A 144,179-nucleotide genomic window follows, 5' to 3' on the forward strand; every position below is an offset into this window, starting at 1 on the left:
AATTTCAAGAAATCTAGAAACATCGTTCCAAGATAACTGAACTTGTAAATGAGGTTCTTGAGTTGAAGAATAAATTGGGCAAATTTAGAAATTCTTCATTTTTGTTAGACGAAATTATTGAGGTTTCTGGTAAACAAAAAGATTCAAAGAAAGGTGTAGGTTTTGTTGAAATACTACCACCATTTCACAATGATTACACAACAAATCCTTTTGTTGGAAATCAAGAAACTGTTGTTAATGGTCAAATTGTTAACACAAAATCTAAATTTGCTAAAATTGATAATGTGACTGCTCAATCTTCTTCAAAAAAATCTCAGATTCAAAGTAACAAAGTGTTTGTTGAAAACAATTTTGAGAAAGTAATCATTGAGGAGGTAATTGAACCAGAAGTTGTACACAAACATCAGGACATTCCACGTTCAAATCACATGTTATATGAGCCTCATGAAATTGAGGAAGCTGTGTTTGGTTCAAATACAACTCGAGTGAAAGAGGAGAAGTCAGTTAAAGTAAAAGCAAAGAAATCAGATAAACCAAGAATTTCTGATGAGGACTTATTGCGTTTCAATAATCGGACTGCTTCACAATCTTCAACTGGACGTGTGTTTAAACTAACAGGTATTAGCAAAGTTATCACCGAGAAAGACATTCCGCTTAACTTAATCAAGCCTGAGTTGATTGAAAGCGTCTTTCAAAATGAAACTTCCAAGGTTCAAGATTTGGAACAAACGGTTGTGAATTCCAAGACATCAAATGTTATGGATCCTTTAATCAAAAGCGAAACAATTACTAAAATCAGCTAAAAAGGTTAAGTTTGTCAAATCACATGGAACTGATTCACTTCAGAGTTTTTCAAATTGTTCAAACCTTGATTTTTATATGCAAAAGAAAGTTGTAACTTTTGATGACTTGGATAAAGGACCAATTGCTGGTGTTTATCATCAATCTTCGATTGTACCTGTTTCTCCACCACTTCACCGTGAACATGTTGACATACGAACCTGTTTTTTTTTTGTGGTGAACGTGGTCATGTCGTCAGAAACTATGGTCTAACAAAAGCTAAAAATCTCCATCCATTTATCATGGACCAATCAAAACGGTTCCATTGATAAAGGAGATTCTGAAAAGACCAATGTCGATGGAAGAGGAAACTTATATCATGTTTTATAACGTGAATCCTAGAAAGGTAATTCATGTTGATGGAAATTCAGCTCCGTTAAAATCAAAGTTTGTTCCAACTGAACCTGTGTGCGAAAATGTGAATGCAAACGTCGTTTAGGCAGCCTATTTACTACGAAAGTCTAAGAGGCCTGTATACTCAAGTAGCTGAACAACGATTGAATTTAGTTAACATTGCTTCTTCTCATGAAACTCAAAAGGTGCCCAAAACTGAGGCCTGGGCTGCCTTTTTGAACTAACCACTCTCATTTGTGTGTAGGGTACATCCAAGATCATGTCTGCTGAGAACTGGATAATGGATAGTGGATGTTCTCGTCGTATTACTGGTAATCTTGACCTCTTGACAAACATTAGAAATATTCAAGGAGGGTATGTTGCTTTTGCTCGTAATTCTGGTGGTATGATAATACAAGAAGGTGAAGTTTCAAATGGACATATTATATTTGAGAAAGTCAACTATTGTGACATAGTTGATCATAACTTATTGAGTGTGTCTCAAATTTGTTGTGACAAAAAGTACACTACTGTATTTACTGATAAAGAATGCATAATCCTAAAACCAGGATATGTCATTCCTGAATATACGGCTGTCATGCAATTCCCTCGATCAAATGATATTTATGTCTTTAACATGAGTTCTAAGGTATCGATATCGATCGAAACATGTTTCGTTTCTAAAGCAACCGAGAAGGATTCAATTCTATGACATCGTAGGATGGGTCATATTCATGTTCGAAAGATGAAATATTTAATGGCGAATGACTTGGTCGAAGGTGTTTCTTTGAAGCATTTTAAGTTAATCGACCACTATGTTGCTTGCAAGAAAGGAAAACAAAAAAAGAAGTCACATCTAACTAAGTTAATCAATACCAATGATACTCCTTTAGAACGACTTCATATGAATTTGTTTGGTCCTGTGAATCATGCTAGTATCGTTGGTTCAAAATTTGTTTGGTCTAGTCATCACTGATGACTATTCAAGGTACTCTTGGGTATTATTTATGAGCTCAAAAGATCAAACACCTGTTCTTGTTCAAAATCTGATCACTAAGATGAAATCGCTATACAAATTGAAAGTGAGACTAATCCAAAGTGATAACGGTACGGAGTTTAAAAATAGTATTATGGATTTATTTTGCATTCAAAAGGGAATTCATCGAGAGTATAGTGCTCCTTATATACCACAACAGAACGGGGTGGCTGAAAGAAAGAATAGAACTCTGATTGAAGCGGCACGAACAATGCTTGCTGATTCCAAGCTTCCAGTTCAGTTTTGGAATGAATCCGTGAACACTGCTTGCTACACGGTTAATCGTGTTCTACCGGTCAAGAAATTTCAGAAAACAAGTTATGAGCTCTTGAATAAGCGTAAACCTAATTTAAAGTATTTGGAACCATTTGGGTGTCTGTGTATGATATTGAAAAGAGATTCGGGTAAATTTTATGAGAAAGCTGTTGAGGGATATTTCTTAGGTTATGCTTCTCCTAAGAAAAGAGTATTTAATTTCACTTCAGGTTGTGTTGAGGAGTGGTACCACGTTGATTGTCAACGGTACACCACACCTCCTCAAGGTAAAGGACCTGATTGGATGTTCGGTTATGAAAGTTTATTTAATTCCTTTACTCCTAATGAACTACCAGATCAAGATGTGTTTCGTGCGTACTTTGAATATCAAAATGTACTTCCAAGGTTTTCAGGTTCTAATTATGTTGAAGTTCCACATGAAGCTCCACTTGATGATCTTCCAGCTATATATGATAATGTTTCTACTTTGTCTGATGATAATCAAATTGATGAACCTGATCTTGCTGATACTCTTAAGAGTGATGATTCTTCTAATGAGCTCGGAGAACATTACACTAGTTTATTCAAAAATGTTGTTCTGCCAGATAATCCAACTCTGCGGATTCATAATTATCATCCACAGGACAACATCATTGACGATCCTAATGTCGGGGTGCAAACACGACATCAGATTGCTTCTACAAGTGACGATCATATTTTATGTGCTTATGCTGACATGCACACTTCTGGGGTGATGAATATGGTTAAATACACTTGCTTTCTATCTCAAGTAGAACCAATAAATGTTCGTGTGGCTCTCGCTGATCCATCTTGGGTAGAAGCAATGCAGGAAGAACTGCAACAGTTTAATAGACTAGGTGTTTGGGATCTAATTGATAAACCTGCTAGGTTAAAGAAGTCGATACCTATGAAGTGGGTATTTAAGTGTAAGAAAGATGATCGTGGTGTCATTGTTCGAAACAAAGCAAGACTTTTATTTTAAGGCTTCCATCAGCAAGAAGGCATAGATTACACCGAAGTGTATGCTCCTGTCGCTCGCATTGGAAGGTATACGTATTTTCTTAGCCTATGCAGCGCATAAGAACATCAAGGTCTATCAAATGGACGTGAAGAGTGCTTTTCTTAACGGACAATTGTATAAAGAAGTGTTTATTTTACAGCTTCCTGGCTTTGAAGATCCTGATTATCCGGACCGTGTTTATTGTTTGAACAAGGCCCTGTATGGTCTCCATCAAGCCCCGAGAGCTTGGTATGGCACGCTTGCCGACCATCTTACTGATAACGGCTTCAAGCGAGGAATTGTTGACTGTACTCTCTTTTATAAATCAATTGGTGATGATCTGCTCCTCGTTCATATATATGTCGACGACATTATCCTTGGGTCCACAAATGGCAAATTGTGTAAGGATTTTGAAAAGTCTATGCAAACGAAGTTTGAAATGAGTTCGATGGGTGAGATGAACTTTTTTTGGGGTTGCAGGTTCACCAGTCTGACAAAGGAATCTTCATTCATCAGACCAAGTATGTGAATGATGACTTGAGCCGATTCAAGATTACTACCGAAAAACCCCTTCAACACTTCTCTCCGTGGGTCACAATTTATCACAGGATGAATTGGAGGATATCGTAGATCAAACCCTCTTTCGAGCTATGGTTGGTTCGTTAATGTATTTGACTGCCTCTAGACCTGACATTAAGTTTAATGTTTGTCTTTGTGCCAAGTATCAATCGAGTCCTCGAGTGACTCATCTGGCGGCGGTAAAACGCATACTTAAGTATCTGAGGGGTAATCCTTACACCGGGTTATGGTATCCCAAGGATGATAACTTTGAACTCACTTCATTTTCCGATTTGGACTATGGAGGATGTAAGATAAATTGTAAATCGACGTCAGCGGGTTGTCAACTTTTAGGAAGTCGGCTTGTTTCCTGGCAGTGTAAGAAGCAGACAACGGTCTCAACTTCAACCGCAGAGGCAGAGTATGTGGCAGCCTCGAATTGCTGTTCACATGTTATTTGGATACAACAACATCTGCGTGATTACGATTTGAAGTTTCTTACTACTCCCATTATTATTGATAACTCTGCTGCAATCAGTATCACCAAAAATCCTGCGCAACATCCGAAAAAAAATGTGACATTCGTGACAAAACGAGGTATACTATATTCACTACGTAGCGAGTAAATGATAAATCGGTTAATTCATAGTGCTTAAACGAGTAACTGACTGATATAGATTATGACCCATATATATAATGAGGGGTCATATACGAGTTATATATCTATTATAGTGGCTAACATATAGATATTTAGGCTCCAGTACGTTTAAAACCATTTAAACGAAAAAGGTTTCGTTTATTGTTACGCTATGAGTTTAAACGCAATCGTTAACATCAAAACAAGCATTGTAGCATCCGTTAAGCCGAAAAAGATTTATAAAACACTTATATGACATGTTCTAAGCAATCCGTGAAAATATTTTGGATTTTTACAACGAGTCAGTACGTTTTTCTTATTTTACAAAAATAAGCTGAAAAACGCTCGTTTTCGCGTTATTTCTCACACCTGAATTAATTTTTCGCATCAAAAACCGAACCCGAACTAAATTTGGACTCGGGACTTCGCATTGGCATGCAAAAAGAGGCAAATAGTGGCCAAAGGAAGGGCCATGGGGACCCCCCCTCAATATGACGGCAAAAAAAAAAATAAAAGCATTTAATATATGGACTTTCTAAGGCTTCTCAAAGAAGCTAAACATCATATTTTCCAACGTTCCTAGCTGATCCAAAACCAGAATACTCTAATAAACTCAAAAACATAAGGTAACATCTTGATTTTGATCAATTTAATTCATGTTTTATACAAGTTTAACACATATAATTAGTCTTTGATTGGTAATAATCTTGTTTAACCATCCAAAAACCATAAAAATCAACTAAAATCATGTTTTGATGTTAAAAATGTTTACAAATCAGGAACATATAGTTTTTTCGTCAAAAACACGGATTAGAACATGAATACAACGTTTTTACGGTTCAAAAGTTCGGGTTTGAAACCAAAACCGAAACCCTAGTTAACAAGGTTGTTCAATTGATTATTTATTCTTGGTTTGATGTTATATGATATGTAGAAACACTGATTTTGCAACCCAGGACCCGGAAGTTCGTTTAAACTATCGAAAATCACCGAAAACCGACAAGGTAATACCGTATTACTCGTTTAGAGGCTGTTTGTTCTTCGATTGTGACATGCTTTTTTTTAGGTTATGAAAATTTTCAGGGACATCAGGGATCACATAAGTAAGTCCCTGTTCAAATTTGGTAATTTTTTGATAAACGGAGAATATTTGGCGAATTTATTACCGTTTATTGGAGTTTATTTGGGAAAAATAGTTAAACTTCATTAATAATTATCAAATTTTGATTGGGAACATGAAATTTTATGGTAAGATTACTGGTAAATTTTGGGGATAATTGGACATGTCTAAGTATGGTTTGTGCAATTGTGTTTTAACCTAGTTTTAATAGCCGAAAAACGCACAAAAAGGCATTTTTTTCCAAAACGTTAGATTCTAGAGATTTTAAAGGGGCTATGTGATGATATTAAGACCACTTGGAAAAATTATCAGATTTTTCGGATGTCTTTTGGTATAAACGGGCTATTTATTACTTAATTATAACACATTAAATGAATTTTTATAAATAGATAATAAATCATAAAATTTCTGAAAATATTTTTATAAAGTTCTCCAAATTTTAAATTATTTTTACAAAAATTTCCATATTTTATATATAAGTACATAATTAGTTATGATTAATCAAAGATTTAAACTATAACTGTTTTAACGAAACCGGCAGTTTGTGATTAACGGACTGATTGGCATGTCAAAATGTCAAAAGTGGTCAAATATCGTATTTTTGGATGGATTTGATAAAAACGAACTTTCTACGAGAATTCCGGACAATTCGGGTGGATTGTACGCGTTTTGTATAATCAAACCCGCGTGAAAACGGAAACGAACCCTGCGATCAATCTAGATACCGAAACTTCAAAATTCTTTCATAAATCAAATAATTTATTCGATCAATGTGTTTACTTAAGTTTATGTGATCTTACCTAATCCCGAAACGCATAAACGATCAACTTGACTAGGCTCGGAAAACGGTGAAACTGAGCCAAATCTGGTTTTGAACATTTCATAGTGTACAACGTCACAATCTAAGACTATGGTCATGCTCTGGCCTAACAGCTATACCAAACTAGTTATACAGCCCGATTTAGCTTAAACACTGTACTAGTATTAACAGTACGATATCGGTTATAGGAGTCAAACTATAATCGAGGCACCTTACTTACTGATACATATTATCTGCTCAAACTACGATAAGGTGAGTTTCATGACCCCACTTTCTAAATTGTTTTACGAACTTTTGGAGTGGAAAGCATGTTTACATATACTTATACACTTGAAAACGTGTGATGATGTTAATTGTCTAAGTACTAACACTTGAAAGTCCCCACATACACAAGTGATTAACTTCGTGTCGGTGACGTGCGATAGTACTATCGGTTTGACAAACCCAACTGACAGGGCCGGAGGGGTATGCCGGAACAAGTTAACCCAGTTGCACATTGTCATTAAACTTTTTACATTCTGCTATGTGGTGTTAGACATAGTACGTACTTGGGGCAAAGTGGCTGTTAAATGCCAACGAGAGTGCATGGGTAGGGGGTGGCCTTGTGTTATTGCTCATTTCGGTTTCACTTGTGGCTTAGTATAAAAACATCATACACATACATATGTACATACTTACTTACAATGAACTTTACGAACTCGTATACTGTTTTGGTTCGTACTCGTGAAACTTGAAACTCACCAACTAGACGTAGTTGACCCTTTTTAACATGCTTTTTCAGGTAATCCGAAGTTGGAATGAATTGCCTACGTGCTTGGTGTTAGAAGCAAAGTTGAATAGCTGTGAATAGATGCAAATACATAGTAATGAATAAGAAGCCCTTGAACTGGTTATGTTGTTTTAATCTAGTTTGTAAACTTAGTACCTACCAATATAACATGATGTAAATTAGTCTGTTGAATTTCTTTATAAACAATGTGGTTGATACCAGTATTATCTGTTACATTCCCGAATTACGCTTCCGCAACTACCTAGTCGGGTTGTGACAGAAGTTGGTATCAGAGCCATTGGTTATAAAGGATTAGTATGTCCCTTAGGATACCCTAATATAACCTTAGGCTTGATTAGCTCTGGGAATAAAATAATATTAAATAATATATACTGATGATTCTCGGTATGAGCTCGAATGGACAAGTGGGTTATTATGGTCCGGAACGTAATAACGGACTTGTTTGTACGAGGGAATTCGAGAAGAAATCGATAAACAATCTGATAGTTAAAAACAGCAACATATGTGTGTAAAATATATTATTATATAAATATATATAAAGGATTATCTATGCTAATGTGTATGAATACATGTATGTACTAAATCGTAATAAATATTATACATTATTACAACTAATATTATTAAGAATCGTTATTATTATTACTAACCCTTGTGTAGATATATGTCAAGAATTACAATAACGTCTATCCAACAAAATACCAGTACTGCATAATGACTAAGAGGACCCCAAAGAGGACCCCGAAGAGAAATCAGAGTAGGAAACGAGTGAAGGCTTAGGGGATGCTGTGGTCCTGGTCGAGGTACCTACTGACCAGCTTGATTTATCGGGCTATCGTTGCGACACCCCCGAGGGAATCCCCTAGAAATGACTTAGGAGCAAGAGCCACCAATACTTACCACTCTCTTTCTAGAGCTCCTAGATCTACCACACCATTATCACACCATACCCCGGTGACTACACCCACTCATAGAGCTAGTCAGACTGACCGTACGTGTGTACCATCACCTGATAGTATGCCTTCCTCACCCATATTAACTTATCATAGGGGAAGAACCTTCAGTATCTATGTTACCAAGATACCTATCCTTACATGGAGTATACTTGTACTTAATCCAGAACCTCCCCATTTAGCTGACCCAGCCTGGTTAATTGTATTGACAAATCAGATACTAAAGTACTTAATAGCTATAATCACCAACATATAGAGAAGATGTGAGCTATATGATTACATGCCGGATATACAACAGGTAGTGATGAACTTACATTGATCCGATACTCATTATTGACGGCTCTTGGACATAGTGACAACCAAGTTATGCGGTTGTAAAGCAATTATTGCAGCCTAAATGGTTGTTTGTGTGTGGTTATTGTATTATATACATATGGATAAATATAAATAAAAGTAGTATGGTTTGTTATACGTAGTCTTTTGATACCCCATGCAGCACTAGTAGTAGCATATTACGCTGACATGGAGGATGTTTTTAATCTACTATTGTACAAGCACTGACCCTTATCGGGTTAAGCCTCTATATACTGACAAATTTTAGTATATCTATTTTAGAGCTGGCCTATACTAGGTTAAGTCTATGCGCTGGGTTTTTATTACATACGTACAGTAACAGTTATGTGTAATACAAATGTGTTCTTTGGCATAGTTGTGTGTTTATGATTATTGTCATAGAATGGTCCCGGAGAAAACTAATACTATATTTGAGGCGGAGGTGGGCGAAATGATTGCTCGCCACCTACAAGCAGTGATACTGACTATTGTAGCACAAGTCACTGCAGGCATACGTGCCAACAATACTGTTAACGAACCTACGACCACCACTACGACCACTGCTAATATACCTCCCCTGGACACTAATGTAGCCCCAGGTGTTACTACCCCGCTGAGTACTGATAATGCTATAAATATGAATAATACTCACCCGACTGTTAATGTCGTTGGTGTTGGGTTTTATACAAGATTATCAAAGTTCAAGTTAACCATACTTAACTAGAAAAACGCAACGGAAGCTTATATTTTAAAACTTGTTAATGAACATACCATTATGTTAAAACTAAAACCCGAAGCCAAGGATCAAAATTACAAGAACAAGATGCTCACAAAATGTAAATTGTACCTTCTTCTACCTTTAGAAGAACAAGTGGGTTGTTGAAAGATGATGGTGGATGAATGACAAGCCTCCAAAGAAGAAGACCTCAAGAGTGTGATACCCCAAGCTATTTGTGACAACACCAAGTTGTTTTGCTAGGATTTATGAACACCAAACTAGCTCACAAAGCTCACTATTTTCTGCCCAAAGTGAGCCGTGAGTTTAGAGAGAAAAGAGAGAGGATTTTTTTTGAATTTTTCAACACTTGAAAGATACCAAAAAAGACTTGAATGCATGTCTTGTTATTGGAGATTCATAAAGAGGTTATCACATGGAGCAAAAGATTTTGATTGGACCAAAACCTTCCACCCACATGGGGTGGACGGCTTCTTTCTCTTTTTTTTTTTTTTTTTTTTTGTTATTTTGTTTTAACCATTTTAAAACCATCTCCATTCATTTTATAAAACTTAATTTTATAAAATGTACATGCATTTACATAATTATTTAACCAATTAAATAATTAATTTATATAAACAAATTATCCAGATAATTTATTTAAATCCTCAAGTGTGTTTGTTTAGAAAACCAATTTTCTAAACACGTAGTGTTCGGTATTCGTTTAAGTGATCAAATCATTAAAGAATACATTTGGTGTTGTCTAGCTTGTTATTGGGTATGACCCGACTTGGATCAAACACAGTTAGCCACATTAGTATAAGTATGTGTCTCGGGCATACGTAATTCCAACAATCTCCCACTTGCACGAGATACATAGAAAATTAATGCAAGTGGTGAATACTGCCTAACAACAGTTCACCACCCCTAATGTGTTTGACGAAGTGCCATTCAATAACATCATCCCTTCAAGTCCCTTACTTGATATGATTTAGGTGAATCTATCATTATATCCCTTTGTTACTAGATGTCATGTTGGATCTAAGAGACATAGGTGATCATTCTCTTTACAATTCAACTTTATCAGGCCTTAGACATCTAAACTCTCAACACATAAGAGGAACAAATTCCATCTTGACTGTATACGCCTCTCACTATCACTTTTATACTCCACCTGAGCTCATCCTTATGTACCATCTTTTACGAATAACGAAGGGGAGAGTCAAAGTGTAATACTTGGTGAAAATCAAGACCCAATATACATCTCAGGTCTAAGGATAATATGAAATTCTCCTTTACTCAAAATTACTAATGATCAGGTCAATCGACTCCATGTAGTAATATTGAGAGCGGGTCAGTCCAATATTTGTATCCCACAAATATCTATGAACCTTGGCAGCATACCTATGTTCTATATTCATTCCTTATGAATATCCACCAATCCTAGTTCATAATAGTCTTGCTTCATATTTGTTCCCACAAATGTGATCGACTACGGACTTTTAGAATAAGATAACTTATTCATGGATTAAACATGCAAAATTAGAATTTAACTCAAGATTCCATAATCATATAAAAGAGTTAAATTACAAAAGTCTTTTAAACTTTAATACAAAATAGATCAAATCCAATTACTAGAATATCGAAGTCCTAAGCCACTCGCATGACGCTCATGTTTCGGTCTTTCTAGGAGCTTCGTGAATGGATCCGCAAGATTTTGATCAGTTCCAACTTTGCGAATACATATCTTTCCCTTTTCAACTTCATCCCTTATGTAGTTGAATCTCCGCTCTATGTGCCTTGTCTTTTGGTGCGAACGAGGTTCCTTGATTTGTGCAATCGCACCCTCGTTGTCACAAAAGATTTCTAGAGGGTCTTGAATGGAAGAGACCACCCCTAGATCAGTAATGAATTTCTTCAACCATGCAGCTTCCTGAGCTGCCAATGAAGCGGCGATGTATTCTGATTCTGTAGTGGACAATGCTACCACTTCCTGTTTTGAGCTCTTCCAAGAGACAGCTCCTCCATTAAGAGTGAACACATACCCAGATTGTGATCGAGAATCATCTCGATCAGTTTGGAAGCTCGCATCCGTGTAACCTTTTATGGCGAGTTCCTCCTCACCAGATCCATATATCAGAAACATATCCTTAGTTCTCCTAAGGTATTTCAATATGTTCTTAACAGCCATCCAATGACTGTTTCCTGGATTCTGTTGATATCTGCTTGTCATGCTCAAAGCGCATGACACATCCGGTCTAGTACATATCATCGCATACATGATGGATCCTATAGCAGAAGCATATGGGATTTGTTTCATTGTCTCTTGCTCACCCTTTGAGCTTGGGCATTGAGCTGAACTCAATATGGTCCCTCTTTGAATAGGTACAAAACCTTTCTTGGAGTTTTCCATCTTGAACCTTTTCAAGATCTTATCAATGTATGTACTTTGGTTCAAACCTATCAAGCGCCTTGACCTATCCCTATAGATCTTTATTCCCAAAATATAGGCAGCTTCACCAAGATCCTTGATGGAAAATCTACTTCCAAGCCAAGCCTTAACGCTTTCCATGGTTGGAATGTCATTTCCAAATAGTAGAATGTCATCGACATACAATACTAAGAAGGTAATTATACTCCCACTAGCTTTCTTATACACACAAGCCTCATCAGCATTCTTGATGAATCCAAAATTTTTGATTTCTTCATCAAAACGATGATTCCAAGTTCTAGATGCTTGTTTCAATCCATAGATTGATTTCTTTAACTTGCATACTTTATTAGGATGTTTCGGATCGACAAAACCTTCAGGCTGAACCATATAGACATCTTCCTCAAGATATCCATTTAGGAAAGCGGTCTTGACATCCATTTGCCAAATTTCATAATCATAATATGCAGCTATGGCAAATAATATCCTAATAGACTTTAGCATTGCCACAGGCGAAAAAGTTTCATCATAATCAACCCCTTGAGTTTGAGTGAAACCTTTAGCTACAAGTCTTGCTTTATAAGTATCCAAGTTTCCATGCATATCAGTTTTTCTTTTGAAAACCCACTTACTTCCAACAGCTTTGGAGTTGAGTGGTAGTTCAACCAATTCCCAAACTTGGTTGTCATACATGGATTGCATCTCAACGTTCATGGCTTCAAGCCATTTGTCACAATCATTCTTGGACATTGCATCACGGTATGTGGTTGGTTCATCCGAATCTACCACGTAGCAACCTTCTACAAAAAAATCCATATCTTTCAGGTGGATTGCTAACTCTACCAGATCTGCGAACGTTTTGTGTGTTTTGATCAACCACTTGATCACCTTCAACAACCTCTTGTTGAGTGCTAGTATCAACCAATTGTGTATCATCTTGTGATTCTTGATCCTCATCAAATTTCACTGTTCTACTATTAGTTCCTTCCTCAAGGAACTTAGTTTCCAAGAACTTACCCTTTCGAGCAATAATAACATTTTGCTCACTAGGGTCGTAAAAGTAATATCCTATATCATCTTTAGGATAACCTATAAAGATACACTTAGTGGATCGGACTTCTAATTTGTTTGGGGTGTATTGCTTTACATAAGCTTCACAACCCCAAACTTTTAAGAATGATAGCGATGGAGCCTTTCCATGCCATATTTCAAAAGGTGTCTTCTCCACTTTCTTGGTTGGAGCCATATTCAATATGCGAACAGCGGAAAGTAAAGCATAGCCCCAAAATGATAGAGGTAAAGTGCTTCTAGCCATCATCGATCGAACCATATCTAATAGGGTACGATTTCTCCTTTCAGACACACCATTATGTTGTGGTGTTCCAGGTGGAGTAAGTTGTGAAATAATTCCACAACTCTTAAGATGATCTTGAAAAACACCACTTAGGTATTCACCTCCTCTATCACTACGAAGTACTTTGATTGTTGTCTTGAGTTGTCTTTCTACTTCAGTTTTGAAGTCTTTGAACATTTCAAAAGCTTCATCTTTGTGTTTCATTAAGTACACATAACCATATCGACTATAATCGTCAATAAAGGTAATGAAGTATCTTTCACCATTCCTAGTCATTGGTCTAAAAGGACCACATACATCTGAATGTATGATACCCAATAACTCTTTTGACCTTTCAAAAGTTTTATTAAAGGGTTGCTTTGTCATTTTGCCTTGTAAACAAGATTCACATACATCAAATGAATCATACTCATTTGTTTCTAGAATACCACTCTTTCGAAGAGTTTGCATGCGATTCTTGCTTATATGTCCAAGGCGACAATGCCAAAGATAGGAATCTCCCAAGTCCTTCTTGAGTTTCTTGGTGTTGACATTGTACATTGAACTACTATGTGACATACCACTTTGATCTATTTCATATATACCATTCATGGGTATAGCTTTAAAATAAAACATGCCATTCATCAAAACATGAATATCATAATCTATAAATTTAAGATCAAAGCCACATTGTTTTAAAAGGGACACGGAAATAATGTTTCTCCTTAACTTAGGAGCATACAAAACATTCTTCAAAATTACTTCCAAACCACTTGGAAGCTTTAACATGTAGTCTCCTTGGGCTTGGACTTCAACTCTTGCTCCATTGCCCATAAAGAGACTAATGTCCCCTTTGTTGAGTTGTTTACTTCTTTTGAACCCCTGCAACAAATTGCAAATGTGAGTTCCACATCCGGTATCAAGTACCCATGTATTTGAAGAAATAACATTTAGTTCAATATGTATAGTAAAGATAATACCTGAGGTATGCCCCGCATCCCTCTTATCTTTTAACGCATTGAGATAGGTCGGACAATTCCTTTTCCAATGACCTATCTCTCCACACTCAAAGCATGGATCTTGCGCCGCAACCTTTTGCTTCTTTTCCTTCGGTTTGGTGGGCGTGATGGCTTTCCTCTTTCCCTTTCCTTGGACGTGGCCCTTGCCCTTAGCAACACTTGCTTTGGGGTTGGAGTTATGTCCCCTTTTTCCTTCATTGATTGTTAGAACGGGTAAAACCCTTTTACCCATTCCCGCTTCGGCCGTTCTTAGCATTGCGTGAAGCTCACCAATGCTTTTGTCCCATCCATTCATGTTATAATTCATGACAAAGGTTTCAAACCTTTTGGTCAAAGAGTTGAGGATCAAATCCGTAGCCAACTCATTAGACACGGGACAATTCAACCTACGAAGCTTTTCGATGTAGCTTTTCATCTTTAGGACATAAGATGAGACGCTTTGGGTTTCCTCCATACGACATGCATGAAACGCTCGAACCGTTTCGAAACGTTCGGCTCTAGCTTGTTGAAGGAACATTTCCTTCAATTGAGTTATCATGTCGTATGCCCCATGATGCTCGAAATCCTTTTGGATTTCGGGAATCATAGTCGCTAACATGAGGCAAGAGGCTTGCACCGAATCTTTGGTGTAGTTGACCCAATCGTTATAAGCCTCCTCATCTTCCACGTTAGGCTCGTCGGGAATGGGATCGTCTAAGACATATGATATCTCTTCTTGTTTGAGAACTATTCTCAAGTTGCGATACCAATCCATAAAGTTATTATGGTTTAGACGATCCTTTTCAAGGATGGTTCTTAAGGATAGGTTACGGGTGTTATGGGTAGAGGTGTTAGCATTGTTAGCGGCCATCTACAAAATTTAACAAAGTTCTATTTAGTATTATAATCAATTTAATTATTAATACCCTTTTATTCCAGATTTTAAAATAATAATTAAATTCTAGAATCCAACGATAAATCAAATTTCGGTTAGGTGACCTTTATCCCGTTATTTGATTTAACAAGGTAGTCAATCTTGACAATTGCAACCCTTTGCAACTTCTAGAGGTATGGGACCATTCGAAATCCTTATTTCGTGTTGGCATGTTTATCCCATCAACACCATTGGATCCCATGCTTAGGTGACCTTTATCACATGGTTTCCAATTCAAGTCGTCCTTCTTGTATAAACATGTAAGATTAACATACAAGTGGTTAGGTGACCTTTATCCCACAAATATGTTAATATTACCCTAAGTATATTAGTTTGCTCAAAATGGTTAGGTGACCTTTATCCCATTTAAAGTTCCCTAATACGTTAAGTGTCATACAAAAGGATGGTGTTAGACTTGTTTCCTTGGTAATTATGAAAAAGGGATTTTTAAGTTTTCCAATATTCTAGTTTGAAAAACATTATGCCATATCCTAACATGCATTTAGTAATATGGCGATTTTTGAAAACCAATTTTCAAGGTTCAAGTTATAATAAAACCAATTTTATTATATGTGAGTAATCGCTTAGTTTTAATAAACCCATTTAATTAAACTAATTGACGCGATATTACCAAATATATATTAGAACCCGTTTCATGCTTGTTGTCGTTCCTATGTGACGGTTTGGATATCCTAATATCTATCAACCACACATTACATAAAGTAAAACAAACAACCAAGCATACATATGCAAAATATAGTCATAACCGAGAACCGCTAAGTTTGACCATACTTGTTAGCCGAAACAAGTATAGGTCATAAGTCACACCTAAGGGACAAAACATGACACAAGGATGGAATGTTGACTCCCACTTGACCTTGCATCCAAATGCTTCAAGTATCCTTTCCAAGTTGTTGTGTTCTTGTTGGGCTTGTTAATGGGCTCCAAACTTCCAAAAGTCTTCTTGGGCCCAAGAGTGAAATTTATGGGCCTAATGGGCTTGAATCCCATGATGGGCCGGTGAGGCCCAACAAGCCCAAAATTTCGGTCCAAGGCCCAAATCCACCAATTCTTGCATCTTCAATTTTTACAAAATGTATCCTAATACATATTTTTCTAAAAAAAAGAAAATGCAACTAATCTATTTATTACAAACCAACTTATGAATAAATAAATTACACAAGCCTAAGATTATGAATTATTACAACCATATTGAATAATAAACATAATCAACATACACAAACAACAATCAACACATCCAAGGTCTAGGTTTCGGTTATGACACATCCAAACATACCAAATGTTCTAAGCATGCAACCTAAGCAACCAATGCCCAAAATCACCAAATAAAATCGGCCCCCCCCCCCCAAGAGGCTACGGCCCAAAAATTTTTTTTATTATTTTTTTTATTTTCAACATCCAAATGTTAATAATGGTTTCCTAAGATCTTTCCATGCATGTCAAGATCTTACAAATCCATGAGGGGTAAAATCCACCAAAATTTCGGACCCCTTTTTCACCCATGAAAAACCCGAAATCTATGAACATGTAAGAAGCATAAGTCCTTGTAACCGGCTCTTGATGCCATTGTTGGGTTTTATACAAGATTATCAAAGTTCAAGTTAACCATATTTAACTAGAAAAACGCAACGGAAGCTTATATTTTAAAACTTGTTAATGAACATACCATTATGTTAAAACTAAAACCCGAAGCCAAGGATCAAAATTACAAGAACAAGATGCTCACAAAATGTAAATTGTACCTTCTTCTACCTTTAGAAGAACAAGTGGGTTGTTGAAAGATGATGGTGGATGAATGACAAGCCTCCAAAGAAGAAGACCTCAAGAGTGTGATACCCCAAGCTATTTGTGACAACACCAAGTTGTTTTGCTAGGATTTATGAACACCAAACTAGCTCACAAAGCTCACTATTTTCTGCCCAAAGTGAGCCGTGAGTTTAGAGAGAAAAGAGAGAGGATTTTTTTTGAATTTTTCAACACTTGAAAGATACCAAAAAAGACTTGAATGCATGTCTTGTTATTGGAGATTCATAAAGAGGTTATCACATGGAGCAAAAGATTTTGATTGGACCAAAACCTTCCACCCACATGGGGTGGACGGCTTCTTTCTCTTTTTTTTTTTTTTTTTTTTTGTTATTTTGTTTTAACCATTTTAAAACCATCTCCATTCATTTTATAAAACTTAATTTTATAAAATGTACATGCATTTACATAATTATTTAACCAATTAAATAATTAATTTATATAAACAAATTATCCAGATAATTTATTTAAATCCTCAAGTGTGTTTGTTTAGAAAACCAATTTTCTAAACACGTAGTGTTCGGTATTCGTTTAAGTGATCAAATCATTAAAGAATACATTTGGTGTTGTCTAGCTTGTTATTGGGTATGACCCGACTTGGATCAAACACAGTTAGCCACATTAGTATAAGTATGTGTCTCGGGCATACGTAATTCCAACAGTTGGGAACCCTAAGACCGTTTTGAACACCGATAATGTCACGAATCCAAACCCTGTACCGGTTATCAACAAAACTGTTAATAATAACACCCAACTAAATACCGGTAATGATCGTAATAATCCCGAACCCCCACGTCAGTGTTACGCGTATAAATAGTTCACATCGTGTAAACCGACAGAATTCAAAGGTATTGAGGGACCGAACGGATTGGTTAAATGGATTGAAAAGACCAAGTCCGGGATAAATATTAGTGAATGTCCACCAGACCGTATAGTCAAATTCGCTACGAGTATGTTTGTGGATCATGCTTTGATGTGGTGGAACACAGTGGTCCAAATAAGGGGACAAGATGCTATAAACCGTATGTTATGGACCGAACTTAAAACCCTTATGCTTGAGCATTTTTGCCCGAAAAATGAGATTCAAAGGCTGGAACATGAGTTGTGGAATTTGGAAATGAAGGGTGCTGACCATGTAGGATATACAAATCATTTTAACAAACTGTCTCGCTTAGTACCGTAGTTAGTTACTCCGGAAGCTAAACGTATTGAACGCTACATCTGGGGATTGACTCCTGCCGTGAGGAGTATAGTTAATTCAGTAGCCCACCCAATATTAGAAAGTGTTGTATCGCAAGCGAGTGTTGTTACTTTTGATCTTATGAGGAGTGGTGTGATAAGGATGCCAGGGGAAACATCGAGTTTGAAACGATCTGATTATGGGACAAGGATGCAAGAGAACCTTCAAAATAAACGAGCTCGTTCGAATAAGCGAAATTATGCCATGACCAGTTTGAATGTGAAACAAGAGACTTATAAGGGGACTTTACCAAAGTGTGGGAAATGTAATCTTCATCATACGGGTGATTGTAAATTAGTAGTTTGTCACAACTGTGGAAGAACTGGACACTATGCCCCCCATTTGCAGAACCACCACCAACAATGTAAACCGACCACAACAACCAACCCAACTACCTCGACCTCAACCAACCCGACTCTGACACTCGTCAATTTCAGGTTAACTCCGTTAATTCACACTCCGTCAATTCAAACTTAAGATCACTTGATCTATAACACACATCTCATTACATTTAAACTAGGGTTTTAAATGACGCTTAACAATCACTACATGTGTAGTCTTTCGAGATTGCACCGAAACGCAAACGAGTTGACGCAAATCATTGGTGAATAAACGAAAAACATCCAAACAATAATTATTTGATAATTATGTGTTAGGCTTATGTGCTATTTGATAATATTATATAGAACACTAACTCAAGATGCAAACAAGTTACTTTAAGCTAGAAAAGTAATAATTAGAAGTTGAGGGGCCTTGGTGTAACATATTATTATTAATAATATTAAAAAACCCTAACTCTCTCTCTCTCTCTCTCCCTCCTCTAACCCGATCGGACCCCCCCCCCCCTCTCTTGCGACGGCAGCCACCACCACCACCATATCACACCCGTTTTGACCTTAGTTTTCATAATCGGAGCATCCCACACTTGTTTCTAAGCATCTCTCACCTTTCTCTTGGTTGTTTCTGCGTTTTTTAAGGTATAAACATGAAACCCTAATTTTGTAAATCATGTATTAAGTGTTCTTATGCTTTGTATGGATTAGATGATGCTTGATTATGCTTTGGTTATTGATTTAGATGATCATATGTGATTTTGAACGGTGAAAGATTGTTAAACCCTAGAGGGTTACTACTGATTTTTATGGATAATTATGTTTATTGCATGTTTGGAGATATGTCGTATGCTTAGGATGCATGCTAGACGATTGTGTGTGCTTGCTGAGTTTTGACACCAGAGATAGTTAAACTTCAACGAGGTGTAACTTGTTAAATATAAAACCAAATCGGATTAATTATGAGTCTAAAAGGTAGTGCTCTGAGTCTAATTTTCAGAAAACCCAACCACGCCGAATTTGGAGGTGTTTTGGTTGCTCAAACGATTTAAATGTGATTAAAGGTCAAAACTGGTACTGGACAGATTGTAAGTTATGTTTAGACAACTGTAACTAAATGTTAATGTGGAAATTGGTCGGGGTTGTTAACACTACAGGGAACTATGTTGGGTCTAATTTCTATAAAGTCCAAGTTTGTAATTTTTGGACGAGTAAAAGTTAACTTTTATTATTTTACAAAACTGAAGTGCAAATCTGAATTGTGAGACCTGCTGTTAGGCTGTTTTGTAATTATCATATCTCATGAACTACAAGACCAAATGGGTTGGTTCCACTTCTGGAAGTTAACATGTTGAGTTAAGAACCTAACTCAATTGGTCTTGCATTAATGGGATTTTTTATTTAACGGGAATAACAAATATCATTCTGTTGCGCATGATTTTGACTGCTGTGAGTTTACTGTAATGTTTTGATCATTGTGAGAAATCCATGTGGAATAAAAATACAATAAAGATATGGAAACCTAACTCATGTGTGCTTTTGTGACGATTTTTGGTGAATTAATTGATATGTTATGATCTTTTGAATAGAGTAATCTTTCAAGTAGAATTCTGTCTTGATGAAACTAGCTGCTGAATTATATGAAAATACATGAAACGTGCTTGTTGCTAGATAATTGCTATGTTTTGACTAAATTGCCCTTGTGGGGAATAATTGCTAGTAATGTACACTATTAATACTTGACACGTAAGTAGTCATTCACATATGTAACGTATCACCAATGTGTTTGTTGAGACACACAATTCACAAACAAAAAACGAAATGTATCTTATGCATGGGTGTTATGTGCCGAGTCTAGAGACTCGATAATAGATCCAACACTTAGAAAATCTCATTTGTTGTTTTAGAACGCTAGTGAGGATTTTCTGTGACGCGCATCACTTGGGTGACTTGTTTTATTGAATTCTTCGCAAACAGTGAGTTTCACGTTCCCCTTTTACTCTTTTAAACGCTTTTACTTGGGGGAGAATACATACTCCAAAACGCTTTAGATTTTGTTATTTCGTTATATATCACTTGTAAAGGCTAAGTGGCAAACGAAACAACAAAAGTCCTTCATAACATCGAACCGTTTAGTATTGGATAATAGCGAGTCACTGTTGAGTAGTACTACTGGGTTTGACAAACCCCACCCAACGCTAAACTCGACTGGAGGTCGAGTGGGTGTAATCTTGGCTAACACATACCATGGTCGGGATAGACATGGTGGCAAGGCAAATGATAAACAGTCAGCTTCGGTGTCGAACACTTAGTAATACTTGTTTTTATAGGCTAGCTACCTATAGATATATAATTGATTTAACATTATCTGGTAACGCAAAACGCAAAACGCAAACGCAAACGCTTTATTTATATAAACTTGTGAACTCACCAACTCCGTGTTGACACTTTTAGTATGTTATTCTCAGGTAGCCGAGGCGGGCGCGCGGTATAGGATCATGCATTACTTTGAACGCTATTGTTTATGCAAACTTGTTTTTAAACTGTTATTAATTGGGTTTTTACTACGCTTCTGTTACTGTTATTGCCTCCATTGCTCTCATTCAGCTTCAGTTTCGGACAATCCTTTCTGAAGTGACCCTCCTGACCACACTCAAAGCACCCTTTCATTGTTGCAGGATGTTTAGGAGCACCCTTACCCGCTAGGTCTCCCCTATAGTCCTTGGCATGATGACCCAATTTACCGCATCGCAAACACTTGATATGGTCGCATGGGCCATCATGGTGATAGTTGCACTTGTTGCACTTCGGGTACTTTCCAGCATAGCCATTCGAACCCTGTCCGCCACCGTTGTTGTTGTTGTTGGAACCCTGATTATTGAAGTTCCGAGTGAGTTCGGGTCTACAGTGGTGTTGTTGCTATGGGGGGTTCGATGATGAGGATCTGGTGTTGTCAAACTTTCTCTTTCCATTCCCAGAGTTGTTGACATTGTCGTTACCCGAGTTGTTAAGAGCCTTAGAGGTGGAACCTCTAGGTGGTAACGCACCTTGGGCCACTGCTTGATCCGTCAGCTTGTGGGCTATTCGGACGCTTGCTGAATAGTATTCGGTTTGGAAGACGTCACCATACCCTGAATCTGGGGTACCAAACCATCAATAAACATCTCGATTCTCTTACTTGGCGGATCTACCATCCGCGGACACATCATCGCCAGTTTGTGGGAATGGGTGGTGTAGGCTTTGATCTCAGAACCCACCATCTTTAACGCCCAAAATTCCGACTCCAACTTCGAGATTTCCTCTCTAGGACAATATTCTTCTCGCATCATGTTCTTGAATTCCTCGCAGTTCATAGCATTTGCCAATTCCAACCCAAGATTCTGCACATTAGAATCCACCAGGTGAGGGCAGAATCTTGCAGTGTTCCAGCAGCAAACTTGACCCTGCTGGCTGGTGGACAGTTGCACATCTCATCCTGAGATGTCGTCATCTGAGGACACGTCCAAGTGTGCCTCCTCCTCAGCCGGCTCTTCCTCCGGTTCCTCTTTTGGTTCCTCCTCGGGACCTCCTTCGGTTTCTTCCTCCAGATCTTCTTCAGGATCCTCTTCCTGTCCCGCTGCGTTCGGGGAAATTCGCGCCTCTAGTGTCTCTCAACGAGCTAGAGCTTCTGCCGCAACGCCTCTTACGTCTCTAGCTTCCTCATGCAAGTCTATCGTCTCTGATTGCGTCTTGATCACTACTTTCATATGCTGCACATGAGCATCCTGAACTTCCTTCCTAGCTTCAGTCAGGTAGGAAATTCTCTTCCTAGCCCCAACTCCATCCCCTATCAATCCAGTAACATTCGCTCTCATCAAGCGCATAATGTCAACTTCACGCTCTAAACAGGAGGCGATAGCTGCGAAAGCACGCTCCATTGGTTCGGTTATGGGTGGTAGCGTGTTGAAGGATATAGGACAGCCCGGGAGAGGTGGTGGTGGAACTTGCTCACGGTAAACCAATCGCTCAATCAAACTCGGGTAGCAACTCCAGTTACCGTTTTCCTCGTACACGTCTCCAAATGGGCGGTGCCTCTTCGGTGCGGGGGCTGCTAGTGCCGGGACTACTCGGGGTGGTGATGGGTCGGGTAGCTGCGGTTCCTTTCTAGGGCATGAGACACCGGGTCGGATGATGATGATGATGGCGTCGACATCCTTACAGGATAAGTCGTGTAAGGGTTACGCGCGTATGGGTTACGCGCGTATGAGTGAATGAGGTAAAGAGATAAAGAATACAAATAACTAACTATATAATACACATTTATATATGCAGTGCGTAAAATTATAACTAATGGGTCGTTGCGGTTATAGTCTAGTATGAATGCATTTCTAGTTCGCCAAAACCTGGCTTTGATACCAATCTGTCACACCCTCAAAATCCACTAACGGAGTTTTACCGTCAGAGGGTGTGAACTAACAAGATCATAAATCATTAGTTATAATCAAACACCATATTTAAAGTTTTTCAAAACCAACAAGACATCAAGTCTTAAATGAAATGCGGAAGCGTAAATTGTAAACCAAAAAGTTGCGCCACACAGGACGACTTAAAAACCCAAGTTATCAAGATAAAAATTAAAAGAAGTTTTTAAACCAATGGTGTTTAGCGAATGCATGTCCAATACCGCGCGCCCGCCTTGGCTACTTGAGAATAACATACTAAAAGTGTCAACACAAGGTTGGTGAGTTCACAGGTTTAAATAAATAAAGCTTTTGCGTTTTCGTTTCCGTTACCAGATAGTGTTAAGTCATTTGTATATCAATAGGTAGCTAACCCATCAAGCATGCATTAGTAAGTGTTTGACACCGAAGCTGATTATTTATCAATTGCCTTACCACCATGTCAACCACGACCATGGTAATGTGTTAGCCAAGATTACACCCACTCGACCTACAGTCGAGCTTAGAGTTGGGTGGGGTTTGTCAAACCCAGTAGTACTACTCAACAGTGACTCGCTATTATCCAAATATTAACCGGTTCGATGTTATGAAGGACTTTAGTTGGTTTGTTTGCCATTAGCCTTACAAGTCATATATAACGAATAACAAAATCTAAAGCGTGGAGTATGTTCTCTCCCCCTAATAAAAGCGTTTAAAAAGAGTAAAAGGGGCCGTGAAACTCACTGTTTGCAAAGATAACAAAAAGAATCCGAGAGAGGTGTGCATCACATAAAATCCTCACTACGAGTGAGTCCCTAGACTCAACACATAAATCTTATGCATGAGATACGTTTCGTGTTTCGTTTGTGAAATATGTGCGACTCGACAAACACGTAGGTGATAAGCTACATGCGTGAACAAATATTGTGTCAAGTGTTACTATTGTACATTACTAGTAAACTAACTTCCACAAGGGCAGTTAAGTCATACACATAGCAAACATGGATCAACTATACACTTTTCATGTTAACTTAAGTAATTCAGTAGCTATTTTATCCAGGCAGGTTTTCACTCGAAAAGATTACTCTATTTATTAAATCAATACACGTCCAATAAATTACCAAAAATCATCACAGAAGCAAAATTGAGTTAGGTTTCTAAAAATATTTTTATTATATTTTTATCATATACGGTTTTCTCACAATGATCAAAACATCACAGTAAACACACAGCAATCATTAGTATGTGCAACAGAATGTTATTTGTTATTCCCATTACATGGCAAATCCTATTAATACAAGACCAACTAGGACAGATTTCTAACTCAAATTTTTAACTTCCAGAAGTGGAATCAACTCAATTGGTCTTGTCGTTTATGAGATATCTTAATCACAAAACAGCCTACCAGCAGACTTCTCGAATCAGACTTGCACAACAGATTTGTAAAATAATAAAAACAAACTTTTATACGTCCAAAAATTACAAACTCAGACTTTTTAGAAACTAGACTCGACCTACTACATCATAGAATCAACAATCACGTCTAAATAAAATACTAACATTGAGTTACATCCGTTTAAACACGAATTCAAGAATCTGTCCAGCATCAGTTTTCATCAAAACTCAACATAAAATTAACCTATGACTAACAATCATACATGTAACCCTAATTAATCAACAAACAACATATTTAGCACTTAGGGTTTATTATTACAGGTTTAATCATGCAATTAATTAATAGAATGGATTAGATATGGTGTTTATATTACCTAGTTAGCTTCATGGATCTTCAAAACAACTTGTAATCACCTTGTATGTATGTGTGTGTGCAAAAATCGGTCAAGGGGAGGGGGGAAGAGAGGCTTCCGTCGAGAGAGAGGAGGGAGAGAGGGAGTGTTTTGGTTTTATGATAAATAAGCTTTTTAAATATTTGTTAAATATATTATATGTTACAACTTGCACCCTAGATTTTCATTAAGTTAAATTCTAGCACAATTAGTTTACTTTCTTTATGAATTAATGTTATGCAAGTAAACACCAAGTAGCACATAAACGTAACACATAATTATCAACTTCTTTATGATACTTATCGTTTGTTCACCAACGGTTTGAGTCGACTCGTGTGTGTTTCGGTGAAAGTTCGAAAGACTACTTGTATAATAATTGCCATGCGTCATTTAAACCCTAATTTAAATGTAATGGAATATGTGTTACAGTTCGTGTGATCTTAAGTTTGAATTAACGGATTTAACCTGAAATTGACGAGTGTCATAGATTTTATACAGAAAATTTATGATTTGATTTAACTATTCAATTATTCTATTATTCAGTTATGAAATTGTTCAGATTACTTGTTGACTAAATGTAACGATTCCGGCAAAATCAGGTATACCCTAGCCGGTATATACTATTTATGTGTTATTTAATAACGAATATATGATTTATAATGCACTTATACGAGTATGTATGATTCACATTACGGATTATACTCGATTATACAGTTAATCGTATTGGAAATACGATTAACCGAATAACGGTTATTGAAGCCCGAACGAATCGAGGATAAACTATAGACGAGATATATGATATTTAGTGATGTTTACGAAGTATTAAAGCTTCGGGATAAGTGAATTAAAGTACAGAAAAAGAATTTTTGATTTAATGATACGTCGGTACGTTAAACGAAACCTTTAATACCAAACCGAGCAAGAGACGATCGATCAAGCCGAAAAAGATGCGCAATTATTAATAATATGATGTTTTAAGTTAATGAAAGTCAAGGTTTAAGTTTTTAAAGTTTTTAAATCGGTTTTATATAAATTTCATTTTTAAGCCGAAAACGACCGTTTTAGCCTCGTTTTAAGCCGAATTAAACATTTAACCGAAAAACGAACTGAACCAGATTATCCAAAACATTATCCAGATCTCCGATATCCAAATGTGTGGCTAGGAATGAAGAAGTGGGTCCCACCCCACCCCTTTCTTGAATCCGATCAGAATAAGGGGGTGTATCCCCTTATCCTTTGTTATTTTTTTTTCATCCAACACAACTCAACAATCTTCATTTCCTCTCAACCTATGAACTAAAACCCGAGATTCTAGCAAGAAAACCGAGGTAAAGATCGTGTTATGTACGTGTTTATCTTCGTTTCTTGAGTGTATTTGCAAGAAAATGAGGTTTCAAAGATGAAAACCAATTCTTGCATGATCAAGTGATGTATACGGGTTATACAAGGGATCTTGGTCCAAGAAAGGAGTTAAACGAACAAAAAACGAATTTTTACGGTTAAATCTTTGTTTTTAAACCATAACCGAAACCATGAAAGAAATGGCTTGATTTTGAGTGTAACTTGCTTGGTGTGGTGTTATTGTGCTTGTAGGTGTTGTATCTAGTTGTTAGCAAAGGCTAGAAAGCGAGATCCTTGCGATTTGAAGCTAGAAACACAAGGTAGTTCGGTTTTTGTATGATGTTTGAGATTTGGACAGATTGTGATTTGTTTAGAGTTAGGTCATGAAATTTTACAGAGGTGTTAGATATATGCAAATATGAATTATGTGAATTTTTGGTAATTTTTGGACAAAGGATGAATATTTGGTGAATTTAATGCTCGGTTTTGGCCAAAAATGGTGAAAAATAGTTAAATATCATGAAAAATTCTGAAAAATTACAGATAAGCTTTATATAACATGTATAAGTCACACACAAAATTTTAGGTCAGTTGGAGAAGTCTAAGTAGGCTTTTCGGTTAAACGAGTTCTAGGATTTTCTAGCTCGGTTTTAGTGAAAATGGCAGGTAAAATGAGATTTTGGTTCTGGAAAAATTACTGGGGACTACGTGGATGGCAGGGGTCATCCAGGAAAAATTTGGGATTTTTCTAAGATCGTTTGGTATTTACGACATATTTAGTGTTTAAATGGTGTTTAAAAATAGATAAATAAATTTTAAATATAAAAATTAATTCTGGAAATATTTTTATAAAATTCCCCACTGTCAAAAAGTGATTTGTGTAAAATTTCAAGATCCGAGTCTAAACGGATAATTATTTGTGTTAAAAAGAAAATAAAAACAAACTTTCGAAGCTCAAAACGCGTAAACCGGTAAAGTTCGCCCAAGCGAGCTGACTGGTGTATAAAAACCCTAAAAATGAACCATTTTCATATAATTGAGTTAAATAAGTAAAAATGAATCATCCGAAAATAATTCGGATGATTTGAGTAATTTTAACCGATTTAACAGTTTCCGTTACGCTAAAGACGGAAACGGGTCTCGCGGCCAAACGGAGCGTCTAAACCGAGCTCTAATTTCACAACTTTAACTAAATTATCAGTCAACAACTATTTTCGGGTCGTGTGTGACCAAACTCATTTTTGAAACGTAAAAACGGATAACCGTGCTAGGCACGCAAAACGGGAAAAACGACTAATAGTAATTTTGACCAGTGAACGCTAAACGATATCACAATCTGAGTCCTAAAAAGTGTTTCTGGGTTAACATTGCCCCCGGAACGGTTACAGTACTGGGTTAACAGTGTCCCCAGATGTACCGGTTAACACGGTTAAAGTTATGTAATAGTGATTGTATAGTAACGAACTTAGGGATCGTATTACAGATCCGGACTAATAGCTGGTGTACTGTGATACCTAATTGCCTACGATAAGGTGAGTTTCACGAGCCCCTTTTTCTGAATTGCTTTTAAATATTTTCCCGGGGAGGAAAGCATGTTACTATTGAAATGTTTAAGTACATACTGAACGCACGGATTTGCGTGTATTTATAAATATTTGATTGTACGGGAATCGTACGGAATGGGTACAGTACTGGGTTAACAGTGTCCCCAGATGTCCCTAGAAGTGTTTCTGGGTTAACATTGCCCCCGGAATGGGTATTGTACTGGGTTAACAGTGTCCCCAGATGTCCCTAGAAGTGTTTCTGGCTTAACATTGCCCCCGGAATGGGTATTGTACTGGGTTAACAGTGTCCCCAGATGTCCCTAATATATGCTTATTATAATGATTTGTCACAGTTGTTTAAATTAGTGAAACTCACCAACTATTCGTAGTTGACCCGTTTTCTTTACATGCTTTCTAGGTACTCCCAAACTGGAATAAGTGCTACATGCTTGACGATGCGTGCTTGTTGTGGAAGCTTACTGATCTTTTTGTATTAAATATGTTAATGTGTTGTTGGTAAAACTTATGTGTTAACGCCTAGATGGTAACTAAACTCGGAACAATGTAATATGATGTAAATTAATGTAGTGGTGTTTTCTTTATAAGCAATGCTGTTGATATCAGACGTATCTATTGCATCCCGTTTACGTTTCCGCTGCGGTTACGGGGTGTTACAGAACTTGGTATCAGAGCCATTGGTTATAAAGAATTAGGATGTCTTTAAAAGATACCTAAAATATAACCAATAGCTCAAGTATTATAGGATCTGAATATCAACTAATAATTTATAGTGACGAGATCTGGATGAACTTGGATGGACAAGTGAGTTATTGTGGTCCGGAATATAATAACAGACTTGTCCGCACGAGGGAATTCAGGGGAAGTCACGGGGAACATCAATAGGTAAAATCGGCAACATATGTGTAAGTATATGATAATATTTTTATGTGACAGAGTTGTATACGTATGTGTATATTAATTTAATTATGATTTACATTATGGAAGGAACTATATGTTTGCTAACTTGTGTACAGGTAAGGATGTCGAGATCACAAAGCCTGTCAGTGGAGGAGGACCCGGAGGAGACCAATTCCGGGGACTCTAGGAGCTTACGCCTAGTATCCTGCACTGAGCCTAGTGAGACTAGCCGTAGGAGTGCTAGCTTGTCCTCCCCTACTAGGGTTGCCAGATCCCCCACCCCACCCGCACCACAGGTCACCCCTACCCCTCCCAGACCCGGTCCCCGCCTCACGGCGCGGATCAGTGTCCCTTATGTCCCACCTACCTCTACCCCACCCAGACCCACTTACCACAGGGGCGAGTCCTTCCGCCTCCAGCCTGAGCCTGTGCCTCCACCCGTGTGGGGTACCCCTAGGCTGGAGAGGGATGAGCGTCCCTCCTCCGAGGCTGCATGGCTTCGAGTGCTCCACGAGCAGGTGGTTGAGCACACCATCGCCTTGACGGTGGGTATTCAGAGGAGGAATCACTTGGCGGACTGCGTACTGGACAGCCAGTACGCGATTGGCCAGCTGAGGAGTGAGGGTGCATACTCCCAGTGGATGATTGACCGGATGGAGACACGGATCCGGGGTTTGATGGCGGTGTTAGTGGTGATGGTGGCAGTGATGGTGTGGTTGGTATACCACCATGTTTAGTTATGTTAGGGTGGTAGTAGTCAGGGTCCGCTTTTTGATACTCTGTGTAAGCAGTTAGTGGCGATGCTAACATAGAGTGAATCTTGGGTAGTTATAGTACAGCCACTAGCCCATAGGGGGCCTTTTTTGGGGATATCATTGTAGATACTTTTGGGTATCATTCAAGTACTGACCCATAGCGGGTTATGTCGAAATGATGCCGATGTAGGACCGATGTATGAAAAACTTAATCTATGGGCTGATGTTTACGTAATGTGTACTGATGTTTATGTAATATGTACTGATGTTTATTAATGAATGGAATATGTGTTGTGTATTGAGATTGGAAATTGTATTAATTATATGTATTTTCTTAATGTTGTGTAGAATGGCACCAAAACGGTCAGCTCAAATGTCAGAAGTGGATGTGAGTCGTCTGATTGCTCGGCAGTTAGAGGCGGCGATACCGGATATAGTATCGCGCATCGCCGCCAGTATTAACAATACGACCAATCCAGACCCTGCGAGCAATCAAACGACCACCAATAATGATGGGGAACAAAATTTTAATCCTCCACCGAACGGTAACCCGATTCCGAGTAATGACGCACCGCCTAGGGTGGTCGTTACAGACAGTAATGGCCCAATACCTAGTGTAGAAACGAACCGCACTGAACCGACTCCTGCAGCTAGGGGATGTTCAATCAAAGATTTTATGTTGTGCAAGCCCCTAGAATTTAGCGGGTCTGAGGGACCAAATGGGTTGGTTAATTGGATTGAGAAAATAGAGTCTGTTGTAAACATCAGCAACTGCCCTGAGGATTATGTTGTTAAGTATGCCACCTGCACATTCACGGACCATGCCTTGACATGGTGGAACACAATAGTGCAAACTCGCGGTCAGGCAGCGACAAACCGCATGACCTGGGCAGAGCTCAAGGCCCTTGTACTGGAGCATTTCTGCCCGAAAAACGAACTGCAGAAATTAGAAAACGAATTGTGGAACCTGGAGATGCAGGGGGCAGACCATTTAGGTTATACGAACCGATTCAATGAGTTGTCGCAATTGGTGCCATGGTTGGTCACCCCAGAGTCAAAGAGGGTTGAGCGTTATATATGGGGACTAACTCCAGCAGTAAGGAGTATAGTCAACGCTGGGGGACACCAGACGTTTGAGGGTGCGGTGACTCAAGCTGGTATCGTCACATACGATTTCGTGAGGAGTGGGTCACTGAAGGTGGCAGGAGAGTCTGCTGGGGGAAAGCGAGGTACGTATGACAATAGGATCCAGGAGAAGCAACAAAATAAACGTGCTAGGCCCGCTGCCCAGAACTATGCCATAACTAGTTCAGGTGGAAGGCAGGAATCGCAGAAAGGGACGTTCCCTAAGTATGGGAAATGCGGTTACCAGCATGGTGGCGTGTGCAAGGAGGTAGTGTGCCACCGGTGTGGCAGGGACGGGCACTACGCACCGAGATGTAGGACAAACCTGAACAATCTGAACCGACAACCGCAACCTATCCGTGCGCAGCCATTTAGGACCCAACCAGCCCGACAAGAAAACCCACAAGGAAACCAAATGATGACCACCAGCCGTGCTTGCTTTGAATGCGGCAGCACAGATCACTTCAAGAGATACTGTCCGAAACTGAACCAGGGAGGAATTGGGAGGCAAACCGTGGGTCAGGCATCGTCGTCCAATCCGGCGAGAGGCCGAGCATTTGTGATGGGGGCGAACGAAGCACGCCAGGACCCCAACGTAGTGACATGTACATTCCTCGTCTCTGATCATTACGCTTCTGTATTATTTGATACGGGCGCCGATAGAAGTTTTGTCTCCGTTAAAGTCCTATCGATAGCAAACCTTCCGATTAGTGAAACCATAGAACCTTATACCGTAGAAGTCGCTAACGGTAAAACCATGATAGTTAATCAGATAGTTCGGAATTGCCCTTTTATTCTGAACGATCAATCCTTCCTGATTGACTTATTACCGGTAGAATTAGGTAGTTTTGACGTAATAGTGGGAATGGATTGGTTAGCACGTAACAAAGTGGAAATAAACTGTGAGAAGAAAATCGTCAAGATCCGAGTGTCGGATGACGAAGAGGTGTTAGTGCAAGGAGAGAAGTCAGGCGCAATGATACGCTTTATATCCCACCTCAAGGTGTTAAAATATATACGCCAGGGATGCGTGGCGTATCTAGCAAGCTTGACGGCCACAGATTCTGAGGATAAACGGGTGGATGATATCCCGGTGGTACGCGAATTTCCACAAGTCTTCCCAGAAGAACTTCCGGGATTACCGCCAACCCGACAGGTCGAATTCAGAATCGATTTAATACCTCAAGCTGGCCCTGTTGCGAAAGCACCTTACCGACTTGCACCGTCCGAGATGCAAGAATTATCCAATCAGTTGCAAGAATTGATGGATAAAGGATTTATACGTCCTAGTCATTCCCCGTGGGGTGCACCTGTACTATTCGTGAAAAAGAAGGACGGGAGCCTTAGAATGTGCATTGATTACAGGGAGCTGAACAAATTAACAATCAAAAAATAGGTACCCTCTTCCCCGAATTGATGACCTGTTTGACCAGCTGCAAGGTGCGAGCTATTTCTCAAAAATCGATCTTAGATCGGGATACCATCAGGTTAGAATTCAGGAAGAGGATATCCCAAAAACCGTATTCCGGACACGCTACGGCCATTACGAGTTCTTAGTTATGCCTTTCGGGCTAACGAATGCGCCGGCAGTGTTCATGGACCTCATGAATCGAGTCTGTAAACCCTATCTCGACAAATTCGTCATCGTGTTTATTGACGATATTCTGATTTACTCGAAAAGTAAAGAGGAGCACGAGCAACACTTAAGAATAATTTTAGAGCTTCTGAATCAGGAGAAGTTGTATGCAAAATTCTCCAAGTGTAACTTCTGGTTACAAGAAGTGCAATTCCTCGGTCACGTAGTAAACCATCAAGGAATACACGTTGATCCGAGTAAGATTGAAGCAATTAAGAGTTGGCAAGCGCCTAAAACGCCAAAGGAAATCCGCCAATTCTTAGGCTTAGCTGGATATTATCGTCGATTCATAGAGAACTTTTCCAGCATCGCCCAACCTTTAACTCTCCTGACTCAAAAGGATCGAAAGTATGAATGGGGAGAAGAGCAGGAGACGGCGTTTCAAACGTTAAAGAAAAAATTATGCCAAGCCCCGATTTTAAGTCTCCCCGATGGAGACGATGGTTTTGTCGCGTATTGTGACGCATCGCGTAGAGGGTTAGGATGCGTGTTGATGCAGAATAATAAGGTTATAGCCTATGCTTCCCGACAGTTAAAAGTACACGAGAAAAATTACACTACTCACGACTTAGAACTGGGAGCGGTTATCTTCGCACTTAAAATCTGGAGACATTATCTCTACGGTACGAAGTGCACCATCTTCACCGATCATAAAAGTTTGCAGCACATATTCGATCAGAAAGAACTGAATATGAGGCAACGAAGATGGGTCGAGTTGTTAAGCGATTATGACTGTGACATCCGTTATCACCCCGGCAAGGCTAACGTCGTAGCCGATGCCTTGAGTAGGAAAGATCGGGTTAAGCCATTGCGAGTGCGAGCATTGGGGATGATAGTCCAGTCGAACCTTTCGGTCCTGATTCGAGTCGCTCAACGCGAGGCGTTGAAAGGGGAACAATTGGAAAAGGAGGGACTTTACGGCAATGAGAAGAATTTCGAACAGCGCGTGGACGAAATTCTCTATTTCAAAAATCGGATTTGGATCCCGACCCTCCATGACCTTCGTGAATTAATCATGGACGAAGCGCATAGATCGAAATATTCCAATCATCCGGGATCGGATAAGATGTACAAGGATGTGAAGGAGTTCTACTGGTGGCCGGGTATGAAAAAGGACATAGCAACGTATGTCGGTAAGTGCACGACTTGTGCGAGAGTTAAGGCGGAGCACCAGAAACCCTCGGGGATGTTACAACAACCGAAGATTCCCGAATGGAAGTGGGAACAAATCACGATGGATTTTGTGACACATCTCCCTAAGACGTCCCGAGGACATGATGCAATTTGGGTAATCTTGGATCGATTAACCAAATCGGCACATTTTATCCCGATTAGGAATAATTATAACACTGACAGACTTGCGCAGATTTATATAAATGAAATTGTGTCTCGTCATGGGATACCCATCTCAATATCTCCGATCGGGATAGCCATTTCACCTCCAATCTTTGGCAAGCTGTCCAAGAAGCGCTGGGAACGCGTATTGATCTAAGCACAGCTTACCACCCTCAGACCGATGGCCAGTCTGAGAGGACCATCCAAACCCTGGAGGATTTACTTCGTGCATGCGTACTGGATTTTAAGGGAAATTGGGATCAACATCTCCCACTCGTTGAATTTTCCTATAATAACAGTTACCATAGCAGTATAAAGGCAGCGCCTTACGAAGCATTGTATGGTCGGAAGTGCCGATCACCACTCTGCTGGACTGAAGTGGGCGACACTCAGGTTATTAGATCAGACCTGGTCCAGGAAACGACCAGCAAAATCCTTGAAATTAGGAACAATCTGAAGGCCGCGCGGGATCGGCAGAAGAGTTATGCCGATACCCGTAGAAAACCGTTGTCGTTTGAGAAAGGTGATAAAGTGTATTTGAAGGTATCACCTTGGAAGGGTGTAGTCAGATTTGGAAAGGCGGGAAAGTTAGCCCCGAGATATATTGGACCATTTAATATTACTGCAAAAATCGGTCCCGTAGCATACCGATTAGAACTACCCGATGAACTGAGTGCAGTTCACAACGTGTTTCACGTATCGAACTTGAAAAGATGTCTGGCGGATAAGACGTCGGTGTTACCTTTAGAGGGTGTCCAAATAAGTGATAAGCTCAATTTAGTAGATGAACCCATGGAAATAGTAGACGGGAAAATCAAGCAACTTAGACACAATAAGATTTCGTTGTTCAAAGTTAGATGGAATTCGCAACGAGGCCCAGAATATACATGGGAACGAAATGACGAATTCCGGAAGAAATACCCCTACCTATTTCCTCAAAAGGAAGTAGTCGATGCGTAAAATTTCGAGGACGAAATTTGTTTTACGGGGGGAGAATGTAACGATTCCGGCAAAATCAGGTATACCCTAGCCGGTATATACTATTTATGTGTTATTTAATAACGAAAATATGATTTATAATGCGCTTATACGAGTATGTATGATTCACATTACGGATTATACTCGAGTATACAGTTAATCGTATTGGAAATACGATTAACCGAATAACGGTTATTGAAGCCCGAACGAATCGAGGATACACTATAGACGAGATATATGATATTTAGTGATGTTTACGAAGTATTAAAGCTTCGGGATAAGTGAATTAAAGTACAGAAAAAGAATTTTCGATTTAATGATACGTCGGTACGTTAAACGAAACCTTTAATACCAAACCGAGCAAGAGACGATCGATCAAGCCGAAAAAGATGCGCAATTATTAATAATATGATGTTTTAAGTTAATGAAAGTCATGGTTTAAGTTTTTAAAATTTTTAAATCGGTTTTATATAAATTTCATTTTTAAGCCGAAAACGACCGTTTTAGCCTCGTTTTAAGCCGAATTAAACATTTAACCGAAAAACGAACTGAACCAGATTATCCAAAACATTATCCAGATCTCCGATATCCAAATGTGTGGCTAGGAATGAAGAAGTGGGTCCCACCCCACCCCTTTCTTGAATCCGATCGGAATAAGGGGGTGTATCCCCTTATCCTTTGTTATTTTTTTTTCATCCAACACAACTCAACAATCTTCATTTCCTCTCAACCTATGAACTAAAACCCGAGATTCTAGCAAGAAAACCGAGATAAAGATCGTGTTATGTACGTGTTTATCTTCGTTTCTTGAGTGTATTTACAAGAAAATGAGGTTTCAAAGATGAAAACCGATTCTTGCATGATCAAGTGATGTATACGGGTTATATAAGGGATCTTGGTCCAAGAAAGGAGTTAAACGAACAAAAAAACGAATTTTTACGGTTAAATCTTTGTTTTTAAACCATAACCGAAACCATGAAAGAAATGGCTTGATTTTGAGTGTAACTTGCTTGGTGTGGTGTTATTGTGCTTGTAGGTGTTGTATCTTGTTGTTAGCAAATGCTAGAAAGCGAGATCCTTGCGATTTGAAGCTAGAAACACAAGGTAGTTCGGTTTTTGTATGATGTTTGAGATTTGGACAGATTGTGATGTGTTTAGAGTTAGGTCATGAAATTTTACAGAGGTGTTAGATATATGAAAATATGAATTCTGTGAATGTTTGGTAATTTTTTGACAAATGATGAATATTTGGTGAATTTAATGCTCGGTTTTGGCCAAAAATGGTGAAAAATAGTTAAATATCATGAAAAATTCTGGAAAATTCAAAATATGCTTTTTATAACATGTATAAGTCACACACAAAATTTTAGGTCAGTTGGAGAAGTCTAAGTAGGCTTTTCGGTTAAACGAGTTCTAGGGTTTTCTAGCTCGGTTTTAGTGAAAATGGCATGTAAAATGAGATTTTGGTTCTGGAAAAATTACAGGGGACTACGTGGTTGGAAGGGGTCATCCAGGAAAAATTTGGGATTTTTCTAAGATCGTTTGGTATTTACGACATATTTAGTGTTTAAATGGTGTTTAAAAATAGATAAATAAATTTTAAATATAAAAATTAATTCTGGAAATATTTTTATAAAATTCCCCACTGTCAAAAAGTGATTTGTGTAAAATTTCAAGATCCGAGTCTAAACGGATAATTATTTGTATTAAAAAGAAAATAAAAACAAACTTTCGAAGCTTAAAACACGTAAACCGGTAAAGTTCGCCTAAGCGAGCTGACTGGTGTATAAAAACCCTAAAAATGAACTATTTTCATATAATTGAGTTAAATAAGTAAAAATGAATCATCCGAAAATAATTCGGATGACTTGAGTAATTTTAACCGATTTAACAGTTTCCGTTACGCTAAAGACGGAAACGGGTCCCGCGGCCAGTCGGGGCGTCTAAACCGAGCTCTAATTTCACAACTTTAACTAAATTATCAGTCAACAACTATTTTCGGGTCGTGTGTGACCAAACTCATTTTTAAAACGTAAAAACGGATAACCGTGCTAGGCACGCAAAACGGGAAAAACGACTAATAGTAATTTTGACCAGTGAACGCTAAACGATATCACAATCTGAGTCCTGAAAAGTGTTTCTGGGTTAACATTGCCCCCGGAACGGTTACAGTACGGGGTTAACAGTGTCCCCAGATGTACCGGTTAACACGGTTAAAGTTATGTAATAGTGATTGTATAGTAACGAACTTAGGGATCGTATTACAGATCCGGACTAATAGCTGGTGTACTGTGATACATAATTGCCTACGATAAAGTGAGTTTCACGAGCCCCTTTTTCTGAATTGTTTTTAAATATTTTCTCGGGGCGGAAAGCATGTTACTATTGAAATGTTTAAGTACATACTGAACGCATGGATTTGCGTGTATTTATAAATATTTGATTGTACGGGAATCGTACGGAATGGGTACAGTACTGGGTTAACAGTGTCCCCAGATGTCCCTAGAAGTGTTTCTGGGTTAACATTGCCCCCGGAATGGGTATTGTACTGGGTTAACAGTGTCCCCAGATGTCCCTAGAAGTGTTTCTGGGTTAACATTGCCCCCGGAATGGGTATTGTACTGGGTTAACAGTGTCCCCAGATGTCCCTAATATATGCTTATTATAATGATTTGTCACAGTTGTTTAAATTAGTGAAACTCACCAACTATTCGTAGTTGACCCGTTTTCTTTACATGTTTTCTAGGTACTCCCAAACTGGAATAAGTGCTACATGCTTGACGATGCGTGCTTGTTGTGGAAGCTTACTGCTCTTTTTGTATTAAATATGTTAATGTGTTGTTGGTAAAACTTATGTGTTAACGCCTAGATGGTAACTAAACTCGGAACAATGTAATATGATGTAAATTAATGTAGTGGTGTTTTCTTTATAAGCAATGCTGTTGATATCAGACGTGTCTGTTGCATCCTGTTTACGTTTCCGCTGTGGTTACGGGGTGTTACAGAACTTGGTATCAGAGCCATTGGTTATAAAGAATTAGGATGTCTTTAAAAGATACCTAAAATATAACCAGTAGCTCAAGTATTATAGGATCTGAATATCAACTAATAATTTATAGTGACGAGATCTGGATGCACTTGGATGGACAAGTGAGTTATTGTGGTCCGGAACATAATAACAGACTTGTCCGCACGAGGGAATTCAGGGGAAGTCACGGGGAACATTAATAGGTAAAATCGGCAACATATGTGTAAGTATATGATAATATTTTTATGTGACAGAGTTGTATAAGTATGTGTATATTAATTTAATTATGATTTACATTATGGAAGGAACTATATGTTTGCTAACTTGTGTACAGGTAAGGATGTCGAGATCACAAAGCCTGTCAGTGGAGGAGGACCCGGAGGAGACCAATTCCGGGGACTCTAGGAGCTTACGCCTAGCATCCAGCACTGAGCCTAGTGAGACTAGCCGTAGGAGTGCTAGCTTGTCCTCCCCTACTAGGGTTGCAAGATCCCCCACCGCACCCGCACCACAGGTCACCCCTACCCCTCCCAGACCCGGTCCCCGCCTCACGGCGCGGATCAGTGTCCCTTATATCCCACCTACCTCTACCCCACCCAGACCCACTTACCACAGGGGCGAGTCCTCCCGCCTCCAGCCTGAGCCTGTGCCTCCACCCATGTGGGGTACCCCTAGGCTGGAGAGGGATGAGCGTCCCTCCTCCGAGGCTGCATGGCTTCGAGTGCTCCACGAGTAGGTGGTTGAGCACACCATCGCCTTGACGGTGGGTATTCAGAGGAGTAATCACTTGGCGGACTGCGTACTGGACAGCCAGTACGCGATTGGCCAGCTGAGGAGGGAGGGTGCATACTCCCAGTGGATGATTGACCGGATGGAGACACGGATCCGGGGTTTGATGGCGGTGTTAGTGGTGATGGTGGCAGTGATGGTGTGGTTGGTATACCACCATGTTTAGTTATGTTAGGGTGGTAGTAGTCAGGGTCCGCTTTTTGATACTCTGTGTAAGCAGTTAGTGGCGATGCTAACATAGAGTGAATCTTGGGTAGTTATAGTACAGCCACTAGCCCATAGGGGGCCTTTTTTGGGGATATCATTGTAGATACTTTTGGGTATCATTCAAGCACTGACCCATAGCGGGTTATGTCGAAATGATGCCGATGTAGGACCGATGTATGAAAAACTTAATCTATGGGCTGATGTTTACGTAATGTGTACTGATGTTTATGTAATATGTACTGATGTTTATTAATGAATGGAATATGTGTTATGTATTGAGATTGGAAATTGTATTAATTATATGTATTTTCTTAATGTTGTGTAGAATAGCACCAAAACGGTCAGCTCAAATGTCAGAAGTGGATGTGAGTCGTCTGATTGCTCGGCAGTTAGAGGCGGCGATACCGGATATAGTATCGCGCATCGCCGCCTGTATTAACAATACGACCAATCCAGACCCTGCGAGCAATCAAACGACCACCAATAATGATGGGGAACAAAATGTTAATCCTCCACCGAACGATAACCCGATTCCGAGTAATGACGCACCGCCTAGGGTGGTCGTTACAGACAGTAATGGCCCAATACCTAGTGTAGAAACGAACCGCACTGAACCGACTCCTGCAACTAGGGGATGTTCAATCAAAGATTTTATGTTGTGCAAGCCCCTAGAATTTAGCGGGTCTGAGGGACCAAATGGGTTGGTTAAGTGGATTGAGAAAATAGAGTCTGTTGTAAACATCAGCAACTGCCCTGAGGATTACGTTGTTAAGTATGCTACCTGCACGTTCACGGACCATGCTTTGACATGGTGGAACACAATAGTGCAAACTCGCTGTCAGACAGCGACAAACCGCATGACCTGGGCAGAGCTCAAGGCGCTTGTACTGGAGCATTTCTGCCCGAAAAACGAACTGCAGAAATTAGAAAACGAATTGTGGAACCTGGAGATGCAGGGGGCAGACCATTTGGGTTATACGAACCGATTCAATGAGTTGTCGCGATTGGTGCCATGGTTGGTCACGTTGTAAACCATCAAGGAATACACGTTGATCCGAGTAAGATTGAAGCAATTAAGAGTTGGCAAGCGCCTAAAACGCCAAAGGAAATCCGCCAATTCTTAGGCTTAGCTGGATATTATCGTCGATTCATAGAGAACTTTTCCAGCATCGCCCAACCTTTAACTCTCCTGACTCAAAAGGATCGAAAGTATGAATGGGGAGAAGAGCAGGAGACGGCGTTTCAAACGTTAAAGCAAAAATTGTGCCAAGCGCCGATTTTAAGTCTCCCCGATGGAGACGATGGTTTTGTCGCGTATTGTGACGCATCGCGTAGAGGGTTAGGATGCGTGTTGATGCAGAATAATAAGGTTATAGCCTATGCTTCCCGACAGTTAAAAGTACACGAGAAAAATTACACTACTCACGACTTAGAACTGGGAGCGGTTATTTTCGCACTTAAAATCTGGAGACATTATCTCTACGATACGAAATGCACCATCTTCACCGATCATAAAAGTTTGCAGCACATATTCGATCAGAAAGAACTGAATTTGAGGCAACGAAGATGGGTCGAGTTGTTAAGCGATTATGACTGTGACATCCGTTATCACCCCGGCAAGGCTAACGTTGTAGCCGATGCCTTGAGTAGGAAAGATCGGGTTAAGCCATTGCGAGTGCGAGCATTCGGGATGATAGTCCAGTCGAACCTTTCGGACCTGATTCGAGTCGCTCAAGGCGAGGCGTTGAAAGAGGAACAATTGGAAAAGGAGGGACTTTACGGCAATGAGAAGAATTTCGAACAGCGCGTGGACGAAATTCTCAATTTCAAAAATCGGATTTGGATCCCGACCCTCCATGAACTTCGTGAATTAATCATGGACGAAGCGCATAGATCGAAATATTCCATTCATCCGGGATCGGATAAGATGTACAAGGATGTGAAGGAGTTCTACTGGTGGCCGGGTATGAAAAAGGACATAGCAACGTATGTCGGTAGGTGCACGACTTGTGCGAGAGTTAAGGCGGAGCACCAGAAACCCTCGGGGATGTTACAACAACCGGAGATTCCCGAATGGAAGTGGGAGAAAATCACGATAGATTTTGTGACACATCTCCCTAAGACGTCCCGAGGACATGATGCAATTTGGGTAATCATGGATCGATTAACCAAATCGGCACATTTTATCCCGATTAGGAATAATTATAACACTGAGAGACTTGCGCAGATTTATATAAATGAAATTGTGTCTCGTCATGGGATACCCATCTCAATCATCTCCGATCGGGATAGCCATTTCACCTCCAATCTTTGGCAAGCTGTCCAAGAAGCGCTGGGAACGCGTATTGATCTAAGCACAGCTTACCACCCTCAGACCGATGGCCAGTCTGAGAGGACCATCCAAACCCTGGAGGATTTGCTTCGTGCATGTGTACTGGATTTTAAGGGAAATTGGGATCAACATCTCCCACTCGTTGAATTTTCGTATAATAACAGTTACCATAGCAGTATAAAGGCAGCGCCTTACGAAGCATTGTATGGTCGGAAGTGCCGATCACCACTCTGCTGGACTGAAGTGGGCGACACTCAGGTTATTAGATCAGACCTGGTCCAGGAAACGACCAGCAAAATCCTTGAAATTAGGAACAATCTGAAGGCCGCGCGGGATCGGCAGAAGAGTTATGCCGATACCCGTAGAAAACCGTTGTCGTTTGAGAAAGGTGATAAAGTGTATTTGAAGGTATCACCTTGGAAGGGTGTAGTCAGATTTGGAAAGGCGGGGAAGTTAGCCCCGAGATATATTGGACCATTTAATATTACTGCAAAAATCGGTCCCGTAGCATACCGATTAGAACTACCCGATGAACTGAGTGCAGTTCACAACGTGTTTCACGTATCGAACTTGAAAAGATGTCTGGCGGATGAGACGTCGGTGTTACCTTTAGAGGGTGTCCAAATAAGTGATAAGCTCAATTTAGTAGAGGAACCCATAGAAATAGTAGACGAGAAAATCAAGCAACTTAGACACAATAAGATTTCGTTGGTCAAAGTTAGATGGAATTCGCAACGAGGCCCAGAATATACATGGGAACGAAAGGACGAATTCCGGAAGAAATACCCCTACCTATTTCCTCAAAAGGAAGTAGTCGATGCGTAAAATTTCGAGGAAGAAATTTGTTTTACGTGGGGAGAATGTAACGATTCCGGCAAAATCAGGTATACCCTAGCCGGTATATACTATTTATGTGTTATTTAATAACGAATATATGATTTATAATGCGCTTATACGAGTATGTATTGATTCGATTTATTCATACACTCAAAACATGTTTATTCCCTTGATCGGATACAAATTCTTCATGCATCAGGACTCGGTTATCTCGAGCCAATAAAAACAATTCACACTCTATTATTGAATTGATTTTCACCTAATCATCTTATCGCGTTATTATATTATCAAAACATCTAGTAATTTAAATAATATCATTGCACAAATTAATAATCAAATGGCTTTCGTGTACTCATGGTATCGTATACATAAACTATTAAACATATTTCAAGTATTCAACCTCAAATTTTAATTTGTTAAAACACATCAAACTTTGATAAAACTAATTCACTCATCAAATTAAATCATGATTTTCAATTTAGATTATAACTTATCCTTAAGTTAGGAATAAACACTAGATTAACATATTTTAAATTCATTTTTCTTAATAACTCATATGAAATCTACAAAACTATTCAATCTTCTCAATAAATCATATCTTTAGTCACACCCTCAAAATCCACTAACAGAGTTTTACAGTCAGAGGGTGTGAACTAACAGAATCGGAATCATTAGTTATATCAAACACCATAACTAAAGTTTTCAAAAACAACCAAGACATACAAGTCTCAATTAAAAAATGCGGAAGCGTAAACAGTATAGCAAATAGCTGCGCCACACAGGACGACTTAAAGCAATAGTTATCATGACAAAACTAAAAAGAAGTTCAAAACAATAAATTTCAATGAATGCATGTCCTATACCGCTCGCCCGCCTCGGCTACCTAAGATAAACATACTAAAATTGTCAACACAGGGTTTGTGAGTTCACAGGTCTAAGCAAATTAAGCGTTGCGTTTTAGCGTTACCATATAGTGTTATGCCAATATATATCAATAGGTAGCTAATCTATCAAGCATGTATTACTAAGTGTTTGAAACCGAAGCTAACTGTTTATACGCTTGCCTTGCCACCATATCAACCACGCCCATGGTAATGTGTTAGCCAAAATGACACCCACTCCACCTACAGTCGAGCTTAGAGTTGGGTGGGGTTTGTCAAACCCAGTAGTACTACTCAAAGGTGACTCGCTATTATCCAATATTAACCGGTTCGATTGTTCAAAAGGACTTAGTTGGTTTGTTGCCACTTAGCCTTACAAGTGATGTGACATCCGTGGCAAAACCGAGTACACCTTAGTACTTACAAACTCGAATAAACGTTTAACCGCTTATTGCGTAACGAACAAATGAATAACCAAACGAGTCTGGTTATGGTCCGGATATCCCAGGGTGCTATCTATAAGCGATATATGTGACATTCGTGACAAAACGAGGTATACTATATTCATTACGTAACAAGTAAACGATAAATCGGTTAATTCGTAGTGCTTAAACGAGTAACCGACCGATACTAATTATGACCCGTATATATACTGAGGGTCATCTACGAGTTATATATATATTATAGAGGCTAACACATTGATATTTAGGCCCCAGTACGTTTAAAACTCTTTAAACGAAAAAGGTTTCGTTTATCGATACGCTATAAGCTTAAACGCAATCGTTAATATCAAAACGAGCATTGTAGCATCCGTTAAGCCGAAAAAGATTTATAAAACACTTATATGACATGTTCTAAGCAATCCGTGAAAATATTTTGGAATTTTACAACGAGTCAGTACGTTTTTCTTATTTTACAAAAAGAAGCTGAAAAAACACTCGTTTTCGCGCTGGTTTTCGCACTCAAACTAGTTTTCTTGCGAAAAACTGAACCCGAATTAAATTTTGGACCAAAGTTTACGTGTGGCACGAAAACCGAGGCACCATTGGGCCAAAAAGAGGCCCAATGGGCCCCTTATACTTGCGGCCGCAAGGGGTAAAATACCCCACTTTATTCTAGTACATAGAATATAGTATAATTCATAAGATATTTTGGCAAAAAAATTGCAGAAAACTCATTTTCAGCTGTTCTTCTTCTTCCTCCAGCCCAAACCCTAAGGTAAATATTGATTTTTACATTGATTTTAACCATGATTAACATAGTTTAACCATGAAAAATTAATCCTTGATTAGTTTTAAACATGTTTAACCATTCAAAAATCATAAAAATCAAGAAAAATCATGTTTTGGTGTTAAACATGTTTACAAACCAGTAACATATACTTTTTAGGTCAAAAACTCGGATTAGAACATGAATACAACGTTTTTACGGTTTGAAAGTTCGGTTTAAACCCAAAACCGAAACCCTAATTATCAAGGCTGTCACATGGATGATTAATGCTTGGTTTGATGTTATATAATATTTAGATACACTGAGTTTGCATCCCGAGACCCGGAAAGTCGTTTAAGCTAGCAAAACTCATCGAAAACCGACAAGGTAAAACCGTAACACTCGTTTAAGGGCTGTTTAGTATTAGGTTGTGACGTGCTTGTTTTTAGCTTGTGAAAATTTTCAGGGACATTAGGGATCATTTAAATGATTCCCTTTTCAAATTTGGTAATTTTTCGATAAACAGAGAATATTTGGTGAATTTATTTCCGTTTATGAGTGTTTATTTGGGAAAAATAGTTAAACATATTGAAAAATTATGAAACGTGGTTTTGGAGATTAATATGTGATGGTAAGATTACTGGTAAAGTTTGGGGATCATTGGAAATTCCTATGTTTGGTTTGTGCAATTATGATTTAACCGAATTTTAACAGCCGAAAAACGCACAAAAAGGCATTTTGTCAAAAGAGTTAGGTTCTGGAGACTTTGCAGGGGCTATGTAATAACATTGAAGCCATTTTTAAAAATTATCGGATTTTTCAGAGGTCGTTTGATATAAACGGGCCATTTATTATACGGTTATAACCTATTAAATGAATTTTTATAAATAATTAATTAATCATAAAATTTCTGAAAATATTTTTATAAAATTCTCCATATTTTAATGTATTTTTACAAAAATTTACATAATTTATACATAAGCACATATTTAGTTATGATTAATCGAAGATTTAAATTATAATTGTTTTAACGAAACCGGCAGTTTTGTATTTAACGGACTGACCGGTATGTCAAAATGTCAAAAGTGGTCAAATATTGTATTTTTGAATGCAATTGATAAAAACGAACTTTTTACGAGAATCCCGGACAATTCGGGTGGATTGTACGCGTTTTGTATAATCAAACCCGTGTGAAAACGGAAACGAACCCTGCGATCAAAGCAGATACCGAAACCTTAAAATTCTTCCATAAATCAAATCACTTTATCAATCAATATATTTACTTAAGTTTATGTGATCTTACCTAATCCCGAAACGCATAAACGATCAACTTGGCAAGGCTCGGGAAACGGTGAAACTGAGCCAAGTCTGATTTTAATCATTTCATAGTATACAACGTTACAATCTAAGACTATGGTCATGTTCTGGGCCTAACAGCTATACCCAGATTAGTTATACAGCCCGATTTGGTTTAAACACTGTACTAGTATTAACAGTACGATACCGTTTATAGGAATCAGGCTATAAGCGAGGCACCTGACCTATTGATACATAATTTCTGTGCGAACTACGATAAGGTGAGTTTCATGACCCCACTCTTTAAACTATTTTACGAACTTTTGGGGTGGAAAGCATGTTTATACACGTTATTTATCAAAACACGGATCAGGATATAAAATATCTGAACATTTAGATATGAAAAGTCCCTACAGACATAATGATTGACTACGTGCTGATGAAAGATGATTATTATCGTTGATTGATATATTGAGTGGAGATAATACGAATTGCAAAACATAATTAAATTACACGTGACAGCATGTTTATACAAACACGTTATGTAATGTTAAACAAAACTAATTTGGGAGACAACGTGGTCTGTAATGGCCATGGGGATAACGTTGTCTGTGATGATTATGGGGCTGTTGTGGGCAGAAAGGGGGCCACAATAGTAATAAACTAAAGTTGAGTATGGCCTATGAGCCAAGTTCTGCTGCAACTTATAAACTAAAGTTGAGTATGGCCTATGAGCCAAGTTCTGCTGCAACTTATAAACTAAAGTTGAGTATGGCATATGAGCCAAATTCTGCTGCAACTTACTAAACTAAAGTTGAGTATGGCCTATGAGCCAAGTTCTGCTGCAACTTATAAACTAAAGTTGAGTATGGCCTATGAGCCAAGTTCTGCTGCAACCTATTAAACGAACTAACTTGATTATGACATGAATGTTAAGAAAATAATGTGATTATGCGTATTGTGGGTGGATCGGGAGCCACAGTATTTGGTGATACGTGATAAATACTATATGTGTATATGTGTCTATATACATGCTATGTGATTAGCTGTAGGAAGTACTATGTGTAGAATATACTAATTATTTGCGTGTACAATATATAATGTTTGAGTTTACATGGAATCATTGTGGGTGGAAGGAGGACCACAGTGGTTGATGTTAACGCGGAACCGTTGTGGAGGGAAGGGGGGCCACAGTGGTTGAGTTTATGTGGAACCGTTGTGGGAGAAAGGGGGTCCACAGTGGTTGGTTAAACACGAAAATTGGAAACAGGTAGTACGAACAAACAATCACGATTTTACCGAAATTTCGAATTTATATTATAAACTTACATGTGTGCATATGCACACACAAGGATATGGTTGTACACATTTATACAACCGTAAATACATATTTTTACATACGCGCGTACATACAAACTATGACTGTATGGTGCGTAGAACTGATTTCGTTGAAACTTATGAAACTCACCAACTATTCGTAGTTGACCTGTTTTAACATGCTTTTCAGGTAATCAGATATGAGAAGTAATTTCCTGTGCGTTACGTGTCTGATTGGTGATTGATGTCGTGGGCATTTGAGTTAGAAGTAAGGTGATTGAAGAAAAGGTTAAATTGTATCACCTAGTTTGTAAAATATGTTAGAACGATGTAATAAATTGTAAATTAGTTAGTAATGTTTCTTTATGAACAATGTATTTGATACCAGATGTATCTGTTGCATTTCCGTTTTACGCTTCCGCAATTCGCTTAACGGGGTGTGACAAAAGTTGGTATCAGAGCCATTGGTTATAAAGAATTAGGTTATCTCATAGGATACCTATAATGTAACCGTAGGCTCGATTATCACTGGGAAAGTTAATAATGAGTAACGATAGATACTGATGGAAGTCGGGATGAACTCGAAGGGCAAGTGAGTTATTATGGTCCGGAACGTAATAACAGACTTGCTTGTAAGAGGGAATTCGGGGAGAAGTCGCGGAACATATTGATAGGTAAAAATGGCAACATACGTGCATAAAGGTGATGTGAAGTATATATGACATGTGCATACGTGCTTATCTGAGACGAGGTATAGGGATACGTGTACGTACGGTACTACGGATGACATTGAATCTTATCATAACCAATATTATATTCGGTTATAATCACTATTAATTCCTATTCCAATCAAAATTATATCTTACCAAAATTAATATTATATTTTATTGTAATTAATATTATATCTGTTCGTAACAAATAAAATATTTTATTTCTGCCCTAATTAATAATATCTTTTGTGCGTATCTAAACTATCGAAAAACATTCTCTTCTGATTAGAGATTGCACCGAAAGATGTGAGTAGTTTTACAATTGATGAAGATCCGGTGTTGCCCGTGAGTGAGAATACAAGAATGCTTCAATAAGTTTAAACTAAATCTGGTGATGTGACGGAACCACAAAAGGGGCTTAATATATAAGGCCCAGGAACGAACCGTTGGAGGTGTGACTTACAGATAATAATTTCAAGAAGACATATATATATATATACATATATATATATATATATATATATATATATATATATATATATACATATATATATATATATATATATATATATATATACTCCACAGTTTGAATCCAATCCTATCTTATAAACTGGTTCCTTTGACATTAATCTAAACTATTTTCCGGTCATCCTTCCAATTCTATTGTTCAGAAACAAACACCATCCCTAGGGGAAATACCTAGTGATGAGCCCGATTTATCAAATTATAAATATGATAATTACCAAAACTGAGTTTTCAATTATAATAGGAGCAATCGTTACCACCAGTACATATAATGTACTAATAATATTTCAAAAAGAAATATTAATAATAGTAATTTCCTTTACATATCACCAGTACAACTAACTCTGATGAACCTCCCTAACTAGCAAACTCTTCGAACCATCTATGAAAGACAACCTCCAACCTCTCCTATATTTTGCTATTCCAATTGGTTATTATAGGAGAGAAATCTCATGCTCACGAAATGATGACGTGCCCCGATTGGAATTGAACCTACATACCTCCAACTAGTAAACTACTACTTTTTTTAAGTCCGACATGCCTACGAAAACTGAATGACCTGGCGAAAGAATACATTTTACGATTATAGTTAACAAACATTCAGAAGTCAGGTGGAATGTACACGTGCATTCCCATTATAACGTACTGATTAAACTCGTAATGAGCAAATATCTACCTACAGGAGAGACCGAACAAAAACAACTTCCCAATAATGGGATCGTATAGGAACAATTGTCGTATAAGTTGTGAACTATTTATAATTGTTATAACGCGTGCTTTGATAGATAAGGATAGCATGGTATTGTCGTGTATAGCTTCTGATACTCCATACAAGCATATGGTGGTGCGCTATGCTAATATGGAGGACGATTTGGGCATTTTTAATACAAACATTGACCCCTATTGGGTTAAAATTTCATGTCATGAGATGACAACTTTTAATATATATGCAAACTTTGGCGTTTGCTAGGCTAATTTTACATACTATCCTTAGTATTCAGACTCGAGAACAAACCAGTGTGATGTATACGTGTTAATTGAAATACCTGATTACTTGTTATTGTAATTCCTTTTGTGATCATTAGTGTATGTGAATTTTGTTAATTGTTGGATAACTGATTATTGTTATAGAATGGCCCCGAAGAAAGTAAACATGTTGTCTGAGGCAGATATAGCCGAGATGATCGCTCGACAACTACAAACAGTACTTCCGATAATAGCAGCACAATTCGCTGCTGGTATCCATACAACTATGAATACAAATCAAGTGCCGAACGCTAACGCGGCCATAAATACTAATTCCCCAACAAATACTAATACAACCACAAATGCTCCCCCGATAAATACTGATACTATCACAACTAATATTCCCCCGTTGAATACCAATATTACTTTCAATAATGATAATCTCCCACCGAACTTGAACAATAGTTGTAACAATCAAAATCCCCCGCAACACGGATATCAACTTAAGAACTTCATGCTATGTAAACCTATGGAATTTAGCGGTACTGAAGGACCAAATGGACTGGTAAAGTGGATCGAAAAGACTGAATCCATCATTAATATCACTAATTGTCCACCAGATTGTATTGTCAAATTTGTTACTTCTACATTTGTAGACCACGCGCTAATGTGGTGGAATACTCTTGTGCAAATTCGAGGACTAGAGGCAACCAATCGTATGTCTTGGACATAACTTAAAAATCTTATGATAAAACACTTTTGTCCGATAAACGAAATTCAGAAATTAGAGCAAGAACTTTGAAATCTAGAAATGAAGGGTGCAGATCACTTGGAGTATACCCATCACTTTAACTAACTGGCTCGTCTAGTCCCATGGTTAGCTACTCCAGAATCTAAACGTACTGAACGCTACATTTGGGGTTTAGCCCCCGAAGTCAGGAGTTTGGTTAATTCAACTGGCCCTGTAACTTTCGAAAATGCCGTGTTACAAGCTGGCATTGTAACTTCTGATTTGATTAGAAGCGGTGCGTTAAGAATGCCCGGGGAATCATCTGGTACAAAACGAACCAATTATGGAGCGGGAATACAAGAAAGACAACAGAATAAATGTGCGCGTCTTGCAATACAAAATTACACTATGATCAGTTCTGATGTGAAGCAAGATAAGTATAACCGGCCTTTGCCTAGATGTGGAAAATGTGGTTATCATCATGTTGGTGAATGTTGGACCAATGTGTGTCACAAATGTGGGAAAGTGGGACACTATGCCCGAAATTGTAGAACCGTTATGAATACTATAAATCCACCAACCCAACTCCAGGACTCACAACTACCCCAACCGCAACCAACACGACAACAACCAGTCTACCAAAACCAAACCATAATAAACCGTAATGCTTGTTATGAGTGTGGTAGTGTGAAGCACATCAAGAAAGACTGCCCTAGACTGAACCCAATTGTGACGGGAAGACAAAGGCAAGGACCGACATCAACGTCTAACTCGACTAAGGGTCAAGTATTGTGAATAAACCGGATAGAACAAATGTAGTAACATGTACGTTCCTGGTAATGCCTAATATACTTTAGTTTATTTATTACGGACATTGATAGACGTTTCGTTCCTACAAGTTATTACCTTGAAAAATATACCATCTAGTAAAATAACAATTCTGTATACTATAGCAACCACCAAAAGTAAGACTATAAATACTAACCATATTACTCGAAAAACTACCCTCTTAACCTAAATAACTAGCTATTCCCTATCGATGCACTCTCGGTGGAAGTGAGGAGTCATTGTGTAATAGTCAGTATGGACTAGTTAATTGAGTTCAAATGAAGGTTATATATAGAAATAGAACTGTTATATTGCCTCTTATAGATAAAGAAGTGATCCCGTACACGAAACAAAACCTAGTACCCCAATGATGAAACACGGATGAGGAAAACTATACTATCCGTAACCGAAACTTGAACTTCAAACTTTTGTAGCCTTAATAACTGAGTGATGAACAAGGAAAAGTCAGGCCAGATGTTTGGATAAACTGAGTACTAGTATAAAGATGCAAGCGAAATCTATGAAGGAATCATAGGCTCATGTGTTGTAAAGTGTGCACTATTATAAGTTCTGGGGGAATATTAAAGATCCTCGGAGATGCTACAACAATTCGAGATACCCCATTGGAAGTGGGAAACAAACTAAAATAGAACATTTAATATGTGTTCCTTAAACATCCCAAGAAAGCAATTCAAGCTAAATGATAGTTCCCTGACTAATCCACTCCAAATACCTTCTTCTGATTTGTAACAACTATCCAACTGAAAAACTCGCCTTAACAAAATCTTACTCTTGGTGAATTGTGTATGAAATTTTAGATCCCTAATTGGCCTAAGCACGGTCTATAATCCTCTATAAAACAATCAAATCAAATAAACTATTCAAACAATAGAGGAAAGTGAGACCAGTAATTTCAATCCTCGTACATTAACAGTCATCATAATATTATACAAGTGGTAATATACTATATTATACGAGCAAGAATATAACTCGCCATCTTATTAAAATTTAAAAAATTGGTGACATCCAAAATCAAAATCCGATTCGATTTCGAGAATCATAAATAAAGCTCGTAATATTAATAACAAACCGAAAGCCACCTAAGGCTAACAAGAGGGCTATACTGAGAAATACGAGAAGTTACCAAATTTTGAAAGTTGTTAGTTGAGTTGAGGAACGGTGAGTTGATTCTAAAATATATAGCACTGTACAAAATTGCCTTGAAAGTTAACCCCATAACGTATTAAACAAAATTATTTCACTCCCGATATTTCATATATCGAATCAAAACGAGTGCCTTACTGACAGGGCAGAATTAGTATTATTTGAAAACTTTTATACAACTAAACTCTATAAAGAGACTCGTGAAAATTCTGAGCGTGGAAAATCAAACAGTTGCGACACAATAAAATCTCATTGAATAAAATTCAGTGGAATCCACAACGGGGAATCAAACGTGTTCGGAAACAGAAAAACGAATTCCGAAACAAATGATTATAAAATTTTCCCCAAAAAGAGCATATTTCGCATATTGAATTTCGGGGACAAAATTTCTTAACTGGGGGAGAATGTGACATCCGTGGCAAAACCGAGTACACCTTAGTACTTACAAACTCGAATAAGCGTTTAACCGCTTATTGCTTAACGAACAAACGAATAACTAAACGGGTCTGGTTATGGTCCGGATATCCCAGGGTGCTATCTATAAGCGATATATGTGACATTCGTGACAAAACGAGGTATACTATATTCATTACATAACAAGTAAACGATAAATCGGTTAATTCGTAGTGCTTAAACGAGTAACCGACCGATACTAATCATGACCCGTATATATACTGAGGGGTCATATACGAGTTATATATATATTATAGAGTCTAACATATTGATATTTAGGCCCCAGTACGTTTAAAACTCTTTAAACGAAAAAGGTTTCGTTTATCGATACGCTATAAGCTTAAAAACAATCGTTAATATCAAAACGAGCATTGTAGCATCCGTTAAGCCGAAAAAGATTTATAAAACACTTATATGACATTTTCTAAGCAATCCGTAAAAATATTTTGGAATTTTACAACGAGTCAGTACGTTTTTCTTATTTTACAAAAAGAAGCTGAAAAACACTCGTTTTCGCGCTGGTTTTCGCACTCGAACTAGTTTTCTTGCAAAAAACCGAACCCGAATTAAATTTTGGACCGAAGTTTACGTGTGGCACGAAAACCGAGGCACCATTGGGCCAAAAAGAGGCCCAATGGGCCCCTTATACTTGCGGCCGCAAGGGGTAAAATACCCCCACTTTATTCTAGTACATAGTATATAGTATAATACATAAGATATTTTGGCAAATAAATTCCAGAATACTCATTTTCAGCTGTTCTTCTTCTTCCTCCAGCCCAAACCCTAAGGTAAATATTGATTTTTACATTGATTTTAACCATGATTAACATAGTTTAACCATGAAAAATTAATCCTTAATTAGTTTTAAACATGTTTAACCATTCAAAAATCATAAAAATCAAGTAAAATCATGTTTTGGTGTTAAACATGTTTACAAACCAGGAACATATACTTTTTAGGTCAAAAACGCGGATTAGAACATGAATACAACGTTTTTACGGTTTGAAAGTTCGGTTTGAACCCAAAACCGAAACCCTAATTATCAAGGCTGTCACATGGATGATTAATGCTTGGTTTGACGTTATATGATATTTAGATACATTGAGTTTGCATCCCGAGACCCGGAAAGTCGTTTAAGCTAGCAAAACTCATCGAAAACCGACAAGGTAAAACCGTAACACTCGTTTAAGGGCTGTTTAGTATTAGGTTGTGACGTTCTTGTTTTTAGCTTGTGAAAATTTTCAGGGACATTAGGGATCATTTAAATGATTCCCTGTTCAAATTTGGTAATTTTTCGATAAACAGAGAATATTTGGTGAATTTATTTCCGTTTATGAGCGTTTATTTGGGAAAAATAGTTAAACATATTGAAAAATTATGAAACTTGGTTTTGGAGACTAATATGTGATGATAGGATTACTGGTAAATTTTTGGGATCATTGGAAATGCCTAAGTATGGTTTGTGCAATTATGATTTAACCGAATTTTAACAGCCGAAAAACGCACAAAAAGTCATTTTGTCAAAAGAGTTAGGTTCTGGAGACTTTGCAGGGGCTATGTAATAACATTGAAGCCATTGTAAAAATTATCGGATTTTTCGGAGGTCGTTTGATATAAACGGGCCATTTATTATACGGTTATAACCTATTAAATGAATTTTTATAAATAAATAATTAATCATAAAATTTCCGAAAATATTTTTATAAAATTCTCCATATTTTAATGTATTTTTACAAAAAATTACATAATTTATACATTAGCACATATTTAGTTACGATTAATCGAAGATTTAAATTATAATTGTTTTAACGAAACCGGCAGTTTTGTGTTTGACGGACTGACCGGTATGTCAAAATGTCAAAAGTGGTTAAATATCGTATTTTTGAATGAAATGATAAAAACGAACTTTTTACGAGAATCCCGGACAATTCGGGTGGATTGTACGCGTTTTGTATAATCAAACCCGTGTGAAAACGGAAACGAACCCTGCGATCAAAGCAGATACCGAAACCTTAAAATTCTTCCATAAATCAAATCATTTTATCAATCAATATATTTACTTAAGTTTATGTGATCTTACCTAATCCCGAAACGCATAAACGATCAACTTGGCAAGGCTCGGGAAACGGTGAAACTGAGCCAAGTCTGATTTTAATCATTTCATAGTATACAACGTTACAATCTAAGACTATGGTCATGTTCTGGGCCTAACAGCTATACCCAGATTAGTTATACAGCCCGATTTGGTTTAAACACTGTACTAGTATTAACAGTACGATACCGTTTATAGGAATCAGGCTATAAGCGATGCACCTGACCTATTGATACATAATTTCTATGCGAACTACGATAAGGTGAGTTTCATGACCCCACTCTTTAAACTATTTTACGAACTTTAGGGGTGGAAAGCATGTTTATACACGTTATTTATCAAAACACGGATCAGGATATAAAATATCTGAACATTTAGATATGAAAAGTCCCTACAGACATAATGATTGACTACGTGCTGATGAAAGATGATTATTATCGTTGATTGATATATTGAGTGGAGATAATACGAATTGCAAAACATAATTAAATTACACGTGACAGCATGTTTATACAAACACGTTATGTAATGTTAAACAAAACTAATTTGGGAGACAACGTGGTCTGTAATGGCCATGGGGATAACGTTGTCTGTGATGATTATGGGGCTGTTGTGGGCAGAAAGGGGGCCACAATAGTAATAAACTAAAGTTGAGTATGGCCTATGAGCCAAGTTCTGCTGCAACTTATAAACTAAAGTTGAGTATGGCCTATGAGCCAAGTTCTGCTGCAACTTATAAACTAAAGTTGAGTATGGCCTATGAGCCAAGTTTTGCTGCAACCTATTAAACGAACTAACTTGATTATGACATGAATGTTAAGAAAATAATGTGATTATGCGTATTGTGGGTGGATGGGGAGCCACAGTATTTGGTGATACGTGATAAATACTATATGTGTATATGTGTCTATATACATGCTATGTGATTAGCTGTAGGAAGTACTATGTGTAGAATATACTAATTATTTGCGTGTACACTATATAATGTTTGAGTTTACATGGAATCATTGTGGGTGGAAGGAGGACCACAGTGGTTGATGTTAACGCGGAACCGTTGTGGGCTGAAGGGGGGCCGCAGTGGTTGAGTTTATGTGGAACAGTTGTGGGAGAAAGGGGGTCCACAGTGGTTGGTTAAACACGGAAATTGGAAACAGGTAGTACGAACAAACAATCACGATTTTACCGAAATTTCGAATTTATATTATAAACTTACATGTGTGCATATGCACACACAAGGATATGGTTGTACACATTTATACAACCGTAAATACATATTTTTACATACGCGCGTACATACAAACTATGACTGTATGGTGCGCAGAACTGATTTCGTTGAAACTTATGAAACTCACCAACTATTCGTAGTTGACCTGTTTTAACATGCTTTTCAGGTAATCAGATATGAGAAGTAATTTCCTGGGCGTTACGTGTCTGATTGGTGATTGATGTCGTGGGCATTTGAGTTAGAAGTAAGGTGATTGAAGAACAGGTTAAATTGTATCACCTAGTTTGTAAAAGATGTTAGAACGATTTAATAAATTGTAAATTAGTTAGTAATGTTTCTTTATGAACAATGTATTTGATACCAGATGTGTCTGTTGCATTTCCGTTTTACGCTTCCGCAATTCGCTTAACGGGGTGTGACAAGTGATATATAAAGAGTAACAAAATCTAAAGCGTTGGAGTATGTTATCTCCCCCTAATAAAAGCATTAAAGAGTAAAAGGGGTCGTGAAACTCACAAATTGTGAAGTTATCAAAAGTCCGAGAAAAGCGTGCGTCACAGAAATCCTCACTAGTGCTCTAAAAACAAAATGAGATTTCTAAGTGTTTAAACTACGAGTGAGTCTCTAGACTCGACACATATAACTTACGCATGAGGTGTGTTCGTGTTACTTTTGTGCAACAAGTGTGACTCGACAAACACGCTGGTAATAAGTTACATGTGTGAACAAGTATAGTGTTAAGTGTTACTACGGTACATAATCAGTAAAATATCTACCACAAGGGCAAATATGTCAAACACATAGCAAACATCGGTCAAATAATCACTTTTCATGTTAAATCAAGGAATTCAGCAGCTAAGTTACCAAGACAGATTTTAGCACGTCAAGATTACTCTATTTCACAAATCATAACATGTAAATAAAATCACCAAAAATCATCACAGAAGCACACGTGAGTTAGGATTCTAAAATATTTTTATTATATTTTTATTACGTACGGTTTTCTCACAAGAATCAAAACAACACAGTAAGCACACGGTCGTCATTATCATGCGTAACAGAACATTCTTTACTATTCCCGTTACATGGTTAATCCAATTAATGCAAGGCCTATTGGTCTTGTCGTTTGTGAGATATACTATTTACAAAACAGCCTCCAAGAAGGCTTCCCGAATCAGACTTGCGCAACAGATATGTAAATTAACAAAAACTAACTTCCACACGTCCAAAAATTACAAACTCATACTCTTTAGAAACTATACTCAACCTACTACATCATAGAGTCAATAATCACTTCAAAACATATCATTAACATCAACTTACGGTCGTTTTAACATGCAATTATGATTCTGTCTAGCATCAGTTTTCACCAAATATTCAACAAACTATTAATCTATGAACTAATAATCATGCATACAAACCTAACTCATCAGTAATCAATATGTTTAACATTTAGGGTTTATGATCATCATGTGTAACATTCGTTACTTTTCAAACCCAAAAATCCGACCCATTTAAATTTTCGGTTTTCGTTCATACATATTATATATATAAAAATATTAATTAAATTTCGCTTCGTTCATCCTATGTGACATTCGTTGTGTTTATACATTCGTATTCATTAGATAGAGAGGTTTATTGTTTCAACGTATCATTGTCATTTGTTTACCATGAATATAACATTTCTGTTAGTTTATGTTATTATCAGTTCATTAATAGTCTTCTTGTTCAAATAACGAATCTCCGATATTAATGTCAATATTTACACAAGTCGCAAACTAGCCGGGTATAATATAAAAATAATCCGTAACATTTTCTTATATTTATATGATAATTAAAAGTATAAGGTTCAAATGGTAATTATAGTTTTATTATGTTTTAAATATAAAATGAAAGTAGAGGGGTTATAAGTGTAAATATGAAATTAAATATATAATATAATAATAATAATAGTAATAATAATAATAATAATAATAATAATAATAATAATAATAATGACATCCCAGCCTACCCCTTCGTCCCTTTCACGATTTTCCGGCCATGAGTCCGGCGACCGGATTTCCGGCGCCGGCGATACATAGAACACCAAAATATGTTTCGTTTGATCTATTTATTTAACCGAAACGATCTCTCCACCAATAATAAACATATTTGCATGATTTATTTCGGCATTAACGTCCTAATTAACTATAATTAACCTTTAAACCACCGGATTATAATTAATATGGCAATAACGATCATTAACACTCGTACGATTCAATTACTAGTATAAAAAGAACCTACACCTTCGTCTAAACTTGCTAAAAACACAACTTAGACTAACATATTCTCTGTAATATACATGTGATCTTCAAAGTTTGTTTTCCGGCGAGTATGGTTCTCCGCCATCCAATAACAATATAAAGTAAGTAATATATGGTTTTGAATCCTTTTTAGCCGTTTAACGAAACCCCTAACCTAATTTGATCAAACTTGGAACGGATTAACAGATTAGGATTCTAGGGTTTGGTAGTGTAGACGATGAACTAGAGAGAAATTATATATATAATTGTTTCCATCTTACAACATAAAATAAAACTGGTCTACTGGTTAGTTCATGTGAGTGTGGGCAGAAGGACCCGGGTTCGAATCCGGGTCAGGCCGTTTTTGCTTTTTATTTTTCTTGTTAAACATTTTTCTATTATATATTAAACCAAATAAAATTTATAAAAAATTATATAAATCAAATAAAAATGTATTAAGTAAATAAAATTAGTTATAATATATATTTATCATTTTGTCACCTAAAACCAATCTTTCAAACTCGACAAATTCGTTTTAAACTCATTTAAATTATATATATTATGTTTCATTTGTTAGACTTTATAATTCGTTAAAACTTTCGTATTCAAAATAAAATATATCGTTAAACACCAATATTTCCGTAACCTTTATAATATCCAAACTTAACATTAATCTCGTAATTTAAATAATATTAAATTAATAAATCGTTAAGAATCCGTTAAAATATAATATTATAATATCTTCATAAAACAATAAAATATATATTTAACACTTCTAATTCTCGACAACCCGATTTATTTACCCTTTTAAGTCGTTATTAATTATTAATCTTGTACTTGTAATTCTAGTTCATGACGTTCAATTGCTTTGGTTTCATTTACGCGCTTTCGGTTTTATTGCAAGTTTGTCTTCAACTTCAATGTGAGTTTCTCACACACCCCTTTTTACCCTTTTACTACTTTTGGGGGTAGCATATATATCTTATTCAAATTACAATTTCGTTTATTCGTTATTTACAAACTACAATTCGTTACATGGACTTGTGTGTTTACTTGTTACTTGCTCAAATATTACGTGCATGGATTTCTTCAATAAGTATGATCATACGCCCCCCTTTGCAATCAGGACCATTGTTTCTAGTGGAAAAGGGACTCCGATCTGAGAACGTTGGTGCACAATCCCAACTGGAAAAGACCTTCATTTATTCTTTACACTCAGGACTTTGATTCTAGTGTAAAGAACCCTTATGTGCTTTCACAAGTTTTCATGGAATTGTATGGTTTTTTTTACGTATTACTTAAACTGTGTGAACTCACCAACTATTCATTTAGTTAACTTTATTATATATATATATGTGTGTGTGTGTGTGTGTGTGTGTGTTACAGGTACAATTATTAGAGAATGAAACGGAGAAGACACTAGAACTTAGGGTATATTAATAAACGGACAAGTTGTTAATTGTTCTTGTTTTTTCCAAGTATTTCTTGTTACAAACTTGTGTACATGATGTTTAAATAATTAATCATAGCATTGTCACTTAATAGTGTCACATGTATTTTGAGCAATCTGTATGTCACACTCGGGCGTATTTCGCTTTAGCCGGGGTGTTACAGATTGGTATCAGAGCCGTGACTATAAGATAGGACATTAGACGTATTGTTCTAGTTGGTTATAGTTTATTTGCTTAATTGTTTAGGTTGCATGATTAGAAATTATGTGAGCCTTATTTGATTGTTCAATGCACATTATTTGGATATTATTAATTTGTTTATGCCTCATGTACGCAAATACTATTATACTGATAATTCCATTACTTCAATTACACAATCACGCACAAGTCCAAGGCTTATGCCTAACGTAAAGATTCTTGAGAATTTTCAATAATTAAATTTTTGATTTTCAATTTTCGATGGTTTATGCAACGTTTAACGTCTGACTCTCTATTTTTTACAAATTGTTTTAACTGGAAGTCTGTCAAGTCGTGGTAATACACGAATACTCAGCTTTAAGTTCGATTTAATTACGCATTTTGATATGAGAATAGTTAATTTAAAAAACTTTTTTGACTCGTTTTTTTATTTATACATCCATTTACGACTTAAAGTTTTAGAAGTTCCAAAGGTAATAATCGAATTTCAATACGATTAATTTATTATTTCACTATTACGTTTTAGAATTGAAAATTCGAAAGGTCATGGTGATACATGAATGGTCGAATTTCACTTCGATTACTTTATCGCTATATTCATTTACTCATATGTTTTAGAATTAAAAGTTTGAAAAGTCGTGATGGTTCATGAACACTCGATTTTCAATTCGATTTCACTAATTATTGTTAGGTTTAATACTTTTTTCGTATGATTTATGAGATTTTTCGTTTCATAAAAATGAAAACCTATGACTGCTCATGCAATTTCATTTATTTACTTATTCTTATGATTGATCTCGATAAATCTGTTGGTCGTGTAATACTTACGTCCCAAGTCACGCTAATTCTTCACGTTTCGTATCGTGTCTTCTCGTTTTCCAAGCTGACGCGCTCAACCCGCAAATGACAATCCAAGTTCTCAAGAAATTGGCCCCGTGATTCCGATCACCCCACGTTTAACCACACCCACCTTCATCGCTATAGTATATTCAAATCCAAACCCAAAACCATCCTTGGAATGCAAACTAAACCCAACCGAGAAGCCTCGCGCTGAAAGACACCCTTTGTACAGTATGTGCAAATCCCACCACTTTATTTCCCTGAAACGTTGATATACATTAATCTGTGGTAGATTCAATTACCACTTATTGCTATAACCTACCTGAAGTCAACGCCACTCACCCATCTGCAAGACCTATACCTAACCATTTCTCTCAATCATATGTTTGACCACATACTTCAATTCTACTATCATTGTGGTCACCCTAGCACACCCACCATACTTTGAAAGGCCTAACTTGTTTCCGCCATGCAATACCTTTACCCCGCATCCCTTGTCTATTTTATTCGATTTCTCGATTTCAATATTTAGATCTTTACAAAAATCATCAAACTCATCTATATTTTCTTTTGCATACTTTCCTACATTATATTTCTTTTACTAACACCCCGCGCCTAAATCCAAATCCTCAGTTAGTTTAACCTTCAGTCAAATGGATTTTCTTTAAAAAGAATTTATTACCTCTACTATTATTATTATTGTTATTAATATTACCATCACTATTAATATTACTACTACTATTGTTATTAGTACCATCACCGTCATCATCATTATTATTATTACGGTAATTATCAATATGGTTATTATTAGAATTGTTATTATTATTATTGTTAATATTTTTATTATTATTGATATTAATAAATATTACTATTACTAGTATCATCGTCACTACTGTTAATATAATAATATTTAAAAGTAAAATATTTGCTTCAAACAAGTTTTGAGCCCTTTTAAAACTATTTTTTTTCAATCAATAATAATTTTATCATTATTATGATTAGTAATTTTATTATTACTAGTATTATAATCACCACTAATAATAATGTAATTATTATTTCAAACCGTATTTAAAGTAAACTTTTTGTTTCAAACAAATCTTAAGCCCTTTAAGGCTATTATATTCATTCAACAAGTCGGATACCTTAACAATCATTCTATTTCTTTCTTCCTAGGTTGCGGGCCAAAAGAAAACATTTGTTTTTATCTGAAAGTTTCATAAAATTTCAAGTCTTTGCGATAGCTAATTTTTTTTATTATTATTTTTGTCTAAATAAATTTTATTTCACCATTAGATTTAAAAGCATCGCGATTTACAACCGATTATCGTAGATTAAAGTTCTCCTTTCTTTCCCCTTCATTAACGCTAATGAGTTTCGGCTAAGAAATCATGACACCACCTCCCACATCAACCTCGCATACCCCAAATGAATCAACATTCGAGAAGACAAGTGTCTCAAGCTACATATATTTTCTTTAACTTCTCCTTCACCTATTTTCGGGCGTACCCAAAATGATTTTTACATCCACTTCGTTAGAATATTGTTTACGAAGTTTATTATGATTGTTCATTGATCTTTGATCCATATTCTTTTGTATTTTGCGAAACATAAATTCGTACATCATTCTTACTCGCTTTATTAAATCGGTTTACGTCTGTTATTTCAATTCCAGTGGTCTATGAACAATTTCCCATCAACATAACCGTTAGGTGAAAATTGAGACTATGAACATGTATGTGTACATAGTTATTTAATAGAAACCGTATTTTCATTTTATTTCTACACTTTACTATCGATTGACTGGTTCCCTCCAAATGAATTCGTTTACTTAGAACCGGGATTGTGTCCCATGTACATGCCGAGTTTATGTTATGTTATATTTTTACACAAATCGTTTTGTTTATTCGTGCACTTCTCTTTCACTCGATGTTTTCTTTCAACCATTTTGATGTTCTTGATTTCATCAATCTGGAACAAATGGTTTATTTTAATTTTAAGGTTTCAACTACTTACTTTGATAAACTCAAGGTTGTTATTGGATGTAACATCCTACTTTTGGTTATAATAATAAAATAAATTTCATCTATTTTATAGTGGGTCGTTGTCGGTCAAGATAAATAGAATGTGAGTTGGGCTAGTATTAGGTAAATGGATATGGGTTATGGAATTGGGTTATGAAAGAAAGAAGGAAAAGACCATGGGCTTAAGCCCATGATCCATAATTATATAAACCATTAATCACCCATTTAATTCATTTCTACACATATTCCATACACCACCAAAACACACACTTAAGATCTCTCTTTAGTTTTCTCCTTCTCTAGCCGAACCAAGAAAGAGGAATCTATCCCGACCCAAGGTAATGGTATTATGATGTTGTTTGAGCATAAACTCGTTAGATACGGTCACGAAACGACGACCTGACACCATTAAACCGTTTAAGTCACGAGATCCGAGTGGAATCGAGTGTAAACCGAACCTAAGATGAGCTTAGGGGTCACCCTAGCTCAGATCTGGATCGAACGGGGCGAAAAACGGTGAAAAATGAGTCAAAACTCGTTTTTCCGGCGAAACAGCATTTTTTCGAAGACGGCGCCGGAAAAGTTAATACGAGGTAAAAGGTGTCAGGGAATGTTCTGACATTCCCTGACCTAACCCTAATTCGCTAACAGGAAGTTACCGAATTAGAGGTAATTCGTTAACGGGGAGTTAACGAATTAGAAGCATTTCGTCATACAATTCTTTGAGGATAAAATAACGAACTAGCTTCTGATTCTCCATGATCATTCGTTAAAGGAGATAACGAATTAGAATATTCAATTCTCTACATGAACTGATTCGTCAAAGGACCAGTTTGTGTAATAACTAGTTCGTTAAAGGGTTCAATTCGCTACATGGACCAGTTCGCTAAGATAAGTCAATTCGCTAAGAGCAATGTAACGAACTAGAAGTTTAACAAAAGGACAGAATGGTCCCTGAACTTAGAAAAAGGAATGATTTAATTACAAGGAAGCCCTTGAACTTTTATGTAGAAAGTTAATCAATGATTCAAAATGCTAATGTAAAATGTGATAAGACAGTTAATAGAAATAATTTTTTTCCAAGCTGACCTGGGACCCCAGCCAGGGGCTCTGCCCCTTGGACCCTGCTAGGGGATGCTGCCCCTAGATCCCGCTGCCAGGGGCGCTGCCCCCGGACCCTTGTTCGTTGTGGGTTATGATTAAACTAGAAACGCGATATAGATAGTGATAGTTAATTGATACGTGTAATTGTTATACAGTCAGTCGTGCACAGCTCAAGAAAGGAATAACTATCAACGGTGATCGTAACCGCATTCAGGTGAGTTTCTAGCCTCACTCCTCGTTATGTTTTTCGGGGTTGTGTGCATACTCTGTGTGATTAGTCAATACACTTATCCTAAGTGATAAGTGTATGCCATATATGTGTTATGTGAAATGTATGAGTGATATTGCATGTACTTCCAGGTAATGGTATGATGATATATATTTATATGTTGTAGATGAAGAACGAATGAGGTATGTATGTATGAAACTTACAATTATGTATATAGAAAGGTAGGATATGGAGGCAGGGAAGAAAGGGTGACCGGACCCTAATAATATCCGAGGATGGAGGGTACCGGACCCTAACAATATCCGAGGATTGAGGGTACCGGACCCTAATAGTATCCGAGGATGAAGGGAAACCAGACCCTAATAATATCCGAGGATGGAGGGTACCGGACCCTAATAATATCCGAGGTATGTAGGGCGAATGCTCTTTATAAGGTAAGGATAGTTATGAATGTACATGAATGACTGATGGACAGGTTAAGTATGTAATGCGTACCTTCGGGCACGTATATGTGTATGTAAAGTAAGTTATGTGATTAACTAGAACTCACTCAGCGTAGCTGACTTTTAGTATGCACGCAGGCAAATAGGTTGAGGCAGCTCGCGTGATTGAAGACACATGGCATGGAATCGAAGATACTGGCATCTCGAAGAAATGTTGTGATGTTTTAAAGACTATGTTTTGTTTTAAATGACTATGAATGTTTTATAAGACAAGATTTGATGGTTATGTAAAATGTTATGATTGAAGTTTTATATTTCGCGTAAAGTTTTAATTAACTCTGATATGTAAAACTGTGTTTATGAGTAAATCCAACACCAAAGTAGGGATACCGGTAACGGGGCCTTACAAGTTGGTATCAGAGCAAAGTTCGAGAGATTTAAGCATCCTATATGCTTAGACTCGAACAGAGAATGGGATTAAAGTAAGAAAAAAAAGAAGATTCCAGTTCGAGATAGCCATGTGTCACTCAAGCAAGCTCAGTAACGGTAAAGTGTATGATTAAATATGTATGTCAATGTTAGCTTAATTGCTAAAGAAAGGATATGTTTACGTAGGGATAGGATTTTCTGAATGTTTGATTGATTAACTGTTTAAGAGTAGAACCAGCACAAATAGACTCATAAAGGGAAACATATAGGACACTGAAAGTAACGTGATCAGCTAATCACAGATGGCCACTGTTATTACCTGTTAGCCTTACTATCCTTGTACTAAATAGTTCCTTGAGTGATGACGTTTGTGTTTTCCTTCCAGAATACGATGGCTAGATCTAGGGCAGTTTTCGGAGCAGGAGGCCGCACTGGCTGTCGTGGAAGGCCTCGTCGTGCCCAACAACCTTCGGTTGAAGCACCTTCCAACACCGAAGATGAAGGAAGCGCAGCTGGGCGAAACCTTAACAACAATGAAGGGGTTCAACTCGATCCCTTAATCCAAACAGCTATTGTTCAAGCTGTAGCAGCTGCTGTGAAGAACTTGAATCCTAAAGGGTCTGCTGGAGGCCTTCAAAGAACCGCTGAAGGGGCGGGAGGAGGTGGTAGGAAAGATGATGAAAGAGAGAGGGAGGCCTCGAGTGTGGTTAGATCTGTGAAAGCTGATGATAGGAGGAGAGCCCGAGGTGGGTGCAACTATAAGTCCTTCAAAGGATGCGACCCGTCGAAGCTGACTGGTTTGAGACGCAATCGCTACTCTCCAATGGATAACAACTATGGACAAGATTATCCGCATTAGTGAGTGCCGTCTCGATCAAGCTGTCGGTTATGCCACCCAATCGTTTGGTGATGAGGCGATGTACTGGTGGGAGTCGGTTGAGAAGATGAAGATTCGGGAGGAGATTAAGGCAATGAGGTGGGATGACTTGAAGGAGTTGGTGATGAAGAGGTTCTGTGCTGATGCAGAAGTTGAAAGGGTTGAGATGAAGTGTTTGAGTCTGAAGATGGGTAAGATGACACACCGCGAATACACCACTGAATTCAACCACCTATCTAGCCTGGTGCAGGATATGGTGAACGCTGAAGCTAAGCGAGTTAAGTGTTACATCAGGGGGCTACCACAAAATGTTCGCGTCTTGGTCAAGGCTAGTAGACCTGCTACCTTTGATTCTGCAGTGGGACTCGCAGAAATGGTCTATGACGACTTGGCGGCAGATGATGTGGTGGCGGAGGAGAGGAAGGGTAAGAAATGGGTCTCTCCTGCCAAGCGACCAAGTACTCAGTTATGGAACTCTAAGGACAAGAAGCAGAAGGTGTGGGAGAGAAAGACATGCAAGACGTGTGGGAAGGTGCACGGTGGCGAGTGCAAGTGGGGTACGGGTTTGGATGTGTGTCACAAATGTGGGAAGGCTCATGGTGGAGAGTGTAGGCTTGGGACAAATGCCTGTTATAAGTGTGGGAAGGTGGGGCACTATGCTAATGAGTGTGATGTAAAACCAGCATGCTACAAGTGTGGTAAGATGGGTCATATGGAAAGGGAGTGTACTGATGGTGGAGCTGGAGGTAGTGGGAAGAAGGACACCAATCAAGCTATATAAGTCCCCCCGGGCCGATGTTGATCGATACGAGATCCGCATGAGGTCTAGGAGTGTGGAATCCTCCTAGACTCGTTTACGGTGTTAGAGATGAAGAACACGATTACACACAAACAAACACACGAATGAGATAAACGAATCTGCAGATCCTTTATATAATATTCAAACCGCATTACATACCGAACAAAAACGAAATACGGCCGACCCGAGGTGAGCTCTACCTCAGGTCTGCCCACACGACACTCTCTATTTGTTTCTCTCTAAACAATGACATCTACACAAATACTCTCAGTTTTTCTGAATGCTAAACCCTAAACATGACACACATATATATATAGATAAACCAACTTTGCGGGCTTGGGCTTGGGCCTGTAGGCGAAGTTGTCATAACTTCGCCAATGGTAAAGTTGTTCTAACTTCGCCTATGGTGAAGTTATTCTAACTTCACCACTTCGTCTTCGCTGGTCAGAATTGCATAGCGACGGTCACAAATGTACCAACATATTATTTTTTTTGGATATACCATATCTTGAACGTCGGAGGAATGGAAAACATATCGTTAGTCTGACCTTTAGCATATCAGAAGTCTGACCAACGGGTGAACATCGCCTAACTTCGCCTGTCAACTTCGCCCTTCATTAACTTCACCTGATATCTTCGCCATTCTTATCTTCGCCAAAACCTCAACTTCGCCATTCTTATCTTCGCCAAAACCTCAACTTCGCCAAAACCCTCAACTTCGCCAAAACCCTAGCGACAACTTCGCCATTTAAGGCTGTTCTGACCAAAAATCGATCTGAAACGTGCCAAAAACACCAAAACGCAGAACTCGAACCATAGCATAAGAGCCTACGGCTCTGATACCACTTGTAAGTTCCCAGCCGGATCTACACAGAAGTATCTCGTAACACGAGGGTGCGGAATCCACTACGTATACGATACGAGTGTTTACACGAGAAATACGTAAATCACACTAAAACACACAAACACAAAGGAATACTTGTTATATTGTGATATCGATAAACAAAGATATCAAACACGTAACATCTAATGTCACAAACACAGCCGTCCCAAGTCTTACAAAACTGGTAGCCGAAGTTAGGTTATAAAGCACGACAACTTCGCCTAACATACTAGGCGAAGTTGTCCCTAACTTCGCTACTAAACAAGTTCGCTTAAACAAAACGCAAACTAAACAAGTTCAACACAATAAGAACAATGTAACGATTACAAACACAAATAAACACAAGATAAATGAACTACTGGCATCATGCACCAACAAATACCCATACTTCTCATATTTATATGTTGAAAAAAAGATACACATGCTTTAATACTTCCCACTTGATGGAAAACATTGTCGGGTAATGCCGTAGTCAAAGTGAAATATGCTTTTGTTTGAATTTCTATAGCCTTTTTCTCCTCTTGAGAATAAGATGAAAAAGCCTTTTATTCAACACCTGTAGTAGCATCACCAATTAATGGTGCAACATACACATCGTCAAGACATCTTGAACAATCAAGATGTATGGATCCTAGATGTGCTTGGAATCTTGGTTCTCATTTAGCAAAGTCGCTAAATTTCATCAATCGGGGAAATTTAGAATGTGACCTGATTTCAGCATCTAAATGAAGCATTTGTTGCATCGTCATGTTTTGAGAAGCTAACGCATGGAAGTTAGCCATGTCAAAAGTATGATTTAAACGATCAATAAAGTTAATTTTAGATTAAAATTGTCCAATATTAAAACTTAGGGGGTGTAAATTGTACCTTTTGGTAACGAATGGATGAAAATTTATAACGAATCAGTTTATGGCAACGAATGGATGATTAATGACAACGAATGGTGAATAGTGTAACGAAAGAAGTTATAAGTTTATGGTAACGAATGGGTATCACGAATCAGTTCAAGAATGACACCACATTCTTCACGAATGACTACAGCGAATGACTATAATGAATGAAGATTCAATGATAATGAATTAAAACGTGAATGGTCAAACGAATAGCATAACGGATGGCATGACAGATAGCCTAACGATTAAGGTAACGAATGGGTACCAGATGAGGTAACGAATAGGGTAATGTTTCTGTAGCGAATGAGGTTATCACGAATGTGTTTCTCTAATGAATGAGTGATCACGAATCAGGAACTTGATGACGAATGGTTGATCACGAATGAGCTACATTAACGAATGAGCGGTTATTCTGTTGTAACAAACTTTCCAAGTGTCCAAATTTAGTTATGAATTGATAGTGAATGGCAGTCTACATTATAACGAATGGCTTGTTATATCGTAACGAATGAGTCCTTTTAATCTTCAAACAAAAATTTCCAGATCCAAACGTAAATCCATATGTAAGGCCAAGTTCCCAGTGCCCTACATTTTATGTTGGATTTACTCATAAACACATTTCTACAAATCAGAGTTAATTAAAACCTTTCACAGAAACGTTAACTTAAATCATTCAATACAAATTATTCAAATCTTGTCTTTAAACATAACATAAAACATTATATTAATGCATCATTTCTTCCATCTTTAGATGTATGCCGATTAATCCATGCCATGTGCCATCCTCATGCTAGCTCCTTAACCTGTTTACCTGCATGCATACTAAAAGTTAGCTACGCTGAGTGAGTTCTAATTGGAAACAGACAAAACATTCTCATACATACGTATCTGAAGACACATATTCATACTTAACCTGAGTTCCAGCTTTATTCTTAGTCGATTAATCCATGCCATGTGCCATCCTCATGCTAGCTCCTTAACCTGTTTACCTGCATGAATACTAAAAGTTAGCTACGCTGAGTGAGTTCTAATTAATCAGGAAACAGACAAAACATTCTCATACATACGTATCTGAAAACACATATTCATACTTAACCTGAGTTCCAGCTTTATTCTTAGCACTTAGCAACTTTTATATATATCCATAAGAGGAACATTACACAATATCCATCAAACGAACATTTACTATTGTCCATACGAAGAACACTATATACTATCCAACGTGTATTATCCATAGAAGGAACACTATATATATATTATCCATAGAAGGAACAACGTGTATTATCCATAGAAAGAACACTATATATATTATCCATAGAAGGAACAGCGTCATAGAAGGATCAACGTTTATTATCCATTTAAGGAGCATATACTTTATTATATAATATCCATTTAAGGAACACTAATAAGGTCCACAATCCTTATCTACACTATCACTTTCCACGTCTATGTCTAATAAAAGTTAGAGGGATTGGCCATCCTAACAATGTCGGACGTAAGACCCACATATCGTACATAAACCTGCTTACCCGTACCACATATACAATAATTATATATAACGTACCAACGTAAGAAAATTACATCATATCATACGGACACACTGGGCATCCTTCACATTAATCTTCTAACAATCACCTTTCTTGGCGATACGTACAATTTCTGAAGATCGTTCACGCACCAACAAGCATTCATTCATAGCCTCAATAACATAACTAGAAAATAAATCATACATGGCATACACTTACAGTTAAGGTAAGTTTATTAACATTTCACATCGAGTATGCACACAGCCCCGAAAAAATAACAAGGAAATGGGACTAGAAATTCACATGGGTCTGATTCCTTTCAGAGTTAATGGTAACTTATTTCCTTAACTGGGCGTGGCTAACTATATAACAATTATATGTATCAAATAACTAGCCATATCCATATCATATTTCTAGGTTATTGTAACCCCTACCTACGGGGGTCCGGGGGCAGCACCCCTGGCAGCGGAGTTCTAGGGGCGCCCCTAGCAGGGTCCAAGGGGCAGAGCCCCTGGCTAGAGTTAATTTTTAATCAACTTAAGAGTTTTATTTTCCTTAATAAGCCTTTACCAAAAACCTCATCAGAAAAACTGAAGTTCAATTATTTAATCAAATCGAATCTTCATTTTAAACATTACCTTTCATTATCAATTATTCTTATCTTAACCATCATATAAGTCCATATCTATCATTTACATATGTATACGCTGTTTATCTTTCGTTTATTTGAAATAATCACTTTCACCCATATAATTTTCTGGGTTTGTAAGTCACTCCAGCGTATAAGATGTCCCAATGTATAAGTCTTTATGCGTTTAAGTTAACTTATATGCCCACATACTTACACGTCATATACATACACAGCTACATATACATATACGCTGCCATGTACATATGCGGTCTATACTTATACGTTGCATACATAAATATACGTCATATACATATGCATTGTATACAGATACGGTACACACATACACGCTACATACATACATATATGTTGCATACATATACGGTATGCACATACACGTTACATGCATACATATACGTTATATACATACACCTTACATACATACATATATGTCGTATACTTATACGGTATACACATACACGCTAAATACATACATATACATTGTGCACATATATGCTACATACTCGCACTAATACGTTATATATAATTATATAGCCTGAACTTATACGGTCATATACTTATATGCGTTAACGTGAAGACCAGCTTTCTATTTCGCGTTTTTAAGGATTTTCTTCGATTCCAGCGCCGTCAGCTACCGTTAAGCACCATGGTTAGCCGGGTTTGATCGTTTATGACCTAAGTAGCTTTGGAGTGTCCATATCTAAGCTAAGGTGACCCTTAAGCACATTTTTGGTTGATTAAACACCCAAATAAGGCTAGATCTAAAATCAAATGGCTCGTACGGCATCCTGGGGTTGCGGTGTCAGGTTTTAATATGTTGGGTTAGCTGAGATAAATGATTTCTAACCTTCGGTTGGTCTTGGATCGTTGAATGGAACAGTGTAGAGAGTGTTTGTCTTAAGTGTGTGTTTTTTATGGTGTAGCCTAAAGTGTAAAATGGATGGAGATGGAAAGGATTAGGGTTTAATGGGTATTTATACTCCCTAAGCTCATGAACCTTAGGCTCATCTTCATCTTATGTCCGTAATTAATTTTCTTCTAGTCTAGCCCATCATCCTTTTATCTTATTATTATTATCCTTTTTATCTTTATCCTTTTATCTAACTTAATTTACTTCTTCCAACGTAATTAAAATATTAATATTAATCATGGAAATTTTGGAATGTTACACCAGATGAACACTAAATTATGGATTACTCGTCCGAAACTTAACCAAAATCAACAATATATAGCTTAATCAAAACGTCTCATGCCCACGAACAAACCCAAACTGATCCAAACCTCAAATTCCTATCCAAACCAAGTCTGAAATCCAAATTACACTTAAACAGAAACCTATGTTTCTATCAACCTCAATCCATTCAAATTCCATTAAATTATCCACACAATAATCCAATTAAACCAAAACGAACCTCAAAGATCTTATTACGAACTGAGAGTTATCCAATTAAGCTTCAAGTATCAATTTCAACATGATAATTGATTCAAAAATCAGTAAATATTGTTTCATATTCAAACTAATACAATTACCTGATGAATTCTCAACAATTCACCATAATAACGATTCCATTCACTTATACAATCGAACGCTCAGCTCTGTACCACTTGAGAGAGGTTGATTGAGCTTAATACAAATCAATTCATGATTGATATCAATCTAGGATCTAGTTACTGATATGTATAAGTGATTTGTAGGTTAGATTGAATGAATTGTTAGTGTGAGGATATTTTGGCAAAGTAACGACTCACAAAGAATTAATTAGAACACTTGTTAAATTACTTGGCATAAACAGCCTATATATAGAAGATGAAGTCCATTCGTTACACATCCCGTAACGATTGGATTCATTCGTCTTCATTACATATATAACTTAAGGAGTATAGCGAATGAATCATTCGCTATACCTCATTCGTCAAAATTCCAAGATGAATGGTGACTAATAAATAACGATTAGGTCCATTCGTTAAACATCCTTAACGAATGGACAAGAACAATAACGTATAGCGTCATTCATTAAACATCCTTAATGAATGAGCTGATAAACATAATGAATGGGACTGGTAAATTACTGAAATGCCCTTTACATTAATAATAATAAATTACATTAAATACAAAGAACGAGACGACCAAAATGGTGCACTAACGGTGTGCTATACCAAGCTCTCGGGGTTTGTTGAAGACCATATAGAGCCTTTCATAATTAGTAAACACACTCAGGATAGTCAGGATTTTCCAAACCAGAAGGTTGCTTCACATACACCTCTTCATGAAGTTCCCTGTTAAGAAACGCACTCTTAACATGAATTTGATAGTGTAAGGCCCCGTTACCGGTGCCTCACATTTGGACATTGGATTTACTTCTAAACAGAGTTCAAATCATCAGAGTTAGTTAAAACATTCGCGGAATATTAAAACTTCAACCAGAATATATTACATAGCATTCAAATCTTATCATATTAAACATTCAAAGTAGTTTAAACATAAGGCATTTTCTTTTAAAATAACATAACACTTCCTTGAGATGCCAGTATCTTCAATTCCATATCATGCGTTCCCCTCAAGCGAGCTGTCTCATCCTACTCACCTGCGTGCATACTAAAAGTCAGCTACGCTGAGTGAGTTCTAGTTAATCGCATAACATACAATACATTCGTAGCTACATACTTTCGTTTATAACATACTTACTTACCTTCATACATTTTTTCTTTCATATACTTACCTTACGTTTTAAAGAGCATTACGCCCTATAACCTTCGCATCTATTATTAGGGTATGCAACCCATTAACCTTCGCATATATTATTAGGGTATGCAACCCTTTAACATTCGCATATATTATTAGGGTATGCAACCCTTTATCCTTCGCATATATTATTAGGGTATGCAACCCTTTAACCTTACCTTTTATTATCATATCCATACATTTAATACCATACACAACATAATCGTACATACTCCCTTATTCACATACACATATCATACATACTACACTATACTTGCCTTAACAATACTTGCAATACCCGAAGGTCGTTCACGTAATGTCAAGCACACATACATAACTATCACAATCGTCATCAAGACATACACTTACCATTTAAGGTAAGTGTATTAACATTCACATCGAGTATGCACACAGCCCCGAAAACATAACAAGGAAGTGGGGCTAGAAACTCACCTGAACACGGTCACGTTCACCGTTAATAGTTATTCCCTTCTTGAGCTGTGCACGGCTAACTGTATAACAATTACACGTATCAATCAACTATCGCTATCTATATTGTGTTTCTAGTTCAGTTATAACCCCCAACGAACGGGGGTCCGGGGCAGCGCCCTTGGCAGCAGGGTTCTAGGGGCGGCAGCCCCTAGCGGGGTCCAAGGGGCAGAGCCCCTGGCTGGGGTTAAGCTGCCAGGTCAGCTTGGAAAAATTTTGTTTTCATTAACTACCTTAACACATTTTCTATTAACATTTTAAAACATTTTCTAAGTTGGGCTTAGTTATATCCTGTCCAACAGTTTACTATCTGGGCCCAACTGTCCATCTGGGCCCAACTGGATTCAGCTCAAACCCAACAGAGAACATGGTCAGCCAAGAACTCGATAGACCGAGAACTCTCATATTGGCCGAGATCCATACTTAACTGAGAACCCATGTTTTCGGCCGAGAACTAGACCGAGAACACGTGGTTACCGAGAACACTGACCGAGAACACATGGTGACTGTATGTTTGACCGAGAACCCCGTGGGTTGACCAAGGATTCTCAAACTTGGCCGAAAACCCTCAGGTCAGATGTTTTCAGCTCATCAGCCTATTTTCTCGTTTCTTTCCTTAGTCTAGCTAGATGTTACAGGTCCATATCAAGGATTTTAACCACCTTTCTTCATCGTTCTCAACCATTTAACCACCCAATATCATCTCACTATCAAGTTCTACTCGTTTATAGCATAAAGCTTGGATCTTTATCGTAAAAAAGTTCCTTAAGCTAGACCTAGGGTTTCCTTCATGAACCGTATCTAGCCATGAGTATTTTACGTCCATTTTTAATCATCAAGTTGGCAACTTTATGTTTTATCTAGACCCGATCTAGTCTATGTTCAAGTTTCATGGCTATCCGTTCATAAAAACGTAAGCTTTAAGATCAAGAACATACCTTTAATCCTGTGCTAGGTCACGGCTTGCTTGGTTATGAGTTTGGATCTTGTAACTAGCTTGAATATAGAGGATAGGTCAAAGATCTTGGCTCGTTTGATCTTGGATCCCGTTTTTCTCCCTTGCGGCCGAGAATGGAAGGGTTGGTGTGTGCTTAAGGGGTGTTGAGAGAATAGAATGGATAAGATGCATGGAAATGGAAAGATTTAGGGTTTAAGGGGGGTATTTATACTCCCTTAAGCCCATGGACCTAAGGCCCATATTACCTTTTTGGTCCATGATTACCTTCTTTAATTAGCCTACTTGTCTTTTCCCTTTTTACCATTTTACTATTTACTTATTAATCCAAGTAAACTCTTTCATTAAGAATAATATATAAAATATTATTATCTGAAATTCGGGATGTTACAGATAGACCTTGAAATTCTTAATGGCGTGATAGGTTAAGAAGATACGTATAGCCTCCAGTCTCACAACCGAAGCATATACTTGAGTGTAATCCATGCCTTTTTGCTGATTAAAACCTTGCACAACTAATCGTGCTTTGTTGCGAACAATGATCCCACAATCATCTTTAATACATTTAAATACCCACTTTATCGAGATATGCTCTTTAACCCGATCTGGTTTATCAATGAGATCCCAAACACCCAGTCTCACAAACTGTCGCAACTCTTCTTGCAATGCTTCTACCCAAGATGAATCTTGAAGTGCCATAGGAACACTTGTTGGTTCAATATGAGATTAAAAGCAGGTGTATCGAGTGATACTCATGATTCCTGAAGTATGCATAGCCACATATACACACAATACATTAACATCGCATACGTTAGCAACTTGTCGTCACGTAGAATATCGTCATTCACATCACCAATTATGTTGTCCTGAGGATGATACGAATTAATCCGAAGGGTCGTAATTTCAGGAACTACAACGTTGTCCTGTAGATTGGTGACGTTTTCTTCAGCCGATTGATAAATCAAAGGTTGGGAAGATTCTTTGATATGCAACTTAGGAACATCTTGAGTTTCAACCAATGGAGTGTAGGAAGAATATTCAAAGTCGGCATCATCTAAAGAAACAGGAACATCATTTAATGTCTCAAGCTGAGTGTGTACAACGTCATCATCATAATTAAAAGACCTTGGCAAGAAAACATATGTTCTTCCAAATGCGTACGAACCAAGTCTTTAGTTGGTACCTCAACCGATGGAGTAAATGAATTAAATAATCCTTCAAAATCGAACATCCTGTCAGGTCCCTTACCAGCAGGTGGTGTAGTGTATCTTTGACAATCAACATGATACCATTCCTCTACACACCCAGAAGAGTAATTAAAGACATCTTTCTTCTGTGACGCGTACCCAAGAAAGTAACCATCAATCGTCTTCTCTTCAAATATACCCGCCTAAAGTTTAAGCATGGTGCAAGGACACCCAAATGGTTCAAGAAACTGAAGGTTTGGCTTAATATTATTAAGCAATTCATAACTCATTTTCTTGAGCATTTTAACAGTTAGAACACGACTCAATGTATAGTAAGCGGTATTCACAGCCTCATTCCAAAATTGTATGGGAGCAATGTATACCCGATGAATTACTTTTTGAATGCTAAAAAAAGTCTAATACATTATTCTTGAACTCCATGCCATTATCACTTCGAATACGTCTCACTTTATGTTTGTAAAGTGATTCGATCTTGGTGATTAAATTATGTACGAGAATTGGCATCTGATCCTTAGTAATCATAAATAACACTCACGAGAATCTAGAGTAGTCGTCGATAACGATTAAGCAATACAAATCTCCAAAATTACTCGAATGATTCACTCGACCGAACAGATCCATATGAAGATGTTCCAAAGGAGTATCAATGGAATTGATCTGCTTCAACGGGTGTGACTTCTTCTTCTGTTTCCCTTCTTGCATGCAACATAGTGATCGATAAATTAAAAATGTTTTAGTGACACGCCGTTAACTAAATCATTCGCTATTAAATGATTCATCTTGCGAATATGAATGTGACCCATACGCCTGTGCCACAAGATTGGGTCTTTCTCGGTTGCTTTTGAGACAAAACATGTTTTAGTAGAAGAAAAATATGATACTTTAGAACCCATATCGAGTACATAAATATCATACAATCGAGGAGATCGCATGACAACCATATCTTCAAGAATTAAGAAACTCATTTTAAGAATAACACATTCCTTGTCTGTGAATAAAGTGGTAAACTTCTTATCACAAATCTATGACACTGATGTGCTAAAAGTAGTCAAATAATTAATAACTAAATTACGCTAATCTAGACACTAAGTAATAATTCTAGACTCTTAAACTTAACTTAAATTACTAACCGGCAAGTGAACCGATCGAATCTAGTACACCTAAGTAAGTCTGGATATCGAACCCACGAGACTCTTTAAATTACGTAAATGAACTAATTAGACTCAACTTACAACACGACTATTTATTATTAATGTTTTAAGGGGGATTTTTAAACTAATATTAAGCTAAGAAAGTAAATAAACAAGTAAACGAGATACAAGCAATAAAACACAAGATCGAAACCAATAAGAGAAGGAATCTACCTAGGTAAGAATCCCATGAATCAACAACCATTAAGCAATGGACAATTAACATATTATGGAAATTGATTTTTAAACATATTCATCTAATAAACCCTAAAGGACCCTTGATCTAATCAAATGAAATCACAAAGAATAATTATTAGATTATTAAGCAATCAGTTGGATTGATTTCCTTAAAGTCATCAATTAAGGTTAATTAATAGTATCTAAAGAAAGCAATCTCACGAAACACTAAACTATAGATAACTTGATAAACTTATCATGACACATGAACAAGTATCAACACAATAAGCAAGAATATTGTCACTAATCTATCCTAGCATGTGATTGGCCAAGACACATGAACAACTCCTCACCTCACAGCTATTGGAATTTAGCAGAACATTCTAAATCCTAACCAACTATCAACAAGCTTCTATGATCTAATAGGCCTATTCAACCATAATAATCAAAACACCAAGTAATGATTAAACATGAACCTTAAATCTAAAGAACACAATCAAGAGATAAAAGATCTATGTGAAGCAATAGTTAACAATCAATCAAGATAATAAGCACTCATATGCATCATGAAAGAAAAATCAAGTCTTTACTATTAAATCAACAAATCCATAGTCAAAACAATTGTCTGAAGCAAGAATCAAGCGTCAAACATGTTTATCAAACCTAGGTAGACATGAAGTCTAACCTAGAATCATTCTTAAAAATAAATCCAAACAAAGAAAACAAAAGAATAAAGACATGATAGAAACAATTAACAAGGAATGAAAGTTAGAGCGATAAAATCCTTGGCAATTAATCCTTGAACACCTCCTTGAAAGAACTCTTAATCCTATTTGATTCCTAGCTTCAAAACTCCTTCAAACCCTTGGTTTTTCTCCCAAAATCGGCTGGAAATAAGTGTATATATCTAGGTTTATAATCCTCTCTTTATATAAAGGAGCTGGGCCTTAAATTGTAAAATATAGCTGATCAGACTGCCTAGGCGTCGCGCGACGGGCCTTGGCCTCCCCGATCTCGCGGCGTGGCGCACACCAGGATGTAAATTTCGATTTTTCTTTTTATTTTATTATATTTATTGCAAAATCATGCTAGATCTCTTCCTCGAACTCCAAGCAACGATGAGAACTTTCTAGAACTTCTTTTCCTTAACTCTCAAGCCATCATCTATATGAAAACAAATAAAAACTCTAAGTGAAGCAATCATGTAATCATTGACGAGCAAAACGAACTTAAACTTCACATGAAATGATAGGAAGAATTAAAACTTAACATGCAAGACACCAAAAGATTTAAAACATGATAAATATAAAATACTTGACTCAAAACCTAAATTAGTAAAAGATGAATAAAACACGATCTAAACCGAACTCAAAATATTAAATAAACATAACTTTACAAGGGATTCGAGATGTATAAATAGATGTATAATTAACACGCTCAAATTTAATATGACCATTCGATACTTCTCCCTCTTTCGTTATCATTCCACCATGATTACCAACAAATGCTAAATATCGCCCTTGAATGAACATTTGAAAGAAGATCAAGGTTGTAAGTGATGTGTCGAGAGCATTCACTATCCATAATCCATTTATTGCCTGAAATAGTCTTGGATATACTCTACACAACAAGGTAAATGATTAGTTTAAAAAGGTAGCCCATGCCTCGGTCTTGGGCTCCTCTTTTGTTTCTTTTTCACACACGATAATCTTAGGTTTCACTTGTGATTGATGTACTTGAGTATAAGTCAGAGGTTTCTTCAAAGTTATTCTAAGATAAGCATCCTTAATCACAGTTGAATCCTTGTTATTACAAATCAGTTTAACATATTCAAACAATTTATTTTTCACATTAGACTCATTTACATTAACATGAACGACCTTTCTTGGATTAACATCATGAAACATAATATGTTTGTCATCAAACTTGACTTGAGGTGGTTGTCTTTTCAAAATCTGTTTAACCATGGGAACTTGTTCCTTGGTTAAGGGTTTTTCAGTCTTTATAACCCTAGATCCACATTGTCGTGCAACGTCACCACGTTCACCACATGAGAAACAAGTGCTTGTATCCACAAAGGTGTGTGGTGAATCAACAACAACATGTAAATCCTCGGGTTGAAAAGATGCAACCTTCACTTTAGAACTACCCATTTGTTGGGCCTAGTTTTCTATGGTTTGTACTTAGTATATATTATGTGGGCTAGGGCTATGGGCAATAATGTAAATCGAGATCCCAAGGGATCTCGGTGGGCTTTTGGTTAGGTGTTGGGCCACTTGTGTTGGTTCTCTATATATAGAACATGTATTAGGGTTAGGTTGTTCATTCACTTGTATGTTTGTCGTCTACGTGTTTTACTAGAGGAGATTGTAACAGTGCTTAAGCACCCGACGTATATCAATAATACGTGTGTTTTGAAGCAATCCTCGTGTTACGTATTCGTGTTTGTTTGTGTTCTTGAGTCACCAAGTGTTGGTATTTCACACCAATACTTGTTTGTTGATTTCATAATGTAGTGATCCGGATTCGGGACTTACAATTGGTATCAGAGCCTTAGACCTATTCAGGCTCGTTATTGTGATATCAACGGATTCAAGATATCAAGGTTTGGTAGTGTTATTGATTTCCGGCGGGATCTTGATTGGAGAAGAAGAAAGAATAACATTGGTAGAGATTTGGTTATTTTGGAAACAAAATTTGAATCCCCTGATTTAAGGGATTCAGTTTGTGGCAAATCTTAATTAATCAATACAGATCTCGATTGAAATTTGTAGTTCTCGGCTATTGACTAGGAGTTTCTAACTTGAAAACAGTGTTCGGCCAACTTTATTAGTTTTCGGTTTTAAATCTAGGAGTTTTCGACCAGAATCAAGGGTTTTCGGCCATATTGAATTTTTCTCGATCAAATTTTGGTCAACATTAGTCGTTTTCGGTCAAACTTGATCAGACATTGAGTTCTCGGTCAACCAGTGTGGACTTGCTCCCAGCCCAGTAAACTGTTTGGGCTTGTCTGATCTGAACTTGGGCTTATTACTTGGACAATTAAACCTTTGGACCTTAATTAACTACTAATATGGATAAATTAACTAAGGGAAAATCCCCAAATAGTCCATCTTGATAAAGGAGGTTAAGGTTTTGTCCACCAAACTGATAAATCTCCAAAATGTCCAACCATATAATGTCGGAGACGAACGTTTATCGTTGTCAGATGCATCTATTCTAGAAAAATAGGAATTGGCCATGTGTACATCATACCGTCGAGTTGACGGAAACGTGCGGCAGCGACGGCAAAAGTCTTTGGATGTCTCCGTCGTCTGACAATGTTGTCACCGTCGAGCCGACGGTATTTGTTAATTGTCCGACGATATTCAAAGTTTTTGAGCCTGTCGGTGGAACCGCTACTGTGCTCCGATAAGAGAACGGAGAAGACGAAGAACTACAACACTTATCTTGGTTTTGGTTTTGGTTTATTTAATGCGTGTAGATGTAAAAGAAGTGCAAAAATTCGTATAAGGACATTAATTCTGAAGATCTGTCTATTTTAACCCAATATTTTTTATATTAAACTTACATTATCTTTCCTTTCTTTTTGGTTAGTTTTAGCTTTTAGTAAGATAATTATTTTATTACTTTGTTTAATATAATAATATGAGATTTAGTAATTTATGCATTCTTTAGTTTTTATCACAAGTTTATTAGATCTTTTTAAATCAAATATGAAAACAAGGTTGTTATAAACTAGTGAAGTTTTATTTTTTTTAAATATAATAGAACCTTTCGGGTAAAATTATGGTTTTGTCACTAGGTAAAAAGACCTTGAGTGACCACCTTTGTTTAAAGCAGACAGGACACTCCATGACAAGCTTCGAACCAATATGGTAATACCTATGTAGGTGTGCATGGCTTCAAACTCATGTGGTAAACTTTCGCCACTTAATTAACCTGTATTTATATTGTGTTTTTAATTGAAATTAAAAACAAAACAACAAAAAATTTAGGGTACTTGCAGATTGGTGTTGACAGTGATTTTGTAGTTTGTGTATAGTTGAGGGTAAAAATGAGAAGACATTATCGAATTTTCCAGTGCATAAATAATACCTATGAGTGCTTATTTCCTCTTATAAAAGTATTCATTTAATACCTTTTCTTTCCTTTTTCTCTTACTATTTATTTATTCCCTAATATACTAATATTTATTTTAAAAAATAATTTTTTTTACGACGCAAGACTCAAATTCAAATACTTTGGGTGTTTAAAAAACAAAAACAAATTTCTCTGTGTTCGGATACAAAATATTAAATCTTAAATTAATTTAAGTTTAAATATATTATAAATGTAAAGACGTATGGTAATCAACAAACAGATGTACTCATAAATAAATTTTAAAAATATATTTAGTTTAAAACATTTAATGTAGTCTAGATATTTGGTACGTGGTTTTCCCGCATTGCAAAGTATATAAATAAAAAAAACGGGAGTAATATGAAACAAATATAAAGCAAATAATCCATAACTCGTGAGTGGCTGTGATTGGTTTTCCTTTTGTGGAGGCGCACATAGTTTAGGTATTAAATAAAAAAAAACTGAACACCATTCTTCTTCTACGTTCTATCGCCGGAGAATAAAACAATAACTACTCCACGCCGGCCTGAATATCTTTGAATACCGTCGGACGATAACAAGAAAATATCACCGGCCCGACGGTGACATCGTTGTCAGACGACGGAGACATTCGAAGACTTTTGCCGTCGCCGCCGCACATTTCTGAGGGGTCGAGGGTATATTGTACACATGGCCAATTGCTATTTGGCTAGAATAGATGCGTCTGATAGCTATGTTATATTCGTTACCGACTGTATATGGTTGGACATTTTGGGGATTTATTAGTTTGGTAGACAAAACCTTGACCTACTTGATGAAAATAGACAATTTGGGGATTTTCCCGTTAACTAATGGTTAAACAAACTCATCACTTCATCAAGAACTGGATTCCATCATGGGGACCACCACTCGTATACCCCGTCTCTTGTCTCATAAGGGTTTCAGTGAATGGAAATTTCGTTTTGAATATTACGCCAAGATGAAAGATTCCAAAATTTGAAAAAGTATTGTTAGGGGACCTCAAAGAATCACATATCAAAAGGATAACTCTACTGAAGTCCTTGTGAAACCAGTTGCATAGTATGACAATGATGATTTTGCTAAAGTTGAGGAAGATGAGAAAGCTCTTTCCACTCTAACCATGGCACTCTCACCCGAGATTGCTCTTCAATTTAGAGAACTTCAATATGCTAAAGAGTTATGGGAGGCATTGATCGAAGTGTATGAGGGGAATGAAAATATGAAGAGAAGTCGCCAAGATTTGCTGCGACAAAAGTCCAATATGTTTAATCATGTTCTGGGAGAAATGTTGGAAACCCAACTCCAAAGATTCATATCACTTGTGACTGAAATGAGATCAGCAGGTATTTATCTACAGACTTCAGAAATAAACAACAAGCTGGTGAATTCATTGCCAAAGAGTTGGGACATGAATGTTGCGGTTATCAAAAAGACTAAAGATCTCAACAGAATGGGTATGAGTGAAATGATAGCCACTATTAAGGCATGTGATATGGACGATAAGCAACGTGCAATAAATCATGCAAGCTCTTATAGTGCGGCTGGATACAACGTTGCCTCCAACAGTGCTCTTATTTCTCAAGACAGTTTCTCACTGTTCAAGGCTACTCAACAACCACCTCAAGGTAATTTCCAGATGTTCTCATCCACTAAAGGTCAATCATTATCATCCATCCCACCCTAACCAGCTCCAGTATTCTTCACTAAGTCTGGACAGTCTTCAAATGATACTGGAAAACCTACTCACTCAGGGGCCACTCCCAGTCAGAACTTCAGTCAGATCCCTACCATACCAAAAGAGACTCAGGAGAATATAGCTCTAATGGCGGGATTCATGAATTGTTATAATGCATTTCTGGCTGGAGACTTGGTTCAACCTGTGGTTGCTGCTGAACTTGATTAGATACATCCTGATGATGTTGAAGAAATGGATATCTCGTGGCAAATCGCCATGGCAGTGTTTCGTGCGAAGAAGTTTACTAAGAGGATGGGTAGAAATAATTGGAAGATGCCTAATAATCAAAAGGTTGGTTTAACAAAGACACTCTTAGGTGCTACAACTATCACGAGCCAGGTCATTTTGCTCATAAATGTACTAACCTAGCGAAGGATGGAAACACGGAAAGGGCATTGGTTCCAGTTAGGAATGCCAGAGGTGAGGCTGGAGGTAGCTCGGGTAATGGTGAAAGGGGTATGGTTGCTCAAACGTTCTCTTGGGAAGGTCAGATGGCTGAGCTAAACATTGGAAATCAGACTGTGAATTTCGCAACTGTTGAAGACTCTGAAGATGAAAACACTGCTGAGGAGAAGGTCAAGGAACTCCAGTTTGCATATATGGCGTTCACTTCTCCAGATTCAACTAAGGTACGTTTTCAACCATGTTCTTTAAATTGTGTTGAAAATATAGAATTGTATAAGCTTCATAACGAAAACCTAACTAGAGATATGGAGAGAATAAAATCAGAAAATTTCAAACTTAAGAAAAATGAAAAAGGTTTTCTAGACAAAATAGGAGCTCAGAAGAAGGACATTTCAAAGCTTAAGTCTGATTTTAGTATAAAAAGTTGTCACCACCTAGATGCTAAACAAGAAATTGTTGAGTTAACTGCTAAACTGGAAGTCTCCAAGTTAGAAATCTTGAATCTAACTAGTAAATTTGAAAGGGCTGAACTTGATTTTAAAAAATTCGATGGTTCCAGTATTGTAGTTAATTCAATGATTGAAAACCAATTGTGGTGGAAGGAGAATGAAGGTGAGGGAATAGGATACAGTCAAGTTCCCCCACCTTACAACCAAAATTATGTCCCTAACCCTGTCACCAGAGAACAGGAAGAAAAGATAAAGGACATGAAGTATGGTAAACAAGACAAAGGTGATGGGACCAATCCTGTGAATGCTGGTCTGTTCACTTCAAATATGAACGATTCTAATGTATCTACTTCATGTGCAGAAAAAGTAATTGTGAAGGAGTGGACTGATGAGGATGACGACCCTTGTTTTGAATTTAATAATGACGTTGTTTCTAATGTTTCTTTAAAACTTCTTGTTTTGAATTCTGTTATTCCGACTGTGTGTGTGGGCTCTGTTTTAAAGAGCAATGATTTTTGTGCGGTTGATTCGGTTGAAACTTTGCATTCTAATAACGTTATTTCTAATAAAAATAAAAATTCAAAAATTTCTAAAAAATATGTAGCACCTAAATTTGTCGAAGAGGGATGCTCTAAAGACTAACAAGGTGATAAGTTCAAAGATACCGTAAGGGGTTTTCGCAGTTTTAGGCCAACTAGTCCACACAACCAGTCCAGACGAGGAGTTGCCCAGAATGATTTTTACATAAAACGTCAAACTTGTTTTAATTGTGGCACTCCTGGTCATATTGCCATAAGTTATCCACATCGTCCATATGTTCCATATTATGGATTTTATCAGTGGAATATGCCCTATATGGCTCATAACTCGTACAAGCAAAGATTCAGGAACTATCAGGCTAATTCCTTTGACAATGATTGGAATCGAAACAAGTCTGGCAGGTTTAGTCCTCATCAGACCAAACCTAACATGTTTCAAAAGGGGTTTAGAAAAGGCATTCCAAATTCGAATACAAATATAAACACTAAGTCTAAACCAAAACAAAGGGGAAAGACTAATTCGTCTCCTTCCAAATCCAAAACACAGGAGGTTACGACAACCATTCGTACTTCTAATGCCAAATCATACAGACATAGATGGTTGCCTAAGTCTCCGGCGATAGCATCTACAAAATCTATGTTTGATGATCAGAAGGACATGTCATAATCCGTAACAACTGTAGATCAGTCAGGGTTACCCAGTGTAAGTATGGACTGGGTCCCAAAAACTAATTAATCCCGTGCTTTGTGCAGGGACAACTATGGAGGAATATCATCATACCTTGGTATGTTGATAGTGGCTGTTCTAGGCACATGACAGGGGACATTACCCAACTACACGACATTCAGACATTTAATTGTGGGTATGTGTCCTTTGCGGGAGGAGAAAAGGGAAAGATCACTCAAAAGGAAACTGTAAGTAACGGTGTTTTAAAGTTTGAAAATGTTAATTTTTTCCCACAATTTTCTTTCTTTAACTGAAAAGATCTCAAGGATGAGATCATATTGACTAAGTAGCTTTCTCAATACTTCATGGTCAGCTTTATTATGACAGTATAGACAGGTTAACAGTATGTATAAACTTAATATGACTATCATTTCATTGGTGATATGATTAAGGTTAATTTAAGTAGCATAATTCAGAAATGGTCAACACTATGCTATGATGCCTCATATCTCTTCTAAAAGCTTATTTGGCTTTCCCCAGATCACCCCAATTTGACTCCAACCTCCTGTATTTGGTCAAAATTTTGTTTTTTGTATGACAGAACTTATTGGATCTTTTTGTATTTTTGATTTTCAAACATATATAGAGGTTGAACGTTGGACTTACAGTTTAGATAACAGGCCTTTCATTCAAGATGAGACAGATTATGTCAACATCTCTGTAGTTCTTAGTTGAAACCCTCTTGTTTGATAAAATGTTTAAAACACTTATCAACTTTTGGTTGATTTATTCTTCCCCTTGTTTTTGATATTTTCTCAACTTTTCTAAAGCTTGTTCTTTGTCATATTCAAAGATGTTTCATTTTTGGGTTGACCAAATAACAACAGGCTTGTGTATGACTGGGTAATCACTTTTCTGCCTATCATTTGGAGAGATTTATCTTGAGACATGCAAAGACAACTATGTATCTCCACATAAAGATTAGAATATTCATTATGTTTATATCACCTTAGAGTTTACACATCATTAGAAAGCAACCATACATGTTAATGACTATACTAAGTCCTTTTTTTAGCCTTTAAAATTCATATGATTTGCTAAGTAGTCAATGTACTATCATTTCCCATATACCATATTCAATCACCCCAATTATTCTTAGCTTCCAGGTTAATGGCTATCCTGACAGTCGACAAGTAGTCAACAGGTCCAAACACACACATAAGTATATGTCCCTTAGGCTTAGAGTCTATGGCATAATTTTAAGTGAAAGAACAAATTACAATTGCCCCAAGTGCATTAAATCTTTGGATTAATGGCTATCCTTTCAAATCTACTAGTAGATGATAGGACCAAACATATACAAGTATATGCTCCTTTGACTTGAGCAAATGACATATTTCTCAGCAAAAGTAATTCTTTTGAGACTTCTCTGTAAAACTCTTTTAAGCTTCATTAAAGCTTGAACTGAATAGTCTTATCATATCTCTACACCATTAACAACTTGCTCATGTTTTGACCAAAATAAAATGATTATGCAAAATTCATTTTATCATTTAATTTTGACATAAAACTCATTTTAACACAAACAGTTGTAACATAATCAAATCTTAATCAAACATAACATCATCAAGACAAGCAGACAGTACTAACATTTAAGGTCTAGCCTATCCTAATAACATCAAGTGATCAGATAATGCACATATTCAGACAATTAATCAGTGATGACAGATAAGCATACATATTCAAGTAATTCATATCAAGATCACTTATCATTACATCACATACACATATCAACTGATAAACATGCATAAACAATCATTGATACCAAACTTTTACACGTATAGTCAATTAAAGCACATATCAATTAATTTAAGCACACATCAGTTAACACAACAAGTATCATTTCATGCATATTCATGCATATTCACACAACATTCAATTTGTGGGACCTCTAACTATATAGTCAATTAGCATATAGAGGCACAAAACTTAGCACACATCATTAATCAGATCTCATCAGAGTTGATCATTCCCAGGGCTTTCAAAAGAAAGTTGAACCTGGTCCTAACAAGTGGTTTGGTGAATAGGTCTGCATAATTATCACTTGTATCAATTCTTTGCATTTCAATCAAACCTTTTTCACTACAATCTCTTATGAAGTGATGTCTGATTTTAATGTGCTTAGTCTTAGAATGTTGAACTGGATTCTTAACAGTAAAATATGCAGCAGTATTATCAATAAGAATAGGGGTATTCAGAAAATTCTAACCATAGTCCAGAATTTGGTTCTAATCTAGAGAACTTGTGCACAGCAAGTAGATGCAGCAATGTATTCAGCTTCTGCAGTTGAGATTGAGACAGTGGTCTTCTTTTTGCATTGCCATGACACTAGCCTGTCACCCAAAAATTGACATCCACCTGAGGTTGACTTTCTGCTCATGTTACAGCCATTATAATCACTGTCAGTGTAGGCAGTCAGATCAAAAGATTGGTCTTTGGATACCAAATTCCTAAGTCTGGTCTTCCCTTCAAATATCTAAAAATTCTCTTCACAACATTCATATGGGAGACTTTTGGATTTGATTGGAATCTTGCACAAATACACACAGCAAACATAATATCTGGTCTTGTAACAGTTAGGTACATCAGTGACCCAATTTTGGCTCTATATTCATTTTCATCTACAGGCTCCCCCTTTTCATCAGCAATCATCTTTTCTTTTGTGTCCATTGGAGTTGAAGCTGTTTTGAACTCATGACAATTGCACTTATTCAAAATGCCCTGCACATATTTGGTTTGGTGAATGAAAATCCCTTCAGCTTTCTGTTGAACTTGCAGTCCAAGAAAGAAGTTCATTTCTCCCATAGAGCTCATGCTGTATTTGGATTTCATTACCCCTTTAAACTCCATACACATTTGTTCATTTGTTGAACCAAAGATGATATCATCCAAATAGACTTGTAACAATAGTAAGTCTGATTCCTTTCTTTTGTAGAAGAGTGTCTTGTCAATGGCTCCTCTTTGAAAACCATTTTCAAGAAGATGATTTGACAGCTCATCATGCCAAGCTCTAGGAGCTTGATGCAATCCATATAGGGCTTTATTTAACTTATACACCCTGTTTGGATACATTGGATCCTCAAAACCTGGAGGTTGAGCAAGATACACCTCTTCATCAATCTTGCCATTAAGGAATGCAGACTTGACATCAAGGTGGAACACCTTAATGTTCTTTGAGGCAGCATATGCAAGAAAAATTCTGATAGCTTCAAGTCTTACAACAGGTGCAAAGACTTCCTCAAAGTCTATTCCTTCCTCTTGAAGGCATCATAGTGCCACAAGCCTAGCTTTACTCTTAATCACCAAACCCCTCTCATCCCTTTTGTTTCTAAAAACCCATTTAGTTCCAACTGCATATATGTTCATTGGCCTATCAACAAGATCCCAAACATGTAAATCTCTGAACTGTGCCAACTCCTCCTGCATTGCTTCCACCCAACTATTGTCTTTTAGAGCTTGAGTAATGTTCTTTGGTTCTATTTGGGATAGAAAGCAGGAGTATAAACAAATATTTGCAATTTCAGAATGACTTCTTGTGACTCTTTCATATACATTTCCAATGATGTTTTCAGAAGGATGATTCTTTTCAACATAAGGGGTTTGAACAATCATATCAGCAGACACATATGTGTCAAGATTTGTTTCATTGAGATCTGGTTCATCAATGATCAATTCAGTTTCTGCATCATGAAACTCTGGTGCTTCTTCATTGTTCTGTCTTGAAGTGGATGCACCATAGTTTTCCAAGTTTAGTCTTTGAAACAGATCTTGAAACCTTGCTGTTGTTACAGCTTCTTCATTGTTTGGTTGGTTGCTTGAGTTTCCCTCATCCTGAACTAGATCATTATTTGCTTCTTAATTTTCTTGATTCAAATCTACATGATCTTGTTCTGGACTTTGATTGTTCTCCAGATTATTGTCTTGAACTTGTTCAACAATACCATTTGAGGGAACTTTTACAAATGTATACTCCATTTATTTACTAGCAACCTTCGTCCACAATCCTTCCAAGTCCAATGTTTTCTTCTTTTTCTCTTCAATTACACTGGTCTTGTTGAATGAGTCATCAAAGTCTTCAGGATAAATCTTGAAAGACCTTATTAAGTTATCATGATCAAACAGCCATGCTGCACCATAAACTGTGTTGAATTGATTCTCATTAAAGATGATGTCAGATGATTCAATAACACTCAAATGGTCTTTCACATATACTCTGTATGCTTTTGAGTGTGTAGAATATCCAACAAAGAAACAGTCTAGGGATTTTGTCTGAAACTTGTTCAAGTAATCCCTTGTGTTTAGAAGAAAACATTTACATCCAAAAGGTTTGAAAACTTAATATAAGGCTTTCTGTTAAAGAAAATCTCATATGGTGTCTTGTTATGCCTTTTGTTGACAAGTACCCTATTCTGAACATAGCAGGCTGTATTTATGGCTTCAGCCCAAAATGTAACTGGTAGATTAACATCTGCTATCATGGTTCTTGCAGCTTCAATCAATCATCTGTTTCTTCTTTCTGCAACACCATTTTGTTCAGGAGTTCTAGGAGCTGAGAATTGTTGAACTATTCCCTTTGTTGCACTAAATTCTTTCATAACTCCATTTTTGAACTCTGTTCCATTGTCACTTCTCATCATCTTAACCTTCTTACTCAGTTTGTTCTTAATCATTGTCACACAACCCTTAATCAACTCTGCAGTCTCATCCTTAGTACTTAGGAAATAAACCCAAGTATATCTTGAATAGTCATCAATGATCACAAGACAATATCTTTTCTTCCCTATACTTGGCACATTCATAGGACCAAAAAGATCCATGTGAAGTAATTCAAGTACTTGATCAATTGAGTTGATGAGCTTTGTCTTATGAGAGGATTTGTGTTGTTTGCCTTTCTGACATGAACTACAATGATCTTCCAATTTGAATTCTCTTGTAGGTAAGCCAATCACATGCTCACCTTTCACAAGTCTGTTCATGTTTTTCAAGTCACATGACACAGTTTTCTATGCCACAATTTTAACTCATTTTTAGTGGCTTTGGAAACAAAACATGCACCACCCCTTGAAATGGCTTCTTTCATGTTAAGCTCATATAGGTTGTCATTTCTTGGGGCCATCATCATAATCATTTCTGGTGGGATTACAAACTCAGGTTTTAAGATGAAACAATGTGAGTCATCAAACCCAACTTTGTAACCCTTACCACACATTTGTGATATACTTAGCAGATTATACTGCAATCCTTCAACATGAAACACATTATCAAATGAAACCTTTCCATTTGTTAAAATTCTTTTCCCAACAATCTTTCCACCATTCTCATCACTCCCAAAGGCCACAGGACCTTCAAACTTTTCTTCATAATTGACAAGTGACCTTCTGTCACAAGTCATGTGCCTAGAACAACCACTATCCATATACCATATGTCATTCAGAGGAGTGGATTGTTCCTGCACAAAAAAAAGAATTTGATTAGTTGAGTGATGAAGTGCAAGCTACTTCAGCTTGCAACTCATCAACTTGAATTACAGTGCCAGCATGGGAAGTGAGTGTTGTTAGATCAGGATCTTCATGAGTGACTTCAATATTGTCTGAATTATATGTTTCATAGCCACGCTCTCTTGGGGTTTTAACAAATGAGGTTGAGCTCAGACATTCTTCTGATGCAGTGTCATACTCTTGTACCACATAATCCTTCTTCTTTGAGTAATCTCTTACATCAGCAACTGTATTCACCTTAGCCTCAACCTTAGGTTTCCAAAGGAATCCTTCAGGTTCATAAACATGTTTCAATAAAAACTTCTCATCACCAGTAAGTTCAGTTGGTTTCTTTCTAGGAAAGATATCTCTAACTCTTGTCTTCTCACTACTTGGTGATCCTTGAGAGCTATCTGACTTGTTTGATTGTGTATCTTGTTTAGCAATGATTCTCAAGGGCTGAAAGTTCTTCTTGATAGCTTTCTCATACTTCTTAGGAGATCTGCTCCTTTTAGCTTGTTCAACCACATGTTTCTTCGTCTTTATTGATGGTTTCAAGCTAGCATCATTCAATGCTTCCTTCTCACACACCTTTCTCTTTCCAAGGTATTCATCATACTTTTGCTTGTACAAAACAAAGTCTTGTCCATACTTTGTCTCATCTGGGACATGAAAAGGCTTGAATTTGAGTCTCTCATTGTAGGAATCTGTGTGATGACCATACTCATCACATTTCTTACACCAAACCTTTCCTTTATATTTTTCATGCTCATTTCCTTTTCTGAACCTTTCACTTGGTCTAGGTTCTTTGACTCCAATTGTCTTTTGATTTTTTAGACTATCAAAATTAATTGAGAAAGGAACAAATTCCTCAATCTTGATGTCTTGTCTTTCATTCTTGCTCTTTACAAACACAATTTTTTTGCATATTCAATGGTTCTTCATCTTGATTTTCTCTATGTCTTGACTGCCTCTTCTCATACTCTTCCATTGTTTCCACCTCTCCAATGTCAAACACCTCATGACTAGAGAAAACTGGGTAAACTAGAATGAAGTTTTCAACATCAACTTCTTCAGTTTCCTTTTTCTTCTTGTTTTTCTTTATCTTCTCCAATACATCCTTGCTTGGTGGCATGACTGCATTATTGCTTACCTTCCTTTTCTCAGATATATCAAAGGATACATGTTCTCTTCTCATCTTTTCATTTACTTTCTTCATTCTTGGTGTTACTGGAAGTAGTTGTGGTAGCTTCTCAACAGAATCTGGTTTCTTATATCTTCTTCCTCTTTCATCAGCTTTAATCTCTTCATCAGTGATTTGGTCACTCAAATAACTTAAATCATCTTGATTTAGATCAACAAAATCAAAGTCATCTTCAGAGACTTGAACTCCAATTGACTTGTCTTCTTTAACATCTTTCTTTACCATAAATTCTCCTTCTTCATTCACCTCGACATTCATATACAAATCCACAAACTCTTCTTTGTCTTGGAAGACATCTTTGAATTGTTGTAGATATGCGTCTCTTTTCTCTTTATCAACTTTTGGCATAAAGTTGTTGTTGAATGGTGGTGGCATTGCCTTGTATTTGTCTTCTTCTTTTACTTGGTTTAAAATACCACAGATGTTTCCTGTGGAGACCAAGTTTTTCAAAAAATCATTTTCAACCTGTAGTTTTGTGTTCTGCACCTTTTCTTCAACAATCATTTTCTTCAACCCATCTATCTCAGTGGTAAACCTTTTCAGAGCTCTATAACTGCTTACACGGTCTTCTTCCAAACTTTTCATCATTTCTTCACTGATCAGCTCACTAGCCTCATACCCATTGATAATACTTTGTTTCCTAAAACACTCACTTTCCAGCTTGCCTACTTTTGTTTTCAAATCATTGATAATTTCATTTAAATCAACAGTAGGAGCAGAGTGTACCTGAGATGCTGTTCCAGCTTCTTTCTCAATCAAGGCTATAAATGCCACATTTGCTCTCTTGATGTCATCTGCAATATCTTATTCATGATTGCTCCAGTCAAAATTACCCTCATGTTGTGTTGTTACAGCCACATTTCCCTGATTTCTGAGTTGATTTTGATTGTTTGGGACTGAGTTATTTGGAATATTTTGAAGGTTTTGGTTGTTATTTCTTTGAAAACCTTGGTTCTGTGGCACAACTTGATTATGATTGTTCATTTTAGGCTGGAAGTTGTTGAAGTTGGGATTATAGTTATTGTTGTTGAAGTTGTTGTTATTGGGATTGTTGTTTCTCATCTGGTTCTGTTGATATTGATGTTGCTGATTTCTTGGCTGGTTTTGTAATTGGTTCATTTAGTTTCTTGGCATATTACATTATCTTGCAAAGTGACCTAGCTGTTGGCAGTTATAGCAAATGGCTTTTGACTTATCAAAACCAATTCTTTCATTGGGTCCTGATAGAAGTGATCTACCAGTCCTGTTATATAGCCTCTTTCTTATAAGAGCCAACATGGCTGCTTGCCATTTCAAATCCATGTCCTCCAAATCATCAGCATCTATCTGCTCAAGGTCATCCTGGACCACACTTGTATGAATTAGATTCTTTACAACAAAATCATTGTATGACTCTGTAAACATTGAGAGCAAAGCCTGTGTTTCACTTCCTTAGCCACTTCCACCACCAGTGTAAGGTACATGCCCACTTGTCATGGAGGCAGAATCAGTATCATCAATCAATTGGACATTGAACCTTTGCTGGTTACCATGGTGACTTGTACTACCACCAAAAAAAGACTGTGGTGTATCAACACCATGCTCAACTGGTTCCTCTATGATGGGAATCTGTTGTTGGTTTTTGGTTCACAAGTTGCTCATAGGTGCAATGAGAGCATTGGTGACCTGAAAGCATGGCTTCTCTTCTTTGATCATCTCATTTTCAATCATTTCTATCTCTGCAGCCTGAAGGAAACACACTACATCATCCACTTTCAAATCATTGAAATTGGGCTTTTGAAGGATGAACTTGCTGGCAGTGTACCATTCCTTAGGCATTGAGTTGAGCAGCTTGGTATTTAAGTCATAATCAGTCATTACATAGTCAGTAGTTGTCAGCTCATTCACAATTGCTCGAAATCTTTCTAGAATTGACTTCAACCTCTCTCCTTCCTTATACTTAAACCTTTCCAACTGTTGTTTGAGCCTTTGCTTTTTGATGTTCTTCAACTCTGTGTTTCCCTCAAACATTTCAAGAATTACATCATACATAGCCTTTGCAGTGTCATGATGTGCAACTTTGGTCAATATTTCCCATGACAGACCTAGCTTTATCATAGCTAAGGCCAAGTCATCCACCTTTCTCATTCTCTCACGCACAGCTGCAGTTGTAGCTGGATTTGCACCCTCAGTGGTGTCTTGTGGACCATTCCTGATTGAGTCCCACATATCAGCATCATTATAGCAAATGACTGCTTCAAACAAGACCTTCCATTTTGTGAAACTTTCCTGTCCATACAGTCTAGGAATCTTGTTAGTTGACACTTCTTGTGCTTCATAACCAGTCATTTTGAAAATTCAAAAACAGTTAATTTGTAAAAGGACAGAATTTTAAAAAACAATCAGATCTGAGAACCGGTTGTTCAGATCTGATGAATCTGGTGCGATTAGAACAAGATTTAGAGATAAAAATTCAAACTTTAATTGAAATAAGGAAGAGAAAACACCGAAAGGTTATAGATCTGGAAGAAAAATGAAGAACAGAGCAGCTGACGTCACTTTTCAATGGAACAGTGGTCTGCTTACGTCATCTTTCTTCAAATCTTCAATCAGCAACAAGTATCTTACTAAAATAGCAACAACAAGCTTTGATACCACTTGTCAGGTCCCCGATTTCAGGTAGATATTACACAAATCAAGTCATAAATCACACAAATAGATCTGTTGACAAGGGAGTTAATGACGGGTTACTATATTTAGAAAGATAATCGTTTGTTAAAGGCGGAATCAATAACAAACAGGGTAGTTGCTAAACAATAAATCAAAGTTAACTAACACACAAGATTCACTCAAAAGATTTCCATTCATATAATATTCATCATACAAACGATAATCGATTTAGGGTTTCTTGTTAGGAAAGTTATATCCGTACGATTCTTAGGACGGCTGTCACACTCAGAAATATTCTTTCTTATCTGAAAATTGTAATCGCTTAAATCCGTTCTTAGGAGGCGTGCCCTAAATGATTCCTTTTATAGGCCTGACACCTTCTTTACAGCTGTCATTCCTTCTAGAAACCCTAAATACTAAAACATATTCAAAATTATCCTAAGTGTAAAACAAGTCTTCCGCCTAGGCTTTGTAGCAATAATCTTCTCCGAGTAGACTGTGTGCTCTGCCATCCTTCAGTACTTGGTAACATAGATGTGTGCCCGAGAACAGTTTCAAGGTAGAGTTCTCTTAAAGAGTATTTCACCAAGTAAAATACTCACCAGGTAGACTTCAATCTTCTTGACTTTATAAGACTTTGCCCGAAAAACTCTTACGAGCAACCTTGTTCTTCGATGATCCCTTCAACTCATTGCTAGGAAATAGCTTATTAGCAAAGTGTGCTCGGTAGCACTTTGTACCCTGCTTGAGTTGAACTCTGCCTGATGTTACTTAGAGATATTTCATTAAACATCAAGCCTACTTGGATCAATGTATTATTAAAGAATACCTTGCCCGGTCTTCCAATCACTTGGCTTCATGAGCTTAGTTAGCCAAGAGCTTACTCAGAAGTAAACCTTACTCGGCTATGAAGAACAGACTTGCTTGATAAAGTGATCCTTGCCCGGGTATATACTAACTAGTGAACCTTCCTCGGTTATACACTAATTGATGAACCCTGCTCGGATATCCACTTAAGAAGAATTCTAGAAGATAATCTTGGCCGATAGGCAAAATATCATGCCCGGCTAAGTAAAACCTTGCTCGGAAGTCTAAGGTGTGCCTGATTCCATACTTAGCGAATTCCAAGGAGGTTGAGAAGATTCCAATCTTCCATATATCTCTTTTAGGTCAAATATTTGACTCAACAAAAAGATATTTATGTCTTAAATATGAGTTTTAAAGTATCAACATCTATCGAAACATGTTTTGTCTCGAAAGCAATCGAGAAAGACTCAGTTCTTTGGCATCGTAGAATGGGTCACATTCATGTTCGTAAGATGAACTATCTAATGGCAAATGACCTAGTTGAAGGTGTGTCTTTGAAGAACTTTAAGTTATCTGATCACTGTATTGCTTGCAAAAAGGGCAAACAGAAGAAAAAGTCGCATCCGTCTAAATTATTGAATTCCATTGATACTCTTCTTGAGTGACTTCATATGGATCTTTTTGGTCCAGTGAATCATGCGAGTATTTCTGGAGATTGGTCTTGCCTGGTAGTCACTGATAATTATTCAAGTTACTCATGGGTCTTATTTATGAGTTTGAAAGATCAAACACCTGTTCTTGTTCAAAATTTAATCACTAAGATCGAATCACTATACAAACAGAAAGTGAGGCGAATTCGAAGTGACAATGGTACTGAATTTAAAAATACTGTATTGGATTTCTTTTGTTTACAAAAGGGAATTCATCAAGAATACAGTGCCCCATATGTACCACAACAAAACGGTGTTGCTGAACGAAAGAACAGAACGTTGATTGAAGCTGCTAGAACTATGCTTGCTGATTCAAAGCTTCATGTTTAGTTTTGGAATGAGGCGCTGAATACTGCTTGTTATACCCTCAATCGGGTTCTTACTATTAAGCGACTCAAGAAGACAAGTTATGAGCTTTTGAATAATCAAAAACCTAATTTAAAGTACTTGGAACCGTTTGGGTGTCCTTGTACGATGTTGAAAAAGGATGTGGGAAAGTTTGATAAAAAAAGCCATTAAAGGGTATTTCTTGGGTTATGCTTCTCCTAAGAAACGAGTATTTAACTTCACGTCTGGTTGTGTTGAGGAATGGTACCATGTGGACTGTCAAAAGTACATTACTCCTTCTCAAGGGAAAGGTCCCGACTGGATGTTTGACTATGATGGCTTATTTAATTTTTTTACTCCAACAACTGATCAACCAGATGAAGATTTAGTTTGTGCTTAATTTGAAGAAAAACTGGTAATTCCAAGTATGTTGAAGTTCCAACAGATGCTCCAACTGAAGATCCTGATATTGATTCTCAAGTTTTCTTTGATAATGCATCAACTTCTTCTGATGATACTCCAGTTGTTGATCAAGTTATTAAGCTTGATAGTGATGTTTCATCTCACGAGTTGGGTGAAAATTACACTAATTTATTTGAAAATGTTGAGGTTTCTGAGAATCCCACTCTTCGGATTCATAATTATCATCCGAAAGAAAATATTATTGGTGAACTTGATGTGGGAGTTCAGACACGTCATCAAGTTGCTTCGTCAAGTGATAATAATGTATTCTGCACTTATGTAGATTTGCATTCATCTGGAATTGTAAATCTTTCTAAATTCACTTGCTTTCTGATCCCAAGTTGAACCAACGACTCCTCGTATGACACTTCAAGAACCTTCTTGGGTAGAAGCCATGCAAGAATAATTACAGCAATTTGCACGTTTGGGTGTTTAGGATCTTATCAACAAACCTGCTCGAGTCAAGAAGGCAATTCCGACTAAGTGGATATTTAAATATAAGAAAGACGATCGTGGGGTGATCGTGAGAAACAAGGCAAGATTAGTGGTGTAAGGGTTCCATCAGCAAGAGGGTATTGATTAAACTGAAGTATATGCTCCGGTTGCAAGATTGGAGTCCATACGAATTTTTCCAGCCTATGCAGCTTATAAGAACATAAAAGTCTATCAAATGGATGTTAAAATTGCTTTTCTCAATGATGTACTACACGAGGAAGTGTTTATTTTACAGCCTCCAGGTTTTGAAGACCCCGATTATCCTGACCGAGTTTATCGCTTAAAGAAGGCATTATATGGTCTACATCAAGCCCCGAGAGCTTGGTATGGCACGCTCGCCGACCATCTGACGGATAATGGTTTCAAACATGGGATTGTTGACTGTACTTTATTTTACAAAACCATTGGTGATGATCTCCTCCTCGTTCAGATTTATGTAGATGACATAATCTTTCGGTCAACAAACGACGCGTTGTGTAAGGATTTAGAGAAATCAATGCAAACCAAGTTCGAGATGAGTTCGATGGGAGAGATGAACTTCTTTTTAGGGTTGCAGGTTCATCAGTTTGCGAAAGAAATCTTTATTCACCAGACAAAATATGTGAACGACGTCTTGAGTCGATTCAAGATTACTACCGGAAAAACCCCTTCTACTCCTCTCCACGTGGGTCACAATTTATTACCGGATGAATTGGAAGATACCGTCGATCCTACCATCTATCGAGCTATGATTGGTTCTTTGATGTATCTTACTGCTTCTCGACCCGACATAATGTTTGCTGTTTGTTTATGTGCTAGGTACCAAGCTAGTCCCCGAGTAACTCACCTGGCAACGGTCAAGCGTATTCTTCAATATCTGAGGGGCAATCCTGACACCGGGTTATGGTACCCCAAGGACGATACTTTCGATCTTACCGCTTATTCGGACTCAGACTATGGAGGATGCAAGATTAATTTCAAGTATACAATAGCAGGATGTCAATTCTTAGGAATCCGACTTGTTTCCTGGCAGTGTAAGAAGCAGACAACGGTCTCCACTTCAACCGCCGAAGCTGAGTATGTTGTAGCCTCGAGTTTTTGTTCCCAGGTTTTGTGGATACAACAACATCTACGCGACTACGGTTTGAAGTTTCTTACTACTTCCATTTTAATTGATAGTTCTGCTGCCATTAGGATCACCAAAAATCCCGTACAACACTCTAAAACAAAACATATTGAAATTCTATATCATTTCATAATGGATTGCTTTGAGAAGAAATTAATTGATCTTGAGAAAGTACATACTGATTTCCAAAAGGCTGATTTATTTACCAAGGCATTTGATAAAACGCGTTTTCAATTTTTGCTTGGTTTAAATGGCTTAAAGACTCTTGCTGATATCCTGAAACTAGGATAACTATCTTTATTTTCAGTTCATTTTTACCTTAAATTTTATTTTGGTTTTGGATTTTATGAGGTGAATATAGAAAATACAAAAAGATTGTGCCTTTCGTATGTATAGATAAAATCCAAAAACATTAAAAATTTAAAAATTCAAAAATAGTGTGTTTTCATGTCTTTAGTTTTTATTTTGAAATTTGAAAAATCCAAAAACATTTTAAAATTTGAAAAACAAAAAGTTTGTGAAATTTTTTAGTTTTTATTTTTAAGAAAATGCTGAAAATTCAAAAAGATTGTGAATTTCTTGTTTGTAAATAAAAATCCTAAAAGGACAAAAAGATTGTGTTTTAAGTATGTAAAGAGAAAAACCAAAAATATTTTTGCTTACGTTCGCTGAAAAATATGTCAATTACTTCTACTTGAAGGACATATACTTGTATATGTTTGATCCTGATAATTTCTTGTAAATATTCGGAATAGCCATTTACCTGACAATGGAAAGTATTTGGGGCGTTCGTTATGCTTTTTACTTTATTTTCGCGCTGAAAACTATGTCGGCTATTTAAGTTTGTGGAGCATGCTTGAATGTTTTGGTCTTGCTATCTACTTGTAGATTGATAGGATAGCCATTTATCTATAGACTGAAAGTAACTGGGGCGTCTAAATTCATTTTATTTTATGCTCCTCAAAATTTTGAGTTTTTGAAGTAAAAAGAGAAAATGATAGTACATTGATTGTTTGACCCCAAATCCAGTAAGAAATAAGCTTAAAATACTGAATGCTTAATCCTTGGTGCATTGATAGGTCTTAAACAAACCGTTAGAGTAAGATATGTGATATAAACATAAAGAAAAGCCAAATTGAAAGAGGTGTTAGCCTCTAGAAAAAATCTCGGTGAGGATGGCAGAAATGTAATAACATGTCATACTTAAGCCTTATAGTTGTTTGATCAACCAAAAATATAACAAGCATTAGGATTCCGGACACTGTGAGTCTTTATGCGACTTAATCATCTGGGTATTCATAAGCATGAACATTTCACTCGCTTTTAGAGCAAACTCAAAGTCATTAAACTTGATCACTGATGTACTTCGTACAATCTAAATTACTGACTTGATCAAAATCCGTTGTTAGTCATACATCTGTTCCTCCCTTGCGCGCGTCTCATTGCCAATAAGAAACGGACCCCAGGGGATACAATGTATGTAAGCCGACAGATGGACTCGTGCATACTCACTCACAGTAAAAGAAACTTGATGCATTGCTCAAAAGTCCTAAGATCTTAAAATTTTTTATCAACACTATAATGGTTTAAGTCAAGTTGGGGTGATTTCGCAAAAATCAAATTAAGCTTGAACCAAGATTAGAGGCTGATAGTTTCTGATATTCTGTGCGCTAATTGAACAATTAATCATATCACAAGAATGCTTGAAGGTTTGTTATAAGATTTAAGTGGACAACAATATCAATGACCGACTTAACGCCAGTCATAATATCGCTGAAATATAAAACTGAGATGGAAGGGCAATTCAGTCAATATGATTCTCTGCTCAAACTCAACAAAAATCACAAAAATATTTTCTATTCTATGTCTTTCATTTTCGGATATTTCATTTGTAAATATTTACATTTTAATAAAGAACATATCTTTAACTTATTCGATTGCAACAGACACCAAAACGGTGCACTAACATTAAACATTATTTAAATTCATTTTAAGTTATCAGTTTCTAAACGTGAAACGTTTTAAGGTATTCGATTATCGAGATAAATGTCCTCGGTAATTTTTTTTAAGTTAAAATTACATTTTTTAATACTTTAATTTATTTAATTATTTAATTCATTTATTTATTCATTTAAAATTAAATAAAGGGTAATTCGTTAATTATGAATAACGAATTAGGTCATTTTTTTAACGAATTACATTCTAATTCGTTATCCTACTTCGCTTCCGCACTATGTAACGAATGACAATTTAATTCGTTATGCATATTTAACGAACTAGATAAGAATAAAACCTATTTCGTTATGACACGTGTTAATTTAACTTAACGAATCACCTGATTTGTTCGTTCAAAATTCAAACGAATCATCTTATTCGTTACATTGGGAATCGTACTGTGCAGTGTATATAGGACGGCGTGCATACGAACCGCCTCACTATTCATCATCTTCTTCTTCTTTGTGTACTGTTACGCTGCCAAAATTTTCACTGAATTTTCAATCTTCGAATTTCACTGTTTTGGTTATATATTTGAGTTCCTAAGGTATAGACGATTAAACCTTCATGTTTTTCGTCAAAAATGATAATGATTTGATAGGTTAATTATGCAAGTTTGTTATCGTGTTTTTGAGGTTTATATACACCTTAATCAATGTGATTTATACCATGTTAAGTACCATCATTTTGATACCAATGTAATCGGAATGGGTTTTCGAGATCCATAGTGGTCTTTGATCTTGCTTCTTGTTGATGATTATAGGTGTATCAGGTTTCCGATTGCATATTTCACTTTTGAGAGTTCTTGGTTGATTTTGACCTTGACTATTTTGAGTCAAAGATTAAGCTGATTATGGCCATTCGTTAATGCTTAGCGAATTGGAACTAATTCGTGTCCAATTCGTTAAGAAATTCAAACGAATTAGAATAGCGAATCATTTATATTAACGAATTAGATTGGTATTTGTTAATTATAACGAACTAGATGGTTTACCTTTTCATAGTAATTTGCTAATTCTTAATTCGTTATTTATTTACCTGATAGCGAAACGGTTTATTCGTTATAATAATATAACGAATCAGAACATTTTAACGAATGACATCGTAAGTTAACTAATTTAATACTTTAATTTGATAATTTTCAAAATTTACACAGTTATGTTTATATGATTTTGAATATTTCTGATTCTTGACTTTATTTATCTAGAACTATGGCCGATAACATGGATCAAGATCCACCGGTTGCTGATCAACAACAACAACAGCAGCAGCAAAATCTGCTTTTACTTCCATATGATAAGAAACATAATATTTGTGCCTTCGTTGGTACAAATTTTGCTGATGAGAACATCTTTGGAGGGTTATTGGAGTTCCTACGACGTTCGCGTATTCACAATGCAATCACAACATATCGTTTCAGTATAGTTCGTCAATTTTGGAATACGGCAGGGTACATTGAAGTGGAGAATCATAATGAAGCCACAATCAACCAATCTCCGATCACGGTTGATATTGACGTAATCCGACGTGTGCTTCGGTTTGGAGATATCGTTGATCATCCCTGTGAGTTTGATAAAAAGGTGATCAAGGGTCTATTTCGTCGTGTATTCTATGGTGGTAACATTGAAGACTCTATGTACAACAAGAATGGTTTATGCTCTACCTACAAGTATTTATTACATGTATTGATTCATTGCTTGGGAGGTCGTAAGGGTGGTTATGATGAATGTCGAATCATGTTACAGTCAGCATTTGTTGCATTGATTCTCAACAAATCGTTCAACTTTTCAGAGATGATTTTTTATCATCTTAAAGAACAGTGTCTTCAAACGGTTCAAAAGAAGAAGTTTTTAATGTATCCACGTTTCCTCCAATTAATTATTGAAGACTTAATCCGGCGATCGATCAAGCTATTGTAAACGACGTGGTGCCACTTGAGCATACGACAGCTGATATTGTTCGGCGGATTCTACAGGAAAGATCCTCCTCCGACCAAACGGTTGATTGGTCATCTGGTAAATCCAGAGAATGTATATCCCGACAATGATCGCTGGATCCATGACGATTCGGATTCCGAGCGTGAGGAGGGACCAGGTGGGAATGTTGGGGGTGATGATGGTGATGATGGTGGTAATGGTGGTAATGGTGGTGATGGAGATGCAGCTATTCTTGAGCAACAAGCTGCGGTTGAAACGGCTTTAGCTGCTACAATTTCCGCTCAACAAAAGAGAAAGGGTAAAGAGTTGGCTACTGAGGGATCGGCTAAGCGACGAGCGTCGGCTGGTGTTGGCGTTTCGTTTGGAGTTAAACCTCCAAGGTCGTCCACGTCTCAACGCCCGGCGGTGTCGCTTACTACTAGCACTCCGGAGCTTACATTAACGACCACGCTTACGTCTGATCCTAGGCTTGGTATGATTCCTGAAACCGTTTTATCTCCTATACCAAGGCCTTCAACTGCTACATCGGTGGTATCTCCTACACCGACTATGTTGCCTCCACAACCTATGGACTTATCATTTCTGAGGCTTAACCGACCTCAAGGTCCTGTTCAGCCTATCCCAGCCTCATTTCTGGCTATGACGCATGATCAACAGATGAGTATGGTTCTAAGTCTACTACATTTATATGAAAATCAAATGTCTGCTGACCGTATGACTCAAGAACGAATGATGGATAATCAGCGAAGAACGATGGGAAATATATCTTATTGTCGAAAGGAACACTACGTGAAAATTGACCTTCGGTCACACGAAAAAAGTGTGGCCGTAGGCCTTTAGCCACACACATTTGGTTCAGGTCATATGTGGCCAAAGGTCGCGACACCGTGGGTATGATATGGCCACACACAGTTTTTAGTGGCCTTATGTGGTAATAAGTGTGGCTAAAGGGTACAAGCATTAGTTGCTGGCCATCAAGAATCCTCTCCAATAAGTGTGGCTAAACGGTAGAAATTGGCCACATGACTATTTACTATGAGTGACCATTGCACGTATACAGCCACATGAATTCATGTTTCAGCCACATGAATTTTATAATAATGTGGCCAATATGGTTGTGTTAAGCTTGCATTGTGACCTATCCCGTGTGGATATAGCAAAGAAATGGCCACATAAATTAAAAATAGAGTGGCTAATTATATCATACAGACACTAGAAATTACGTTAAAAGTGGCTAAAAATGTTTGCTTGCCACCCAAACACTCCTTTGTAGATTATAGTGTGGCTATTGTCTTACAGTTTGTCACATATAATGCTTTTTGTAATTTAAAGTGTGGCTATTGTCAAACTTTTCGTCACACATAGTGAGGTATTGTGTGGCTAATCATATCATATAGACACTGGAGGTTATTGTCAATGTGGCTAAAAATATGAACTTGCCAGTCAAACACTCTTTTGTAGTTTGTGGTGTGGCCATTGTCTTACCTTTTGTCACACATAATGCTTTTGTAATATAAAGTGTGGCTATTATCATACTTTTGATCACACATAGATAAATGTGGCTATTTCATAAGTTTAACAAACACAATAACATAAATTCAAAACAAGTGAACATTAACAAACCTTCACTAATAAGTTATGAATTCAAAATATTTGAAAATACTACTAATTACTACCGACCTCAAACTTTCTCATAAACTAATCAAATTGTTTTTGCCTCCTTTCTTCGTTTTCCTTAAGTTTTTTCCATTTATTCCATTCGTTGCGCTCGTTCTTACAACTCGTTTCTTGAATTCTTTACATCATTTTCCATTTCGGCTCTAACTTTTTTAAACTAAAATTGTTAAAATATTAGCATCATAACTAGTAAAGGGTTAATGTGAGGCGAAACCTCAAAGCACAACGACTATCACGCACAATCACATTAGACATAATGTATACACAAACAAAAACTTGAATCGACGACTTGTTGGTGATAATAATCAATGTCAACTGTACTAAAAAGTCCTAACATGTATTCACACATCGTATCATGGCAAATCAACCAAACATTCATCATACAACTTAACTTATGATCACTTAGTTCACAAGACAGATTATAGCATGTACAAACTGATTTTATTCACTAAGAACAGATTAAGTATAAATTCTACAAAATTTACCACAGTAGAATATATGAATTAGGTTTCTCAAAAAAAAATTATAATATTTTTCTCATACATACAAAACTCAAAATAATTCAATCATTAAAGATATGTACCAACAGTTCAGCAGATTGCACAACAAACACTTGTATAATGGTTCTATCGACTCATTAATCTAAATTGTGCAAGACCAATTGGGTTGTCTTCAAAACTCATAATACTAACTTTCAGAACTGGAAACAACCCGTTTGGTTTTGTCATTAGGGAGTTATGGTGTCGGAAAGACAGGCCAAAATATATCTCCCCGAATCAGCTTTGACCAGTGTTTTTGTAAAATCATAAAAACTATTCAAAACGTGTCCAAAAATTACAAACTTTACCTTTCTGGAAACTAGACTCATAGTGCTATATCCTAGAATCAAAAATCGTTTAGTAATAATCGTTTAACATCAAGTTACATACCAATAAATAAACGAAAACGAATCTGTCAGCAAACTGTTGTCATCAAACAAGTGAAATACACACATTTTTAGCGATGAAAGAAGATGTACTAAGCTTCAATTACAAGAAATAACACTTAAAATTGAAAATCCCAAAACTTGGTTCTTAGGGTTCTTCACACTCAACACGAAAACGGCAAACAAAGAGATATAATTGATGAAAACCGACACCACACGTGAATTCCTCTCGCAAAAATAATTAGATTAGAGCCCGGAATCAAAGGATTTGGTTAAGAATTGAGTGAGTTAGAGAATTAATGATTGAGGATTATGGTGGGTGTAAAGAGATGAAGAAGAAGAATAATAAGAAGGAATGAAGAGAAAGAAAAAAAAAGGTACGTTAAATATGTGGTCAAATTAAATTTAAGAATAAGAGGGTAATTCAAAATTTTTGAATAAAAGAGGGGGTTGAATTTAATTTGAAATTTTGAGGGAAGTGAAATTAATATGAACTAAATATGAATTTAATTTATTTTTAATAATTAAAATAAAGAGTTGTTAGTGTGTGTGTGTGTGTGTGTATATAACAACTAATTAAAACTTATATAATATAAAAATATTGTATTTTAAATATAAAAACATATAAAATAAATACAAGTGATATTTATAGTTACTCTAAAAGAGTTGTATAAGAGTGTAGTAATCAGTGTTAACGCCCAATAAACCATACTTTCATTAGTGGGTCATACTAGTTCTTGCTCGGTGTTAGTGTCCCATTATAACATCTATCATGTCACAATTGCTCTAAAAAAGTTGTATAGGACTGTCATTAGTCATGGTTAGGTGTTAACGCCTGAAACACACCATACTTTCGTCAATAGACGTTATTTGGCCTTGATTTGTGTCAATGGCCCAACATGTTATACATTCATCAATGGGCCTTGATTGGTATTAGTGGTCATTATAGCATCTATCATGTCCCCGTTGCTACAAGAGGGTTGTATATGAGTGTAGTGAGCCATAGGCATGTGTCAACGCCCGATAACATGTCATACTTTTATTAATGGGCCATATTGGGCCTTGATTGTTGTTAATGGCCAATATCGTCTCTATCATGTCATAGTTACGTTAACAGGTTGTATAGGAGTGTAGTGAGTCATAGTTGGTCTCATCAAATGGCGTTGATTGGTATTAGTGGCCCATTATATCACCTATCATGTCATAGTCGCTACAAGGAGGTTGTATATGACTGCAGTGAGCCATAGTCATGTGTCAACGCCCAATAACATGTTATACTTTTATTAATGGAACATATTGGGCCTTGATTGTTGTTAATGGCCCAATATATTTATATCATGTCATAGTTAATTTAACAGGTTGTATAGGAGTGTAGTGACTCATAGTTGGTGTTAACGCCCGGTAGCATGTCATACTTTGCATTAATGGGCCGTCTTGGGCCTTGATTGTTGTTAGTGACCCATTGTAGTCTCTATAATATCATAGTTGCTCTAAAAGGGTTGAATATGAGTTTAGTGAGTCATAGTTTGGTTAAAGCCCAATAATTTGTCATACTTTCATCAATGGGCCTTATTGGACCTTAACTGGTGTTTGTGGCTCATTATAGCCTTTATCACATCATAGTTTCTCTAAGAAGGTTGTATAGGAATGTCATTAGTCATAGTTAGATGTTAATGGCCGATAACATGTGATACTTTCATCAATAGGTCTTATTGGGCCTTGTTGGTGTTAGTGGCCCATTATAGCCTTTTTCATGTCATAGTCGCTTTAATGGGCCATATTAGTGCTTGTAATCTTTTAGTGGCCTATTATGGCATGTGATATGTAACATTAGATATTTAAGGGTTATATCGTGTTATAGGGAGTCATATTAGACCATAATAGACAAATACAAATCATACATGTCCTAATGGGCCATATTGGGCCTTGAAATCTCTAATGGTCCATTATGCATATAATTATAAATTGTGTCTTAAGAGGTACAACTCGCCTAACCCGTCAATATACATTAAACATAGGGGTGGCAAATGGGTTGAGTTGGGTCGAAACGGGTTATGGGTCGGAATGGGTTAGGATCGAAACGTGTCAGGGTTGGAACGGGTCAACTAAAAAAAGGTTGTTATGGTTCGGGTCGGAACGGGTCAGGGTCAAAAGGTTCGGGTTATAACGGGTCCGGGTCAAAATGGGTCAAGGTCGGAACGAGTCAAAACGGTCTCGAGTTTTTTTTTTTTTTTTGAACAAAGACAACGGAGGAAATGTCTTAGTTTTATCATTAAAATTCATGTTCCAGTCCAGTTCGTTTCAGTACTTAACAACTCATTTTACAGCAAACAATATGCTAAACAGCTCGTTTCAACGATTTTTCATTCCGTTTCAGCACTTAACAGCTCGTTTTAACAGCAAACAGCATGTTAAATAGCTTGTTTCAGTAAGTTTTCAGTTCGTTTCAGCACGTAACAGCTTGTTTTTATAGCAAACATCATGTTAAACAGCTCGTTTCAGCGATTTTTCAGTCCGTTTCAGCAATTAACAGCTCATTTCAGCACATAACAGCTCGTTTTTACAGCAAACAATATGCTAAACAGCTCGTTTCAGCGACTTTTCATTTCGTTCCAGCACTTAACAGCTCGTTTTAACAGCAAACAGCATGTTAAACAGCTCGTTTCAGCAAGTTTTCAGTTCGTTTCAGCACGTAACAGCTCGCTTCAGCACGTTTTGACCAATTTTGCAGCAATTCAGCAATAAAAAATCAATACTTCAGCTCGTTTTTGCCCGTTTCAGCAGGTTACATAACCAATACTTCAAAACGTTTTGTGTTTTTAATCCAGAAAACAAGTATAGGCAAACGTTTAGTGATTTCAAAACTAGTATGCAAGTATGTCCGTGTTTTCAATCCAAAACCTGGTGTCACGTGTAACAGAGTTTTCTCAAAACCAAATGAATGCATTTGACTCGTTAACTGTTACATAGTACAAGTGTTTTAAGTTATGAGAGTATGTTCAACAACACATGACTCTAAGACCCACGTATGAACTCACACACAAACACAAACTTGACCCGACGAATCGTTGGTGATAATAAGTATGTCAACAGTACCGAAAGTCCTAACATGTATCCACACATCATATCATGGAAAAGCAACCAAATATTCATCATACATCTTAACTTATGATCATTCAGTTCACGAGATAGATTCTGGCATGTACAAACTGATTTTATTCACAGAGAAAAGATTAAGGATAAATTCTACAAAATTTACCACAATATGATATATGAATCAGGTTTCTCAAACAATTTTTATTATATTTTTATCAAGCATAGAAAACTCACAATAATTCAACCATTACAGATAGGTACTAACAGTTCAGCAGATTGCGCAACAAAAACTAGTTTAATGGTTCTATCAACTCATTAAACCAAATTGTGTAAGACCAATTGGGTTATATTTTAAACTCATAATACTAAGTTCCAGAAGTGGAACCAACCCGTTTGGGTTTGTCATTAGGGAGTTATGGTGTCCGAAGAATGGACCAGAATATAACTCCCCGAATCAGCTTTGACATATGTTTTTGTAAAATCATAAAATGTATTCAATACTCATCCTAAAATTACAAAAATTACCTTTCTGGAAACTAGACTCAGAATACTATATCCTAAAATCAATAATCGATCAATAATAATCACTTAACAGCGAGTTACAGACCAATAAATAAATGAGAAAGAATTTGTCTGCCAACTGTTCTCAACAAAACTCAAACCCTAACATGTTTATGACATCACTAGGGTTCTAATTAATCATGTTAAAAACCCTCATTAGAAAATATAAATCCAACAATGATAAAAAGTAAAGATTCAAAAATGTCACTTGCAACTTGTATCAGGATTGTTTAAATTAGAACGAATACTAATCGATTGAATCCAAGACCTAATTGCTTACATTCAAACCCTCGAACACCCAAATTTCTCAAAATTAAAGTATAAACCACCTACCTAACCAAGATGAGCTTCAATCGATGTTAATGAGTGATGAAAGTATTAGCAGCAGATGATGGATTAGGGTTCAGATTGGTTACTGAAGGATGGATGTCTGGTTGGTCACACAAAAGAATTAGAATGTGGCTATTAATTATCAATAGTCACACTTTTGTTTTAATGTAACTGTTAGCTTTTAGCCATACATATAAATTTACAAGTGGCTATAAAATAATGCTTTATGGTCACATAAACCCCTTAAGTGTGACCACATGTATAAGCTTTTAGCCACATATGAAACAATTAAAGTGTGGCCATTAACTACTAACGGTCACACGTTTTGTTTGCTGTCACCGTTAACTTTTAGCCACATATAAAACTTATAAGTGGCTAACAAACAATACTCTATGGTCACATATACCCGTAAGTGTGGCCATATGTATTATTTTTTAACCACATCGTTATCAAACTACTGTGAGCGTAGATCATATTTGGCCATAGTTTACTAAGTGTGGCAAGTAAAAGTCACATTTTTTTATGAAATTGTGGCTAACGGTTTCGAATAACTGTGTTTTTTGTCACACGAATTGAAAAAGTGTGGCTAAATGTTCCAGCAGGTGTGATTTTTTGCCACAAAAATCTAATTTATGTGGCTAAAGGTTCTAACAGGTGTGTTTTTTGTCACACGAATTGAAGAAGTGTGGCTAAATGTTCCAGCAAGTGTGATTTTTTGCCACAAAAATCTTATTTATGTGGCTAAAGGTTCTAACATGTGTGTTTTTTGTCACACGAATTGAAAAAGTGTGGCTAAATGTTCCAACAGGTGTGATTTTTTGCCACAAAAATGTAATGTATGTGGCTAAAGGTTCTAACATGTGTGTTTTTAGTCACACGAATAACAAATGTGTGGCGAAAGCGACCTTTAGCCACACATTTAGACCGAGGTGTGGCAAACCGCCCAGAGCATGTGTGTGGCTAAAAGCCAATATTCACGTAGTGGAAACCAAGGATCTTCGTGAGATTGTTAAGTCTCAGGGGGTGAAGATCAAAGAGCAAGAGGATATCATCTTGTAGTTAACTTGCAAGGATGATGAACTTAAAAAGATCAAGAACGATGAAGAAGATACGGATGAGTCTGGTGCAGGTAGTGAGCCTAAACAAACTTCGGTTCATCCTCTGGTACAGGTACGAGTGCTGGTGATTCGGGCAAGCAGATTACCGTTTATCATGATTCTACTGTTGCCAAACCGATTGAGATGATTGAAGCTAACACCGTCATTTTTGTTGATGGAATGGGGGTGGTTAGAAGTGTGGTGAATCGGGATGAGATCGAAGAGGGGCAGTTTGTGGAAAAATCCCTAACACGAGAGCAGATTTCACTACTGCTTGGATTGAATGATGATCAATTGACCGTGTTAGAGGCTGAGCCAGATATTGAAGTCGAGAATGATGAAGAGATCTTAAATTATCCAACCATTCAGATGAATACAGACTTTATTTATGAAGATGAGGAGGTTGAGGTTGAAGATGTTACAGCTGAGGAGTATCCTGATTTGTTTCAACACACTAATGTTGATCAGGGTGCTCCAGTATTTAATGAAGAAACGGTTAAAGCAGCTGAGGATAATTTGGATAAGTTATCTAAAGGTAAAAGCGTGGTTGATACAAGATTCAATTCGATTGAAAACCCAACCGATGCTGATATCGAAAGATGGTTTGGCTATCGAAGCAAGAAAGCTCGTAAGATTATTGATGCATATCAGTATGTGGATCAAGAAAAAAAGGATGAAGCTGTTGCTCATGCCAAAGCCAATCAAGTGACTTCATTCAATAACGTGTCAAAGGTTCAAGGTGATATTATTTCTTGGTTATTTGATTCTGATCTAAAGTATGTATTGTTAAATGGGAAAAAGGGATCCAATACTATGAGAAGATAATGGATGTTCTCACACTACCCCGTTGGGATGTTCGAACCCTCGCGTGTCGTCCATTTATCAACCTTGGGGGTGATTGGATAGCAGATAGGTTCCATCAACATCTGTTATTTGAAGTCAATCATGGATTTAAGTTTCTTAAGCCACAGGTCCCTATTCGTAAGCGTATTAATGAGATTGATCCGAGGACGGGCTGGAGAAAATTGGTCCTTAAAGTAAAGCCGCCAAAGACCATAAAGCGTGTGCCAGTAAAGACGTTGAATCAACACATTCATCTATCCTTCAACCGCTGGTATTACGATAACCGAACTGGCGAGGCCGTCATTGTCTCGGGTAAAGGTTTGAAGACAGAGCTGATCAAGATCATCGATCCAATGTGGCTTGTTAACTTAACTGAGACCGACAACGACGTGCTACATAAGAATAAGATATTGTTCGAGCGCAATGAAGACTATGATCTGGCTATGCAGTTCCAACGCGTTGTGCGTGTATGTTATGAGAATGGAATTCATAGTTTCAGAGATTGGCTGTCCAAGCGCTTCAAGTAAAGTAAAAGACAAAGAGCTCAAGACGAGGGGGTGTCTGTTAGTACACGGGTTTTGCGTCTCGAGTCTTTGTATCTATCGTTAACGTATTTGTCGTTTTATTTATGTAATAAATGTTAAGTTACTTCTGTAGTTCGTTATGTTTATCATCTAGTTCGTTAAGGATGTTTAAAGAACTAGACTTAAGTTAAGTTCTCTCCTGATTCATTAAGGATGTTTAACGAATCAGGGGATGATTCGTTAAGGTTATCTTATTTAATGAATGTAACGAAGTGAGTGGCTAGTTCATTACGGCATGTGTAACGAACTAGACTCATCTTCTATATATAGTGTGTTCGTCCACTGTTTAATTTAAGTTTTGAGATTTATGTATTGATACTATGTCCAGATTTCGCCTCAATCTTCACCTTAGTTAATCATCTTATATTATACATACACATATATATACAACTAATACTAATGGATACATATACAACTTATAATTAATTAGAGCATCATGAACTAGATCCGGTTTACAATTATTAGATCTTAGATCTATAAGTTTAGGTTCAAACAGCATCATTTATGGGGTTCACAGTGTACCAGGTGGATGCTAAGTCCGCCTTTCTGTATGGAGAGTCAAGGAAGAGATTTATGTTGATCAGCCACCGAGTTTTGTTGACTCCAAGAAACCAAATCATGTTTACAAGCTTGACAAGGCATTATATGGGTTATATTAGGCCCCTCGAGCGTGGTATGCTACATTGTCTGCACATCTTCTTGATCATGGCTACAAGCGTGGAACCATTGACCAAACCTTGTTCCGGAAAAATGTCAGAAAAGATTTGATACCAGTCCAGATTTACGTAGATGACATCATCTTTGGGTCCACCAGCGCTGAGTTGTGCACAGAATTTGAAGAAGTAATGAAGAAAAGATTTGAGATAAGTTCGTTGGGTGAAATGACAACATTCTTGGGGTTACAGGTCTGCCAGACCTCCGCGGGAATTTTATTTCACCAAGGGAAATATGTTGAGGATATTCTTGCAAAATTTAGGTTTCAAGAATCCAAGAGTGGTAACACTCCCATGGCAGAAAGGCCTCTATGGTCATCTGATCCCAAAGGCAGTCCCATAGATCAGACGCACTATCGATCGATGATCGGGTCTCTGATGTATCTCACTGCCAGTCGCCCTAACATCTTGTTTGCAGTTTGTCAATGTGCTCGTTTCCAGACTAATCCTAAACTTTCTCATTTAATTGCTATTAAACGTATTTTTAGATATCTTAAGGGACAACCGAAGTTAGGTCTTTGTTATCCCAAAAACTCAGAATTTGATCTTTATGCTTTTGCTGATAGCAATTATGGTGTAGATGACATTGACAGGAAATCCACATCTGCCGGATGCCAGTTCTTGGGTGATCACCTCATCTCTTGGCAATGCAAGAAGCAACAGACAGTGTCCACGTCAACTGCCGAAGCTGAGTATGTTGCTGCATCAGCTTGCTGCTCACAGGTTATATGGATGCAAAATCAACTGTTGGATTACTGTATGGGAATTCTTGACACTCCTATTTTCTGTGATAATGATGCTGCCATTGCGATTTTTAAAAGTTCAGCTCAATATTCCAAAACCAAGCACATTGATATTAAAATTCATTTTATACGCGACTGTTACGACCGGAAATTAATTCATCTTGAGCAAGTCCACACTGACAACAACGTGGCGGACTTATTCACAAAACCGGTCGGAACAGCCAAATTTAATGTGATTGTGAGTTTTCTTAAAATGCTTCGTTTCGAGGATTGAGTCTTTTTGGGATTAAATTTGTACATGTTTGTTTAATTTGCACAAATTTAGGAAGAGAAAAATCAAAAAGTTAAAAACAGTGTGTGTGAGTTGTTTTATTTTACAGAAAAATCAAAAAGTAAAAAACAGTGTGTGTGCGTTGTTTTTCTTTTACAAAAAAAAAATTAAATAAATAAATAAAAATTTATGATTCACTTTCGCTTAAAATTACGTCGGTTGCTCAAGTTTTAAGGACATATACTTGTATATGGTTGGTCCGGTGATCTAATCGTAGGTTCACAGGATAGCCATTCACCTAAAGACTGAAAGCATCCGAGGCGATTGTGATGTGTTTTGTGTTTTGAGCTCTTTCACTTAAAATTATATCGGTAACTCTGAGTTGGAAGGACACGTATCTTCACATGTGTTTGGTCTTGTTAACCACTTGTGGTCATACGGGATAGCCATTTACCTGAAAGCTTAAAGTGACCGGGGTGACTGAATTCTTAACACGTGTGTTTTATGTAACTCCCTGGGAAATGATATTACCATTCAGTTAACAGTTTTTTTTAAGCGTCAAAACATTTTCAAATGAAAATTGATCCAACCTTTGGAAAATGATAGATAAATTCTTTCTATGTTCCTAACGGGTGAAGTTATTAAGATTAAAAGGCTCTAGAACAGTCATTGATTTGTATGGTGGCTTTCCATGATGCGTAAAAGTTGAAGTGATATAAACTAAATATGATGAACTTACTGTAGAGAGTCATTTTGAAGAAATGTGCATGTCTCCATATACATCTCTCCGAATGATAGGCAGAAAAACAATTACCCAGTCATACACGAGCCCGTTAGTTTCTTGATCACCAAAAATATTATGTTTGTAAGTTATTGCTTAAGTTAAAAAAAAAGGATTATTGTGTTATCAAAAACTCGTATTACAAAATCTTAAAGGGTCAAACTAGAACTACAGAGATGGGGGCATAAAAGTAAGTCCCGTCATGTCTCGAATGAAAGGCCTGTAAGTCCGGATGGCTTGTAAGTCCAACGTTCAACCTTAAAGCTTAATTCTTTTTTAATTTAGTATCTATAAAAATCTTTTGATCAAGAACTAGGGGTTGGAGTCAAATTGGGTTGATCTGGAGAAAGCCAAATACGCTTTGAGAAGAGATAGGAGGCATCACAGGTCCATGAGTGATGTCCATCTAAGTTTTATGCCAAAGTGAACCTAATTCATATCACTGAAGCAATGAAAATCATGCTAAGTTCGTTATACCTGCTATCAACCTACTTCTTTATGTCATAATAACGCTGAACATGAATCCTTGTGACAGCACCTTAAACAATATGATTCCATGTTCGGATCTTTTCACATACAGCCGGCGTTCTTATCAAAACTGAAATTTGATCCAAATCTTGCAAAATTCAAAGGAGTTCTTTTCTTCGTTGATTTGTACTCACTTTATTTAGTTCAGGTTATCTTATTTTATTTTATTTTGTTTCGTTTGTTTTATCTCGAAACTACTCTCCTCGAATCGTGTGTTTTAACTGAAATTGTTTTCAAAATGGATTTTAAAAGGGGGGGTTTTGGGCTGCTTGTCATTTTTGGGTCCACATGGGTTTGGGCTGTTTGTTTGTTTTGAGCTCGTTAAGGCTCTCGGTCCATGATAGTTGGGGTATAAATAAACCCCAACTTCATTTTTATCTACCATTCACTCATTAAACCTTTTTTTTCACCTCTCTCCAATTACTTTGCCAGCCGAAAGCTTTTGTTTGCATAAGTTCATCGATCTAGTTGACTTGTTGGTACTCATTGATTGTTTCACAGGTAAATGGGTAAAAGGACTCAATCTAATCCTTATGAAGCTTGTGTTCTTCTGGGAATTGACACATGAACCGCCGAATGCTATGGACTGAAGTGGTGTCAGGGGTCATTAAATTTAGGGTTTTCGGTTGATTTAGGGTTCTCGGTTGATGTTTTTAAAGTTTAAAGCTTAATGATTCTGGAATAGTTGCAGGTTTAATGGAGATCTCGACTATTTTAAGATGATGACACTCTTACCAAAACGGAAACCAAACGTTTTCTGTCAACAGCTGTCAAGGTGTTCTCAGTTGACTTTCGTTGACCGAGAACACCTAGACTTGACCGAGAACTCTAGCACTCTGTTAACTATTGACCGGAAACTCTTGTTCTCCGTCAAATATTAACCGAGAACTCCTTTAATCGGTTGACTTTCATTGACTGTTGACCGAGAACACTCGTCTTTGACCGAGATCTCTTCATCTGGACTTAAAACTAACATTTGGGCTTGGCTAATATTGTTATTATGTTCTTTTGGGCCATCTAATGAATATTTGGGCCTGCTTTCAGTTTTATGGCCCAAACCCACTTATATATCTTGGGTTGTTTTTGAACATTAACAAATAAGTTTATATCCACTAACTTGATATGTTTGGTGCAGAAATGGTTGATCAGGCTCCGTTAAAATTTGTTGATACTCATAATATTGCTGGACACCTGTTCGATCCACCGCTGGCTCATAAAGAATTTAAATCTATGATCATTGGCCTAAATGCCTGAAGGATTTCTCACACACTACGAGAAAATCCTGTGATATGCAAGAAGATGATCACGGATTTTTGGAACAAGGCTTCAATCAACCAACGGGGACTAGGTGGGGTCGTGTCGATAGACTCCACAGTTCAGAAAAGGCCAGTCAGAATCACAGAGGCTATTAACAGGGAGGTACTTCTGTTTAGTGATTAGCCTGATTACCCAACAGAATATTCTACTGCAGCTGTTACCGAGATTCTCACCAGGATGGGTTATGAGGGCACTTATCCTCCGGCAATCAAGAAACTATTTCATCCATACTAGAGATTCTTAATACACACGTTTTTCACTTGCTTGTCGGGTAGAAAAGGGGGTTCTGACGAGATAAGCCATACCCAGATGTCTGTTGTCACTGCTCTGATCATGGATTGGAAATACAACTACTCCAAGTTTGTCTTCAATGAGATGATGAGCAATTTGAAAGGAAAGAAGAAAGAGATGTTCCTGATGTATCCAAGATTTTTGCAAATGATTTTCAACTCTTACTACACTGACCTTGTCAGATCAGTTGATACATTGTATATGAAGTCAATGGGACCCAACTCATTTGGGCTAACGAAACAGACCAGAAAAGGTGCCAAGGTTGTCTATTAGGGTCTGTATGCTTTGGAGAAATTTGGCAGATTCGCTGAAATGAAAGCTGAGCCAGTTATTGCTCAGGTTGCTAATGAGCATGTGGCACCAGTTCAGCCACGTGATGCAGATTTTGAGATATCTGATGATGAAGAAGATGAGACAGAACACCGTGAGACAAACACTTCTCCAAGTGCTGAGAAGTTAAGTGATCTTGAAGTCGTCACAGCGTTATTACAATCAACTACTCGGAAGCCTCCTCCGATAGTTACTGAAAACGTTGTTGATGATTTATTTGAAGAATCAGCCGCTGATCTCATCCCTCGTAAACGAAGAAAGCAAGATCCGAGATCTGGCGAGTTGGACAGTGAAACTGAAACAACTACTACAACACCAACACAGACAACAACCATCAGCCCACAACAACAAGCCCACCAATCTGAGTCACACGCTCCAGAGACTCAAGTTGGCAAAGGTGTATCCACTGCAGAGCCTTTAATTCAAGATCAGATGTTTGATGACTTTGATAGTGATTTTTATTTCGAGGCGTATATACCATTCACAGATCTTCCCTCAGGTTCATCTGGCCCAGCTGTTCAGTGTCAGTCAAGCTCTGGTGCGTCAACCAAAGTTGCACAAATTCTTGCAATGCAAGAAACTTATTTTCAGAACAAAGGTAAAGGAGTTGCTATTGAAGATGCTCCCATTGATATTCACGCGCTACAACGTCGAATCTTTGAACTCGAGCAAGATTCATTGGTCAAAGATATCTGTATTCAAGAACTGGAAGCGAGCAACTCTGATAAGGATTCCAAGATTAAAGAGTTACTGTCGGGTATGGGAGGTTTAACGGCTATGTATCTTGACCTTCAACAGAAACTGGTTCAAAAGTATGGGGATGAGTTTAAAGTCAATGATGATGTGGCCTCTCAAACGCCCAACGTTGATCAAGTAAGGAACTCCCCTATTCGTCCAGCTGACAATATTTATTAGTCTGAGTCTTTGAATCAGTAATTAAATGCACCACCTATCACCAAAGAGAAATCAGATAGAATTCAGAAAAAACTACTGGTGATGAAAAATTCTAATCAAAATGTCGAGTTATCAGACCATCCAGATAGGTTCGTTGTTACTTTTCAAAAGGGCTTCTCAGATAAGTATGGTGATAGATCGGGAGTGGTGTCTTGGGGATTTGACGCTGAAAAGAGTATGTGGTGGGTAAAGAGGAAGTTAGGAGCCACTGAGTACTATAAGAAGATGTAAGATTTTGGTTCATGGACTAAAGTGGATCTCAGTTACTTGATAAACTCTCCGTTTCACAACCCATCTAATGACAAATGGGTTAGAGATTTCTGGAACTTCTTGAAAGGTCAAGTTGATCGAGGCTTCCCGTCAATGCCAACTATATAATCATTTTTGAAGAAAGCCAAGGGGGTGATGGATCCAGCAACGGGAAAAACAATGGTTAACGTTATGTGGCCTCCTACAAAGAAGCAACTCACATTCCAGTACCTGATGCGATTCCAGATGGTACATTAGACGGCATGAGATTCTGGATTTACGACAGCGAAACTGCTATCGTTATTGTCAAGTTGAAAAAGGGCCAAGGGAAGTATAGATTTGTTGATCCAAGGGATCTGCTCAAGTTTGGAGAGAAAGACATTCATACTCTCAGTACATTTCAGATACTCGCTAATCCACTCTTTGAAACGGCCGCCAAAGAATACACAAGCATGGTTGCATCAATTATCAGGTTCAAGTTTTGGGCAGGTGCGTTGAAGGATGCGAATGTTGATTACATGGAGCATGATTGAAGACGAAGCTACAAACCAAGGGGGAGATTGTTAGGCCTAGTTTTGTATGGTTTGTACTTAGTCTATATTATGTGGGCTTGGGCTATGGGAAATAATGTAAATCGAGATCTCTTGGGATCTCGGTGGGCTTTTGGTTAGGTGTTGGGCCACTTGTGTTGGTTCCCTATATATAGAACATGTATTGTATAGGGTTAGGTTGTTCATTCACTTTTTTGTTTGCCGTCTACGTGTTTTACTAGATGAGATTGTAATAGTGCTTAAGCACCCGACTTATATCAATAATACGTGTGTTTTGAAGCAATCCCTGTGTTACGTATTCATGTTTGTTTGTGTTCTTGAGTCACCAAGTGTTGGTATTCCGCACCAATACTTGTTTGTTGATATCATAATTGTAGTGATCCAGATTCGGGACTTACACCATTCGATTAGCACATTTATTTTTGTAAAATTCTAGATTGGTACAGTTTGAAAAACTTTGAAGTGTATCCATTCCGGTTGAACTTACAAATTTCATGGGTTCCACAAATTTCACTTATTTGTCACTTTTGACTTTAGAACATGGATTTTTCAAAAGCTTTCTCAAGTTCATTCAAGCTTGAGGTCTCATTTTGAAAAACACTTTCAATTAATTCGGGTTTAATCGAGAGTAAAGGAATCTATTTTTCATCAAAAACTTTACTTACGCCCCTTAGCTTGTAAACCCTCCCAATTTTAATTTTACTCTCAGTAAGATTTATGAATCTCCTTAAAACCTCATTAGAAATTACTAGTTTTTCTGATTTCTTTTCACTCACATTTGATATGTTTGAACCATAAACTGTTTCTTCAAACTCATGTGGTTCACAAAGAATATGATTAGAATGTGGAATGTTTAGTTCTTTGTGTACCACTTCAAGTTCAAACACATCCTCAATCAAAACACCGTCAACAAATTCAGAAAATACCTTATCACTTTGAATATGAGTTTCAAGAGTTGAATCTATAGGAACCGGTTTTTTCTTGTTTAACTTGCTTAGGTTCCTCCTTTTTTATTATCTTTTCAACAATAACGGGAGGATCAACAGTCAATGGACTATCAATATCAAATTTTGCAGTTCTCTCATGAATATTTTGAAATGGCAGAGGAACTTCAACAATACCTAACCCATTTTTAGTTCCCTTTTGTTTACCAGTCACTTCAATTATCTCATTCAACAAAGATGAGGAATTCTAAATCTTTCCAGTTTTTTTCAACTCAAGAACCTCATTTTAGAGTTCAGTGATTTTAGTTCTAGATTTTAAAATCTACTGAAACTATCGATCAATAATAGCTAACTTGATTGAAACTTCAGCTTTGAGATTATGATTACTATTAGACAAAGCCTTAATTTTTACTTTAGATTTTGTTCAAGATCTGTTTCTTGTCTATAGTTATCACGAACCGTAGCTAAATCTTTCACCAACGTCACATTGTGATGACGAATATATTCAAGTTTAGACTTGCTATTATCACATTTAGAACATTGTGAAATTACAGTTTCACTCACCACTGCTGGTATTACTTTAACATATTCAACTAACATAGGAGTAGAAGAGTTAGAAATAACCTCTTCGATTTTGGTCTTGTAAGTAAAAGATTTTTGTGGCTCTTGGCTTGAAACAACTGAATCATACTCAATTTTGGATTCCTCACTCTCGCCAATCAATCTTTCACCTCCAGCATCATCAAATTGCTCAGTTATCTCAAACATAGCTAGATTTGCTTGATTACCATTAGGGGAGTTACCTAACAGTCTTTGAGACCAATCAATGCCATCAGTAGCAATCAAGGCTTGTGACCCACCATTTTTAACCGATTCAACCCCATATGTCTTCTCTTTTGATTCAGAACTGTACTTCTTGCTTGAACTTACTTCTTGAGTCCGGGGTCTTGAATATTCCTTCTTAGGCTTGTCACACTCCTTTTCAAAGTGACCATATTCTTGACAATTATAGCAACGAACCTTTAACTTGTCAAAACTAACCCTCTTGTTCAAAGTTGGCAAGTCTTTTCCAGTTTTCTACATGAACTTTTTCACCTTTCTCACAATCATAGCTGTGTTCCATTTCAGATCTATAAACTCAAGATTATCCAGATCAATCTGGTCATAATATTTATCATTCAGTTGACTTGTAGCAATCTTGCTACCCATAAGTTATTCATAAGATGACATAAATGCATTCATGAAAGAAAATTGTTGTTCAACATCTTTCATGTTTACGTGCGGTGGTTATGGAATCTGAGAGCTTGCCCTAGCAGATGAAGTACCAGAACCAGAAGCCATAAAGCATACATTAGGAACATCTCCACCCTATGGAATCTCTTGACTAATTGTGAATAAAAAACAGTGATCGGAACAGAACTGCTACTCACAGGAAATGATCCACCATACAAGGTAGGGTCTTGATTATCCTTTGAGGAATTTTCACACTTCAAGTCGCATTAACTTTCTTCAATATTCTGAATGAACTCCATATCAGTAAGATTATCATTTTTGAAGAACCCATTCTCTTTAAGTACAAGCAGAAAGGTTTTAATATGTAAGCGGTAATGCATTCTTCACGGTGTCAATTTGATCACATTGACTTGGTTCCATCTTTTGATTTGTCATTTCAACGATTAAATGACAGAACTTTGTCAACATATCTTCAACAGTTTCCCCTTTCAATAGGTTAAATTAATAGAATTGAAACTTAAGCATGACTTTCTTGCTTTCTAGAGTATTTCCCATACTCCTCATTCTTAGATGCTGAAACAATGCAACATCGATCTTAATGTTTGCAACTTGATGAAAGATATTCTCTGCTAAAGCCATTGTCAGAGTTGAATAAGCCTTTGTTTCAATCTCCAAAGCTTTCTTTTCTTCATTTGAATAACTTTTAAAAGATTTCCCAGTATAACTAGTAGTAGGATCACCAATCATCGGAAACATCAAAGCTACGAATACAATCAAGATGACCATATCCCAAATGTGCAAAAAATCTTATCCTATTTGGAAAAGTCACACCGCTTTATGAGGCTTGGGAATTTAGTATGTGACCCAATCTCAGTATCCAAATTAAGACTCCGTTGCTTAAGGACATTCTGAGAGGCCAAAGCATAGAAAGTTGTCATTTTGAAAATTTTAGGGTGAAAACTGTTAATATAGAAAGTTCAAGGTTGAAATCGTCAAATTGTGAAAATTAAGGCTAATGTATGCAATACTTTATGAACGAATGAATATGTTTGGGTAACGAATGAGTTTGCTTTAGGTACTAATTGGAGATTTCTGAATGACGAATGAAGGTATAACGAATGTTACTATTCAAGCGGATGTACAATAACTAATAAAAGATATTATTCAAACAAATGAACAATAGCTTATGAGTGTAATAACGAATATGGTTTTAAATAAACGAATGTGATACTGTTATAACAAATGGGTTGTTTGATCTGGTTGACAGCTGGCAAAAACGGTTACAACTGCCACACGAATGAGCATGTATGCGTAACAAATGAACATTCAAACTCTTAACAAATGAACCTTTAAATCTTCAAATCTTGAACCAATAGCCAATTTCAAACCACACTAATAATCCTCAAACTCGTCCAATACTCAACCAATTTCAACAATTAACCAATCCAAACCCTCTTCTCATCATTCTAAACGCACTCAAACCAATCCAAACCTCAATTAAAGTCAAATCAGCCTCAATTTTGACCAAAACAAGTCAAAATCACACTCTGTTCCCCATGTAATACAATTAGACCTCAAATCCATGAATTATATCAAATTGATACAATTAGACAATCGCAGATGATCAGAACATCATCGTGAACAATCCCATCATCAGTTTGATATCAATTAACATGATTAAAGTAGTTAATTGATTGATTTCAAATCCGAACAATTCAAAAATTAATTTCAACACGTTTAGATACGATTAACAATCAATTTGTGCTTCAATTGATTCGTATAACCTTCCTAATCTTAAATCAATCAGACACAAGCTCCTATTCCATTTGAGAAACCGTGTACTGATCAATTTCGAATCATTACGTTAAGGATTTAGTCTTTGATATGATTACGATTAAGCTTGATTACGTTAAGTGTGTGCACTGTGTGTGTTGAGAGAACAATTGGACAGATTAACAGTATATAAGTGATAATAATAAGAACTGATTAATTACTTACTTCAATACATTACAGGGTATATATAGGAGATGACCTCATTCGTTATATAGGGCATAACGAATTAGTGTCATTCTCTATCATACGTTAAGCTCTTATATGTTATACTCACGAATCAGCACATTCGTTAACATGACTAACAAATGAACACGAATAAACACACCGGGACTCATTCGTTATTAGTTACTCTAACAAATGAGCCTTACATAATGACGAATGTGCTATACATTTACCAAAATACCCCTATACATTATACAAAAGGGCAAATACATTAAACAAAAACCGCGAAGCGGTAAAAACATGTATCAACAATTTCCACCTGTCTCTCACTATTTTTCTTCAAAGTTTAAACATGTTGGTCTTCCAATCTGTACAACTATGAATTTCGAACGCATGACAAATGCGAACCACACGTTGGAATTTGATAACCAATTCATTATATCTGACATATGCCCATGTGATCCAGTGCTTGTACAGAACCACGTTATCATACTCATATAGTTTAACCAACCACATCGGGTTGATAACTGTAGCAAACTCCGTCTTCAGCCCCGAACCCAACATGATCACGGCTTCACCGGTTTTGTTGTCGCAGTACCACCTGTTGACTTTCTTGTAAAGACTTTGAGGAAAAGTTTTCACAAGAAACTTCTTTAATGTACGAGGAAATCAAGTGTGAAACAATGGAAAGAGCATAAAAAAGATTACACATTTGTTGATTTTCTCTCGCCACATGCAACGCACATGTCAAATTCACCGATCATTTTAAAACAACCATAACTTTTTTATATGACATTTAAAAAAACAAATTCACCATAGTGACGAGTGTTTTTTATCTTTTATATGAGTATCATATAGCTATATAAAAATAAAAAAATCATGGGTTTTTACAAATTATGTTTTACCAAAATTTTTTTTATAGAATTGTGTTTTCATGGTGTGTTTTTTTCATTATATTTTACATTGTGTTATGTAATGGTGTTTTTCATTGTGTTTTTGTTATTTTGTTTTTTTTTCAATAATGTTTTTTCCATTGTGTTTTTCTATAATTTCATATTGTTTTCCATTGTGATTTTCTGGTTGCCGTTTTCCAGTGACCTTTTCCACTGATTGTTTTTCGAAGACTTTTCGGTGATTTTTCCGGCGAAATTTCCCAGGGATTATTTTCCGGTGACTTTCTGACGAGGTGATGGCGGTGGGTGATGGTTGTGGTCAGGGGCGGATCTAATGCATAAATGGGTGGTTCCGAGTTTCGAAAAAATAGTGTATTTACGTATAGAAAATATTCGATGAACCACCTTATAAATTAGGAAGGAACCACCATGTTTATATTAAAGTCGCTGGTCTGGTTGGTAAATTGTTGGTTTTGTAAACTGAATGTCACATGTTTGATTCCGGCTTCTAGTGGTTTTTTAGAACTTTTTTTTTGTTTGTTCTATAATTCAGCATTTTATCTGATATCAATTTAGGGTTTTTATGAAGGGGAAAGTGAATCGCTTTGATTAAAACCTAACTAAAAATAAGTTAAAATCTCTTTCACAAAACTAATTCATCGACTCCATCGTCTTTGTCTTTCTTCCTGTTGTTATTGTTTTCCAAATCTACATGCAGACCACTATCCAAATCAGTATTTGTCTACCAATTCTAGATCTTTTTTCTTGTTGTATAAGAATTAAAATTAATTCCTTGTTGCGTAAGTTGTGTACATGCGACGGATGGAACCGAAATCACAAGTTGCCTTTACTTTACAATTGAAATTAATCAGGTAGCAATTGTTTCATCATTGTAATCCATTACTAGTCGCAATTAATAGCCATTGTTTAGTTTTATGTATCATTGGTTTATGATTTAGGTTACTTATTAGGTTATATATATTCATGTCAGTTTGTTTAGTTCAATTATTTAATAGAGCAGTAATGATTGAATATAACGAAATGGTTGCAATGGCTGAAATCAATCGACATGTGACCAAGAATCTGGATAAGGATTGAAGAATGGGGGATTAGCTTGGGAGATAAGGGCGAGAGCAGGAAGAAAAACATACATCGGCATTTTTAATTAGGTTAAATCAAACGACGTAGTTTTGCTTGGTTTCACATACAACTTGGATGCATAACAATCTCATATTCGTTTTCCCCTTTTATAAAACATACAGACACAATGCTTGCCTCTCTCCCCTCTTCAAACTCACGCACACGGCTGCCAAGGATCACCGTTGTCCGCCGACCACCGTTGTTGCCTGTTACTTTTTCGGCCGACCACACACCACCGTTGGTCCGTTGCTCCTTCCTCATGTCTTGCCACTCTTCCTTGTATCATCCCACTTTGAAGGTAAGTTTACATTCATTTGTTAAATGTTAATTGTTCTTAATGTTGTTAATTGTTAAGTTATTTGTTAAAATTAGTTTAATTTGTTAGTTTGTTAGTTTTAATTTGTTAATATGTTAGTTTGTAATTGTTGATTTGTTAGTTTTAATATGTAACTCACATCATCATATTCACCTATTGCTCTTAATTTTTTCAAAACCGTACCCAATGTGAGTTTTTGTTGCTACTTGATCTTGTATGTTTGTTTAATTTACCTTAGGGCTTTTGTTATAGACAAGATTAGGAAGGTAGAAGGTATATACATGAGTAATTGGATTGACATTGTGTTTGGTGATGATTTCAAATTGTGGGTTTAGACTAGCCTAACCCTAAGTGTTTCAAAATTGATTCAACGGATTGAACCATCGAACCTTGAACCGACCCGAAATTTTTTATACCCTATATTATGAAATTGAAGCATCTAAAAGTAGTACATTGGTGGCGTGGAGTGGTAGTGGTTGAGTTTTAGAAATTAAGAGTTTTTAACATTGATTTTCCTGGTACTCCTCCTCCTCCTCCTCCTCATTTGGTCCCTTTATTAGAAACCTCTTTATTTATGTCTTCACCCTTCCTCGAACTCCCGACTCCAACGCCACCTGAACCCTAAATTGATCCCGTGAAATCCTCAATTTTGATTTTCAAACAGGATTTTTATCATTTGAATGTTCGATTGCAGGTAAGCATTATCAGTCACGGTAGTTGTTTAAAGATATATATATATATATATATATATATATATATATATATATATATATATATATATTTGAAAATACCGGAATTGCTAAGAAATTAAGGGCTAAATGATATTTTATAATGATTAGTGCTGCACTATATTAAGTGTACTTTGGTCAACGGTTAGATGACCGATGTTTTAGCTGATAACACATGTGCATTCTCCTTAGCTCTTTGACATACCAAGAACCGAATGTTTTTATTATATAAACAAACATATATAACACGTTTTTTGTTCGTGGGTCATTAAGAAGAATATAAACGTTTTCATGTGTATCTATGTTTGTTTGATGACTGAACAGTTCGCGAACGTAAATGAACGCTTCACAAGCGTAAACAAACAAAGCTGAGATAGATGAACACACAAACAATATAAATGCATGTATATAACTGAACATTGATGAACAAATATAGACAGACATAATTTGAGCAAACATCAATTTAGGGTCTAAACATAAATCAGTTGCTTCTTTATCGTGAAGGTTGCCCTAGGAGAGATGAAGAATGGGAAGAAAAGTGGAGAATATCCCTGTGAGAGTTAACTTCAATGACAAAAAAATGTTTGCTGAAGGAAGCGTTTTGTTATTTTTTGGTCGAATTTGTGAAAGATCAGTTATGAAGCCATCGGACATGAACGGGCGAGATACGAGCCAAAACAGTGAAAAGTCAAATCTGGTCAACACACGGCGTAAGCCTACAAATTGGGGATTTTTTAAGAATATGTGCCTGGGTTAGTCGGTTTATATATATAGAAGACTGGAAAAGTCGGTTTATATATGAGAGTTAGTGCCTTGTGCGTGTAGCCTTGCTATTAGTGCGGGTAGCCTTCCCTGATGGCTTGTATCCGCAGCTGCGGGAACAAGCGGGGTACTTCACCATTGGGAGGCTTTTCCTGCGGGAACAGCTTGCGTACTGCGCGTAAGGTCTTCATCTCTCTGAGCATGGTGGGTCCTGCGGATCCAGTTGGTCTTTGCGCAGACGTCCCTCTTCAAAAGCGTCACCGAAATAATTGCCACCGAGAGGCTCCCATGGCCAAAGGCTCCAATAATCCGACAGCGTCACAACGCTGATCAGAGCAAATCCTGTGACTTCCACAGGACAAAAGGCCATACCACGGAGGAATGCGTATCCTTGAAGGACGTCGTCGAAGCATTCGTCAGAAATGGGAAACTCACTCACCTCGTGGCGTAATGGACGCTAAGCAGGCTAATGCGTGTAGAACCCTAGTTGGGGAAAACACGGATGAAACTGCAGCTTCAATGTTGGAGACTACATACTGCGTAAACAACGAGATTCCGAACCAGGTGCATATCGGCTCGAAAGGCTCGATGACACCCCCATCCCAAGAACATGGAAGGGAGCTCAATTACACAGGCTGCATGTAGATCAATTCCAAACTTGTAAAGAAAAGGCGTAGAGCCACTTCTAATGGAAATGATTCTCCAAATCACATTGACGCTGATGGTCTTACATTTATACTTATGATCAAAACACTGATATGCCGGTATTCACCGCATAAATAAGTGGGGAAGTCGTTGCGTGTGGACGGCTGCAAAACCCGCATAAACACAAAAAACGGCAGAAATTTCCAAGGAAAAGATGAGGAAAACCTTCACGCAGGTCAGTTATAGGTGAAGATTGGTCATCCCACTAAATGAAAGTGACGGTCCTACCCGCACAATCATGATAGAGAAAACTGAACACTAACCTATTGACAACCACGCGTCGAAAGGTTAACTTATTCAAAACACTTGGAAAATTGCTAAATTAAACTAAAGTATGCACGAGCGAATCATATATTGTTTATAAGGCAAAACAAGTGCCAAATTAAACTATAATATTCATGAGCAAGTCATATAACGTTTATAAAGCAAGTCATTAAGTGAAAGTGACGGTCCTACCCGCACAAACATTTCAAACATTACAATGGCCAGGTATCTACCCGCCTACAGAAATGTAAATCCATCCTAACGGTGGGAAGGGATCTCAAGGTTCAAACTTCAGGACCACTCCCTCCAAACCCACTCGAACCCGCACCATTAGTTGGCTGTGGCGGTTCAAGGAAAGCCTTGAGAATAGTTAGCCCATCATCAGCAGCAGCAATTTCGTTCACCTTCTCCACCACCGGATGCGGGAAAGCAGCATACTGGTTCACTGCTTGGTCGTAAGCATCTTCAGTGTCCACGTCATAAAGAGGGAAGTTGAAAGGCGGGATGCCCTTCTCAACAAACCCCAGACCAAGTAGGAAACCGGCCTTTTCCCCATCCTCATGGTAAGCGTTGAGGGCTGCGCTCATGGCATCGTCATAAGATGTGTTCGTGAAGATCCGATGCACAGCCTACAAAAAAAATTATATATGTATCAAAAACTTTTCTAAGTATAAAGAAAAGCGTAAAGATATTATGAAGCTACGCATACCTGCGACAACGCTTCTCGTAGAAGCCATTCCTTGGTGATCAGAGCTTCCTGGAGGGCAGCTTGAGCTTGGTCACGGGCGCGTTCGGCTTCATTTTTGTTAAGGTTGGCAAGCAACACTTCCTTAGCAGCAGCCTCTTCAACGCCCTTCAGTTTACGCTCGGTATGGTCAAGCATACCCCTCTGGTCCAAGATCTCTTGGAGCTTTTTGGCATCTTCTAAAGCCAAAGCATCATGAGCCTGCTGAAGCCTCTCTAGTTTGGCTTTAAGCTCCTCATTCTCAGCGCGCAAAGGCTCAGCAATGGCTTCAGCTCTGGTGGCCCTCTCGGTCGCGTTCCGCGCAGTTTCCTTAGCCAACCTAAGCTGTTCGTTAACAGCTTGGGTATCCTTGGAACGGGCCTCGAGCCGGGCCTGAACTTCAACCTCGAGGGCCTTGAAGGCCTTTTCCTTTTCCGCAGCAATGGCGGCAAGTCTCCTGTTCTCCTCTCGGATAGCCCGCGCCTGAGCCACTTCCTGGCTACGCGCCGCCTTTAACTTGTCGTTTTCACGACAAAGCAACTCGACGCGCGGCTGCATTTGGGCAAGGAGAATCCGAAGCTCATTCGTCAGCCTACCCTCCTGGTAGCTAGACATGGCTTCCCCCAACGCACCACTTGGGGCTGCGTGACACGCCCACTCGACGCAGTCCACAGCCGTTCGAAGGGTTGTTCCCCGGCGGATGTTCCACCGTGGAACATACACCTCATTGGAATCCGAAACTGCAAAAACAAAAAGCGGTTAGGAAAAGATGATATATATATAAAAAAAATAATAATAATAATAATAGGCCAAAATAACCCTACGCACCTGTAGGGTCGACAACAGGCCGGTAGCCGCCAAACCCATCACCCGAACCTAAGGGATATCCATCCAAGAGGTCAGGCAGATGGGAAGGAGGCAGAGATTGGCTAGAAACCCCAAACCTGAACATACCTGAACCGGCCGGGGACGAGGTGGTCGCCGGTGCCGGAGGCACGGTTGAAGCCGCCGCGGTAGAGACCATCGGAGGTGAACTCACTGGAGGTGAACTCACAACCGAGGCCACCGCTGCGGAGGAGCCCGCAGAAAAAATCACCGCCGGCTCAGTGAAGGATGCACTAAAGATGGCACTAACAGCCGGCGGAGATGACGTCACAATTGGAACAGTTGCCTCAATGGGATGAGCAACTGAACCAACACTGCACACAGGCGCAGCCGCCTGGGTCATCGCCTCGGGTAGATTGACCAAACCTACCGTCATGGGTCCAGAGATGCTCCTTCCCGCTCCACTCTGGAATGCGGTTGCATCCACGCCTGCACGAAGACAAAATATTAATGGCGGAAAGAATTGCGGGTAAGATTAATTTATACTTACGAGTTTTCTTGAGCTTGAAGGTTCTGACAGGCGGGGACGAACCCGATGGAGCCGGCCTCTTCACGCCGGTCACCGTCGTCGTACTGGGCTGCCCAGAGGTGACAGCTGTCTCAACCTCCGGAACAGTGGTCTCACCATCACCAGGGTTCCCCACTGCCTCCTCGCTTTCGGTCTCCGAGTCGGACCGATTTCCCTGATCGGCGGTGGAGGCGACCTTCGCCTTGCCCTTCACGCCGGCAGCTTTCTTCTTCCTCACGAAGAAAGGCCCATCTGCGGATCCCTCATCAGAAGATGATAAAATTAGGGAAACTCCAGCAGAGGTTTGAGCATGAAGAGGGCGAGGGTTAAAGAATCCCATACCTGGCCGCGTGGCGCTCAAAATCTCGTGGCCCGGCGGGTAGACCTCCAAGAACCTATCCGCCGTTTGCTCCAGGATTGGCAACTCGTTCTCATCAAGAGCACGAGTACCCAACCGAGCGGGACCACCGCTCTCACGCGGTTGCAGAAGAGATTGCAAGTTGTTTCCCTCTGAAAATAAAAAGAAAAACAGTTAGAAGAAAAACCCTAAATCAGCAAAAAAGACGGAGCATACCGTAGGGAATAGAATTCAAACCGTATTCGAGGATGATAGGTACTTGCGGCGTCCCAGAACCGGCATCCTTCCATACCCGACTCATCCCAAGCATCACCATCCCAGACTCCGCAAAGCGGTAAACCGGAGTCTGGATCTGGGAGATCTTGGTAAACCATTCAGTCTCCTGGTAGTTGGAGGCGTGAAGGTTGGGGAGTGCCCTCCCGTTCTTGAATGTCATCGCAATGGGGACGACACGGGCAGAGATATAGAAGAACTCCTGCTTGATCCGAGTGATCAAGGTGTACCAGCCCTAGATGCACCTCCAGGAATAGAAGGTCATCAGGCGGTCGACGCGGGGCTCAACGCCCAGAATGTGGCACACCCATTCAAAGTGGCGAACCTTTGCGATCGCCATCGGGTGCACCTCCGTTAAGTGTACACCGTGTTTCTCCAAAACACGGTACACAAACTTCGTCAATGGGAACCTGAGATTCCCATAGTTGAAGAATGCAGCATACACCCCTATCTTGCCCTTGGGGGCATCGTACACCGTCTGGTGAGGCTCAGGAAACTCAGGCTCGTAAGGATCGAGCATGAACTTCTTGACGATATAGCTGTATAGATCGACAGAAAGAGCACACTGGCACTCGCCAGCAGTACTCTTATCGTCCTTGTCAGACACGGACATCGGGTTTTCAGGGTATACGTCGGACTCTTCGGCAGTAACCTCAGGATCATGAGTAGACATTTTGGAGAACGATTTCAGGAGAATGCTCGGCGGAAAAGTTAGAGTATTCGCCAGAAATCGTTTAGAAGAAGAAGAGTGAAGTGAAGGTGTAAGTTGAGATGCATCCTCTTCCCCCTTTATATACCCATCGCAATGAATGCGATGAATTTAATGCGGGGGAGAGGGAAAAGCGCAGGCACAATGAGACAACGACACGTGGAAAGAGCAAGCTGGCAACAGCTGTCGACAGGACGCGTGCCGTAAACTTCGCGCCCACGCGCCCGAAAACTCGCGCCCACGCGCCTGAAAAAGCGTCTGGAATGACCATATACTGTCACGTCGCCATAACTTCCTGCACGTCCTGAAACTGTCAGAAGAAACCGTCGGACGACGCTAACGTCCCTTCAACAGTTTGGACTGTTCTTATCCTTTCACCAACTCTTCGAATTTCAAAAAGATTCAAAAAGATTCAAAAATAAGAGGGAATATACCCCCTTACCTTGGTAACCAAGAAACCGTAAGACAAGTGCGGGTACAGTGTCAAGGCGAAACCCTTCACATACTTAGCACATGCAGGGAATTGAAGCCAAGAGTACCTTGGTAACCAAGAAACCGTAAGACAAGTGCGGGTACAGTGTCAAGGCGAAACCCTTCACATACTTAGCACCTGCAGGGAATTGAAGCCAAGAATACCTTGGAAGTAAAGTAACTATAAGACGAGTGCGGGTACAGTGTCAAGGCGAAACCCTTCACATACTTAGCACTTGCAGGGAATTGAAACCAAGAAGAATCTTCTGGGCCATGCTTGTGGAAAGGGAAATAACATCCCCGCATAGCGGGAACGTTGAGAACTAGATTGTTTGAAGCTCCAAGATGGAATTGGTTGTTTAACATGATCACTATGTCTAAAACTACCAAAACCTCGTGGAGAATCTACACAAGTGAAACTCAAAGCTCCTGACTTGCGAGGAGGTTACACACCTACCCGCATCGTACCCAAAGATCAAGCAGAAAAGTCGGGAATTTCTGCGTGACATTAGGAAACCGCGGGAAGAATCCCCGCGGAGAACCTTAAAACTAAAAACCCTTTTCAAAACCCTTTGCTTAAGTCCAAAAGTTCACCTCACTTATTAACAATTCATGAGAAGAACATTGGACTGGGGGGACTTGAAGAGGTAGGTCCCAGCAGAGCCCAGTTGGACCCACAAGACTCACCTTGAAGAGGGACGTCTGCGCAAAGACCAACTGGATCCGCAGGACCCACCATGCTCAGAGAGATGAAGACCTTACACGCAGTACGCAAGCTGTTCCCGCAGGAAAAGCCTCCCAATGGTGAAGTACCCCGCCTGTTCCCGCAGCTGCGGATACAAGCCATCAGGGAAGGCTACCCGCACTAATAGCAAGGCTACACGCACAAGGCACTAACTCTCAATAATTCAGTAATGTCACCTGAAGAAGGAATGAGCAAGCCGGGAATACTCCCGCCCAAATGAGCCAGTCCGTACGCTTCTGGAGGATCTTTTGTACTATACCTGCCAAGGTATGGACAAAATAGACAAGATCTGACCAAAGCAGCGACAGCTCACTGACAACAGTACGACGAGGAGCACGCTCTAGTTCTTAATGTCACTATCAGCCGCTGCCTACTCACCAACCCTTGTCGTGGCACGTACATAGCCTGCAGTTGGTGGAAAAGGAATAGTACACAGCCGGCCATGTCACTATCAGCCACTGCCTACCCACCAACCACCAGCATGGCATGTGCGTAGCCCACAGTTGGTAGAAAAGGAATATTATACAGCTGGCTGTACCTGCTTGGAAACCTACCTTCGGCTATAAATACTCCAACACCTTGGAACGGTATCATCATCATATCTTATCTTATACCATCATATATCTGCTCTAGCTATTTCTCTTAATATACACTTATATTCAGAGCAATCTAGTCTGATTCTCACGCCGGAGGGTGGTCACAAGGAGGTACCCCCCCTTCTCAGTGACGAGCTCACGGTGTCTGTTTTGCAGGTCATCAGAAGAATAACCATCTTTGCCGGACCTAACCCTCGTGGGAAACATCTACTTAACCCCCAGATTATCCGTAATCTGCCGGGGTCAATTAGTGTTTCTTCAATTTCCAAACAGGATTTTTATCATTTGAATGTTCGATTGCAAGTAAGCATTATCAGTCACGGTACTTGTTTTCATGTCTCTATGATTTATTTAATCTTGTTGGTTGAGAGTGGATATGTCACCATGATGCTTGGTGTAGGTAACCTTTTCATGTCTAACAGACTAGTTTGGTGATAGTAAATGGGTCTTATGGTGGTAAACGGGTATTTGTTAAACATCAAACAGTTCACGAACGTAAATAAACAAACATAGTTGAGATAGATGAACACACAAACAATATAAATGCACGACATAATTGAGCAAACATCAATTCAAAGTAAACATGAACATCAATTTAGGGTCTAAAGATAAATCATTTGCTTCTTTTAGTGTTTTAGCATAATATAAAAAAATTGTAAGAATTTTGGTGCTCGTTATCGTGAAGGTTGCATCAGGAGAGATGAAGAATGGGAAGAGAAGTGGAGAATGTCCCTGTGAGATTTAACTTCAATGACAAAAAATGTTTGCTGTTGGGACTCTGTTATAGGAGCGTGTATATTTTAAATTATTGATTTTCAACTGATGTGAAGGAAGCGTTTTGTTATTTCTTGGTCGAACTTGTGGAAAGACCAGATATGAAGCCATCAGACATGAACAGGCGAGATACGAGCCAAAACAGTGAAAAGTTAAATCTGGTCAACACTCAGCGTAAGCCTACAAATTGGGGAATTTTTAACTATGAAAAGTCAAATTGGTTTATATATAGAAGACTGGAAAAATACACATGCAGTTTGGAGCTTTCATTGTAAGTGGGTATCAATTTGTTTTCAAAGTATACTGTACATATGTAGAAGTGGCCCGATCAACCGAAACATACATCCGTTTACCAAACCATACACGTAAGCATTTTTTTTTTATTCTTAGTAATTGATTAATATATTAATTCAACATTCTGAATGTAATTGGAAAAGTATGCATAATAAAGCATTCAGAAGTAATTGAAAACATATGTTGAGTGTAAATCTTTTGTTGTAATGAAGCATTTCTATATCTAATTAGAAATTATAATATATATTTGCAGCACAATATATGTTATATTGTCATATTTAAACATACTAGATTATTCTGGTAAGAGTATGGTTTTTCATAGTTAATAATATTATATAAACTAAAATAGTAAGAAATGTATTCGAAAATTCTAACGGGCACTTTTTAACAAACTAACATGCATGCCCGATATCAATGGGTATGCCCATCACCCAACATGTGCAGGGCTGAGTTCGGGACACGATATACAATCCGGTATGGGATTAAAATTACTAATACCCGCCTCATTGTTATTCCTACTAATACGATATCATGTATGTAATTTGGACTTCAAGTGTAGAAAATGGGCCATATAGAAGCCCACTTTCAAAATCGGCTCAAGGATGGGCCATGACATATAGGGTTGTAGCTAGACATGCACAAACCGCTTAACCAGTTATTCAAAAACCGGTTAACGGCAGACTAACCTGTTAGACCGGTTAATCAGGTTGGGTAGTACCCGGTTTTCAAGCATAAGAACCCTAACCTGTTTCGGGCATAACCATACCGGTTAACCGGGAAAAAACCGGTGTTAAAAAAATTTAATTAAAAAAACTAAAACCGGTTTTGTAACCAGTTATTAACCGGTTCTGGGGCCAGAATGAAAAACCGGTTACTAACCGCCGGTTTTTTCCGGGTACAAACCGTTTAGAGAATCGGTTAGAAACCGGTTATAGTGTGCACCTCTAGTTGTAGCCATGTTAGGGGTGTGCAAACGGGTTAGACCCGCGAGACCCAACCCGGACCCGTTTAGTGGTATTCATAGACCCCGGGACCCAACCTGTCACACCCTCAAAATCCACTAACGGAGTTTTACCGTCAGAGGGTGTGAACTAACAGGATCGGAATCATCAGTTATAATCAAATCATAAAAACGTTTAAATGAAAATAAGTGCGGAAGCGTAAAACCATAGAAACAATGTTACGTCACGCAGGACGATCTAAAACCAATGATAACTAGTTAAAAGTAAGTTTGCATGGTTAAAAGTTTTTCAAGCAATGCATGTTCCTAAACCGAGCGCCCGCCTCGGCTACCTGAGAATAACATACTAAAAGTGTCAACACAAGGTTGGTGAGTTCACAAGTTATATAAAAATAAATCGTTTAGCGTTTGCGTTCAGCGTTTTGCGTTACAGCGTTACAGCGTTTTGCGTTACAGATAGTGTTATGTCAATTATATATCGATAGGTAGCTAGTCTATACAACAAGTATTACTAAGTGTTCGACACCGAAGCTGACTCATTTATTAAGTGCCTTGTCACCAGGTCATCCAGACCATGGTACGTGTTAGCCAAAATTACACCCGCTCGACCTCCAGTCGAGTTTAGCGTTGGGTGGGGTTTGTCAAACCCAGTAGTACTACTCAACAGTGACTCGTTATTCTAAATATTAACCGGTTCGATGTGTAGGACTTCAAATGTTTCGTTTGCCACTTAGCCTTTACAAGTGATATATAATTTATAACAAAATCTTAAATGCGTTGTGGAGTATGTTATCTCCCCCAAGTGAAAAGTGTTTGAAAACAGTTTAAAGAGGGGAAAGTGAAACTCACTGTTTGCGAAGAATTTCCCAATTTAAATCACCAAGATGCGCGTCACAGAAAAACTCTCTCTAGCGTTCTAAAACAACAAAGAGATTTTTCTAAGTGTCGGAATATTATCGAGTCTCTAGACCCGGCACATAATACCTATGCACATAACATGTTTCGTGTTTCGTTTGTGAATCGTGTGTGACTTTAACAAGGGTATTTGTGATACATTACATATGCAAGCAATCATATACGTGTCATGTATTCATAAAGTACATCACTAGCAATTACTCCCCGTAAGGGCAATTTGGTCAACTCATAACAATTAACTAACAACTATTCCCCACGAGGGCAATTTGGTCAAATCATTACAATCAATTAGCTATTATTCCCCGCAAGGGCATTTTGGTCAAAACACGACAATTAATTTGCAATCATTCCCCCTCAGGCACAACAATAAATTAGCAAGTATCATGTTTCATGCATTTTTCACAAAACTCAGCAGCTAGTTTCACCGAGACAGAAATCCTACTTGAAAGATTGTACTATTCCACCGATCATAGCATCTCAATTAATTTACCAAAAATCATCACAGAAGCATATATGTCTTAGGTTTCCAGAACATATTTTATTATATTTTTATTCCACATAATTTTTCTCACAATCATCAAATCATTACAGCAAACTCATAACAGTCAAATTCATGCGCAACAGAATGTTATTTGCAATTCCCGTTAAACGAAAAATCCAATAAATGCAAGACCACTTGGGTTAAGTTCCTAACTCAATAAGTCAACTTCCAGAAGTGGAACCAACCCAATTGGTCTCGTAGTTCATGAGATATAACATTTACAACACAACCTAACAGCAGGTCTAACAGCTCAGCTTTGCACAATGTTTTTGTAAAATCATAAAAGTTAACCTTTACTTGTCCAAAAATTACAAATTTATACTCTATAGAAACTAGACTCAACCTAGTTTACTGTAGTACCAATAACCTCAACCAATTTTCATCTTTACACTTCGTTACAGTCATTTAAACATCAATAACACATTCTGTCCAGAAACTGTTTGTATCCAAACTCAACATATTAACAATCTATGAATTATCATGCATTCATATAACCCTCTAGACTCCATAAACACCATCCATGCACATCAATTACACATTACATACAAGATTAGGGTTTTTGTTTGAACTCAAATCAAAGACACAACAATCAACATGTTACAATATCAATTCTACTTATCAAATCATTACTCAATCAACAACAATCATATTGATTACATGTATACATGAAATCGGCTGCTAGGGTTTGTTATTAACCCAACAAACATCAAAATCAAGTAGTAAAGATGTATAGGATGATCAATTATACCTTCCTAACACCTAGTTCTTCAATCACAAGCTTGATTTCTTGATGTATGTGTGTGTGAAAGTCGACGGCAGCCAAGGGTTTGGGGTGGGAGAGTGCCGATCGGGGTTGGGATAATAATAATAATAGTTAGGGTTTACTTGTTAATGATCTATTTATAAACACAACAAGTTACACTCAAGTCCCTCTACTTTCAATTGTTGTTTTTCTAACTTAACTAACTATTTTACATCTTGAGTTAATGTTCATAACCATGTTATCACGTAACACATAAGTCTAACACATAATTATCACATAATTACTGTTTTGACGTTTTTCGTTTATTCATCAATCGTTTGCGTCAACTCGTTTGCGTTTCGGTGCAAATCCCGAAAGACTACACATGTAGTAAGTGTTAAGCGTCATTTAAAGCCTAGTTTAAATGTAATTTAGTGTGCGTTATAGATTTAGTGATCTTAAGTTTGAATTGACGGAGTTAACCTGAAATTGACGATTGTCACACAACCCTATTGTAAATAACCGGGTCTAATCAGTTCGGGTCTCGCATGTCTTACCCAATTTATGTAAAGAGAAAACGGTCAGACCGGCAAGACCCCGACTCGGACCCGTTTAATGGTATTCCTAGGACCCGGAACCAACCCTATCAGGGGCGGACATACTCAAATTTTTACGGGTAGTGTAAAAAAAATATTTGGTCGATTTTCGTGTTTCGTTACGGCTGGAAAAGAATAACGTTACGACTAAGATTTTAAGCCCAACCAATGTTTTAAACCTAATCAAAAGCCAAAGCCCAAACAAAAAAACCCATTAACCAAACGGTTATCGTTACATCTTCTTCATTTACTTTATCAAACGGTTGGTGCTTCTTGCAAAAGAAAAGATATGATGTTGGAATTAAAAAGTGAGAGAGTGAAAAATGAAATTCTTCTTGGTGAGATTAAAACATGAAAAGGATTAAATCAAGAGGTTTCCCTTGCACGAGCCGGAGACACGCGATGGGGTTCTCATCATAGAACAATCACAAGTTTGTTAAAATTATTCCCAGAAGTTGTTGAGGTGCTTCAATTTATTAAATTAGATGGAGATAGTGTGCAACAAAAATCTATTGCGAAAGGTATTCTATCATATATTTAAGACTCTTGAATTTGTGTTTTATATACACTTGTTGGAAGAAATTTTAGGCCTCACAAATGCTTTATCAAAACATATTCAAAAAAAGAGTCAAGATTTGTTGGAAGCGTCTAAGTTGAGAAGCGGGACAAATCGAGCATTGAATAATCTAAGACAAACTGGATAAAGAGGGTGTATTCCAGGTGATCTTACGACCTTTTATTACACTTTAAAGGGATATGCTAATTTTGCAAAACTGGGTGGAATGGGTGATCTTGCTCGTGCAATGGTGGAAACCGGAAAACATACAACTTATCCTTTGGTTTATCGAATATTGAAGCTAGCATTGGTTTTACCGGTTGCAACTACAATTGTTGAAAGATGTTTATCTAAAATGAAGTTTATCAAGACGGATTTGCGCAATCGAATGGGTAATGAGTATTTGAACAATGCTTTAGTTTGTGCGATCGAAAGAGAAACATTTGATAAAGTAAATGAAGAAAATGTAATGGCTCGGTTTCAAGCTATCAAATACCGAAGAGGAGATATTTACAGCCCAACCAAGATCCGCCACTATTGGTTCGTTAACCCGATTAGTTTAAATTTATTTGTTGTCGTGTTCTTTATATTTGTTTCGTTAACATTGTATTAAATATGGGGGAAAAAAATTTTGAGCGCACGGCTCGGTTTCGAGTCTGGATCAGCCAATGAACCCTATTGTAAATAACCAGGTCTGATCCGGGTCAGGTCGCGCAGGTTTATGCTCACCCTTAGTTAGCATGTAGTCATGTACAATATTAGTTGGGTTTCTGGAAACAAGTTGAGGTAGGCATGTTTTGGTTGCAAATGATTATAAACCATGGAGATTGTTATTGCTAAATGGCGGGAGTGTTTACTCAACTCGAGGAGCACTCCACAAAGTAGCTGGTGTGCTATGTTTGTGATACGATCGTAAGATATTTATTAAGTTTATTAATTATTTTAGTTAATATATTATTTAGTTTTCTTGTTATACTCTAATTCAGTTTCCTTATTGATTATCTTTTCTTATTTTTATGTTTTTTATTTTCCTATAAATTGTAATCGTTTCAAGAAGAAAAAACATAAGAAAATTGTTTCAAGTTTGGTATCTCTTCTTCTCTCTTGTTCTTGGAGCCTAACCCACTCTACGGGTATATCGGGAGATTGACCATCTCGAATTGGTCTCTATCAGTTTGTTAATTTTCAGTTAATAGTTTCTTTCTCCGTGATCGTCCTTAACCAACTATGTAGCATCTACACCGAGAATTCAAGTATTGTATACGTCATTAGTCTGATCCTTTGTAGGAACTACCCGTAATAACGAAGGAATACGATTCACTTTCAAGATGCCTTGGTGGTGAAATGGTAGACACGCGAGACTCAAAATCTCGTGCTAAAGAGTGTGGAGGTTCGAGTCCTTCCCCTGGGGAATCTTTAGGATAACCACTGCTTAGCTTTCAATTCGCCTCTGACCACCAAATGAAATGTGAATAATCCATCCTCTTCTCTTTGAAAGAAGGGGCGCTTCCGGTTCTGTCGGTGCTTGAAACAATTTTGTCTTCTCCAATATTACTATATCTCTAGAGTCAATAATTTTATATGAGGAACTTCTGAACTCAATCACTTGCTGCCGTTACTCTTCAGTTTTCTGTTGAGGTCTATCTAAACTAAAAAAAAGGTTCATAAGTTCTTTTGCATTTAATATTTATTAATTTTTGAAAACCCGGACAGGAAATGATTAAACACACATGGTGATGGTGATATGCACGTTAAACACACATGGTGAAGGTGCTGAAGTCAAAGTTTAACATGAAACCAGTTTAAAACGTAAATCTGTCTTGTATCATTTTAGCGAATTTATGATTTTCCATGATAATTACCATTTTAGTAAACGTGCCAACTTTGTAATTTAGCACCAGATTGTAACCCTTTTGTATGACTCGATTTTCTTGATTGCATTTTTGTGTTTTGAATAGTAACCGGTTGTTTTTTGGCATAAGTTTATTCAGTGTCACATTTAGACCTGCCTTGTGCTCATTCATTCATGTTACTGAATTAATGTATTTACTCTCCCGCGTTGATGTTCCCGGTTTAAGAGGTTGCAAGCTTTAAAAATATATTTTATGCGACTTTCAAGTTTTTACCTTTTTGCCACATTTAGCTTAATAAACACAGCCAAGTTGACCCGTTATCAAGATCAAGTCGATTTAATGACTTTGGAAAGACTCACCCAAGGGATCCGCACAGAAAATAAATTGAGCCGTGTGGTCTACATTGGGACAAGACCTTTGTGCGGGAGTCTCAAGCTCAGTTTGTTCCTAGGCATTTAGGCTTGTGGCTTGATTCCCGAGTTATAGTTTGGATAATTGGAAATGGTTTGAAATGTTTGGATTATTGGAGAAAGTCAAAGTTTGTGCTTATTTTGACTTTTGTGGACAAAATGTCTAAAGCATGGGAAGGGGTTATTGTTAAGATTGGCTGGGGGAGTTTTAAATGAGGTGTTTGTGATTATTTGCTGAAGGCCGCGGGTTCAATACCTCTTAGACTTTATTTCTCTATTGATCACCTTATTTGAAACGGCTAGTTGAGGGGTTCGAAACTGGGTTTTATATGAACAGTTCCCGCTTAATAAAGTTTTTACATTTTGGGCTCATGGGACTTTTGGCTGGACTTGTCATGAGATGAGATGAGACTGGGCGTATAACAATAGAACATGAATGTGGGCTGATGGTTTAGATTGGTATTGGTATTAGGGATTATGGGTCCCAGGATCCTAATCTGTTTCTGTTGTGCTACATGGTTGGCCCAATTTAGATAGGTTGTATAGCGTTTGTTACACGTATTTAGATAGTTTGTATTTTAGCATGTTTGCACCTAGACACCTCTTTTTTTGTATTTCCATGTTATTATTCACCTCAATCACCTAATGCACATATATATAGAGAGAGAGAGAATCTGGACCTTCTTAATCTCAACTCAGACGTACAAAACCAAAATCAAGAAACAATATTATGAATAATTTGAACAAGAACAATATGGAACGGTACTAAACTCATAACAGATTTGATCATCTACAAGCATAGACAATAATACACAAATGATTTCATCAGGAAACACCAACAATTGCAAGTAGCATATGTTTGATATTGAATTAGAGACGCGGTCGAGATCATATAGCATATGGGTCATCTTCGTAGATCGTATAGCATGTCTTGGCGCGGTGCTTATCCGGCTCAGTTCTGCAAATTTGGAGCGGGTGTGCGTGTACGGAAATGCGGGGAAGGAGGCCAGTGATTCCACCATATATAGCGTATTCAGCTATCATCTCGAACCAGAATTTATTGTCTTTTAAAGGTTTCTCCATGCCGTTTACGTGGAACTCCAGCTCAGAATATTGCAGCTTGTTTGGGGTGATGGCATAGTTCACATCTGATACCACAGTATATGCTTTGTGGTGATTGCGTGCCACTAGGGTATATGCCGCCCCTTTGGGCACCACCTTTAACTTGCTAGGCACATGGTACTCAACCTGTACCCCTGCTGGACAGTTAATCCTCCATCAACATTGGTTGAGTTGGAAACCAATGTCGTCTTCAGGTCCCCTCTGAAAATAATGCCCGCATAAAACAGAAACGCCAGCCCAATGATGACCACCGCCACTACAACAGCTAGACCAGCTATTGTCAACCACTGTTTTGTTGGAAATATGGACCGGTCCGCTTAAGTCAACGCGGCCGACCGGGTTATGACCCGTAAGAGTTACACCTTGGGTAACGAGCATGAAATCCGCTTAAATTAGTTAACCGTATTGACGAATAATTAACGAGTATTATTGTTTATTCTAAATATAAACAATAGTAATATTATAGAGTTTGTTTACTAGTTAAATAAACTTGTAATGGGCTTTTAACGAGTGTCGGGCTCTATCAAAATATAAGGCACACAAGTTGGTTATAAAAGATATATTATGATTAATATGAAACTTAACAATAATCATAATTTTCTTTTTGAAAACGTGAGCTCAGCCGCCACATTCTTGGAGAAAACTCCAAGACCACCAACCATATTATATTACGATTTCGACTCACGGTTGCCGCTGCCAACATCCATTGCCACCGGCCACCTTCGTTACAAGTCAACGGGCATCATCGCACGACGTCGCGTATCACGCGTTGTCCTCCGCTGCTGCCGCTAATATGCCGTCGCCGCTCACGCGCCACAGTCACTCGTTTCGTCACCTAGCGCCGCTTGTTAACTCTCGGTGTCTCAACCGGTTATTCATTAACCGAGGTAAAATTAAATATTGTCGGTTTAGATTTATATTTAATTTAGTTGTTTCGAATTGTACTCGTATCGTATGTAACCGGATCCGAGTTCGGGTTTCCGCTTCGTTTTAATCATTTATTTTCGGCTGCGTTTTTGGTTCGCCTTACATATTAATTTGATTAATATTTATTTAAACGAATCTAATACATAAAACGGGTTAAAATTGTTTTGACCGTTTGTTCCGAACCACCGTTGAAACCCAACACGTTTGTGGTTGAATCGGGGAGGTTCGTCTTCAGTAAACTCCAATTCAAAAGGAACGACAGACATTTTGTTTTTGCTAAATTTTTTTAAGAAGGAAAAAGAATATTGGATCTTACGTTCTTGTTATATGTAATATATTTATAGTGTGAGTCTGACATAAATACATACCTAATTAAATTCATTTACACCACCTTCAATCATTTATATAGCATTAGTGATAGAACGTAAAGTAATGGTTTGTCAAAATTACTGATTTGTCAAAATTAGGTAAGCTCATAACAATTAAGATAAGACTAAGATTGAAGTAATTATAGTAGTTAAAAATGAATTGATTTTGTAGAAAAAGAATAAGAATGAAGTAAATATATATTTTAAAAATATCAAATGTTAGTTGTCGAAAAACAATATTCATTAGTTGTACAAGAATTTAAGTTTAATGTAGCAGCCTATTGTTGCTGTGTTTATGGTGCTATCCACGTGTTTGGCGGATTACCTTCTCTAACTTATTAGAAAAGTAGTTTCATTTAGAGATCCATTATTCTATAATTTTTATAAACTATTTTTTTGTGTTATTTGTTAAATTAGTGAAACTACATTTTAATTTCTAAATTATCTAAATGAGTTTTTAAGTTTATTAATATCAAATAATAATTGTATCTTAGGTATATATTAAAGAAACTAATAAACCAAACACGCGCAAAATAATAATTCTAACCTATGCCTACCGAATTCGTGTCGATATGCTATCGCAACGCTTGTGTTGCTATTTCGTTTTTTAAAATTTGTTTTAAACATATTAACTTGAAAAACTTATCACTTGGGTTCAGTTTGGTATCATAACGAACGTAGCCGATACTGACTGAAAGTCGTGTTTTACCAAACACAAAATAGCCTCGGCGCAACTCGTCGGGTAAAATATGTAGTTGAGTTAATTTTGAAGTACTTGTGGTGCAAGTTATACTTGCTTTTTATCTTTTGATTCAATCATTTTCTCAAATATGAATCACAAAGTGAAAATTTAATTGTTAAGTATGCAATCAAATATGGGTGTTAGATTAATAAAAAAATAGGCAAATTTCAGTCGTTTTAACTTTTAGTTAAGTGGAGACTCAAAAGAATGAAATTTTGTTAATAATAGCTATAAACTATTAAAGTTTTCTCATTCTATTTTAATCAAACTTACTCTTCACACTTAAAAGTTTGTTAAATGTAATCTTGTGGATTTTCCGTTACGAGCATTTAGACCATTTCACAAGGAAACACGTTTCAAAAAAAAAAAGGAAATCTATATGAAATCATTGGCTTTTACATGACGAGCATTTAAACCATTTCACAAGGAAAGAAAATTTAAAAAAAAAGAATTCTAACATAGACCCTTTAGTTTTTATTGTTATGTGAAAATTTCAATTTTAATGTATAATAGTTTAGAATCGAAATGAAGGAATACCTTAAAAATGAAATATATTTGATATTTGAATGTGCCTTTAACAATGGAATACCTTTCAATGTTATCAACAAATTGACTAAAGTGAGTTTGTATATTTAAGAAAAGAAATTATACCTCAAAACGTATTCATTTAACTTTTAGTTATACCATCGACATACGATTCTTCGTTGCTAACAACCTTAATTAATAAGACAAAAGTAATTTAAAATTTTCTAGCAATACAAATAACACGTTCTAAATAATTGAAGTTACAATAAATATATTCTTTTTAATTTCAAATAATTCTATAAAAATATACTATTTTCAATGTTTTTGAATGTCACATACTCCAATTTTATTAAATGCAGTTAATATAACTAATTCATAAGGAACGACAGACATTTTGTTTTTGCTAAATTTTTTTTAAGAAGGAAGAAGAATATTGGATCTTACGTTCTTGCTATAGGTATCATATTTATAGTGTGAGTCTGAAATGAATACATACCTAATTAAATTCCTTTACACCACCTTCAATCCTTTATATAGCATTAGTGATAGAACGTAAAGTAATGGTTTGTGAAAATTAGGTAAGCTCATAACAAATAAGATAGGACTAAGATTGAAGTAATTTTAGTTGTTAAAAATGAATTGATTTTGTAGAAAAAGAATAAGAATGAAGTAAATATATATTTTAAAAATATCAAATGTTTGTTGTCGAAAAACAATATTCGTTAGTTGTACAAGAATTTAAGTTTAATGTAGCAGCCTATTGTAGCTGTGTTTATGGGGCTATCCAGGTGTTTGGCGGATTACATTCTCTGACTTATTAGAAAAGTAGTTTCATTTAGAGATCCATTATTCTATAATTTGAGTAAACTATTTTTTTGTGTTATTTGCTAAATTAATGAAACTACATTTTAATTTCTAAATTATCTAAATGAGTTTTTAAGTTTATTAATATCAAATAATAATTGTGTCTTAGGTATATAATAAAATAAACTAAGGAACCAAACACGCGCAAAATAACAATTCTAACCGGTGCCTACCGAATTCGGGTGATTTGCTAACGCAACGCTTGTGTTGCTATCTTGTTTTTTAAAATTAGTTTTAAGCATATTAACTTGACAAACTTATCTTTTGGGTTCAGTTTGGTATCATAACGAACGTAGCCGATACTGACTGAAAGTCGTGTTTTACCAAACACAAAATAGCCTCGGCGCAACGCGTCGGTTAAAATATCTAGTTGAGTTAATTTTGAAGTACTTGTGGTGCAAGTTATACTTGCTTTTTATCTTTTGATTCAATCATCTTCCCAAATATGAATCACAAAGTGAAA

The sequence above is a fragment of the Bidens hawaiensis genome, unplaced genomic scaffold, assembly GCF_021521415.1.
Source record: "Bidens hawaiensis isolate Kalapana, Puna unplaced genomic scaffold, B.hawaiensis_p1.1 tig00003649_1, whole genome shotgun sequence".
In the NCBI taxonomy this organism is placed as follows: domain Eukaryota; kingdom Viridiplantae; phylum Streptophyta; class Magnoliopsida; order Asterales; family Asteraceae; genus Bidens; species Bidens hawaiensis.